The sequence below is a fragment of the Salmo trutta genome, chromosome 12, assembly GCF_901001165.1.
Source record: "Salmo trutta chromosome 12, fSalTru1.1, whole genome shotgun sequence".
NCBI lineage: Eukaryota > Metazoa > Chordata > Actinopteri > Salmoniformes > Salmonidae > Salmo > Salmo trutta.
Genome location: NC_042968.1, coordinates 76,990,084 through 77,134,262, shown reverse-complemented (window position 1 = coordinate 77,134,262; position 144,179 = coordinate 76,990,084). Strand labels below are relative to the sequence as shown.

General features: G+C 44.1%; 1 protein-coding gene across 1 annotated transcript; it reads left to right on the top strand.

Annotated features, from left to right (window-relative positions):
* The first annotated feature begins 37,513 nt into the window (after positions 1-37,513).
* LOC115204217 (fibroblast growth factor 11-like) lies at positions 37,514-113,419 on the top strand. Its single transcript, XM_029769610.1, has 5 exons — positions 37,514-37,967; positions 68,861-68,971; positions 79,789-79,892; positions 112,246-112,444; positions 112,591-113,419. The coding sequence occupies exons 1-5, from the start codon at positions 37,775-37,777 to the stop codon at positions 112,779-112,781; spliced, it is 798 nt and encodes a 265-aa protein (XP_029625470.1). The 5' UTR covers positions 37,514-37,774; the 3' UTR covers positions 112,782-113,419.
* Positions 113,420-144,179: the final 30,760 nt, after the last annotated feature.

Here is a 144,179-nt window from a genome sequence, read left to right as displayed (position 1 = left end):
AGTGCAGTGGGCAGTTGGGAGGAGGTGTTCTTATTCTCCATGGACTTTACAATGTCTCAGAACCTTTTTGAATTTGTGTTGCAGGAAGCAAATTTCTGCTTGAAAAAGCTAGCGTTAGCTTTTCTAACTGCCTGTGTATATTGGTTTCTAACTTCCCTGAAAAGTTGCATATCACGGGGGCTGTTTGATGCTAATGCAGAACGCCATAGGATGTTTTTGTGTTGGTTAAGGGCAGTCAGGTCTGGGGAGAACCAAGGGCTATATCTGTTCCTGGTTCTAAATTTCTTAAATGGGGCATGCTTATTTAAGATGGTGAGGAAGGCATTTAAAAAAAATAACCAGGCATCCTCTACTGACGGGATGAGGTCAATATCCTTCCAGGATACCAGGGCCAGGTCGATTAGAAAGGCTTGCTCGCTGAAATGTTTCAGGGAGCATTTGACAGTGATGAGTGGAGGTCGTTTGACCGTAGACCCATTACGGATGCAGGCAATGAGGCAGTGATCGCTGAGATCTTGGTTGAAAACAGCAGAGGTGTATTTAGAGGGCAAATTGGTTAGGATGATATCAATGAGGGTGCCAGTGTTTACGGCTTTGGGGTGGTACCTGGTGGGTTCATTAATCATTTGTGTGAGATTCAGGGCGTCAAGCTTGGATTGTAGGATGGTTGGGGTGTTAAGCATGTCCCAGTTTAGGTCACCTAGTAGCACGAGCTCTGAAGATAGATGGGGGCAATCAGTTCACATATGGTGTCCAGAGCACAGCTGGGGGCCGAGGGTGGTCTATAGCAGGCGGCAACGATGAGAGACTTGTTTTTAGAGAGATGGATTTTTAAAAGTAGAAGTTCAAATTGTTTGGGTACAGACCTGGATAGTAGGACAGAACTCTGCAGGCTATCTCTGCAGTAGATTGCAACACCGCCCCCTTTGGCCGTTCTATCTTGTCTGCAAACGTTGTAGTTAGGGATGAAGATTTCAGAGTTTTTGGTGGACTTCCTAAGCCAGGATTCAGACACGGCTAGGACATCCGGGTTGGCAGAGTGTGCTAAAGCAGTGAATAAAACAAACTTAGGGAGGAGGCTTCTAATGTTAACATGCATGAAACCAAGGCTATTACGGTTACAGAAGTCATCAAAAGAGAGCGCCTGGGGAGTAGGAGTGGAGCTAGGCACTGCAGGGCCTGGATTCACCTCTACATCACCAGAGGAACAGAGAAGTATAAGGATAAGGGTACGGCTAAAAGCTATAAGAATTGGTCGTCTGTGACGTCCGGAATAGAGAGAAAAAGGAGCAGGTTTCTGGGGGAGATAAAATAGCTTCATGGTATAATGTACAGACAAAGGTATGGTAGGATGTGAGTACAGTGGAGGTAAACCTAGGCATTTAGTGATGATGAGAGAGATATTGTCTCTAGAAACATAATTGAAACCAGAAGATGTCATAGCATGTGTGGGTGGAGGAACTGAGAGGTTGGATAAGGTATAATGAGCAGGGCTAGAGGCTCTACAGTGAAATAAGCCAATAAACACTAACCAGAACAGCAATGGACAAGGCATATTGACATTAAGGAGAGGCATGCTTAGCCGAGTGATCAAAGGGTCCAGTGAGAGTTAGATAGCTAGCCGAGCCATAGGTAGCAAGCTGGTAGAAGATGGAGGAGGTCTGTTTTTAGCCACCTCGTGCGATTCCGTCTGTAGATTAGTGGGGTTCCGTGTGGTAGGGGGGACCAGTCTAATTGGCAAAATAGTTAGTTATAGTGGCCCAAGAAAATTGTCCGATAGACCTATTTCAGATAGCAGCCGATAAGACAGCTAACGATTAGCGGGCCGCAGATGGACATTCGGGTTACGTCGCGACGGAGGGGCCAGTTGGATAACTCCCTCGGGTAGATAACGTCGGTGGTCCAGTCGTGAAGGCCCGATGGGGCTCTGCATCGGCAGTAAAACGGGTCCGGATAGGTGATTGTAGCCCAGGAGTGGCTGATGAAACTCTTCAGCTGGCTAGCTCCGGAATAATTTATGTTAACTCCGCGACCAACGTTGCCAATAGTCACTCAGGTAGCAGCTAGCTAGCTGCAAGATCCAGGTGTAAACGTCCAGAGCCTGCAGTAGAAATCCGGGGATATGGAGAGAGAATAGGTCCGGTAAGCTCTTGTCTGAGTCGTGCTGTACAAAAATTGGCGATAGCTTTTCGAGCTAATGGATAGCTGAGGACCGCTAACCGTGGCTAGCTGAACTCCAACGTTAGCCAGTGAACTGGCTAACCTCTGGCTAGCTTCTGTTGTGGATTTCAGATTTGAGGTAAATAATACTTTTATTTTTTGGTGAGGCGGGTTGCAGGAGAGTGTTTTGAGGTTGAGTTTTTAGAAGAAAAAAAAATATGTAAAAAGATATGCGAAGAAAATATGTAAATATATATATACACGGGACACGACAAGAGGAAGACAAGAGGAAGACAAAGGACGTCTGAACTGCTACGCCATCTTGTTTAATGATAGCCCTACGCCATCTCGTTTAATGAGAGCCCTCAGGCTGTTCGCTCCAATAGGAGAGAAGAAGAGATGGATGGAGATGGAGAGATGAAGAGAAAAAGAAAGAGAGGGATGGAGACAGAGAGAAAGAGAGAAAGACAGAGAGAGAAAGAGAAAAGCGAGTGAAGCAGACATGAGATAGAGCTTGTGGAGCGTACCTGTGTCTGTCACAACCTTCAAATGTTTCAGTCTTTTGTTCCCTCTGATTCATTTCCATATCCAATTTGAAATGTTAAATTCTGAATAGAAAATGTATTTCTACTCTAAAAAGCACAATATCAACCTTGCTTGAATGGCATGCACAGTAAATCCTTAGTTAGTGTTTGGTACTGATGAGACAGAAACTAACAAATATGCATCACTGTGTCTTAACCTTTACCTTAACAATTCATAACCGTGAGACTGTATGAATGTCTAATTCTGACAGGAGACTGTATGAATGTCTAATTCTGACAGGAGACTGTATGAATGTCTAATTCTGATGTGAGAATGTATGATTGTCTAATTCTGACATGAGACTGTATGAATGTCTAATTCTGACATGAGACTGTATGAATATCTAATTCTGATGTGAGACTGTATGAATGTCTAATTCTGACGTGAGGCTGTATGAATGCCTAATTCTGACAGGAGACTGTATGAATGTCTAATTATGACATGAGACTGTATGAATGTCTAATTCTGACGCGAGGCTTTGAGAGCTAGTTGCAAATAGAGCTTTGAATGTATTACATGTAAACATGCCTATTAGTAACACAAATAAATCAGCAATGAGTCACCCGTAAGATTCACAAATATGTTGCGACCATTAATAAGACAAATTAATGAAATGACTTTGTCCCGTAATCATGGATTCATTCATCTTCCACAATGAATCACTGAATCAATAACACACTGCCCTTGCTTTGTTTCTCAAGGAGGACACCATGGCTGGTTCTGTTTTGACTGTGGCCAGCAGGAGGGGCTGGCTGCCTGCACTAACCTTCTTCTTCTTCTTCTTCTTCTTCTTCTTCTTCTAATCCAGTGGCAGCTCTGTTTGTGGGATTTAGTCACGGTATGTGAGTTAGACCATCAGGGAGGAGAGGGAGACCATCAGGGATGAGAGGGAGACCATCAAGGAGGAGAGGTATCATCAGGGAGGAGAGGGAGACCATCAAGGAGGAGAGGTATCATCAGGGAGGAGAGGGAGACCATCAAGGAGGAGAGGTATCATCAGGGAGGAGAGGGAGACCATCAAGGAGGAGAGGTATCATCAGGGAGGAGAGGGAGACCATCAAGGAGGAGAGGTATCATCAGGGAGGAGAGGTATCATCAGGGAGGAGAGGGAGACCATCAAGGAGGAGAGGTATCATCAGGGAGGAGAGGGAGACCATCAAGGAGGAGAGGTATCATCAGGGAGGAGAGGTATCATCAGGGAGGAGAGGGAGACCATCAGGGAGGAGAGGTATCATCAGGGAGGAGACGGAGACCAGGACAAGAGGGAGGGAGACCATCAGGAAGGAGAGGGAGTCCCAGGAAAAGAAGGAGGGAGGGCGGAGAAGGAGGAGAGATGGAGGTGGTACTGGAGAGGCAGAAAGAAATGGGCATTGGGCAAGTGTGTGTGTGTGTGTGTGTGTGTGTGTGTGTGTGTGTGTGTTTGTAATCGGGGGGATGGAAGAGCTCTCCTTAAGGACATGGCTCAATTTAGAAGTACCCTTTTCCCCCTCTGAAATTCTGTCTCTCTTCCTGTCCTCTTTTCCCCTGTCTTCCCCTGTTGGATTTGGTCCAACCTTGCCCTAACTTTCCATTGCCATCTCCCTTTCTGTGTCCCTTCTTCTCTCAGATACTTCCTCCTCCTATTCTCTCCCCAAGGCTTATCTCCTTTGGAGTCGTTGGGGGGTATAATTTCCCACAGTCAGCAGAATCCAGCTGATAGCCCACCTCACCCTGCCTCACTCACTCACCCTCCCTGCCTCCCTCCCTCCCTCGCCCCTCCACCCTCTCCATCGCCCATGGTCAGAGCCAGAGAGAATCATCAGCCATCTAAGTGGGCAGAGGGAGAACGCCCTGAATTTCTCTTCTCTGAGAGGAACTTTCATATTCTGATCACAGAGGAGGATGGGACAGACTGAGAGACGGAGGGATAGAGAGATGGAGTGTTGAGGGGGATGAAACAAAGAGATGAAGGGATTGTGGGGAGGTGTGGGAGAAGGTTGAGGGTTAAACAGATGAAAGCGCGTAGAATATTGAGAGATGAAGAGTTGTGTATGAGTGGGAGGGATGCTAGGTCAAACAAACTGCACAACACACACACGCACCGATCTGCCATGGATAAGAAGATTAAGGCCCTCTGAGTTTCCTGGAATGTACTCTGCTGTAGTCCCCCCTCTCTCATGCTTGGACGCCCCAGTCTGTCACAGCTCTGGTTATGTAACCAACCAAACGACAGCCCCACAGCCCCTCAGCCGCCTGCCCGCCTGCAGGCCTTACTAAGTCAGACCCCTCTAACGCACACACACACACACTCATGTATGCACACACACATACACACACACACACACACACACACACACACACACACACACACACACACACACACACACACACACACACACACACATGTCCACAAACAGCAGGACACTGTCCCAAACAGCAGAACACTGTCCCAAACAGCATGCAGCACTGTTTACTGTCAATAGTCTGCAGCTGTCGGACACAGTCTGAAACAGTTTGACCACTTGACACTGTCTCAGATAATGGAACAGCTTGGCAGCTGTATCCTGGCTAGTTACATATTCACATACAATGATCTGGCCTGGCCTGTGCTACAGTGAACTGTGCTATCCTTTGCCATGATGTGTTCTGCATAGCTCCTCTATGCTCTACTGTGTTCTTCTGTGCTGTAACACGTTTCCACAATGGGCTTGGCGGTAGTGCTACTGTATGCTGTGCCATACTGCACCATGCTGGGCTGTGTGTGTGACTAACCCCCTATAGCTCTCTCATTGAGCAGGGCCAGGGACAATGAGCTGTAATCATTAGGAGAACACCTTGCTCCAGGGGAGGGGCTTTTCAGAGCCACGGTATCAAAGTGTTTTTCAGCACGGAAGTCAGTGTTCCCTTCTTCTCTCCCTAATGAAATCTATCCATCTTTCGCTCTGTCCTTGTTTCTACCTACCCCCATTTGGCCCCTCTCTCCCCCCTCATGCTGTTTCTTTCTCCCATTCCATTTCCGTGGAGTGTTGTTGTCCATGTCCATTAATCTCCATTAACAGAGTCAAGTATTAATAGTTTCTGGGGCGAAACAGAAAGGATATGGCTGCTGGAGTTTGGAGGGGAGGAAGTGTGATGGGGGATTTGCTAAGGAATAAATAGTGTCCATTGACAGGGTATTTTATGTCTCTATCTCTATGATATGTTGTGTTTCGTATGGTACAGAATATGCATTCATTTGTGGATGTGAATCACCCATTTCGTATGATTTGTTACGAATTACAATTTGTATTATAAGTTAAGAATTTGCTAGCTGGCTAACATTAGCTAGCCTAGTGGTTAGGGTTAGGGGTTATGATTAAGGTTAAGGTTAAGGTTAGGAGATTAAAGGGTTAAGGTTAGAGTTAGGGGAAGGGTTAGCTAAAGTGGTTAAGGTTAGGGGAAGTGTTAGCTAACATGCTAAGTAGTTGCTAAGTAGCTAAAAAGTAGTAAGTAGTTGAAAAGTTGCTAATTAGCAAAAATGCTGAAGTTGTCTGTGATGAGATTCAAACACAGAACCTTTGGGTTGCTAGACGTTCGTGTTACACGCCCACTCATCCAACCCGACCAACCACCCTTACTTACATTTTTGCTTAAGTAACCATCTGTCTTATGTAAGCATATCAAACGTAACATATCATACTACTTTCAGTGTCCGGGATTTACATTTTCTATGTTATGTCTAGTCTGTGAGACCAGGCTGCCCTCTCCCCTGTCTTCTCTCTACATGTATCAGTCTGCACATTTGTCTCTTTCTTCCTTCAACCCCAATAGTCCCTCATCCCCCATCCTCCCGCTCTCCCTCTCTGTTCCAACAACCCCAACAAAAACATGTTTGCAAGAATTTCGGCCTCACTAGATTGGATATGTTAAGTCTTTTGTGCATTGGAGTGGTTGTGTCAGATTCACTGGCTCCTTAGAATTGGTAGCCTAACTAAGATTCTCCCATTCACTGCAGTGGGTCTATAAAAGTCTCTCTATACTAGAATGGGTCTGTCATTTGCATATGCTCATGCTTTCTGGAGGAGCGACTTAATGGTTGTGAAAGAAACTTGGTGAATGGGATCCATTCTGTGAACCCTGAGACAGCTAAAATATTTATTTTCTGCCTGTGACTCTATATTAATTAAAATTCTCTTTAATTATATTTCTGGGAATTTGAAAAGTAACACTTGGATGCAACGTAATTGACCGTGTCTGAAAACCTTTGAAGTGAAACTGCTGAAGTTGACTATTGAGAACTTGATTTTAGAGGGGGTATATATGTAATCAGTCATTCCTCTCTCCCTCCTCTTTCTTCTTCCTTTCTCTCTCGCTATCCCTCTCCCTTACACACTCACTTTCTCTCCCTCTCTTTCTCTCAATTATCCTGTCTCAAATTCACTATTTATTTCCCATTCTCTCTATTCTTCCAGTCTAAGATGCTCTGTCAGGTGAGCATCACAATATCGTGCATTCTTTCTCCACATTGTCATTAAGAGCAGAACGGAAAAAAAGGATCATTTATATCTACTCTCACTCCATTGCTGTTCTTACAGCTCAATGTCAGGTCGGGAGGCACATGCTGCTGCTAGCCTGTTATGCTTGGAGAAACGTTCAAGACACCCTTCTTGAAAACTGCAGATCAATACATTCTTATTTTACTGTTATCTTACAGGCTTTGGTTTTTCCATTTATGTTTTGAGGTTGGACTTTAATACGTATAGCTCGTTAGCACGTATGGCGCACTGATTGGTGTCAGTATGTGATTAGTAGGTGTTTCCACTAAGCTATATGTAATTGTTTTAAGAAGGTCATACCAAGAATCATTTAGCTATTTGATTTAGAATTTTAAGAGTCCTTGAAGATTAAAAAAATATATATTTAAAAATGTATGAAAAATTATTTTGGGCCATACTACTATAAGCCCATACAAACACATGGAATAAAATATTCACTACTGTCACGACACCTACGGAAGGTGGCGCCCCTCCTTGCCCGGGCGGCGCTCGGCGGTCGTCGTCGCCGGCCTACTAGCTGCCACCGATTTATGTTTCACGTTCTGTTAGTTAGGCCTAGGTTAGTTACGCACCTTTTTGTGTTAGTTGTTAGTGGGGAAGGGTATTTAGGCTAGCTAGTTAGGTTTGTGGTTTGTGCGGGATTGTTCGTTGTCAGGGTTGATTGTTTGTTATGAGGTTCTGTGGTTTCCCTCTTGGAGTTACGTTGTATTGTTTTTGGGCTGCGTCCCTGGTGAACGTTCTTTTAAGGGTGGTGCCTTTATTTTTGCACACCCTGCACTCCGTTCTTTGCATATTTTTCTGTGTGAATATTTTATTAAACTTTATTCCCGGAATCATCTGTCTCCTGCGCCTGACTCCACCTCTCCTGATTCCTCATCCACCCGTTGTGACAACTACATGGAACAACAGATAGCCCCCAAAAAATATTAAAAGGAAGTTTGTTCTGAAGTGTCTCTCCTATATCTGAGAGATCTTTTTTTAACATGTATTTATTAAGTGGGTGGCCCAGTGCTCCAGTTGTTTTGATAGGATCGGAGGGTTGGCACCTTTGGTTAACTCTCATTTTGATTTTTAGACTTTGTCTGATCTTCCCTGTTTTCGTTTTTCTTCCTGTCTTTAAGTTTGGTGTGGGTTTTTATATTGTTTGCCTCTTCTTTGGCAAATTTAGCTGGAGCTCATGGTGGGTGTTGTTTCCCATGAATTTGGTAGTCGCTCTAGTCACCTACTCTGAAGCCCTGCTGTGCCCAGATGTTTGACTGTTCAAAATACACTTGTCATAGAGTTTCTGTCACTGACAGAAGGGGTTATAAGATTGGTGAAATAATTTTGAAAGTTGCATAAAAACACAGCTTCTCAAGCAGCTTATAAAATAAAAAATAAAGGCATGTGGAAAACCCTACATGGGAGATGCTAGATAAATGTACGAAGGTCGAATCTGCTCATCACTGCAAAGCATTATGACATCAAAGTGGCATCTGGTGATCAAAAAGCAGTAGTCAAAGAGATGATCAGTACTGCTTTGGTGGAGGAGGCAATCCTTCCAGAGAGGGAGGATGATGAAAAGGGTCCCATGGGTGGTAAAGTACACCCCACAGATGCGCAACTGAGAGAGGTAGAACTAAAGGCAACATGGGAACAACAGAAATTAGAGCTTGAGCACAAGGAAAGGGAAAGATAACATGAGGAGAGATTGGAACAACACAAATTGGAACTTGAGCACAAGGAAAAGGAAAGAGTACGTGAGGAGAGTTGGAACAACAGAAATTACAGTTGGACCACAGGGAAAGACAAGATGAGCGTGCAGCCATACAACAAGAACTTGCAGCCAGACTAGAACAAGAAGAATGTGCGCATGCCATTCAATTAAAAGAGATTAAGCTGGAAGTGCAACAAAGGGAGATAGATCTGGAAGCACTCCAAATCCAGTCAGGCCATCCTGCACCCTCAACAGAGTTTGATCTTGGTCGGAACAGCCGACTTGTACCGCCTTTCAACGAAAAGGAGGTGAATGTATATTTTACTTTGTTTGAGCGGATTGCCATATCCCTAAAAAGGCAGGGAGATACTTGGTCACAGCTATTACAAAATGCTATTGTGGGAAAGGCTCAGAAAGTGTACGCCACTTTATCTCTTGACCAGAGATCAGATTATGACACTGTTAAAGCTGCTATCCTTTGGGCATACGAGTTGGTCCCAGAGGCATACAGACAACAGTTTCGTAAATTATGAAAGACAGAATCAAAATGCCATGTTGAGTTTGCAAAGGAACAAGCATGTCTTTTTGATTGGTGGTCTTGTTCTCAAGAAATCAATGACCTCGAGGATTTAAAGACACTCAAACTGTACTTCTCGAGCAGTTCAAGAATTGCCTTCACGAAAGGGTTGAGACCTACATTTATGAGCACTAGGATCTCACTCTTGAGAAAGCTCCTTGCAGATGAGTTTGTTGACACATAAAACTACCTTCACAAACAAAGGATCCAGTAGTTATCCTTACGCAAAAAGCAATCCAGAGAAGTCACCTCCCACTACAAGGTTTCAGTCCATTTCTACAGTGCACAAAGATAAAGATTATCAGAAAACAGTTTTTCGTATCCGCCAGTTTTTCATTACTGCCATGAGAAAGGACACATTGTCTCTGTGTCCTAAGTTGAAACAGAACATGAGAGCAAGAAAAACCTGTTTGTTCTAGTGGGAACACTCCAGCCCATTAAGTCACTAGTTGGGATTGGGAGCACTCCAGCCCATTAAGTCACTAGCTGGGATTGGGAGCACTCCAGCCCATTAAGTCACTCGCTGGGATTAGGAGCACTCCAGCCCATTAAGTCACTGGTTGGGATTGGGAACACTCCAGCACTTTAAGTCACTAGTTGGGATTGGGAGCACTCCAGCCCATTAAGTCACTAGTTGGGATTGGGAGCACTCTAGCCCATTAAGTCACTAGTTGGGTTTGGGAGCACTCTAGCCCATTATGTCAGTAGTTGGGATTGGGACCACTCCAGCCCATTAAATCGCTAGTTGGAATTGGGAGCACTCCAGCCCATTACACCACTGGTTGGGATTGGGAGCACTCCAGCCCATTAAGTCACTAGTTGGGATTGGGAACACTCCAGCATTTTAAATCACTATTTGGGATTGGGAGCACTCCAGCCCATTAAGTCACTAGTTGGGATTGGGAGCACTCCAGCCCATTAAGTCACTGGTTGGGATTGTGAACACCAGCCCATTAAGTCACTGGTTGGGATTGGGAGCACTCCAGCCCATTAAGTCACTAGTTGGGACTGGGAGCATCTCCAGCCCATTATTAAGTCACTGGTTGGGACTGGGAGCACTCCAGCCCATTAAATTACTAGTTGGGATTGGGAGCACTCCAGCCCATTAAGTCTGTAGGTGGGATTGGGAGCACTCCAGCCCATTATGTCACTAGTTGGGATTGGGAGCACTCCAGCCCATTAAGTCACTAGTTGGGATTGGGAGCACTCCAGCCCATTAAGTCACTAGTTGGGATTGGGAGCACTCCAGCCCATTAAGTCACTAGTTGGGATTGGGAGCACTCCAGCCCATTAAGTCACTAGTTGGGATTGGGGTATGAACCCTTTGTTTCTGACGGGTTCTGTCTCTGCAGAGTGGCAATGCTGTTAAACAGCCTGTGAAGATAGTGTGAGACACTGGTGCAGCCTAGTGCTTCATTTTGGAGGGTTTTTTGCCTTTGTCTGACACTTCAGCAACTGGTTTCAGTGTGTTACTAAATGGCATGGAGATGGGTTGCATTCAAAAACGTGTGAGTTTAAGGCAACTATAGAAGCAAATTGAATATATATATATATATATATATATATATATGTGTTAAAGGCTTTGGTTTTTCCATTTATGTTTTGAGGTTGGACTTTAGCATGTTTAGCTCGTTAGCACGAAGGGTGCACCGATTGGTGTCACCTCGTTAGTCAGTATGTGTTTCACCTGTGCTGGCCCAGGTGCTATTTAAGAGTGGCTGGCCAAGTGTTCTAGTTGTCTTGATAGATGTGGAGGGTTGACACCTTTGGTTGGCTCACCCAAGTTTGAGGTTTAGACAATTTGTTTTGGTTTGCTTCCAGTCTTCAAGTTTGTTGTGGGTTTTTCTTTTGTATGTTCTTGGACAAATTTAATGGGTGCTCATAGTGGGTGTCTTAGGTTCGAGTTGTTGCTAGTCAGCTTTCAGTGGACACCACGACTGTGTTTCAGAACCCCTCCTAAAACCCCACCTGTTTTGTTTGTTGTCAGTGACTCTTCGTTAGTTCTCTCTTCTGTTTGAGCGACGTTTTTGGTTTTCTTGCCGGGGAACGTAAGTTATTACACTTATCAATTCTATTAAATAGAGCAGCAACAAGTTTCAAGTTACATCTTTGGAAGGTAGGGTATACTACCTGATCATAGCACCAACTAACTCTGCCTGTAGCTCAAGTTAGTTTCTAACCTTCAATCATAAACCCAAAGCCAACATTTGCTATTTAACCAAACATTAACATTAGCCTTAACCTTTGGTTGAACAGTAACTGATGTAAGCTCTAAAGCAAACCTTGGTCTGTGAACCAAGATTTTTTATTTATTTATTTATTTCACCTTTATTTAACCAGGTAGGCAAGTTGAGAACAAGTTCTCATTTACAATTGCGACCTGGCCAAGATAAAGCAAAGCAGTTCGACAACATACAAAAACACAGAGTTACACATGGAGTAAAACAACATACAATCAATGATGCAGTAGTAAAAAATAAGACTATATACAATGTGAGCAAATGATGTGAGATAAGGGAGGTAAAGGCAAAAAATGCCATGGTGGCAAAGTAAATAAAGTATGGCAAGAAAAACACTGGAATGGTAGATTTGTAGTTTGAAGAAAGTTCAAAGTTAAAATATAAATAATATGGTGCAAAGGAGCAAAACAAATAAAATAAATACAGTAGGGGAAGAGGTAGTAGTTTGGGCTAAATTAAAGATGGGCTATGTACAGGTGCAGAGATCTGTGTTAAACTTTGAAAACTACCTTTGCAGTATCAGTGCCATGTATCTATGTGGACACCCACAGCCCAGTGAGTGGCGGTGTGACTAAGTACTCTGTGAGCCATGCCTCTTGAAATAGGCTCCAGTCCAACAAAGGATTGTAATGAGACTCAGAGGGAGATGTCTACTAGTCTAGATAGACTAGTCTAGACGGACGTAGGAGTAGAATCAACTCCTAAAAAGGATAATTACATCAAATGTGCTAATTGAGATGGAAGCCATTTTGAAAAACCAGGAGGAGAAAGTTATCAAGGTCACACCCCCAAACGTGATATCATTGAAAAGCCCAGAATGTCATCTCAAAGGTATAACAGGACAGTGGCATGTATGGTCTCAGATATACGGACCAAAAACTGTCTATTAGTGGACAAAATGAATTGCAGGGTGTCTGAGGACATGACAGTAGCTGGCCTAGTCTGGGAATGTAAGGGGTAGTCGGTGACAACTCCATCTAGCTAGCAGCATGTGACAGGGCCATGAGTACTGACCGCCAACAAAGGCTATGCATCATTAAATATGGAAGAGCACTGACCCATTCCAATACACAGATAAGGGACAGTAAGTGGAATGGTCTTGGAACCACTTTGTTCGTAAATGTGCCTGCACTATCCTTAGGTAATGGCAATGCAACCTTTTCCTAAAAGCACTGCCATTTCCTACCATGAGGATTGAATAGCTCCCCCAGAATCTACTGTATTTGGGAAAATGGGTCTGCAGTCAGAGGTCCAGAATAAATTTATTAGGATATTTCATACAGACTTTTGATGAGTGACTTTCTCTCTGTCTACCCACACACTGTAGTGCCTGAGCATCTAATCAAAATGTCACGAACACATAGGCGCACTCAAGTACTGTGAAGTGCAGGTGAGGACATACAGGGGTATTAAAATGTCTGTCTCGTTTCTCATTGGCTGTGGGATATTGATGCCTTCTCTTACTCACCCTCTCCATGACTTGTTTGTGAGAGGAGCTGGCTGACACATCTAGTCACATTATCTTCACAGATCTAACAGACCGGTGACAGCAGACCGGTGACAGCGAGAGACACCCACGCTCTTCCCCTTCCTTCCAGCTTCACACTGCATTGTCTCCCCTGGCAGCCCAACATCCACATTGTGGGTGAGAGGCATCTGTGGGCTTATTAACATGTGTCCACTGGGCAGATTAGAACGTATCATATTAATATCTGAATTGCAGGCTCTGCCAGGTCGTCTGTTAAGAGACTTACTACGCTAATAGATGAAGGCTGAATGGGGGTTGTTCTCTATCACAGGTGACATGACAGAGTTAGGTTGGGAAGGGCAACTACCTGCTGGCTGGTTGCTTGTTGCATCCTGTCCAGTGGTGGCTGGTGGTACTTTAAAATGGGGAGGGCGAGCTCATAGTAATGGCTGGAACAGAATAAATGAAATTGTGTCAAACACATCAAACACTTCGGTTCCATTCCATTTACTCTATTCAATTCGTTATTATGAGCCGTCCTCTCATCAGCCTCCTTTCATCCTGTCATGGATGCTAGGAGATGAAAAATTCAACAGCAAGACTCCAGTGATCACAGGGGACCCGAGCATTAGCCACCAGATATTATTGATTTAGTGATTAAGGCTCTCAAATAAGATGTCATTCTCTCCATATCTGCATAACGTGTTATGAAACATATGTACAACGGGATCTGGAAATTACATACTTTACCCTTGAAAAGGTCAAAAACATTAATCATACCAGGTATACTAAATCTAACCACTGAGAGACCTTCAACATCCACCTACAGTCGTGGCCAAAAGATTTGAGAATGACACAAATATTAATTTTCACAAAGTCTGCTGCCTCAGTGTCTTTAGATATTTTTGTCAGATGTTACTATGGAATACTGAAGTATAATTACAAGCATTTCATAAGTGTCAAAGTCTTTTATTGACAATTACATGAAGTTGATGCAAAGAGTCAATATTTGCAGCGTTGACCCTTTTTCAAGACCTCTGCAATCCGCCCTGACATGCTGTCAATTAACTTCTGGGCCACATCCTGACTGATAGCAGCCCATTCTTGCATAATCAATGCTTGGAGTTTGCCAGAATTTGTGGGTTTTTGTTTGTCCACCCGCCTCTTGAGGATTGACCACAAGTTCTCAATGGGATTAAGGTCTGGGGAGTTTCCTGGCCATGGACCCAAAATATTGATGTTTTGTTCCCCGAGCCACTTAGTTATCACTTTTGCGTTATGGCAAGGTGCTCCATCATGCTGGAAAAGGCATTGTTCATCACAACTGTTCTTGGATTGTTGGGAGAAGTTGCTCTCGGAGGATGTGTTGGTACCATTCTTTATTCATGGCTGTGTTCTTAGGTAAAATTGTGAGTGAGCCACTCCCTTGGCTGAGAAGCAACCCCACATATGAATGGTCTCAGGATGCTTTACTGTTGGCATGACACAGGACTGATGGTAGCGCTCACCTTGTCTTCTCCGGACAAGCTTTTTTCCAGATGCCCCAAACAATTGGAAAGGGGATTCGTCAGAGAAAATGACTTTACCCCAGTCCTCAGCAGTCCAATCCCTGTACCTTTTGCAGAATATCAGTCTGTCCCTGATGTTTTTCCTGGAGAGAAGTGGCTTCTTTGCTGCCCTTCTTGACACCAGGCCATCCTCAAAGTCTTCGCCTCACTGTCCGTGCAGATGCACTTACAACTGCCTGCTGCCATTCCTGAGCAAGCTCTGTACTGCTGGTGCCCCAATCCCGCAGCTGAATCAACTTTAGGAGACAGTCCTGGCGCTTGCTGGACTTTCTTGGGCAACCTGAAGCCTTCTTCACAACAATTGAACCGCTCTCCTTGAAGTTCTTGATGATCCGATAAATGGTTGATTTAGGTGCAATCTTACTGGCAGCAATATCCTTCCCTGTGAAGCCCTTTTTGTGCAAAGCAATGACGGCACGTGTTTCCTTGCAGGTAACCATGGTTGACAGAGAAAGAACAATGATTCCAAACACCACCCTCCTTTTGAAGCTTCCAGTCTGTTATTCAAACTCAATCAGCATGACAGAGTGATCACCAGCCTTCTACTCTTCAACACTCACACCTGTGTTAACGAGAGAATCACTGACATGATGTCAGCTGGTCCTTTTGTGACAGGGCTGAAATGCAGTGGAAATGTTTTTGGGGGATTCAGTTCATTTGCATGGCAAAGAGGGACTTTGCAATTAATTGCAATTCGTCTGATCACTCTTCATAACATTCTGGAGTGTATGCAAATTGCCATCATACAAGCTGAGGCAGCAGTTGGAAATTAATATTTGTGTCATTCTCCAAACTTTTGGCCACGACTGTATATCTGAATATAAGCACAGAGAGCATTTGGCAATGTGTAAATATCTTACAAGTTACTGTCACATTTGAACTTTTCACTGTAGAAAAATGTTGGTCATATTCCAGTCATATTTTAACATCAAGGTTATTTCCAATTCTGTTTTCCACACTGTTTTCATTCTACGTGTTCTTCCCTGATTGAAGGTTACATCACAGATCTGGTCCATATGCTTTACAGTAATGTGTCTCTGTGCTGAGTCATCCTGAGGGAGATATTAGTCTGACCCTCAGTTCTCTGATCCCCAGGGCCAGGGTCTCATCCAGACAGAACTCTCAGCTCTGACGACTCTCTAATTCACTCAGTTAAGATCGTCCCTTTGCTCAGTGGACTGTTTCCCTAATTTATTAGTTTAGTTTAGTCAAGCGGATCATTTAATGAGGCTTTACAGGCGGCAGGGACCAAGAGTGCCTGATCAGTGGCTTGCGAGGATGCGGGTAACCTCCGGCCCCCAGGGCCCACTACATCTAAATCTACCTCTGCAGTATGGCTGGGAGACTGGCTGTGTGCGCGAGCTGACTGTGGCCCTTGCTGGGCAGTAGCAGACAACGTGGGAGGTATCACTGGGGGTTTGCTTATTAGACAGAAAAGAGGGAGGGGGAGGAAGGGAGAGAGAGGCAGGGAGGGAGGGGATACAGAAAGAGAGTTGTGTGGCACTGCTGGATGGAGGGAAGAATATTGAAAACAGTTAAATGCATGGGGGTGATAATTGAGACACCTGGTGATTATGCACATTCATCATGCATTATGCATATGTGAGTCAGAGTTAAAGGGCTGTTTTCTCTTTCCTGAAGAGCCATGCAGAGCCAGAGCCAGCTTGGTGAGAGAGAGCAGAGCAGAGAGACAGAATGAAAGAAGCCGATGGGAGGGAAAATAGGAACGTTGGGCTCAGTAACTGCTCCTGAGGGATTCACGCCTGGGCAAGCCCTTCTGTGAAGATGAGCCCACTCCACAGCTCTCTCACTCAGCACAGGACTGGGACCTCGCTGCAAACTCAAGTCTCATATTCTCTCTCTACTTCCTGTATCTTCTTTTCTTTTAACCCTATTCTAACCTTCCAGTCTGTCTCTTTATGTGGCATTCTATCTTTGTCCTGTTTTTTCCCACACCTTTATTTTTCTGGAAAGCTATGTTTTTCATAGTTTTCTTATATTTGCCTTTACCTTCTCGTCCCACACACTGCCCTCTCCTCTCCTCCCCACAATGTCCTCTTTTCTCCTCTTCTCTCCTCTTCACACACTGTCCTCTTCTCGCCTCGCCACACACTGTCCTCTTCTCGCCTCTCCACACATGGCCCTCTCCTCCCCACACTGTCCTCTTTTCTTCTCTCCTCTCCACACACTGTCCTCTTCTCTCCTCTCCACACACTGTCCTCTTCTCTCCTCTCCACACACTGTCCTCTTCTCTCCTCGCCACACACTGTCCTCTTCTCTCCTCGCCACACACTGTCCTCTTCTCTCCTCTCCACACACTGTCCTCTTCTCTCCTCCCCACACACTGTTCTCTCCTCTCCTCCCCACACACTGTTCTCTCCTCCCCACACACTGTCCTCTTCTCTCCTCTCCACACACTGTTCTCTCCTCTCCTCCCCACACACTGTTCTCTCCTCCCCACACACTGTCCTCTTCTCTCCTCATCTCCTGCTGTGTTGGGGTCATGTTTATTGCTGTGAGGTTATTTAACTCTCAATCTGTCAGTAGCCGACTCTGGTTTCACCAGTGCTGCTAATCTCACTCTGCATGGTCACATCATGTCCCTTAAACTAATCTCACTCTGCATGGTCACATCATGTCCCTTAAACTAATCTCACTCTGCATGGCCACATCATGTCCCTTAAACTAATCTCACTCTGCATGGTCACATCATGTCCCTTAAACTAATCTCACTCTGCATGGCCACATCATGTCCCTTAAACTGATCTCGCTCAGCATGGCCACATCATGTCCCTTAAACTGATCTCGCTCAGCATGGCCACATGTCCCTTAAACTAATCTCGCTCAGCATGGCCACATCATGTCCCTTAAACTAACCTCACTCTGCATGGCCACATCATGTCCCTTAAACTAACCTCACTCTGCATGGCCACATCATGTCCCTTAAACTAACCTCACTCTGCATGGCCACATCATGTCCCTTAAACTGATCTCACTCAGCATGGCCACATCATGTCCCTTAAACTAACCTCACTCTGCATGGCCACATCATGTCCCTTAAACTAATCTCACTCTGCATGGCCACATGATGTCCCTTAAACTAACCTCACTCTGCATGGCCACATGATGTCCCTTAAACTAACCTCACTCTGCATGGCCACATCATGTCCCTTAAACTAACCTCACTCTGCATGGCCACAACATGTCCCTTAAACTAATCTCACTCAGCATGGCCACATCATGTCCCTTAAACTAACCTCACTCTGCATGGCCACATGTCCCTTAAACTAATCTCACTCCGCATGGCCACATCATGTCCCTTAAACTGATCTCACTCAACATGGCCACATCATGTCCCTTAAACTAACCTCACTCTGCATGGCCACATCATGTCCCTTAAACTAATCTCGCTCAGCATGGCCACATCATGTCCCTTAAACTAACCTCACTCTGCATGGCCACATCATGTCCCTTAAACTAATCTCGCTCAGCATGGCCACATCATGTCCCTTAAACTAACCTCACTCTGCATGGCCACATCATGTCCCTTAAACTAACCTCACTCTGCATGGCCACATCATGTCCCTTAAACTAACTTCACTCTGCATGGCCACATCATGTCCCTTAAACTAACCTCACTCTGCATGGCCACATGTCCCTTAAACTAATCTCACTCAACATGGCCACATCATGTCCTTTAAACTGATCTCACTCAACATGGCCACATCATGTCCCTTAAACTAATCTCACTCCGCATGGCCACATCATGTCCCTTAAACTGATCTCACTCAACATGGCCACATCATGTCCCTTAAACTAACCTCACTCTGCATGGCCACATCATGTCCCTTAAACTAATCTCACTCTGCATGGCCACATGTCCCTTAAACTAACCTCACTCTGCATGGCCATATGTCCCTTAAACTAATCTCACTCCGCATGGCCACATCATGTCCCTTACCATAATCTCACACAAATTGTTACTGCGCTAAGCCTCGTGACCACTAATGCTTTTATGTAAGGCACTTAAAATATTTTAATTAAAGCAAAAATGAAAGCATAATTTGGAGTGGTTGTTAAAAAGCAGATAGCTTTGCACAGAATGGGAGTGCCAGGATGCTATTTCTACAGGTTCATAGCCCCCTTGTTTAGCAGTGATATTTAATCACAGTCAAATAACAGAGTAAAGGAGAATAAACCATTAACTCAGTCACGCCTAAGAGCAATCAGTCCTCCCTTTTACACAACACATCACCAAACGAATCTAATAACAACATCTCTCCTAATGATTACGTTGCATATGATGTTGAGTTTACTGTAAATATAGCTGCTATGTGGATACATCAGTGGTCTATGAGACCTGGCTTCTCAGTTCCCTTTATCTGTAGTTGTTCCCTGCCTGGCCCTGGGTGTGGTATTTCTGTGCCTTTGACTACCTGGTGTGTTTCGAACGGAGCCCTCTCTTTCTCCCCGCTCCACTCAAAACTCCATTCCTTTAATGAGTTTAATCCTCATTCCCTCAGACTCTCCCACCTCCACCCCACTCCCCCGCTCTACCCCAGACTCAGCTGCTTAATTATGGGCTCATTTGGAGGACACCTCCAGCCACAGTGAGAGAAATGGTATCATCAATAGTTCACCTCACCACCTCTCATCTGACTCCATATCATTAGGATTCATTAGATCCGATAGGTTGGATTATTCACCAACCAAAGGTGGGAGATGGCTTGACACTGTGGTCACCATCTGCTTGACTCATTAAACGCTTTAGGAGACATGCAATATTGAGCCCACAAATCTCTGTCCACATGTTGATCTGACCCCTCTTTTCCTTTCCGCTCAGGGCAGTGAATGTACTGAGGCGTTCTGCTGTTGACTCTCTCCCTACAGTATAGTTACATGCCGTTCAGAGATATTACTGTGATCTTTATGGCCCCTGAGACTCCCAGGATATCTGTTACATCTTGGCTTCTCGCCACCTCTTCTTTTCTGTCCCCTACTCTCTTTAAGAGTCAAACACACTCATGCATGTGCACACTCACACAAACACTCATGTATGTGCACATTCGCACACCCACATGCGCGAGCATACAGAAACGTATACACACACTCTGTTCAGGGCCCTTTCCTTCCAGTCTCTCTGTATTTACTGAGAGATTTTGGGTGGATGAGAAGCTGTTTTCGGTAGATAAACTATGAAATCACAGAAGTTATTGTCTGCAGAATATTATCCTAACTCCACCCCTAATCCATCAGATGAAGGGTCATATTAATCTATCATTCATATTTGTGTTTTCATTCATTCCCGGGGAAATAAGGAGACAATCTAAAGAGAGGATTGGGATTTCAAGAGGGAAGTCAATACGTCGCTTTCTCAAATGTCCTTGAAGTCACAAGGGCTTTCAAAGAGATAAACCAAATGACTATTCCAAAGCAGTATTCCCTGTTATATGACATGGAACTATTGCATAATGTTTTATAACGGCAAAGTTTAGGGATCTGTGTCACTGACATTTGGTCTGTTTGAAAATGTGATATTTTTAGAACAGGTATGACAGGGATGGGCAACACACACACCCATGTATGACAGGGATGGGCAACACACACACCCATGTATGACAGGGATGGGCAACACACACACCCATGTATGACAGGGATGGGCAACACACACACCCATGTATGGCAGAGATGGGCAACACACACACCCATGTATGGCAGGGATGGGCAACACACACACCCATGTATGACAGGGATGGGCAACACACACACCCATGTATGACAGGGATGGGCAACACACACACCCATGTATGACAGGGATGGGCAACACACACACCCATGTATGGCAGGGATGGGCAACACACACACCCATGTATGGCAGGGATGGGCAACACACACACCCATGTATGGCAGGGATGGGCAACTCACACACCAATGTATGGCAGGGATGGGCAACTCACACACCCATGTATGGCAGGGACGGGCAACTCACACACCAATGTATGGCAGGGACGGGCAACTCACACACCCATGTATGGCAGGGACGGGCAACACACACGTATGGCAGGGACAGGTAACACACATGTATGGCAGGGACAGGTAACACACACGTATGGCAGGGATAGGTAACACACACGTATGGCAGGGATAGGTAACACACACGTATGGCAGAGATGGGCAACACACACGTATGGCAGGGATAGGTAACACACGTATGGCAGGGATAGGTAACACACACGTATGGCAGGGATAGGTAACACACACGTATGGCAGGGATAGGTAACACACACGTATGGCAGGGATAGGTAAAACACATGTATGGCAGAGATGGGCAACACACACAAACATTTTAATGGCTTCCCTCTTGACAGCGGAGAAAAAAAAAATTATGCGTTAATTTTATGTAATTCTACCCATTTTGCCATGGGGTATAGAGAAAATGTTGCAGTTTATCTAATTTCATGCAATTCTACTAATTTTGCCATGGGTGGAGAGGAAAATGAGCTGTTGCACAGCTAATTTCTTGCAATTCTACACATTTTGCCATAGGGTGTAGGGAAATGTTGACAGTTATTCATATGATGTCTGAGTGAGACTGACTAACAAAATCAATGGGGGGCCCCCAGCCGGTAATTCGACCATGATAACAAGTTTAGATTGCTGGCCGCTAAACTAACTTAGCCGTCTTAAACATGTTAGCTGACATGGGCTAATTGACTGACATAAGAGGAAAACTGCTGATGCACAATCACATGTCGAAATTTATCCTTGTGTTTTCTACTATTGTACCTCTCAACAGTACGTTGAGACCCCGACTGAGTGCTTTGATTGACATATTCTAAACATCTGGTTACTGGGCATGGACAGACAGCCACTCACACTAACGTTACATAGACATACTGTACACTTAACCTCTCACATTACACACAAACACACACACACACAAAGAAAATGCAAAACTGAGTAAATACCAAAGAATTTAAATTATATCTGCTGCTCACTGTGAACAAGGAGCTGATCTGGAGGTCATGGACGTTATGAATATCATCTCTACAACCAACAAGAGAGGCTGAAATTCCACATGGTTACATAATGCAGGGGGAATTACTGAATAATACCTCCTGTCATTTGTGTGTAGCAGTGATGGAGAGGGGGGGGGGTAGAGCGATAGAGGAGGGAGACAGAGACAGAACTGGGCCAGCTGTTTGGACGTGCCTGGGTGTGTGTGTGTGTGCACGTGGGTTTGTGGCCTCCCACAATGAAGGGGGACTCAGGGAAGGGATGTCCACATTTGTCATGGAGATCTGGGGGTCCTTTGTGGAGTGTAATAGCTTTGGAAAGCAGATCAAGGTCGCACTCTAGCCGTCGTCTATGATGAGAGCCACAGAGACAGACTGAGAGACAAAACATCCCTGCAGCTATCTTAAAAACACAAACTCCTCTAACATAAACATTCATCCACCTTTCTCTCCATCTCTCTATCTCGCTCTCCATCACAACACGTAACAGGCGCTATTGGATCCAACAAACAAATATTTCATTTTTTAACCACATTGATAACGTTAATCAGAAATGAATGAAATCTCCCAACATTTGGTAACCTTGTAACCTTACATCCACAAAAAACTCACTTAGCTTTCATCAGGGGTAACTGTATTAGACCATTGATAGAGAGAGAGGAAGAAGTACTTAAAGTCTTGGCAATGTGTGTAATGTCTTCTCTATCTTTATGAGTCTGCATAAGGTGCTGCATACACACAGAGACACTGTAGGAGGATCAGATAGGAGGAAAAGAAGGAACATATATTTCCTGTTTCCTTGTCAATGCCTACTGCCAACCCCCCCACCCCTACTCCCCATGGAGACTGGACATTTACTGTCACCTGTCAATCAGCCGCTGACAGATGGTAACCTTGCTCCCCATTCAAGAGAATTAATGTAAATCGACCTTGCATTTTCAACTTGCTTCCACTGCTGCTTTTCGTGGCGATTCCCTTGTAAAAGAGGTGCAATGCCAAATAAAATAGAAGTGTGGCTGATTTTACGCTCAATAACAGTTGTGCTGCCCATGCAAGGTAAACAACGATGACAAAAATGATAACACGATGGGTGGGAGATTTCCTTCATGAGCCTCTTAACTGTAGATACTGCATCTATAGGCTTAATGTTAATGACCAACTAAGCAATTTCACCAGGATGGGTTCACCCAGGAACCGTGCGTGTGTGTGTGTGTGTGTGTGTGTGTGTGTGTGTGTGTGTGTGTGTGTGTGTGTGTGTGTATGTGTATATATATATGTGTGTGTACATGTGAGTATACTGGATGGATGTTTGCGGTGGACCGGGCTTGGAGCGCCAGGGCCAGTGATGTTTTGTGCGGGATGAGGGGGAAGTCTAACTCAATCTGTCCCTGGTCGTGTATCTGTCACGGATAATGTAAGCCAGCAGCCTCCATTTCATATGAGGAGTTTAAGAAGTAGGACTGGGAGAGAGAAAAGGGAAGAGAGAGAGAGAAGGGAATAGGGTGGGGGAGAGATGTGGCAGAGAGAGAGAGAGGAGAATAGGGTGGGTGGAGAGATATGGCTGAGTCTGAAGAGAGAAAGAGAGCGAGAGAGAGGAGAATGGGGTCGGGGAGAGATGTGGCTGAGTCTGAAGAGAGAGAGAGAGAGAGAGAGAGAGAGAGAAGAGAAAAAAAGCGAGAATGAGAGAGAGGAGAGAAAAATAGAGCGAGAATGAGAGAGGAGAGAAAAAGAGACTGAGAATGAGAGAGAGAGAGAGAGATAAGGGAAGGGAATAGGTTGGGGAGAGATGTGGCTTAGTCGCCAGAGAGAGAGAGAGAATGAATGAGAGAGAGAAAGAGAGCGAGAGAGTAGAGAAAAAGAGATATAAGAGAATAGGGTGTGGGAGAGGTGTGTTTTGTGGGGGGATGAGGGGGAGGCTGTCTAACTCAATCTGTCCCTGGTCGTGTATCTGTCACGGATAACGTAAGCCAGCAGCCTCCATTTCATATGAGGAGTTTGAGGAGTAGGACTGGGAGAGAGAAATAGAGGAGGGAAGAGAGAGAAAAGGGAATAGGGTGGGGGAGAGATGTGGCAGAGAGAGGAGAGAATAGGGTGGGTGGAGAGATATGGCTGAGTCTGAATAGAGGGAGGGAGGGAGGGAGAGAGAGAGAGAAAATAGGTTGGGGGAGAGATGTGGCTGAGTCTGAATAGAGGGAGGGAGGGAGGGAGAGAGAGAGAGAGAAAATAGGTTGGGGGAGAGATGTGGCTGAGCCTCCAGAGAGAGAGAGAATAGGTTGGGGGAGAGATGTGGCTGAGTCTCCAGAGAGAGAGAGAGAGAGAGAATAGGTTGGGGGAGAGATGTGGCTGAGTCTCCAGAGAGAGAGAGAGAGAATAGGTTGGAGGAGAGATGTGGTTGAGTCTCCAGAGAGAGAGAGAGAAAATAGGTTGGGGGAGAGATGTGGCTGAGTCTGAATAGAGGGAGGGAGGGAGGGAGAGAGAGAGAGAGAAAATAGGTTGGGGGAGAGATGTGGCTGAGCCTCCAGAGAGAGAGAGAATAGGTTGGGGGAGAGATGTGGCTGAGTCTCCAGAGAGAGAGAGAGAGAGAGAGAATAGGTTGGGGGAGAGATGTGGCTGAGTCTCCAGAGAGAGAGAGAGAGAATAGGTTGGAGGAGAGATGTGGTTGAGTCTCCAGAGAGAGAGAGAGAGAATAGGTTGGGGGAGAGATGTGGCTGAGTCTCCAGAGAGAGAGAGAGAATAGGTTGGGGGAGAGATGTGGCTGAGTCTCCAGAGAGAGAGAGAGAATAGGTTGGGGGAGAGATGTGGCTGAGTCTCCAGAGAGAGAGAGAGAGAATAGGTTGGGGGAGAGATGTAGCTAAGTCTCCAGAGAGAGAGAGAGAGAGAGAGAGAGAGAATAGGTTGGGGGAGAGATGTGGCTGAGTCTCCAGAGAGAGAGAGAGAGAGAGAGAGAGAGAGAATAGGTTGGGGGAGAGATGTGGCTAAGTCTCCAGAGAGAGAGAGAGAATAGGTTGGGGGAGAGATGTGGCTGAGTCTCCAGAGAGAGAGAGAGAATAGGGCGGGGGAGAGATGTGGCTGAGTCTCCAGAGAGAGAGAGAGAGAATAGGTTGGGGGAGAGATGTAGCTAAGTCTCCAGAGAGAGAGAGAGAGAGAGAGAGAGAATAGGTTGGGGGAGAGATGTGGCTGAGTCTCCAGAGAGAGAGAGAGAGAGAGAGAGAGAGAGAGAGAGAGAGAGAGAGAGAGAGAGAATAGGTTGGGGGAGAGATGTGGCTAAGTCTCCAGAGAGAGAGAGAGAATAGGTTGGGGGAGAGATGTGGCTGAGTCTCCAGAGAGAGAGAGAGAATAGGTTGGGGGAGAGATGTGGCTGAGTCTCCAGAGAGAGAGAATGAATGAATGAATGAATGAATGAATGAATGAATGAATGAGAGAGAGAGAGAGAAATAAGAGAATAGGGTGTGGGAGAGGTGTGTTTTGTGGGGGGATGAGGGGGAGGCTGTCTAACTCAATCTGTCCCTGGTCGTGTATCTGTCATGGATAACGTAAGCCAGCAGCCTCCATTTCATATGAGAGAGAAAGAGCGAGAGAGAGAGTAGGGTGACACATGGCTGAAGAGAGAGAAAGAAAGGGAAAAGGAGAGAGAAAAGGAGAGAAAAGAGAGAGAGAGAGAGGGAAGGCGAGAGAACAAAAACAGAGAGAGAGAGAGAGAGAGAAAGATAAGGGAATAGAGCAGGGAATAGGGTGGGGAGAGATGTGGCTGAGTCTCCAGAAAGAGATTTACTTTTTTGACTTTTTGTCTTTCTTTAATGATACATCCTAATTTCATTAACCCCTCCCCCTTCGGCCGCTCAAACACCCCCCTTATCGGCTCAGACAGTGCCTCCTGGAACTCCCCCAGGAATCTCTCCAGCAGCCTAAGAGATGTTAGCCCTGTTTCTTGTGCCAGGACTTCCGGTGATTTCCACCCTTCCTTCCCTAGCAGCCACAGGTCACCCAGCGTTAGTAAACCCGCTGCCATCAGTCGCTTCTGCAGGATGGCTGGATTGTGGAAGATAGGTTCCTTCTACACCCACAGCCCAGGCTCCACACCTCCTTCTCGTGTGGTCCTTAGCAGCTGCCAAGCCCCCAGCACCGTAGAGTAAAAATATCAGAGAGAACAGAATCTTGGAGAACAGCTGCCGGTCCAACCCTAATCTGCCAGCTCTCCTGTTCCGCTGGTTCCCTCCAGTGGAACATCAGTATGGTACAGCAGTCTCTTTGCCGCCTTTAGTTGGAATGCAGCCACCCTGCTCTCCAGTTCCCCCAGGCCCTGTCCTCCTTCGTGGACGGACATGTACAACACTGCCACCCTCAGCCAGTGATGGCCCGACCAGAAAAATCCACCAGCTTGCATTGCAGATCTGAGAGCAGACCGGCAGGGGGGTTGAGGACAGCCAGTTTTTACCACAGGGAGGATGCCACCAGGTTGTTGATTATCAGCACCCTCCCTCCATATGACACTTGGGACAGGAGACATCTCCACCTGGCCAGTCTTGACACCACTACCTGTGACAGCCCCTCCCAGTTCTTCCTGATCCACCTCTCCAAGCCCAGGTACACCACCAAAATGTAAAGCCCTTCACAACCTCACTGCAAACTCCCTGGAAGCAGGGGGGAGGGCTTTACTCATGCCCCACATAAGAGCTTTGCTCTTGCCCCAGTTCACCTTAGCTGACAAAGTTCCCTCGTACACCTTCAGACTTGTCAATAGTGCCCGCATATCCTGCCCATCCATGACTATCACAGAAACGCAATCTGCATACACTGACACTGCTATACCGGTCAACACACCCATGCCTGTCCAGCACACTCCCTGCAGTATCCTGCGTACGAGGCCCAAAAAAGGCTCAATGGCTAGTGTGTATATAACTACCCCAATAAAGGGCATCCTTGTCTAATGCCCAGCCTCACCCAGACTGACCTACTGAGCCCCCCTCCCACCTTGATCATACATGACGCCCCAGCATACAACATCTTCACGCAAGCCAAAATCCTTTCCCCAAACCCCAAAACAAACATCACATTAAACAGATTCTCATGGTCCACTCTATCAAAATCCTTCTCTTGGTCTAAAGAGACCAGTCAAAAGTTCACATTAGAAAACCTGATTTAAGAACAAGTTGTCTGTGATGGAGCGTCCCGGACCACAATATGTCTGGTCCTTGTGTACTATAGAGTCCAGATGGGAGTTCAGTCAGTTAGCGAGGACTTTGGCAAATATCTTGCAGTCCGCACAGAGCAATGCCACAGGTCTCCAGTTCTTAAGTTCACACTTGTCCCCTTTTTTGGTCAGGAGAGTCAGAGCCACCTGACGGCAGCTCATCTGCAACTCTCTTACACCAACGAACTCACGCAACACGCAAAAGAGGTCTAGTCCAATTATTCTCCAGAATTTTTTATAAAACTTTACTGGAAGTCCCATCGACCACCAGTGCACATCCGGGGGACATCTGGGTTACGGCCTCTGCCAGTTCATGGGACAACAGGGGAATGTCCATTTCATCCCTCTGTGCCAGAGAGAGCTTAGGGAGTTCTGCAAACAAAACCTACACATAGGATCACACAGTTCTGCCCTATACAACTCAGTATAAAACTCCACAGTCTACTCCCGCATCTACCCCACCACAGAGGTCACCCGCCCATCTGACAGTGCAGCCAATGCATACCCTTGGCTTCACCGCTCTGTCTTTTCAAACCAAAGAAGAGGAGCTGGGAGCATCCATCTCCTTCTGCAGGGAGAACCTAGCACTTACAAGTGCTCCCTTTGCTTTAACCTGGAAAAAACTGCCCAGGTCCCAGCTAAATTAGCCTGGAGGCCTATATTGCCTTACCCCACCAGCTCCCCCAATATTCTCCTTGCCTTTGAGGATGAGAGAGCTGTATACTGTTGACAAAAAAGCTGAATTTTGACTTTTCCCACATCTCATCATTGACTCAGAGACTCATACTCCTCTCTTCGATGCCCCCATCTTTCCCAATAAGTCAGGAAACCTGAGCAAAAAGTGACATCTTGTAAGAGCTTTACATTAAACTTCCAAAAGGATACCTGCTGAGGCCCTGGTGAAATAGACAGCCGGGCTGTGGTGATACGAAAAAACCACTGGGAAAATGGTAGCACCCTAGTCGGGCTGCACTCTCCCTAGCCCCAAAGACCTTCACCCATGTACAGTTGAAGTCGGAAGTTTACATACACATAGGTTGGAGTCATTAAAACTCCTTTTTCAACCAGTCCACAAATTTGTTAACAAACTATAGTATTGGCAAGTCGGTTATGTGACGACCCTCCCACTCTGTCTGACGTATTCTCTCTTTGTTTTTGTTTCCTTATTAGGATGCCGGTGGGCGGAGTTGGAAGGGTCGTCAGCTAAATGGGAAGCGCCTTGACGCGGGTGTGTCCCAGGATAAAGAGGCCTCTTCCCCAGTCATTGGAGAGACTCTCTCCATGCAGACACCTTGTTGTTTTTGGTTGTGGTATCTAATAAATATATATTTTTGATACTCCTTGTCTCCACGTTGTCTCCCTTTTGTTGCGAACTCTGAGCCGGTTCGTAACAAGTGGGAGCTAATCTGGGATCTTGAACTTGTTTGGGAGAAAACGTGGAGGTATGTTAAATTCTGTAGGTGCTTTGTTTGAGTTTGGTGCTCAGTACTGGTTGCCTTTGTTTGTTTGGTTTGTGTGCTGTGTTGGAGAGAATACATTGGTTAGTTTCCAGGCCCCTGCCTAGCCTGGAAACGCTTGTTCTACTCGCTGTTGGGACATCGGTCTGAGGAGGTGAGTACAATCAGCTGTGTACCTTGGGAGATTTGGATAGGGTAGTGAAACTTACTACCCGGAGCTATAGTTTTTTTCCCCTGATAGGCTTAGCGACGTGTTTCATTTTGGAATATGTTGGGCATTGTTAATGTTTGTTATTTTTGTGTGGTGTAGGTGGACTGAGCAGTTGTCTCGGGGGCACATCCGTGGCTTGGTGGAATCTACCAGCGTGCTGGGGGGTAACTTCCTTGCCAGCGGGCTACAGTGCATAATTACCCACCGCAAATCTGCATGAAGACTAGGGTTGAGTTATTGTAGGTTTTGGGGAAGCTCTCTCATCTCTTTTCTGTGGTGCCCGGTGTGATTGTATTTTCTCTTGTTGTGGTCTGGTGTGCTTAGCATGAATCGTTGGAGTGACTGAATCGTTGGAGTGACTGAATCGTTGGGGTGACTGAATCGTTGGGGTGACTGAATCGTTGGGGTGACTGAATCGTTGGGGAGTGACTATGAACCGTTGGGAGATGTTTGAAGCTGATACGGTCTCTTGTGTGCCCTGTTCCTGAGTGTTATGTGACTGACCATTGTTTGGTTTTGTCATGTTCTAACTTTCCTGTCTGTTCCCTCCTGGTCTTGTGTTCTTTCCTCTTAAATGTTGCTTCCTGTGCGCAAAGGTTGCTGAGGTCTGGGGAGAAGGAGGTTGGCTGGGGCAAGTGGAAGGTGAACATGTAACTTCATCAATTTGGGACGCAGAGGCCTGTGTCAATTTGGGACGCAGAGGCCTGTGTCAATTTGGGACGCAGAGGCCTGTACGTTGTTCTGGGGCCCTTGTTGGTCCCCGGTTTTATGGGGGGGTGTGTGACGACCCTTCCACTCTGTCTGACGTATTCACTTTGTTTTTGTTTCCTTATTAGGATGCCGGTGGGTGGAGTTGGAAGGGTCGTCAGCTAAATGGGAAGCACCTGGACTCGGGTGTGTCCCAGGATAAAGAGACCTCTTCCCCAGTCATTGGAGAGACTCTCTCCATGCAGACACCTTGTTGTTTTTGGTTGTGGTATCTAATAAATATATATTTTTGATACTCCTTGTCTCCATGTTGTCTCCCTTTTGTTGCGAACTCTGAGCCGGTTCGTAACAGTTAGGACATCAAGTTTGTGCATGATACAAGTAATTTTTCCAACAATTGTTTACAGACAGATTATTTCACTTATAATTCACTGTATCACAATCCCAGTGGGTCAGAAGTTTACATACAGTCAACTAAGTGTTCCTTTAAACAGCTTGAAAAATTCCAGAAAATAATGTCATGGCTTTAGAAGCTTCTGATAGGCTAATTGACATAATTTGAGTCAATTGGAGGTGTACATGTGGATGTATTTCAAGGCCAACCTTCAAACTCAGTGCCTCTTTGCTTGACATCATTGGAAAATCATAAATCAGCTAAGGCCTCAGAAAAGAATTGCAGACCTACACAAGTCTGGTTCATCCTTGGGAGCAATTTCCAAATGCCTGAAGGTACCACGCTCATCTGTACAAACAATAGTACGCAAGTATAAACACCATGGGACCACACAGCTGTCATACTGCTCAGGAAGGAGACACGTTCTGTCTCCTAGAGATGAACGTGCGAAAAGTGCAAATCAATCCCAGAACAACAGCAAATGACCTTGTGAAGATTCTGGATTAAACAGCTACAAAAGTATCTACATCCACAGTAAAATGATTCCGATATCCACAGCAAGGAAGAAGCCACTGCTCTAAAACTGCCATAAAGCCAGATTATGATTTGCAACTGCACATGGGGACAAAAATGGTACTTTTTGGAGAAATGTCCTCTGGTCTGATGAAACAAAAATAGAATTGTTTGTCCATAATGACCATTATATTTGGAGGAAAAATGGGAGGGATTGCAAGCTGAAGAACACCATCCCAACCGTGAAGCAGCATCATGTTGTGGGGGTGCTTTGCTGCAGGAGGGACTGGTGCACTTCACAAAATAGATGGCATCATGAGGCAGGAAAATTATGTGGATATATTGAAGCAACATCTTAAGACATCAGTCAGGTAGTTAGAGCTCGGTTGCAAATAGGTCTTCCAAATGGACAATGACCCCAAGCATACTTCCAAAGTTGGAAAAATGGCTTAAGGACAACAAAGTCAAGGTATTGGAGTGGCCTTCACAAAGCCCTGACCTCAATCCTATAGAAGATCTGTGGGCAGAACTGAAAAAGCGTGAGCGAGCAAGGAGGCCTACAAACCTGACTCAGTTACACCAGCTCTGTCAGGAGGAATGGGCCAAAATTCACTCAACTTATTGTGGGAAGCTTGTGGAAGGCTACCCAAAACATTTGACCTAAGTTAAACAATTTAAAGGCAATGCTACCAATTACTAATTGAGTGTATGTAAACGTCTGACCCACTGGGAATGTGATGAAAGAAATACAAGCTGAAATAAATCATTCTCTACTATTATTCTGACATTTCCCATTCTTAAAATAAAGTGGTGATCCTATCTGACCTAAGACAGGGAATTTTTACTTGGATTAAATGTCAGAAATTGTGAAAAACTGAGTTTAAATGTATTTGGCTAAGGTGTATGTAAACCTCCGACTTCAACTGTATACTGTCTTGTGTTGGGATGTCTACTTCTTCAAACATCCACTAGTTCAAACTGCTGAATATTGTCCCTTAACATCCCCACTGAGCCTGAATGAGGCTCCTCCCATTTTTATCTTTCATAAAATCCATCGTACAGTTCCAGTCTCCGCCTACCACCAGCGTTCTCTCAGGAGCTACCTGTAAGAGTTCCTAAGACAACCAAACAGACGCCCCCTCTCTCTCCATGTGTTAGGTGCATACACATTTATAAGGACAAAACCCCCGACACACCTCCTTTGAGGAGCTAATTTTTACTGCCAGACCTGTTGCAAAAAGGACTTCCACCCCTGCATGAACATTTGTTCCATAGCTTAGCACACTTGGCCCTTTCCACCAGAGCCCCCAATCAACTTCATTCACCACATCAGTATGCGTCTCTTGCAGAAACAACACCTGTACTTTTTGGGGTTTTATATATTCACCCAACAGACTCCTCTTTCCCGCATCTCTGGCACCATTTATATTAAGCGAACCTACCCTAAGAGTCTCCATAAGAGTGGGAGAAAAGCCAGCAAAGAAAGAGACCAATAGCAAAAGCTCAAAAAGCCCCAGTGCCAGAAAAAAACTATTAATCTAAACAACGTAAGGTAAACCCTTATGCACGGTTGTCACTCACTTTCTCAACCTAAAGCGTTTCATGGGTGAGAGGAAACAACGGCCCTCATTTTTCATAGCGTGTTGTTCTGATCTTACAAAGTTTCCTGGATTGCAAAAAAAGCTTCAAGATGAACATTTTCCCGTCGACCTTACACTACCATCTGTAGCCTGACTAAACCCAGCCTTATCTAAACCACCATCCATAGCTTGACTAGACAGCCTCATCTACACCACCATCTATAGCATGACTATGTCTAGCCTCTGCGGGCTGCGTCTCATGGCCCCCTGCACATTGAACTCGATTTCCCCCACTGGCGCTTGTACCCTCACCTTGTGAGCACTCAACGTTCTTATGTCCCAAATCCCGACACTCAAAGCACCATAGACTATCTGTGCAGACAAACCCTGTGTAGAGCCCCTCCCCATGCCTCACTTTAAAATGCATATTTAACTGTTGCTAATTGTTATTCAGAAACATGAACACTTGCTTCCAGAACAAAACAACATGCTTAACGGCATCTGTCTGAAAACCTGCCGACAGTACACGAAAACAGCTAGCAAACTTACCAAACTGACTCAGCTCTTTCCGAATTTGATCATCCGTAATAAACAGAGGCAGATTCGCATCTACCACCCTAGCCGAAGGAGTCAAAATAGGAGAAATCGGTACAAACACATCCCTTACAAATATTTCACTAACAATCACCCTACCCACCAAATGTACACTTTTCATGAATACAACCACAGCTTTCTTCATTCTGGATGCGGAATGTATAAGTTCAGCTCCTACCTGTTTGCCGACCACAAGCAGAACCTCCTCCATCTTAACTCCAATCTCAGGAACACACCTGAATCCATGCCGTAATGACAGCATCTCCTCCGCGCTAGGCTGCGAAGCCATCGCTCACACCTACTGTGATGGTCCAGGCCTAAACCACACAAAAACAATACTAGACACTATGGAACACAAAGCTTTTACTATCTAATCCTGGAATATACAAGGTCTGAGGTCATCTGACTTTGGCCTAAATTGATCTCAACAGAGAAAAATGTCCTCATGTGCTACCTATACCCCCCAATAGAGTCCCCATACTTTAACGATGACAGCTTCTCCATCCTAGAGGGGGAGATCAACAATTTCCAGGCTCAGGGACATGTACTAGTTTGTGGCGACCTAAATACCAGAACTGGACAAGAACCCGACACCCTCAGCATACAGGGGGGAAAACACCTACCTGGAGGTGACAGCATTCCCTCCCCCATATGCCCCCCTAGACACGTTCTACATCATTTCATTTTAATGCAGTCTAGACAGATGAGGATTAATTATGGAGGGACCTACCTTTCAGGTCTTTTCTCAGTAACTAAATTTCTCTTCTGCCCCTAATCTTGACAGCTCTCTTGTGGGCTACATTTGCCTCATAATCCTCACTGTTGATCTTGATTGTCACTTTGCTGTTGTCTCTCACAGCCTCCTCCAGGTTGTAGTTGGTGAACATGTCAAAAGACACCATTGTCCCACTGTGGTCTTGGTACTGCCACTCCACCAGGCTGCTCACCAGGAAAGCTTCCTGTCTGTAGTTCTCTGCCCTCTCCATAACCAACAAAAACGAGTCACAACTTCTGCAGCTCTGCTGGGTATGTACATAGTCAATGGTAGGCTCCGAGGGGACTCCTATGGTAGGTACACCTATATCTCATCTTCTGGCAGTAGTACTGTAGACTACTTTACCACTGACCTCAACCCAGAGTCTCTTAGAGCATTCACAGTCAGTCCACTGACACCCCTATCAGATCACAGCAAAATCACACTCTACTTGAACAGAGCTATGCTCAATCATAAGGCATCAAAGCCAAAGGAACTAAATAATATTAAGAAATGCTATAGAGGGAAGAAAAATAGTGTGGAAATCTACCAAAAACAATTAGGCAACAACAAATTTCTTCTAGAAATGTTCTTGGACTAAAGGTTTCACTGTAATAGTGAAGGTGCAAACTTGGCAGTAGAAAACCTAAACAGTTGACCTCTCAGCTTCACTATCAAATCTAGAAATGTAAGTCAAACAACATAAGAAAATTACCAACACTGACAAATGGTTTGATGAAGAATGCAAAAATATAAGAAAGAAATTGAGAAATCTATCCAACCAAAACATAGACACCCAGAAAACCTGAGCCTACGCCTTCACTATGATGACTCACTAAAACAATACAGAAATACACTACGGGAAAAGAAGGAACAGCACGTCAGAAATCAGCTCAATGTAATTGAAGGATCCATAGAATCTAACCACATCTGGGAAAATTGGAAAACTCTAAACAAACAACAACACAAAGAGTTAACTATCCAAAATGGAGATGGATAAACCACTTCTCCATTTTTTTGGGCTCTATAACAAAGAACAAACAGAAAACACATATACATGATCAAATACAAATCTTGGAATGAACAATTAAAGACTACCAGAACCCACTGGATTCTCCAATAACATTGAATGAACTGCTGGACAAAATACAAACCCTTCAACCCAAAAAGGCCTTTGGGGTTAATGAAATCCTAAATTGAATGATCAAATATACAGACCACAAATTCCAATTAGCTATACTTAAACTCTTTAACATCATCCTCAACTCTGGCATCTTCCCCAATACATTGAGGGAAAAAAGTATTTGATCCCCTGCTGATTTTGTACGTTTGCCCACTGACAAAGAAATGATCAGTCTATCATTTTAATGGTAGGTTTATTTGAACAGTGAGAGACAGAATAACAACAAAAAAATCCAGAAAAACGCATGTCAAAAATGTTATAAATTGATTTGCATTTTAATGAGGGAAATAAGTATTTGACCCCTCTGCAAACATGACTTAGTACTTGGTGGCAAAACCCTTGTTGGCAATCACAGAGGTCAGACATTTCTTGTAGTTGGCCACCAGGTTTGCACACATCTCAGGAGGGATTTTGTCCCACTCCTCTTTGCAGATCTTCTGCAAGTAATTAAGGTTTCGAGGCCGACGTTTGGCAACTCGAACCTTCAGCTACCTCCACAGATTTTCTATGGGATTAAGGTCTGGAGACTGGCTAGGCCACTCCAGGACCTTAATGTGCTTCTTCTTGAGCCACTCCTTTGTTGCCTTGGCCGTGTGTTTTGGGTCATTGTCATGCTGGAATACCCATCCACGACCCATTTTCAATGCCCTGGCTGAGGGAAGGAGTTTTTCACCCAAGATTTGACGGTACATACCAATTAGGATCTGGCTAACAATACTTGAATCAATTATAGAACCCATTGTTCTACAACCACCTAAAAGGATTCCCAAACCTTCCATAACAAAGCCATCACCTACAGAGAAATGAACCTGGAGAAGAGCCCCCTAAGCAAGATAGTGCTGGGGCTCTGTTCACAAACAGACATCACAGAGCCCCAGGACAGCAACACATTTTGACCCAACCAAAAATCATGAGAAAACAAAAAGATAATTACTTTTCACATTGGAAAGAATTTACAAAAAATTCTTTAAACAGAGAGTATACAGTAGCAGAGTACCTGACCATTGTGACTGACCCAAAATGAAGGAAATCTTTGACTACGTACAGACTCAGTGAGCATAGCCTTGCTAATGAGAAAGGCCGCCAAAGGCAGACCTGGCTCTCAAGAGAATACAGGCTATGTGTACACTCATAAAATGAGGTGGAAACTGAGCTGCCTAACCTCCTGCCAAATGTATGACCATATTAGAGACACATATTTCCCTCAGATTACGCAGACCCACAAAAATATTGAAAACAAATACAATTTTGATATACTCTCATATCTATTGGGTGAAATACTACAGTGTGCAATCACAGCAAGAAGATTTGTGACCCGTTGCCACAAGAAATGGGCAACCAGTGGAGAACCAACACCATTTTAAATACAACCATTTTTGTTTATTTATTTTTCCTTTTGTACTTTAACTATTTGCACATAATATGACATTATTTTGGAACTTTTGTGAGTGTAATGTTTACTGTTCATTTTTGTTGTTTAGTTCACTTGCTTTGGCAATGTTAACATATTTCCCATGCCAATAAAGATCTTAAATTGAAAAAATTGAACTGAATTGATGGCGAAAGAGAAGAGGGTGTGAGACAGAGGGAGAGGGAGAGAGAGAGAAAGAGTTGTCAGGGAATGGAGAAGGAAAGAGGGTGGGGGAGAGATGTGGGAGAGACAGAGTCTCCAGAGAGAGAGAGAGAGTGAGCATGACATAATGTAAGGAAGATGGTGAATGACAGTTAGTACATACACACCAAACAGAAGCACATACCGTATGCAGAGATGTTCCCCTACTTATACGACACACTCTCCTCACACAGAGATAAGTGAACGCTCTACAGTCCCAAAGGTGTGTGTGTTTGTGTGTACGCGTGCACGCACGTGTGTGTGACTCACAGCGCATGGTGAGGATGCTCCTCCCGAGGTGACAGCACATGCACCTTAAGCACTCTTTTTCCTCCATACAGACAAATACACACTCTCTCTCTCTCTCTCCACCTCTCTCTCCCCCCCTCTCTGCCTCTGAAGGACAGTCAGATGGATGGGGCGTGAGCGCGACAGATACATTGTAGCTCATCTTAGAACGTTAACTGAGGAGAGAGGTGGCTGCATGGTTTCTTTCTTCAGCTTCTCTCATTTTCTCTCCTGAGCCTCTCTCTGCTTCTCTGTTTCTTTCTCCTCAGCCTCTGTCTGCTTCTCTCTTTCTCTCTCCTCAGCCCCTCTCTGTTTCTCTCTTTCTCTCTATTCAGCCTCTCTCTGCTTCTTACTTTCTCTCCTCAGCCTCTCTCCGCTTCTCTCTTTCTCTCTTCTTCATCTTCCCTTTCCCTCCCTCCCTCCCTCCCTCCCTCCCTCCCTCCCTCCCTCCCTCCCTCCCTCCCTCCCTCCCTCCCTCTCTTTTCCTCTCTCTCTCTCTCTCTCTCTCTCTCTCTCTCTCTCTCTCTCTCTCTCTCTCTCATGAATGTCACCTCTGCTGATGGTTGCTACTGGAATTCACAGACCACTCTCACACTCACCCGTGGGGGGCGGCGGGGGGGTTAGTTGAGGGCTGTGTGGAGAGAGAGAATGCCAGAAGAGGAGGAAGATAAATATTTCTCTGTCCATCCCTCTGTTCCGTTCCCGGATTCATTCTTGGGAGTCCGTCACCGTCCCGCCTGCTGTGCTGCCTCTGGATCTAAGTCTGCTGGATTACGGCTCCATTTCTCCGCTCATTATTCCTGACGCTTGCATTTCCATGGCAGGCAAAGTTGGGCATCCAGAGACTATATGTTGACTGCCTGTTCATTTCCTCTTGACTTTGTATGCTGTTTGAGCTTCAAAATGATTTCACTCTTCACTGGAAGAAGTGTGATTTTTATATGACAGAGAAAAGAGCTCCGTCTCTTTTTTGGGGATTGTTTACTTATAGGATAGGCTAGTGATTTTGCTATATTTTGAACTTCGTTGTTGCTGGTGATTTGGTGGGGAGGGAGGTTAGAAATGTAGGAAATGTCGATGTCTTTACATGTTTTATTTTTATCAAACAGACATTCTATCCTCACTCACCCGTCTTTCTTTTTTACTGAAGATGTGACCTTAGTGGTCTCTGTTTTTCAGTGTTTTTTAGTGTTGGTGCATTTATTTCTCGTCACACGGGAGGGTCCGCTTTGGATGTGTGACTGCACTTGAACTCTCACATCCCTTGCTCTTCCCTTTTCCAGGGGGCTCTTAACCTAGACCCTCTCTTTTAACCCTGAGCAAAACCCCTCTCCCCTCTCTGGGGGATCTCTCTGGACCTTCCGACCATTTTCTGTTGCTTGAGGACACAGACAGCCCCGCCTGAAGAGGGGCTGTTGGGTAGGAAGACACCCCCCTCCCAAAGGTGAGAGGGGGGGGGGGGAAGATGGCAGCTCTCGCCAGCTCTCTCATCAGACAGAAACGGGCAGTCAAGGACGACAGACAAAACCGACCGGTAGCCAACAAGAGAAAGCCTTGTCCCAAGAGCAACAAGTCTCTGTGCCAGAAACAGATCCTAGTCCTTATCTCTAAAGTGCGGCTATGTGGGGGTCGAAAAAGTCGAAAAGAAAAGAGACCGGGTGAGTCATCTCTCTCTTCTTCCTCTTCCTCCTCCTCCATCTCCTCCTCTTCCTCTCTGCCAAGTCATTGATTAGTTGTTGGAATGGTGGGCACATGAAAACACAATATATACTTTGAGGGGTAAACTTTTTTAAATGTATTTTTTATTCATAATTTATATAATGTAAAATTTGGGGATGTTCCTGTTGGAATTAATTGGCAGAATGTTAATGCATGATTGATTTGAGAATGAGAAGATATGCAAGAATATAGAATTTGTTTGTTTGGATCAGTTCATGTCAGAATAAAATGGAGTGCCATATTCTGAGCCCCTCGTTGTATTATGTATTCCCTAGTCCTAGAGAGGGAGGATGCATAGAGAGACACCAGAGCTTAATGAGGAGTAGTTAGAAGGACTCTCCCCTCACACTGCAGTCAGCCTTCCTCTAAGCATTAGAGTTCCCATCCTGGGTAGCACACAGCTGCTGGGTCCCCATAGACACAGCATTAGAGTCCCCATCCTGGGTAGTACACAGCTGCTGGGTCCCCATAGACACAGCATTAGAGTCCCCATCCTGGGTAGTACACAGCTGCTGGGTTCCCATAGACACAGCATTAGAGTCCCCATCCTGGGTAGTACACAGCTGCTGGGTCCCCATAGACACAGCATTAGAGTCCCCATCCTGGGTAGTACACAGCTGCTGGGTTCCCATAGACACAGCATTAGAGTTCCCATCCTGGGTAGTATACAGCTGCTGGGTTCCCATAGACACAGCATTAGAGTCCCCATCCTGGGTAATACACAGCTGCTGGGTTCCCATAGACACAGCATTAGAGTTCCCATCCTGGGTAGTATACAGCTGCTGGGTTCCCATAGACACAGCATTAGAGTCCCCATCCTGGGTAGTACACAGCTGCTGGGTTCCCATAGACACAGCATTAGAGTCCCCATCCTGGGTAGTACACAGCTGCTGGGTTCCCATAGACACAGCATTAGAGTCCCCATCCTGGGTAGTATACAGCTGCTGGGTTCCCATAGACACAGCATTAGAGTTCCCATCCTGGGTAGTATACAGCTGCTGGGTTCCCATAGACACAGCTTTAGAGTCCCCATCCTGGGTAGTACACAGCTGCTGGGTTCCCATAGACACAGCATTAGAGTCCCCATCCTGGGTAGTGGCTAGTTGGGTAGTGGGTATGTCCTGTGAGGTGGATTTTTACTCTGTCTGACCATGACCACATGTTGTAGTAGACGACATAGAGAAAGCACACATCCCACATGCATACACTATTCTGAGTTCTTTGCACCTTTTAGACCTGTCTTTGGGGAGGTAATTAGAGCCACTTATTACTGTGTGTGTGTGTGTGTGTGTGTGTGTTTGGTGTATATTCCAGGTGTGTTGGTAATGTGCACTGTAACTACACCTACTGTTAATATTCAATTAGGTTGAAGATCCTTCAACCCTTTCCTCCCACACTCCAGATGATTCATTTTAGATTGAGACCAATCTAACCTGTGTTCTAATCTACGTAACCTTGCCACTGGCAAAAAATACAATGTTAACAACATTGTTCTTTTCCATATCCATTTGATGGCCTTTAAAATGTCTGGTTTCTGTGAATTCTTCTGTGCTTCTGGATAGTGAAGAGTTGAATGTAAAGGATAATAGCAGCCGCCATATTGAAAATATAACCTGTAGTGTAATTTCTATTTTAGTCTCTCTATATAATCCCTGTTTGGAGAATCATACATTTTCTACCAAGACTATAATGTCTCCAACGTGATAATGCTGTCTACCAGATGTTGCTGTATGGTGTTGCAGAGTCAACAGGTGGAGCTTTGGGACACAGTTTGGAAATGTCAGACAGGGCTCACAATAGAAAGCTCTATGTAATCCTTGTTACTTCCTGTGGCCATTGGCGTTGCATTATGAGAGACATTGATATTGCTATGGCATCTCATCTGTTGTGTCAGCTATAAGTTATTATACATGACATGCATTTCCTGTGTGTCTTGGTGACTGTTTGTAGATCAGAATTGACATACAAGTGTGTTGAAGACTGCTTGTGTGTGTGTGTGTATGTGTGCGCACGTCTGTGTATATACTGAGTGTGCAAAACATTCACCTTCCTAATGGTGAGTTGCACCCCCCCTTTTTGCTCACAGAACAGCCTCCGTTTGTTGGGGCATGGACTCTACAAGGTCTCAAAAGCGTTCCACAGGGATGCTGGGCCATGTTGACTCCAATGCTTCCCACAGTAGTGTCAAGTTGGCTGGATGTCCTTTGGGTGGTGGACCATTCTTTATACACATGACAAACTATTGTGGATCGAGAAAAACACAGCAGTGTTGCAGTTCTTGACACAAACCGGTGCGCCTGGCACCTTCTACCATACCCCGTTCAAAGGCACTTCAATATTTTGTCTTGCTCATTCACCCTCTGAATGGCACACATACACAATCCATGTCTCAATTGTCTCAAGGCTTAAAAATAATTATTTAACCTGTCTCCTCCCCTTCATCTACACTGATTTGAAGTGGATTTAACAAGTGACATCAATAAGGGATCATAGCTTTCACCTGGGCTGTGTATGTCATGGAAAGAGTAAGTGTTCTTAATGTTTTGTTCACTCAGTGTACTGGATATGTACATGTGTGTGCGTGCGTGTGTGTGTGTGTGAGTGAGTGCTTTCCTACCATATGTATTTGTATGAGTTTATGTGTGTGTTTATGTCTCTGTGTGCCAGTGTGTGAAAGCCCCTGAGTAATGGATGATAACAACCTCTCTATGAGCCTGAAATAGCACAGTGCTGTATGCCTATTCCTTCAGTAGCTACAGAGTGCACTGCCATGCCTCAAAGCTTTGTTATGTTAATGTACATTGATGTTGCAACTGTGTGTGACAAAACAGCAGTGAAAAACAACAGGAAAGCTCCGATGCTCTCACATATTTCGGAGTATTTGCGTAACACAGCTTCAGGCCACTAAATGTCTCATAGTTGGGTTCACTTTAAGGTACTCACTTTGTTTAGTGTTTGTGTCTTTCATTTTGGGGGTGTGAGGAGAGTGTTATATAAGTGATCCTTCGTCACTTCCCTTTTTTTAAATGCATATTCGTTTATTCTTCTCTCAAGCCATCAGTATCGTCATGGTAATACTTTTATCTTTTATAATCACATAAGCAGCTATATTTACTAGGGTCATGACAACAAATATTTTCAGTATACAAATGTCCTATAATGGTGGTAGGTGTCTAGTGCTAGGGATGTCATGTTACCATCAACCATATGTGATAGTTGCAGAATGCAGCATCAGCCTCTGTTCCCACCTTGCCTCCACCTCTTCCTGTCCTGGTCCCTTTAAAGATGGCCGCCGCCGGCCCACTAGATGAAAGTGATGAAAGCTCGCTCCCACTGTCAGTGATCTGCAGCGATTCTCCCTTCTCCAATCGATCCAGCTCACTAATTTATACTGATTAATCAATAATCACCCTCTTAGCTTGTCCAAGGAGGAATTCGACCTGGGAAGGGTGGGATATCGAGTAGTGACCCCATTCTCCCCTCACACACCCCCTCTAACATTCTCTCTCTCACTCACACACACGCACGTGCGCTCTCTCTCTCTCTCTCTCTCTCTCACACACACACACACACACACACACACACACACACACACACATGCACGCATTCACACACGCATGAATATGCACGTCAACACACACCTACAACCCGGCCAAATGACACCTGTGCAAGATGAGAATGAGACAGTATAATGAACCGAAGCCAAAGAGAAGTGTTTGATCTGCAGTTAGCATTTAATGACAGTCACACAGACAGGAAGTGTAGTATAGTCCCAGACGTCTTCTAGTGCAGAGGTGGTAGGGTATGAGCAGGCATCATTAGGGCCAATCGGCTGCACTCGGGAAAAGTTCTTTGGGTCACAAATCTGGGCCCCTATCGGTGAGCAGGAGACCAGGTCACGAGATGAGATCCAGATGAGGATAGCATTAAGTTGACCACAAGAGATCAGGGCCCTAAAGTCGCTTACTAGACAACATCTGATCACACTGTGCAGTGTTAGGTAGCCCTGCGACAGGGGTCAGAGAGAGAGAGAGAGGAGGGAGGAAGACAGAGAGGGAGAAGGAGGGGGGAAGACAGAGAGAGAGGGAGAAGGAGGGAGGAAGACACAGAGAGAGAGAGAGATAAACAGAATAAATAAAAATGGCAGTACAGATACAGAGCAAAGAAGAGACTGAGTTAGACCAGGGGAGGATGGAGGATAAGGGGATGGTGATCTGAGTTAGACCAGGGGAGGATATATGGGGATGGTGATCTGAGATAGACCAGGGGAGGATGGAGGATATGGGGATGGTGATCTGAGTTAGACCAGGGGAGGATGGAGGATATGGGGATGGTGATCTTAGTTAGACCAGGGGAGGATGGAGGATATGGGGATGGTGATCTGAGTTAGACCAGGGGAGGATGGAGGATATGGGGATGGTGATCTGAGATAGACCAGGGGAGGATTTGGGGATGGTGATCTGAGATAGACCAGGGGAGGATATATGGGGATGGTCATCTGAGATAGACCAGGGGAGGATGGAGGATATGGGGATGGTGATCTGAGTTAGACCAGGGGAGGATGGAGGATATGGGGATGGTGATCTGAGATAGACCAGGGGAGGATATGGGGATGGTGATCTGAGATAGACCAGGGGAGGATGGAGGATATGGGGATGGTGTTCTGAGTTAGACCAGGGGAGGATTTATGGGGATGGTGATCTGAGATAGACCAGGGGAGGATGGAGGATATGGGGATGGTGATCTGAGTTAGACCAGGGGAGGATATATGGGGATGGTGATCTGAGATAGACCAGGGGAGGATGGAGGATAAGGGGATGGTGATCTGAGTTAGACCAGGGGAGGATATGGGGATGGTGAGCTGAGATAGACCAGGGGAGGATGGAGGATATGGGGATGGTGATCTGAGTTAGACCAGGGGAGGATGGAGGATATGGGGATGGTGATCTGAGATAGACCAGGGGAGGATGGAGGATATGGGGATGGTGATCTGAGATAGACCAGGGGAGGATGGAGGATATGGGGATGGTGATCTGAGATAGACCAGGGGAGGATGGAGGATAAGGGGATGGTGATCTGAGTTAGACCAGGGGAGGATGGAGGATATGGGGATGGTGATCTGAGTTAGACCAGGGGAGGATGGAGGATATGGGGATGGTGATGGATAAAGAGGGAATCGACAATGGAGAGAAGAAGAGAGAGTGTGTGATAAAGGAGAAGGAGGGGGATGAGAGAGATGTGAGTGATCCTGTTACTGAGACCATGACGTTGAAGGACCACTGTCAATAGCAAAATGATGTATTTCTACAAGCTAAGTCCTTCTTTTCCATTTTGACAGACTAAAGCATTACAACAAATACTATCACATAGCATCTGACAGCACTATAGTCTACTGTACTTCCAACAGGCTGTTGTGATAGCCATCACATCTGCACACTGATTAAAAAACGATTACGTGCTTATATCACCAGTAGACCATATGTAATCCTGACTTTAAGCTTGGTGTTTTATTTGAGATTAAAAATGTGTTTAGCCATGAGAAACAAGGTTTAAAAATAACATTTTGTATCTATTTTTAGAGTATGGAATAAAACCCATCAAATTAAATGTATTGGTCACATACACATGTTTAGCAGATGTTATTGCAGGTGTAGCGAAATGCTTGTGCTTCTAGCTCCGACAGTGCAGTAATATCTAACAACTAATATCTAACATTTTCACAACATACAGTTGAAGTCGGAAGTTTCCATACACTTAGGTTGGAATCAATAAAAGTTGTTTTTCAACCACTCCACAAATTTCTTGTTAAAACAAACTATAGTTTTGGCAAGTCGGTTAGGACATCTACTTTGTGCATGATACAAGTAATTTTTCCAACAATTGTTTACAGAAAGATTATGTCACTTATAATTCACTGCATCACAATTCCAGTGGGTCAGAAGTTTACATACACTAAGTTGACTGTGCCTTTAAACAGCTTGGAAAATTTCAGAAAATGATGTCATGGCTTTAGAAGCTTCTGATAGGCTAACTGACATCATTTGAGTCAATTGAAGGTGTACCTGTGGATGTATTTCAAGGCCTGCCTTCAAACTCAGTGCCTCTTTGCTTGACATAATGGGAAAATCAAAAGCCAGACCTCAGAAAAACACATTGCAGACCTCCACAAGTTTTGTTCATCCTTGGGACCAATTTCCAAACGCCTGAAGGTACCACATTAATTTGTACAAACAATAGTACGCAATTATAAACACCATGGGACCACGCAGCCGTCCTACCGCTCAGGAAGGAGACACATTCTCTCTCCTAGAGATGAACGTACTTTGGAGGGAAAAGTGCAAATAAATCCCAGAACAACAGCAACGGACTTTGTGAAGATTCTGGAGGAAACAAAAGTATCTATATCCACAGTAAAATGAGTCCTATATCGACATAACCTGAAAGGCCGCTCAGCAAGGAAGAAGCCACTGCTCCAAATCTGCCATAAAAAAAAGCTACACTATGGTTTGCAACTGCACATGGGGACAAAGATTGTACTTTTGGAGAAATGTCCTCTGGTCTGATGAAACAAAAATAGAACAGTTTGGCCATAATGACCATCGTTATGATTGGAGGAAAAAGGGGGAGGCTTTCAAGCCGAAGAACACCATCCCAACCGTGAAGCACGGGGGTGGCAGCATGGGGTGCTTTGTTGCAGGAGGGACTGGTGCACTTCACAAAATAGATGGCATCATGAGGCAGGAAAATTATGTGGATATATTGAAGCAACATCTCAAGAAATCAGTCAGGAAGTTAAATCTTGGTGGCAAATGGGTCTTCCAAATGGACAATGACCCCAAGCATACTTCCAAAGTTGTGGAAAAATGGCTTAAGGACAACAAAGTCAAGGTATTGGAGTGGCCATCACAAAGCCCTGACCTCAATCCCATAGAAGATTTGTGGGCAAAACTGAAAAAGTGTGAGCGAGCAAGGATGCCTACAAACCTGACTCAGTTACACCAGCTCTGTCAGTAGGAATGGGCCAAAATTCACCCAACTTATTGTGGGAAGCTTGTGGAAGGCTACCCAAAACGTTTGACCCAAGTTAAACAATTTAAAGGCAATGCTACCAAATACTAATTGAGTGTATGTAAACTTCTAACCCACTGGGAATGTGATGAAAGAAATAAAATCTGGAATAAATCATCCTCTCTACTTTTATTCTGACCTTTCACATTCTTAAAATGAAGTGGTGATCCTAACTGACCTAAGACAGGGAATTTTTACCAGGATTAAATGTCAGGAATTGTGAAAAACTGAGTTTAAATGTATTTGGCTAAGGTGTATGTAAACTTCCGACTACAACTGTATACCCAAAATACACGTAAATCTAAGTAAGAAATGGATTAAGAGTATATACATATACATCAGAGCGGCATTGGACTAAGATAGAGAGGCATAGTATAGAATACAGTATATACACATATGAAATGGGTGATGCAATATTTTCACACAATTAAAGTGACTAAGATACCGTAAAATAGTATAGAGTACAGTTTACACATATGAGATGAGTAATGCAAGATACAGAGACATTATTAAAGTGGCTAGTATTTAATTTCCTTAAAGTGGCCAGTGATTCCTAATCAATGTCTATAGGCAGCAGCCTCTGATGTGCTGGAGATGGCTGTTTAACAGTCAGTGGTGTAGTATAGAATACAATACAGTATATACATATGAGATGGGTGATGCAATATGTAAACAGAATTTAAAAGTGACTAAGATACCGTAGAATAGTGTGGAGTGCAGTTTATACCTATGAGATGAGTAATGCTAGATACGAAAACATTATTAAATTGGCTATTAATCCATTTCTAAAAGTGGCCAGTGATTCCTAATCTACAGTGGCAAGAAAATGTGAACCCTTTGGAATTACCTGGATTTCTGCTTAAATTCGTCATACAAATTGATCTGATCTTTATCTAAGTCACAACAATAGGCAAACTGTCACGTCCTGACCAGTAAAGAGGTTATTTGTTAGTGTAGTTTGGTCAGGACGTGGCAGGAGATGTTTGTTTAATGTGTTTCAGGGTTTGTTGGGCAATGTTCTATGTTAGTCTATTTCTATGTCTGTCTAGTTTATCTATTTCTGTGCTTAGTTTATTGGTTTGACCTTCAATTGGAGGCAGCTGTTTCTCGTTGCCTCTAATTGAAGGTCCTATTTAGTAGGGGTGTTTTTTCATGGGTTTTTGTGGGTAGTTGTTCCTTGTGTAGTTGTGTTCCTTACAGGACTGTTTCTCGTCGTTGGTTTTTTGTATTAAGTGTTTTGTTTCGTTTTCTTCTCATTAAATAAAGAAGATGAGCAGACACATTCCCGCTGCGCCTTGGTCCAATCCTTTCGACGCCCGTGACAGCAAACATAGTCTGCTTAAATTAATAACACACAAACAATTCTATGTTTTCATATCTTTATTGAACACACCATGTAAACATTCACAGTGTGGAGGGGGGGGGGAACCCTTGGATTTACTAATTGGTTGACCCTCCTTTGAAAGCAATAACATCAAACAAACGTTTTCTGTAGTTGCGGATCAGACCTGCGGTCAGGAGGAATTTTGGATCATTCCTCTTCACAAAACTGTTTCAGTTCAGCACTATTCTTGTGATGTCTGGTATTGTTGAGCAGTATTGTGCGGCAGTATTGTGCAGTAGTATTGTGCAGTTCTAAGAGTTCACACTGTGGCTATGCTGTGTGTCCCTGAGTGTGCACTGGGGGTGAGGGTGTTTGTGTTGCCACTGTTTGTGTTGCCACTTATTAACTGTCACCCATCTCAGCTGAGGCAATATGTATGCACAGGAAGCACCTTTTTGCCTTCTCTCTCCCTAAAGATATCGCAAATGACAAAGAACGCTATCATAACCTCCCAAATATAACAGCTGAAATTGAATTTGTGGATACTTTGATTAAACCTGACAAGGACAGATTGAGTTTAACCTCTAACAAGAGAAAGACCGAGAGAGACGGGTGGGGGTGGATGACAGACAGAGAGATAAAGATGGAGGGTATGTGAAAGAGAGAGAGGGGTGTAGAGAGAGCAGGAAACAGAGGGGGTGTAAAGACATATGGGACAGTTACACAACCCTCCTATGACTGCATCCATGTATCATTCCTGTCCATCTGGATTACGTTAATCTAGGTGTATAAGCAATGTGTAAATGTGCTTGTATTTGTCTGTGTGTGCAATTTTGTGTGTGTGTGTGTGTGTGTGGGAGTACATACGTATGCCCATGCATGTGCATGCGTCTGTGTGTGTGAACTGTACTTCTGTGTGGTTAGTATTTATTGACTTTGTGTCAGCTGTACTCTATCTCAGGCAATGTTGTCTCCCCCAGGGATCCATGGCAACACAAAACCCGTTTTATATCACAACACTAGCGCTATCACAATGTTGTCACACTACTTCAGTTCCTCTACGCTTCAACAATCTACCCCTAGAAAACTATATACCAACTCTAGTAGCAACCTGCATTCTTCATAATGTTAATTTAATGTACACTCCACCATATACACTGGCCTATTAGCATGATATTGTGCTTCGAACACTAAGGCCCAAACTCCTGACTGAACACAGTCCTCCAGGCCACCAAGGTTAACGCAACTCCCCAGTTCTCCGGGTTGACAGATTGTTCCCCTTACACACCACGCTAAGCACTGCTGTAGAGGGACAAAAACCTTCCTTTTGTAGTGAGTAGGAACACCCATGGGACAGCGTTTCTCTTCTCTGGTACATCAAACAGAGGCTGTGTGGGAATGTGTGGGAATGCACATGTGTGTGTGCGTGTGTGTGTACGCGTCCACGTGTGTGTGTGTATGTGCATGCGTCCACGTGTGTGTGTGTGTGTGTGTGTGTGTGTGTGTTGTGCGGTTCAAGGGAATGCACACAGTAGATGAGGTTTGAGGGTCATTGGAAGCTGTTTGATAGGACTCAAGGGAGAGTAAAGAGTGTGTATGATGTTGGACAGTTCTCCTGCTGCTTAGAATGGGTTCTCTTCACCTGCCTCTGGTCCTTATTTCCCCAAGTAAGCAGGGTGGAGGCATTAGAGTCTGCAGCTAGTTGTTATGGAGAAAGGAGGTATGGATGTAGTAAGAGCGGTCCGTGGGGTGCAGTAAGCTGCTCCCTTTCTTTCTGAACTGACAGCACCTCAGACTGTCTTCAGATGACAACTTTATTGCTAATTACTAACGACACAGACCTGTCAGAATGCCAATGAGACAGATATTAAATATGTGCATATTTAATGTGTGTCAACTAGGGAATAGGTAGGGGATCTGTTTGGGCTGCTGTGTGTTTGACATGTCCTTGTCAACGTCATTAATAAGCAGTAACTCTCTCGCCTGTCTGGCTGGCTTAGCTGGCTGGATGGTTGGATGCCTTGCTGCCTGGCTGGCTGGATGGCTGGCTTGATGGCTGCCCGGATGGCTGCCTGGCTGGATGGCTGCCTGGCCAGCTAGCTGGCTGCCTGGATGGCTGGCTGCCTGCCTGGATGGCTGGATGCCTGGCTGGCTGCCTGGGTGGCTGGATGCCTGGCTGGATAGCTGGATGCCTGGCTGGATGGCTGCCTGGATGGCTGCCTGGATGGATGGCTGGCTAGATGGCTGGCTACTGTGTAACAATTTTACTGTGGTATAAGTGACAGTGAGAGAGGAGTGTTTGATTGGCAGATGAAAAGGTCATTAACAATGCCTTTCTCACACTAATACCGTATGATTTACCCAATCTACCTCTCTCTTCCTCCTAATGTTTCATCCTTTCTGTTATCCCATTCTCATATCACACACACATCCTTCCTCTTCTCATCTTCTCATCTTCTCTCTGTCCTCTATCTTTTACTTTCTTCATCATCCTCTTCCCTGCTTCCTTATTGTTATCTGGTTTTGTCTTTCTCACACACTTTCTCTCTCTCGCTCTCTCTCGCTCTCTCTCTCTCGCTCTCTCTCTCTCGCTCTCCCCACGTAGCATTGATAATTACTAGCGATACTCCAGAGCGCATGGCCCAGTTTGGAGGAAAAAAAGATAGAACCTTTTTCTCTTTTCATTTGAAGTAGGATTGAATACTCCAGCACACACACACACACTCACAAATTCACTCCCAATCTGGTTGAAAGAGGAAGACCGAGAGCGAGGACTTGAAAGAGAGAGGGAGAATGATGAGAGGGAAGAGGTAGGGAGTCCATCAAATGAAAGGAGAGGGAAGCCCCTGCAGTTTGGCCTCGGTCACAGAGCAGAATGCCCTTGGCTGCTCAGTCAAGCAGTGCTTGTGATTACCCTCCACATTTATCAAGATGAGGTAAGCCACAGAGAACCCCAGAAACCTACAGCTCCCAGGGAGCAAGACAGTAAAACAGCATGGCAGACACACTCACTAACATACACACACACGCATGAAGACACACAAAAAGACACTTGCACACACACACTCGAACACACACACACACGAACACATACAGTACACACACAAGCAAACACCCCAATCTATACACTACAGTAGTTAAGAAGCACATAGAACAAACATGTTAGTTCTACAGGGGTTCATTAATCCACATTACGTGGAAATTGCTTTGCTACCTCACTGCACCCTATCCAACTTGACTTCAGCACAATGTGTTTTTCTGAGTAATAACATTCCTGTACTGACAGTGATTAAAGTGCCCTCTATTTGTGCTGGTGTATGTCCTCTATTTGTGCTGGTGTTTGGCGGCGGTGTGAGTGTGTCTGTGTTTATAAAGGATCATCTTGTGGTTGGGTTGCAGTGTCTCAGTCTTGGGTCATGAGCCAGAAAGATGCTATATCTATAAGAAAGCTTCTCCACACTATGCAGAGCTTCAAGTTCCTCGGTGTCCACATCACTAAGGATCTATAATGGTCCAAACACACCCACACAGACGTGAAGAGGGCATGACAACGCCTCTTCCCCCTCAGGAGCTGAACAGATTTGACATGGGCCCGTCAGATCCTCAAAAAGTTCTACAGCTGCACCACTGAGAGCATCTTGACTGGCTGCATCCCCACTTAGTATGGCAACTGCTTGGCATCTGACCGTAAGACGTTTTAGAGGGTAATACGTACGACCCAGTACATCATTGGGGCCGAGTCTCCCTGCCATCCAGGACCTCTATACCAGGCGTTGTCAGACGAAGACCCTAAAAATGATCAAAGACTCCAGCCACCCAAGTCATAGACGGTTCTCTCTGCTACAGCACGGCAAGAACCCTGAACATCTTTTACCCCCAAGCCATAAGGCTGCTAAATAGTTTGTCCGGATAGCTATTGGTTAACTATTTAACAATCGGCATTGACCCTTTTTACACTCCGTTCTTTGACTCATCACATACGCCGCTGCTACTGTTTACTATCTGTCACTTTCTTTTGAGTTATTTGTACATATCTACCTCAATTATCTCATACCCCTGCACATCATACAGGTACTTCTTGTAAATAGCCAAGTTATCCTTACTCATTGTGTATCTATTATTACTTGTATTTTATTTCTCTATTTTCTTTCGCTCTGCTTTGTTGGGTAAGTCCACACCTCTTGTTTACGAAGCATGTGACGAGTAACATTTGATTTGATTTGAACATACAGCTGCAGAACCATAGAGATCCTACTGATATTTCATCATATGTGTGGAACACACTGGGAGTTCTGCAATGTACATGATAGTCAGCCTGGGGTCTGTTTAGCTCAGACGTCACACTGGCATCCATGTTTGATGACGGCACATGCTCTGTATGACTGCCCTCACCCTGGACTGGTGTGGAAGGGTGATGAAATAGTGATGGCTCAGCCTATTGGTGCCAACGAGGGGAGCGGTGTGAGGAACATGCATCCGAAGTGTTGGTTTCCTCTTTAATTGGCTCACACTGGGGAAGCAGCGAGAAGGAAGCAAAATGAAACAGCAAGGAAATAATATTATATTAATTAAAGGGTATTGATGCGGGAGAGTAAATTAGACAGAGCTAGTGATGAAAAGAAGATTATTGTGGGTAGAGAGTGTGTCTATGTATGTTTGTGTATGTAGGTGAGTGTTACCCTGTCTGATGAATGAAATTAGCATGGATCTGTTACCGTGGTGATTCTGGCTGTGTTCCAAATATCCATACTTGCATTTTAAATAGTAGGCAACTTGAGTATGCAAACATAGAACCTTTTAAAGAATGTGAAATTTCAAAATTGAGTATACTTTAAATGCCAGGATGTCATACTCGTTTAATCTTTTCATGTAGTACAAATTCGCTGCATGCTATTGAGGAAGAGAATCATAATTTCAGAGCCACGTGTGTATGACAGCAGCTGATAATCAGGCTTGTATGTTAATATTTGATGCTTATTGCGTACATATTTACAAAACAGTATGTTCTAAATAGCATGTAGTATGATGAGAACATAGTAGGAAGTTTTAGGAAGTAGTAGGCAAGACAGGTTTCGAACACAGCCAGTGTGACTTGTCTGTTGTGGCACCGAGGCTCTCACACCTACCCGTACGCTACCACAGCATTAGCTAGGATGACAGTGTGTGTGTGTGTGTGTGTGTGTGTGTGTGTGTGTGTGTGTGTGTGTGTGTGTGTGTGTGTGTGTGTGTGTGTGTGTGTGTGTGTGTGTGATGTATGTAGTGGTAATGTAGTGCATGGCTGCAGTATCCTGTGACAGGGAGTCAGTGTTATGATTCTGCACTATATAGTCTGCTGTCTGTCTGTCATTGCGCAATATGTCCAATCAAATGTGTGTGTGCTCATATGCCTTTGCTGATGCTGGATGAAGTTTTGAGGGGAGCTCGTAAAATGGCTAATGAGCCCTGAGGCAACCATATTCAGGGACGGCTAGTCTTTCAAGGGCCCTAAGCGAGATTTGGTTGCGAGGCCTCCCCATTAAGCGCCAATTTTGTTTTTGTAGTCCCCCTTTTGATGGTGGAGAGAATAATGCAAGTTTTATTAGAGTACATTTTCTGTATTCTACACATTTTGCCATGGGGCGTAGAGAAAATGTTGCAGTGTTTAAGCACGTTTTCTACAGTTCTACACATTTTGCCATGGGGCAGAGAGAAAATGTTGGAGTGACTAACAACATCAGTGGTGGGCCCCTGGAGGTCAGGGTCCCTGCGTATTTGGCCATTTTCACCATAAGTTTAGATAACTGGCTTGACTAACTTACCAATCAAAACATTGTTAGCTGTACTTCTGATGCACAGCCAAACTTCAAACTTACAACTTGTGTATTCTAGTATTCTAACTCTCAACAGTAAGTTGAGATCCTGACTGAGTTCCAAAAAAAAAAATGTTTTGGGGGGGGGGGGGCCTAAGCAACCGGAGGCCCTAAGCGACCGCTTATGTCGCTTATGCCTGGAGCTGGCCCTGCCTATATTGGTGAACATATCGGTAGATGGTAATTGGGAAAATAACATTTGTGCCTACACTGAGATAAACTAAGAACTATCCTAGCCATCCCTTCTGGTCCTGCAGCCTCCCAGCCATCCCCTCTCCCCTCTGGTCCTGCTGCCTCCCAGCCATCCCCTCTCCCCTCTGGTCCTGCAGCCTCCCAGCCATCCCCTCTCCCCTCTGGTCCTGCTACCTCCGAGACATCCCCTCTCCCCTCTGGCCCTGCTGCCTCGCAAACATCCCGTCTCCCCTCTAGTCCTGCTGCCTCCCAGCCATCCCCTCTCCCCTCTCCCCCCTGGTCCTGCTGCCTCCCAGCCATCCTCTCTAGTGTCTCTCCAGGGTTGCTCTGCTCTGGGGGAGAGTGAGTTGTGACATAATGGCCATCTGTAACAGGCCTGTCTGGGATTGGACGCTCACCTCGACACAGCCTACCCCACACTCATCTCTCTCTCTCTCTCTCTCTCTCAGTAAAGAGCTCCCCTGGGACAGCTTTTTCTCTCTTTCTCTAGCCCTAACTCTCCCTCTCTCTTCAGCTCTTTCTCTCTTTCTCTAGCCCTAACGCTCCCTCTCTCTTCAGCTCTTTCTTCTCTAGCCATAACTCTCCCTCTCTCTTCAGCTCTTTCTCTCTTTCTCTAGCCCTAACTCTCCCTCTCTCTTCAGCTCTCTCTTCTGTAGCCCTAACGCTCCCTCTCTCTTCAGCTCTTTCTCTAGCCCTAACTCTCCCTCTCTCTTCAGCTCTTTCTCTAGCCCTAACTCTCCCTCTCTCTTCAGCTCTTTCTCTCTATCTCTAGCCCTAACTCTCCCTCTCTCTTCAGCTCTTTCTCTCTTTCTCTAGCCCTAACTCTCCCTCTCTCTTCAGCTCTCTCTCTAGCCCTAACTCTCCCTCTCTCTTCAGCTCTTTCTCTAGCCCTAACTCTCCCTCTCTCTTCAGCTCTTTCTCTCTTTCTCTAGCCCTAACTCTCCCTCTCTCTTCAGCTCTTTCTCTCTTTCTCTAGCCCTAACTCTCCCTCTCTCTTCAGCTCTTTCTCTCTTTCTCTAGCCCTAACGCTCCCTCTCTCTTCAGCTCTCTCTTCTCTAGCCCTAACTCTCCCTCTCTCTTCAGCTCTTTCTCTCTTTCTCTAGCCCTAACTCTCCCTCTCTCTTCAGCTCTTTCTCTCTTTCTCTAGCCCTAACTCTCCCTCTCTCTTCAGCTCTTTCTTTTTCTTTCTCTCTCTCTCTCTCTCTCTCTCTCTCTCTCTCTCTCGGACATGCAGGGGCAGATGTATTTTCTCTCTCTCTCGCTTTCACTCTCATGCCCTAACTCTCTCTCGCTAGCTATAGTATAAAGAGGCCACGAGAGCTGCCATGCTATTTCCATTGATGGATGTAGAACATTAACAGAACAACAGTGGAGACTTAATGGCGCCTGGGAGATTCTCAGTGAGAGATACCCAGTGTTACTTCTGATGCTTGCTAGAGTTGGTTAAGGCCACAGTGGCAAGTCTGGTACTCAGTCTGGTAAACAGTGAGTTTACAAAACATCAGGAACACCTTCCTAATATTAAGTTGCACCCACTTTTGCCCTTAGAACAGCCTCAATTCGACAGGGTATGGACTCTACAAGGTCTCGAAAGCGTTCCACAGGGATGCTAGGTCATGTTGACTTCAATGTCATGTTGACTTCCCACAGTTGTGTCAAGTAGGTTGGATGTCCTTTGGGTGGTGGAGCATTCTTGATACACACAGGAAACTGTTGAGTGTGAGTCAACATGGCCCAGCATCCCTGTGGAACGCTTTCAACACCTTGTAGAGTCCATGCCCTGACAAACTGAAGCTGTTCTGAGGGCAAACTCAATACTAGGAAGGTGCTCCTAATGTTTAGTACACTCAGTGTATTTCTGGTACAATGAGGAGTTGTTCTGGCTCTTGTCTTCCATTTGTTAACAGCAGCCTTTGTGTACATTACAGTATGTTTGGACAGTGGACCCTGTTCAGTGTGGGAGTGAAACATCAGATCTATTGGCCAAGACAGACATCAAGCAGTGGTGTTGATTAGTCCCATCTTGCATGAGCTGTCTATTGAACGTTTGTCTAATGAACATCTGTTTCTTCAGCACACATACAGCCAACTGTCCTAATAAAATGACACTGTCATCTCTCTCGCTCTACAATCCCTTGTTGTTTCTCTGATTTCCTTGTCGTCATTCCCCCCCCTACATTCTCACACATCCGCAGGGACATGTAATAAACGGCCTCACTTCTCTGATTGGGTGATGTATGGTGTTATTGGATAGGATGAAAGCCCACATAACTCAAAGGATATGGGATAGAGAGAGAGGGGTTAGAGAGAGTGATAAAGAAAAAAGGGAGACATTAGAGGGAGAGAGGGAGAAAGAGAGAGCCTTGTAGCTACACAATTGTAACCATGGGAGTCTCTGTCACATTGTTACTGATGTCCCGACCCTGGCTCTGTTCCTATGGGAAATAATAGTCCTTCAAATCACATACCCAATCACATACCCGCATCATGAGCACACACACACACACACACACACACACACACACACACACACACACACACACACACACACACACAGAGTCCTGAGTGTGAGGAAAAAGGCGAGCGGATTGCGCAGTGCCCTGCCTGCCTGGCTCTCAGGGGAGGCTGGCGGAGGAGGAGGTTAGAAACATGGGAACTCCCATCTGACCCTCAGTCCTCCAAAGGTTTCCTCACAAACCCCTCACTCATCCATGTTTCATCCCTCTTATTAAAGCTGCATTGTGGAGCAGAGGCAGCCTGCTAGCTGGTCCAGGCTGTTCCCTCTAACTGAGAGTGACTGAGCATTAAGGCACGGCACCACGGCACCTGCAGACTCCTGCTGGGGGATTGTCAACTAGGAGCCCCACAGAGCAGGGGGAGGGTAAGTGAGGAGGGGAACTTAGATTTGGAAAGGAAGAGGTTGATGGAGTGAACCGGACCAGACTCAGCTGGCTGGATGCCTCTGAGCTGCAAGGATTATCTTTCTGTCGGTTTCTTAAATGAACACAAAGTAGACTGCAGGGATCCTGCTCATGAAACACTGAGTTGTTCTATTCCTCCTCCTCCTCCTCCTCTTCTCTTGCCCATCACAAATACATGTGTGATGCTGATGTATATTTTATGGAGCAGAAGACAGGCTCGTTCTCTCACTTGACTTAATCCTCCAATGACCCAAAACCTTGCTGAAAACAGCACTGGCAAAGACAATGGGCAGAGAGAGATAAGGTGCTGGCGGGGGCTCTGTTCATGCCATCAGTTTGTCTATTTTTGTCTTTAGCTTTTATTAAACTTTTATTAATCATTATTAGATGTTGCAAATATTTCAAATCAAAGTTCATTGGTTGCGTATACAGTTTACAAGATACTTTAGTGGGTGAAGCAAAATACTTCTGTTAGTATCTCTAAACATTACAGTAAAATGCTTTTGTTAATATCTCTAAACATTGCAGTAAAATGCTTCTGTTACTAGCTCTTAACATTGCAGTAAAAGGCTTCTGTTACTATCTCTTAACATTGCAGTAAAATGCTTCTGTTACCAGCTCTTAACATTGCAGTAAAATGCTTCTTTTACTAGCTCTAAACATTGCAGTAAAATGCTTCTGTTACTATCTCCAAACATTGCAGTAAAAGGCTTCTGTTACTATCTCTTAACATTGCAGTAAAAAACTTATTTTACTATCTCTTAACATTGCAGTAAAATGCTTCTTTTACTAGCTCTTAACATTGCAGTAAAATGCTTCTGTTGCTATCTCTAAACATTGCAATAAAAATGTTCTGTTACTAGTCTTAACATTGCAGTAAAAGGCTTCTGTTACTATCGCTTAACATTGCAGTAAAATGCTTCTGTTACCAGCTCTTAACATAGTAACAGAATCATTTTGCTGCAATCTCTAAACATTACAGTAAAAGGCTTCTGTTACTATCTCTAAACATTGCTGTAAAATGCTTCTGTTACTTGCTCTTGACATTGCAGTAAAATGCTTCTGTTACTATCTCTAAACATTACAGTAAAATGCTTCTGTTACCAGCTCTTAACATAGTAACAGAATCATTTTGCTGCAATCTCTTAACATTGCAGTAAAATGCTTCTGTTACTATCTCTAAACGTTGCTGTAAAATGCTTCTGTTACTAGCTCTTAACATAGTAACAGAATCATTTTGCTGCAATCTCTTAACATTGCAGTAAAATGCTTCTGTTACTATCTCTAAACATTGCTGTAAAATGCTTCTGTTACTAGCTCTTAACATAGTAACAGAATCATTTTGCTGCAATCTCTTAACATTGCAGTAAAATGCTTCTGTTACTATCTCTAAACATTACAGTAAAATGCTTTTGTTAATATCGCTTAACATTGCAGTAAAAGGCTTCTGTTACTAGTCTTAACATTGCTGTAAAATGCTTCTGTTACTTGCTCTTGACATTGCAGTAAAATGCTTCTGTTACTATCTCTAAACATTGCTGTAAAATGCTTCTGTTACTAGCTCTTGACATTGCAGTAAAATGCTTCTGTTACTATCTCTAAACATTGCAGTAAAATGCTTTTGTTAATATCTCTAAACATTGCAGTAAAAGGCTTCGGTTACTATCGCTTAACATTGCAATAAAATGCTTCTGTTACCAGCTCTTAACATAGTAACAGAATCATTTTGCTGCAATCTCTAAACATTACAGTAAAAGGCTTCTGTTACTATCTCCAAACATTGCAGTAAAAGGCTTCTGTTACTATCTCATAACATTGCAGTAAAATGCTTCTGTCACTAGCTCTTAACATAATCATTTTGCTGCAATCTCTAAACATTGCAGTAAAATGCTTCTGTCACTAGCTCTTAACATAATCATTTTGCTGCAATCTCTAAACATTGCAGTAAAATGCTTCTGTTACTATCTCCAAACATTGCAGTAAAAGGCTTCTGTTACTAGCTCTTAACATAATCATTTTGCTGCAATCTCTAAACATTGCAGTAAAATGCTTCTGTTACTATCGCTTAACATTGCAGTAAAATGCTTCTGTTACTAGCTCTAAACATTGCAGTAAAAGGCTTCTGTTACTATCTCTTAACATTGCAGTAAAATGCTTCTGTCACTAGCTCTTAACATAATCATTTTGTTGCAATCTCTAAACATTGCAGTAAAATGCTTCTGTTACTATCTCCAAACATTGCAGTAAAAGGCTTCTGTTACTATCGCTTAACATTGCAGTAAAATGCTTCTGTTACTAGCTCTAAACATTGCAGTAAAATGCTTCTGTTACTATCTCTAAATATTACAGTAAAATGCTTTTGTTAATATCGCTTAACATTGCAGTAAAAGGCTTCTGTTACTAGTCTTAACATTGCTGTAAAATGCTTCTGTTACTTGCTCTTGACATTGCAGTAAAATGCTTCTGTTACTATCTCTAAACATTGCTGTAAAATGCTTCTGTTACTAGCTCTTGACATTGCAGTAAAATGCTTCTGTTACTATCTCTAAACATTACAGTAAAATGCTTTTGTTAATATCGCTTAACATTGCAGTAAAATGCTTCTGTTAATATCTCTAAACATTGCAGTAAAATGCTTTTGTTAATATCTCTAAACATTGCAGTAAAAGGCTTCTGTTACTATCGCTTAACATTGCAATAAAATGCTTCTGTTACCAGCTCTTAACATAGTAACAGAATCATTTTGCTGCAATCTCTAAACATTACAGTAAAAGGCTTCTGTTACTATCTCCAAACATTGCAGTAAAAGGCTTCTGTTACTATCTCTTAACATTGCAGTAAAATGCTTCTGTCACTAGCTCTTAACATAATCATTTTGCTGCAATCTCTAAACATTGCAGTAAAATGCTTCTGTTACTATCTCCAAACATTGCAGTAAAAGGCTTCTGTTACTATCGCTTAACATTGCAGTAAAATGCTTCTGTTACTATCTCCAAACATTGCAGTAAAAGGCTTCTGTTACTATCGCTTAACATTGCAGTAAAATGCTTCTGTTACTTGCTCTAAACATTGCAGTAAAATGCTTTTGTTACCAGCTCTTAACATAGTAACAGAATTATTTTTGCTGCAATCTCTAAACATTGCAGTAAAATGCTTCTGTTACTATCTCTAAACATTGCAGTAAAATGCTTCTGTTACTAGCTCTTAACATTGCAGTAAAATGCTTCTGTTACTATCTCTTAACATTGCAGTAAAATGCTTCTGTTACTAGCTCTTAACATTGCAGTAAAATGCTTCTGTTACTATCTCTAAACATTACAGTAAAATGCTTTTGTTAATATCTCTTAACATTGCAGTAAAATGCTTCTGTTACTATCTCTAAACATTGCAGTAAAATGATTATGTTACTAGCTCTAAACATTACAGTAAAATGCTTTTGTTAATATCTCTTAGCATTGCAGTAAAATGCTTCTGTTACTATCTCTAAACATTGCAGTAAAATGCTTCTGTTACCAGCTCTTAACATGGTAACATAATCATTTTGCTGCAATCTCTAAACATTGCAGTAAAATGCTTCTGTTACTAGCTCTTGACATTGTAGCAAAATACTTCTGTTACTAGCTCTATACATTGCAGTAAAATGCTTCTGTTACTATCTCCAAACATTGCAGTAAAATGCTTCTGTCACTAGCTTTTAAAATTGCAGTTCAAAACGTCTGTTACTATCTCTTAACTTTGCAGTAAAATGCTTCTGTTACTAGCTCTTGACATTGTAGCAAAATGCTTCTGTTACTATCTCTAAACATTGCGGTAAAATGCTTCTGTTACTAGCTCTTGACATTGTAGCAAAATACTTTTGTTACTATCTCCAAACATTACAGTACAATGCTTCTGTTACTATCACTTAACATTGCAGCAAAATGCTTCTGTTACTAGCTCTTGACATTGCACTAAAATGCTTCTGTTTCTATCTCTAAACTTTGAAGTAAAATGCTTTTGTTACTAGCACTTGACATTGTAGCAAAATGCTTCTGTTACTTGCTCTTAACATTGCAGTAAAATGCTTCTGTTACTATCTCTAAACATTGCAGTAAAAGGCTTCTGTTACTATCTCTAAACATTGCGGTAAAATACTTCTGTTACTAGCTCTATACATTGCAGTAAAATGCTTCTGTTACTATCTCCAAACATTACAGTACAATGCTTCTGTTACTATCGCTTAACATTGCAGCAAAATGCTTCTGTTACTAGCTCTTGACATTGCACTAAAATGCTTCTGTTTCTATCTCTAAACTTTGAAGTAAAATGCTTTTCTTACTAGCACTTGACATTGTAGCAAAATGCTTCTGTTACTTGCTCTTAACATTGCAGTAAAATGCTTCTGTTACTATCTCTAAACATTGCAGTAAAAGGCTTCTGTTACTATCTCTAAACATTTCAGTAAAATGCTTATGTTACTAGCTCTTAACATTGCAGTAAAATGCTTATGTTACTCTCTCTAAACATTGCAGTAAAATGCTTCTGTTACTATCTCTAAACATTACAGTAAAATGCTTTTGTTAATATCTCTTAACATTGCAGTAAAATGCTTCTGTTACTATCTCTAAACATTGCAGTAAAATGCTTCTGTTACCAGCTTTAACATAGTAACATAATCATTTTGCTGCAATCTCTAAACATTGCAGTAAAATGCTTCTGTTACTATCTCCAAACATTGCAGTAAAATACTTCTGTCACTAGCTCTTAAAATTGCAGTTTAAAACTTCTGTTACTATCTCTTAACATTGCAGTAAAATGCTTCTTTTACTAGCTCTTAACATTGCAGTAAAATGCTTCTGTTGCTATCTCTAAACATTGCAATAAAAATGTTCTGTTACTAATTCTAAACATTGCAGTAAAATGCTTCTGTTACTATCTCTAAACATTGCAGTAAAATGCTTCTGTTACTAGCTCTTAACATTGCAGTAAAATGCTTCTGTTACTATCTCTTAACATTGCAATAAAAATGTTCTGTTACTAGCTCTTGACATTGCAGTAAAATGCTTATGTTACTATCTCTAAACATTGCAGTAAAATGCGTCTGTTACTAGCTCTTAACATTGCAGTAAAATGTAAAACAAGTACATAAATAATTGACCCCCGACAAAATAAAAAAGAAGCAATGAAATGTCGTAACGAATCTAATTAACAACTCAAATAGCACTGTAACAGTAATTAAATTGCAAAATCTATATGTATATACACCTGATACATATATATGTATAGTATGTGAATGGTGTGTATAGACAGCATGAATAGAAAAGGTGTGGATGGTAGTAGTTTTATAGGACTAGTCATGAATAGATTACAGTATTTACATATAAAGTGGATAAAAAAGTATGTAAACATTATTAAAGTGACCAGTTTTCATTGACTCTATGTACATAGGGCAGTAGTCTCTAAGGTGCAGGGTAGGGTAGCCAGTGGTAGCTGGCTAGTAACAGTGTCTAATGTTCAGGGCAGGGTACTGGGTGGAGGCTTGCTAGTGATGAATGTTTAACAGTGTGATGGCCTGGGGACAGAAGCTGTTCATCAGTCTCTTGGTCCCAGCGTTGATGCACCTGTACTGTCTCCGCTTTGTAGATGGTAGCGGGGTGAACAGGCAGTGGCTCGGGTGGCTGGGGTCCTTGATGATCTTCTTGGCCTTCCTGTGACACCGGGTGCTGTAGATGTCCTGGAGGGCAGGCAGTGTGCCCCCGATGATACGTTGGGCTGACAGCACCATACTCTGGAGAACCCTGCGGTTGTGGGCGGTGCAGTTGCCGTACCAGGCAGTGATACAGCCCGACAGAATGCTACATTCTTAGAAAAAAGGTTATTTGGGGTTCTATATAGAACCGTTTGGTTCTTTGGATGAGATTAAAGAACACTTTACTAAAAAAGGTTCTGACTGTACATGCTCTTTCCATGACATAGACTGACCAGGTGAATCCAGGTGAAAGCTATGATCCTATGATTTGTATTTGATGAAGGATCCCCCATTAGTTCCTGCCAAGGCAGCACCTACTCTTCCTGGGGTCCAGCAACATTAAGGCAGTTATATACAATTTAAAATATTACATTTCATAACACTTTTCACAACATACTAAGTGTGTGCCTGTAAAGGGGGTCATAATGATTGGACCAAGGTGCAGCGGGAACGTGTATACTCATCCTCTTTATTAAATCAAAAGAAGGAAAAACAAACAAATCACGTATACAAAACAACGACCGACACTAAATAGTCCTGTCAGGTGCAGACACAAAACAGGAAACAACTACCCACAAACCCCCATAGCACAAACACCCCTATACATAGGACCTTCAATCAGAGGCACCGAGGAACAGCTGCCTCCAATTGAAGGTCAATCAACAAACCCTAAACATAGAAATAGAAAGACTAGACAGAACATAGAAGTACACTAACATAGAACATAGACCAAAAAACCCCGAACCACATAAAAAAAAACACCCCCTGCCACGTCCTGACCAAACTACAATAACAAATAACCCCTCTACTGGTCAGGACGTGACAATGCCTCCCATAGTCTGTTCTGGACTTGGGGATTGTGAGGAGTGGGGTCTTGTGGGGTATGGATGGGTGTCCCAGCTGTATGCCAGTATTTTAAACAGACACCTCCTGCTGCTCTTCATTGTTTGTTACTTTTATTTCTTATTTTTTGGGGGCTATTTTTCTTAAAACTGCATTTTTGGTTAAGGGCTTTTAATTAAGTATTTTACTCTACTCCTTTTGTATTCGGTGCATGTGACAAATACTATTTTATTTTATTTTATTCAGCATGTCAACCCTTCTTACAAAAACAAGTAGTGATTAATTATATCTCTCCTTCACTTTGAGCCATGATAGATTTGCATGATTATTATTGTTAACACTTCGTGTACATTTAAGGGCCAGCCGTGCTGCCCTGTTCTGAGCCAATTGTAATTTTCGGAGGTCCCTCTTTGTGGCACCTGACCACACGACTGAATAGTAGTCCAGGTGGGACAAAACTGGGCCTGTAGAACCTGCCTTGTTGATAGTGTTGTTATAAAGGCAGAGCAGCACTTTATTATGGACAAACTTCTCCCCATCTTAGCTACTGCTGTATTAACATGTTTTGACCATGACAGTTTACAATCCAGGGTTACACTAAACAGTTTAGTGACCTCAACTTGCTCAACTTCCACATGATTTATTACAAGATTTAGTTGAGGTTTAGGGTTTAGTGAATGATTTGTCCCAAATACAATGATTTAATTTTTGAAATATTTAGAACTATCTTATTCCTTGCCACCCATTCTGAAACTAGTGTTGCAGTGATTTAACTTGTTGTAGTAGCTGACGTGTATAGTGTTGAGTCATCCACATACATAGACACACTTTACTCAAAGCCAGTAGCATGTCATTAGTAAAGATTGAAAAAAGTAAAGGGCCTAGACAACTGCCCTGAGTAATTACTAATTCTACCTGAATTATGTTGGAGAGGCTCTGTGTTCTGTTAGACAGGTAACTCTTTATTCACAATATAGCAAAACAACCATTAGTAAACGTGTTTGACCAGATACAATGCCATTTTACTGTAAACATATTAGCAACAGACTTTATGGATGCTTATATGGGAGGACATTCAACTAGCACGGCACTTGCACAAATGCCTGATGATTGGCTGAGAGAAATTGATGATAAATGCTAGCTAGAAGCATGAGGAAATAATGTTTAATTAAAGTGTACACTCTTAGATAAAAAAAAGGGGTTAGAGCTTTTTGGTTAATTCAAAAGGTAACTGCCATTCCGATTCAAAAAACAACTGCCAATCCATTCCAGCATGACGACACAAGAGGACAGTGGCTGAACTAACTTGCAACTAGCCTATGAGCATGTTATTTTTCAGCGTATTAAGGTAAGCAAAGAGTATCATTTAATTCAAATACATGAAGCCAAAGTTGTATGATAAACTATAGGCTATAACATTATTAGAATTTGAGCATTTTTGTAAGGTAACTTAGCTAGCTAAACATAAAAAGCTAGGCTACTTTAATTAGCCCCTTTACAAGCTAGCCAGCTACAGTAACCCTTTCAAATAAACATTATTTTCTATTATGGGATATGTCAAATAGAGCTACAGACCCAGCCTGACGTTGGCAAATAGCAAATTGTTTATTTTATTTAGTGTGGAATCAATTGAGGGGACAAGCCTATGTAGAGGTGGTAAGTTATGTATAAATTATTTATAATAAATTATTTTTTACATTTACATTTTAGTCATTTAGCAGACGCTCTTATCCAGAGCGACTTACAGTAGTGAATGCATACATTTCATACAATTTCATAAATATCATTTTTTTTTTTTTTTTCTGTACTGGCCCCCCGTGGGAATCGAACCCACAACCCTGGTGTTGCAAACACCATGCTCTACCAACTGAGCTACAGGGAAGGCTAATTATGTATTAGAAGTCTTGGTGATTCAATAGCCTTGTTAATCATTACATTACTTTTAGCACACTATTTATGTTTTTCTCAAGTCTGGCAGTATCCCAGAACTATCAGAGGATCTCTTTCTGTCACGACTGTCGAAAGGATCGGACCAAAGTGCAGCGTGGTTGTAGTTCCACATTTTATTAAATCCGTGAAACTTTGCAAAACATAAATACATAAACTGAATTTACAAAACAACGCAGAGAGAAACAAATACTACTCAAAAGATAATCACCCACAAAACCCAGGAAGAAAAACCCCTACTTAAATATGATCTCCAATCAGAGGTAACGAGGACCAGCTGCCTCCAATTGGAGATCAACTCCAAAAAAACATAGAAGTAGAAAAACTAGAACGTATACATAGAAAAACACCCCCTGTCACGCCCTGACCTACTCTACCATAGAAAATCACATCTTACTATGGTCAAGACGTGACAGTACCCCCCCAAAGGTGCAGACTCCAAATGCACCTAAAACAAAAGAAACCACAAAACAAAAGGGAGGGTAGGGAGGGTGACAATTGTCCATGGCGGCTCAAATGCAGTGCACATAACCTTAACCTCCAGAAGAGGAGGCGGCTCCGGTTTGGGGCGTACTCCCCGCTCCACCCGCTGATCCTTCTGCTTTATTACCACCTGACCGTGGATCGTCGTCGAAAGAACTGGACTGTAGATCACTGCTGGAGGTTCGGGGCTGCAGGCCACCACTGGAGGCTCCGGGCTGGGGAGCGTCGCTGGAGGCTCCGGGCTGGGGAGCGTCGCTGGAGGCTCCGGGCTGGGGAGCGTCGCTGGAGGCTCCGGACTGGGGAGCGTCGCTGGAGGCTCCGGACTGGGGAGCGTCGCTGGAGGCTCCGGACTGGGGAGCGTCGCTGGAGGCTCCGGACTGGGGAGCGTCGCTGGAGGCTCCGGACTGGGGAGCGTCGCTGGAGGCCTGATGCGTGGGGCTGGCACAGGTGATGCCAGACTAGTAACACGCACCTCAGGGCGAGTGCGGGGAGCAGGAACAGGACACCCCGGACTGGGCAGGTGCACTGGAGGCCTGATGCGTGGGGCTGGAATAGGTGGCGCCAGACTGGTAACACGCACCTCAGGTCAGGGGCAGGGAGGAGGCACAGGACGAATTGGGCTGTGGAGGCGCACTGGAGGCCTGATGTATGGGACCGGTACAGGTGGCACCGGGCTGATGACACACACCTCAGGGCGAGTGCGGAGAGGAGGCACAGGGTATACTGGACCGTGGAGGTGCACTGGAGATCTGGAGCTTATGGCTGGCACAACCCGTCCTGGCTGGATAACCTCCGTAGCCCGACAAGCGCGAGGCGTTGTGACAGATCGCACAGGTTTGTGTTGGCGAACCGGGGGTACCGTGCATAGAGCTGGCGTAGGATAACCTGGGCCGAGAAGATGCACTGGAGACCAGGAACGCTGAGCAGGCATACTCCTTCCTGGCTGAATGCCAACTCTAGCACGGCAACGGTGGGCAGCTTGCACCGAGCGCACTGGGCTGTATCTGCGCACTGGCGACACAGTGTGCATCTCCGCATATCATGGTGCTTGCTCGATCACTCGTCCCCCACGGTAAGCACGGGGAGTTGGCTCAGGTCTCCAACCTGACTCTGCCAATCTCCCCGTGTGCCCCCCCAATTTCTTGGGGGGGCTGTCTCTCGCACTTGCCTAGTGGTTTGTACAGCGCTTCATAATAATGCCGCTCCGCTTTAGCTGCCTCAATCTCCTCCCTCGGATGGCGATACTCCCCAGCCTGCCTCGAGGGTCCTTTTCCGTCCAGAATTTCCTCCCAGGTCCATCTCTGTTGCTCCTGGGCATGCTGCTTGGTCCTTTGATGGTGGGTGATTCTGTCACGGCTGTCAAAAGGATTGGACCAAAGTGCAGCGTGGTTGTAGTTCCACATTTTATTAAATCCGTGAAACTTTGCAAAACATAAATAACTGAATTTACAAAACAACAAACCGTGACGCAGAGAGAAACAAACACTACTCAAAAGTTAATCACCCACCAAAAACAGGAAGAAAAACCCCTACTTAAATATGATCTCCAATCAGAGGTAACGAGGACCAGCTGCTTCCAATTGGAGATCAACCCCCAAAAAACAACAAAGAAATAGAAAAACTAGAACTTAAACATAGAAAACATAGAAAAACACAAAACACCCCCTGTCACGCCCTGACCTACTCTACCATAGAAAATCACGTCTTACTATGGTCAGGACGTGACACTTTTGGCTGCTGCTGAAATCAACTGCATGTAAATTGTTATTCTACATCATAATAATTATATGTCTGCACGGTATTTTTTGTGCAGATTAACTTGTTTATTTCTGAATATTAACTTGTTTTTGCTCCTTTGGACCTGTGGCAGGAGTTGGGACCTGTGGCAGGAGTTGGGACCAGTGGCAGGAGCTGGGATTTGTGGCCAAAAGGTGGCCGGTTCAAATTCAGTGGTGTGTGCTGTGATATAAATGGGCGGAATTGATCTGACAACTTGAAGGCTGCTGGGTTCACATCCTCAAAATATTCTCTTACTGTTGGGACCTTGTGCAAGGCCCTTAACTACACAACATGCTCTTAAACCAGGGGCGTGGCATGCATCTTGAACCTGTACTTGTCTCAACTGAATGTGTGAGGTCTGCTGTATGGGAGGGGGGTTGAGAACGGAGAAGAAGACACATTTCTGTTGTTCACTGTAACCAATGGAGAAAGTATTGTATTGTATTCTGAAGAAGTCAGCCAGAGTTGACGTGGGCCATCATTCAAACAAAGAGATGCCTCCCTAGCCACCAGCGCATATTTCCAAACTATGTATGCATATAATGACAATAAATTCTCAAAACTATGCTGTTATTCTTCTGTCCATTATTTAATTGTTTATTAAATTATATTCTTAGATCAAAATATTACTATTTAAAAGTAGTAGCCATAATTCTTAAATAGCACCATTCAGGGTTCTATATGGAACCAATTTGGTTCAGTGAAGAAGAACCTCCAGGGTTCTGATCAAAGAACCCTATTAAAGGGTTCTATATATGAAGCAAGCGATAGACCATTTTTGCTTCTATAAGGAAATTATTTTTCTAAGAGTGTATCAATGGTGCATCTGTAGAAGTTTGTGAGGGTCTTAGGGGCCAAGCCAAATGTCTTCAGCCTCCTGAGGTTGAAGAGGCCGTGTTCCACCTTTTCACCATGCTGTAGGTGTGAAGGGACCTCATTGATGTGCATGCCATACTGTAGATCTTGAAGATTTATTTTTACCCTCTCGACTACGTCCCCGCTGATGTAGATGGGGGCGTGCTCTCTCTGCTGTCTCCTGTAGTCCACAATCAGTTCCTTAATTTTATTGAGGAAGAGGTTATTTTCCTGGCACCACTCCGCCAGGGCTCTCACCTCCTCCCTGTAGGCGGCCTCGTCGTTGTTGGTAATCAGGCCTACTACTGTTGTGTCGTCAGCAAACTTGGTGATTGATTTGGAGATGTGCGTGGCTACTCAGTCATGGGTGAACAGGGAGGGGGCTGAGCACTCACCCCTGTGGGGCCCCCGTGTTGAGGATCAGTGTGGCGGAGGTTTTGTTGCCTACCTTCACCAACTAGGATTGGTCAATCAGGAAGTCTAGGACCCAGTCACACAGACACAGGGCCCTGAGCTTAGTGATGAGCTTGGAGGACACAATGGTGTTGAAGTCTGAGCTGTAGTCAATGAACAGCATTCTTAAATATATATTCCTCTTGTCCAGGTGGGATAGGGCAGTGTGCAGTGCAATGGCGATTACGTCGTCCGTGGATCTGTTGGGGCGGTATGTGAATTGTAGTGGGTCTAGGGTGTCGGGTAAGCTGGAGGTGGTATGATCCTTAACTAGCCTCTCAAAGCACTTCATGATGACAGAAGTGAGTGCTACAGAGCGATAGTCATTTAGTTGAGTTACCATCACTTTGTTGGGTACAGGAACAATGGTGGACATCTTGAAGCAAGCGGAGACAACATACTGGGATAGAAAAAGATTGAATATGTCTGTAAACACTCCATTCAGCTGGTTTGCACATGCTCTGAGGATTGTCAGTAAGGAAGCAGAACAATTATTTTGATAGTCTGAGTTTACAACACACACAACCAAATATGGCCTTTAAAAGGGTATATAAATGACTTAGTTGTCAATGCAATAAAGCACACACACAGATTATAAAGGGAAAGACACACGTCTGGGCCAGCAGTCTTGTGAGGGTTAACACGCATAACACGCTTGTCTTACTCACGTCGGCCGCGGAGATCAGGAGCACACAGTCCTCGTGAGCGGCGGGGGCACACATCGGTGTTGTTTTCCTTGAAGAGGGCGAAGAAGGTGTTTACCTTGTCCGGAAGAGAGGTGTGTCCGTGATTTACCTGTCTTTCCCTTTATAATCTGTGTGTGTGCTCTATTGCATTGGCAACTTAATCATTTATATACCCTTTTAAAAGCCATATTTGGTTGTGTGTGTTGTAAACTCAGACTATCAAAATAATTGTTCTGCCTTCCTTCCTGACACACTGCGATTAACCCTTTCTATGCAATTTCAAGTTCCTCTCGCCCCTAAATATCTATTACACTACTATTCTATCGGCCCCTGTCCACGGGCCCCGTCTGTCTCTGTCCACGGGCCCCGTCTGTCTCTGTCCACAGGCCCCGTCTGTCTCTGTCCACGGGCCCCGTCTGTCTCTGTCCACGGGCCCCGTCTGTCTCTGTCCACGGTTCCCGTCTGTCCCTGTCCACGGGCCCCGTCTGTCCCTGTATATGGGCCCCGTCTGTCCCTGTCTACGGGCCCCGTCTGTCCCTGTCTACGGGCCCCGTCTGTCCCTGTCCACGGGCCCCGTCTGTCCCTGTCCACGGGCCCCGTCTGTCCCTGTCCACGGGCCCCGTCTGTCCCTGTCCACGGGCCCTGTATGTCTCTGTCCACGGGCCCGGTCTAATAAAGCTGTGTGTTAACTGTTTTCACTGCAGAGCCCCAGTTGAAAGGCATCGTGACCAGGCTATACAGTCAGCACGGATACTACCTGCAGATGCATCCGGATGGCACCATGGACGGCACAAGGGACGAAAGCAGCTCCTTCTGTAAGTGTGTGTAGCATGGTTGGTGTGTGTGTGTGGCATTGTTAGTGTATAGTGTGTGTGTGTGTGTGTGTGTGTGTGTAGCATGGTTGGTGTGTAGTGTGTGTGTGTAGCATGGTTGGTGTGTGGGTGTAGGATGGTTGGTGTGTGGAGGATGGTTGGTGTGTGGTGTGTGTGTGTGTAGGATGGTTGGTGTGTGGTGTGTAGGATGGTTGGTGTGTGGTGTGTTGGATGGTTGGTGTGTGGTGTGTTGGATGGTTGGTGTGTGGTGTGTGTGTGTGTGTTGGATGGTTGGTGTGTGGTGTGTGTGTGTGTTGGATGGTTGGTGTGTGGTGTGTGTGTGTGTTGGATGGTTGGTGTGTAGTGAACTAAATAATGAGAGTGAATAAATTAATGAATAAATTACTTTTTATTTTCATTTCAAAATGCCAATTGGCAACCGATCCCTTAAAGATTAAAACTTCTTCAGGATTGGTGGGTCCCCTGCAGGATGGTTGAGCTAACATATGCTAATCGCATTAGCCTGAGGTTGTAAGTAAAATTTCTCAGGACATAGACATGTCTGATGTTGGCAGAACGCTTAAATTCTTGTTAATCTAACTGCGCTGTCCCGTTTACAGTAGCTACTACAGTAAAAGAATACCATGCTATTGTTTGATGAGAATGCACAGTATTGAACATGGAAAGTTAATAAACAATTTAGGCACATTTGGGGGGGCTTGATACAACATTTTGAACAGAAATGCAATGGTTCATTGGATCAGTCTAAAACTTTGCCCATGCGCTGCTGCCATCTAGTGGCCAAAATCTAAATTGCACCTGGGCTGGATTAATACATTATGGCCTTTCTCTTGCATTTCAAACAGGATGGTACAAAGAAATACAAAAAAAACAGTTGGTTTTTTTCCTCTCTATTATCTTTTACCAGATCTAATGTGTTACATTCTCCTACATTTCCATAAACTTCAAAGTGTTTCCTTTCAAATGGTACCAAGAATATGCATATCCTTGCTTCAGGGCCTGAGCTACATGCAGTTAGATTTGGGCATGTCATTTTAGGCGAAAATTGAATAAAGGGGCCCATCCTTTTAAACCCGCTCTCGTACAAAGAGAAGATTAAAGCGTGAGACATATTGGCCTTCACTCAATTTATATACATACGTGCACTTTGCTATATGTCTGGATTTAATTAAATGTAATTATAGGTCACCCTTTTTCTTTTATTCCAGGCTTTATAAAAAATTCAGCAAACAGAAATGCACAATGGACAAAAAAACATTTCAATTTCACCCTCATCATGGCAAAGACACGGAGAAATGCATATGATGCAGCTTTCAAGTTGAAGGCGATTGATCTGGCTGTTGGAAAAGGAAATAGAGCTGGTGCACGGGAGCTTGGTCTTAATGAGTCGATGATAAGACGTTGGAAACAGCAGCGTGAGGAATTGACTCAGTGCAAAAAGACAACTAAAGCTTACTGCTAATTTTTTATTTTTTGTTACAAGCCGTGCTTCGTTAAAGCCTATTTATTTTTGTTACAAGCCGTGTTTCGTTAAAGCCTATTTATTTTTGTTACAAGCCGTGTTTCGTTAAAGCCTGTGTAAAGTTCATTTGTTTCAATGTACCGGTAGGTACCTGCGGCTTATAGACATGTGCGGCTTATTTATGTTCCAAATTTTAAAAAATTGTTAATTCAGTGGGTGGGGATTATATTCAGGTGCGCTTAATAGTCCGGAAATGATGGTAGAAAAATTGCAATTGGTTCAGAACAGTGCAACACGGCTGGCCCTTGGATGCATACAGAGAGCTAATATTAAATATGCATGTCAATCTCTCCTGGCTTAAAGTGGAGGAGAGATTGACTTCATCACTGCTTGTATTTATGAGAGGTATTGACATGTTGAATGCACTGAGCTGTCTGTTTGAACAACTGGCGCACAACTCGGACAACCATGCATACCCCACAAGACATGCCACAAGAGGTCTCTTCACAGTCCCCAAGTCCAGAGCAGACTATGAAAGGGGCACAGTACTAAATAGAGCCATGACTACATGGAACTCTATTCCACATCAAGTAACTCATGCAAGCAGTAAAATTTGATTTACAAAAACAGACAAAAAAATACCTTATGGAACAGCGGCGACTGTGAAGCAACACAAACACAGGCACAGACACATGCATACACACACACAACACGATAGAATGGGCACTATACACACACGTAAACATGGATTTTGTACTGTATATATGTGGTAGTGGTGGGGTAGGGGCCTGAGGGCACACAGTCTGTAAATGTATTGTAATGCTTTTAAAATTGTATAAATTGCCTTAATATTGCTGGACCCCAGGAAGAGTAGCTGCCTTGGCAGGAACTAATGGGGATCCATAATAAACCCCAGGAAGAGTACCTGCCTTGGCAGGAGCTAATGGGGATCCATAATAAACCCCAGGAAGGGAGTAGCTGCCTTGGCAGCAGCTAATGGGGATCCATAATAAAAACTAGGAGGGGAGTAGCTGCCTTGGCAGCAGCTAATGGGGATCCATAATAAACCCCAGGAAGAGTAGCTGCCTTGGCAGCAGCTAATGGGGATCCATAATAAACCCCAGGAAGAGTAGCTGCCTTGGCAGCAGCTAATGGGGATCCATAATAAACCCTAGGAGGGGAGTAGCTGCCTTGGCAGCAGCTAATGGGGATCCATAATAAACCCCAGGAAGAGTAGCTGCCTTGGCAGCAGCTAATGGGGATCAATAATAAACCCCAGGAAGAGTAGCTGCCTTGGCAGCAGCTAATGGGGATCCATAAAAATACAAATACAAAAATTCCAATAAGGCTTGTTCGGCTTGTAAACTTTCCGGGATTTCGGGGTGTAGTCTTTAGTCACATCCTTTTTTAACCATTTCAGAATATATGATATCACAAAATGTTTCATACCAGAAGTATATTACATTTTTGTCTCTTGACATTTTTGCAGAGTTTCTATGAGTTCTGACAGAGCTCTGCGTGACATTTCATAAAATAGAAAATCATTTGGCACAGTTGTTTTCTTACATTTAGGCTTATATGGGGGTATGTATAATTTGCCCTGAGTGATGCACAGTAATACCTGTTTGAGAAAGTTCATGGCCAACAAAAAAAGGTCATAAATAAAAGAGAATGATCAGGTCATATTTTTATATTCAATTGAGTGTGTGTGTGTGTGTGTGTGTGTGTGTGTGTGTGTGTGTGTGTGTGTGTGTGTGTGTGTGTGTGTGTGTGTGTGTGTGTGTGTGTGTGTGTGTGTGTGTGTGTGTGTGATATGTAGTGGTGTGATGTGTAGTGTCTATGTGTTTTTTGGCACATTCTGACCAGCACCCACGTATTGTATATTTCTCTGTGTTTGGTCACTGGCACCAGTTGATTGCTCATTCAACAACTGCTGATCAAGGCTATTGGTGTCTGTGGCTGATGTACTGGTGTACCTATTCTCTTACAGCGATACTAGATACTGGTATACTGCTGTGCCTACAGACATATCTACACCTTACCCAAAGACAACACACAACTCAATGTATCACCCATCACTCCATTCACCATTGACATCAATTCATGCAGTAGATATACTATTCTATCCATGTATTCTTCAGATATACTATATATTCTATACACATACTGTCCATAATGTCTATACATCCCATCATGTACGAATACATGTCTTTACATACACTTAGGTTGGAGTCATTAAAACTCGTCTTTCAACCACTCCACAAATTTCTTGTTAACAAACTATAGTTTTGGCAAGTCGGTTAGGACATCTACTTTGTGCATGACACAAGTAATTTTTCCAAAAATTGTTTACAGACAGATTATTTCACATATAGTTCACTGTATCACAATTCAAGTGGGTCAGAAGTTTACATACACTAAGTTGACTGTGCCATTAAACAGACAGGAAAATTCCAGAAAATTATGTCATGTCATTTAGTAGCCAATTGGAGGTGTACCTGTGGATGTATTTCAAGGCCTACCTTCAAACTCAGTGCCTCTTTGCTTGACAACATAGGAAAATCAAAAGAAATCAGCCAAGACCTCAGACGAAAAACTGTAGATCCTTGGGAGCAATTTCCAAATGCCTGAAGGTACCACGTTCATCTGTACAAACAATAGTACGCAAGTATAAACACCATGGGACCACACAGCCGTCATACCGCTCAGGAAGGAGACGCTTTCTGTCTCCTAGAGATGAAAAGTGCAAATCAATCCCAGAAGAACAGCAAAGGACCTTGTGAAGATGCTGGAGGAAACAGGCACAAAAGTATCGATATCCACAGTAAAACGAGTCCTATATCGACATAACCTGAAAGGCCGCTCAGCAAGGAAGAAGCCACTGCTCCAAAACCGCCATAAAAAAGCCAGTCTACGGTTTGCAGTTGCACATGGGGACAAAGATCGTACTTTTTGGAGAAATGTCCTCTGGTCTGTTGAAACAAAAATAGAACAGTTTGGCCATAATGACCATCGTTATGTTTGGAGGAAAAAGGAGGAGGCTTGCAAGCCGAAGAACACCATCCAAACCGTGAAGCACAGGGGTGGCAGCATCATGTTGTGGGGGTGTTTGCTGCAGGAGGGACTGGTGCACTTCACAAAATAGATGGATGGAAAATTATATGGATATATTGAAGCAACATCTCAAGACATCAGTCAGGAAGTTAAAGCTTGGTCGCAAATGGGTCTTCCAAATGGACAATGACCCCAAGCATACTTCGAAAGTTGTCGCAAAATGACTTAAGGACAACAAAGTCAAGATATTGGAGTGGCCATCACAAAGCCTTGACCTCAATCCTATAGAACATTTGTGGGCAGAACTGAAAAAGCATGTGCGAGCAAGGAGGCCTACAAACCAGTTACACTAGCTCTGTCAGGAGGAATGGGCCAAAATTCACCCAAATTATTGTGGGAAGCTTGTGGAAGGCTACTTGAAATGTTTGACCCAAGTTAAACAATTTAAAGGCAATGCTACCAAATACTAATTGAGTGTATGTAAACTTCTGACTCACAGGGAATGTGATGAAAGAAATAAAAGCTGAAATAAATAATTCTCTCTACTATTATTCTGACATTTCACATTCTTAAAATAAAGTGGTGATCCTAACTGACCTAAGACAGGGAATTTTTACTAGGATTAAATGTCAGGAATTGTGAAAAACTGAGTTTAAATATCTTTGGCTAAGGTGTATGTAAACTTCCGACTTCAACTATATATATATATATATATATATATATATATATATATATATATATATATATATATATATAAATATTAAAAAAACTAAAAACAAATAATAGTTTGAGTTTGAGTTTATTTTATTTTTACAGGGACAGTGCACATTAATCAACGTTTCAGTAAAAGTGCCGGTTTTAGCCAGCCGGTTAATTTTCAAACGCAGTCCCTGGGCAGGTTATTAAAAACAATTACAAAAGTCCCACTAAGTCTAATGTCCATTGCTCATGTTTCTTGGCACAAGCAAGTTTCTTCTTGATTTTTGTGTCCTTTAGTAGTCGTTTCTTTGCAGCAATTTGACCATGAAGGCCTGATTCATGCAGTCTCCTCTTAACAGTTGATGTTGAGATGTGTCTGTTACTTGAACTCTGTGAAGCATTTATTTGGGCTGCAATTTCTGAGGCTGGTAACTCTAATGAACTTATCCTCTGCAGCAGAGGTAACTCTGGGTCTTCCTCTTCCACGGCAGTCCTCATGAGAGCCAGTATCATAGCGTTGGATGGTTTTTGCGACTGCAGTTGAATAAACTTTAAAAGTTCTTGACAGTTTCTGGATTGACTGACCATATCTTAAAACCTCTCTAGGGTACGTGGGATGGTATCGTCCCACCTGGCCAACATCCGGTGAAATTGCAGAGCACAAAACTCAAAAATACTAAATTCAAATATTTAACATTCTTGAAAATATATGTGTTATACATCAAAATAAAGCTTAACTTTTTGTTAATCCAGCCGCCGTGTCAGATCAAAAAGGCTTTACGGCGAAAGCAAACAATGCGATTATCTGAGGACAGCGCCCAGCATACAAAAGCATGAAAATCATATTTCAACCATGCAGGTGCGACACAAAAGTCAGAAATAGCGATATAAAAAATGCCTTACATTTGATGATCTTCTTCTGTTGGCACTCCAAAAGGTCCCAGTTACATCACAAATGGTCCTTTTGTTCGATAATGTCCTTCTTTATATTCATAAAAACTCAGTTTAGCTTGCGCGCTTCAGTCAATAATCCACTCAGTTTCCCTCCATCAAAATGCATACAAAATGAATCCCAAACATTACTAATACACTTTTCCAAACAAGTCAAACAATGTTTATAATCAAACATTAGGCATCCTAATAGCAAATAAATGATAAAATGTAAGACGGAGAATAGTATGTTCATTACCGGAGATAAATAAGAAAGAACGCGCTTTCCTCCACGCGCTTGGAAACACTACAGCCAAAATGGGAGCCACGTAGAAAAACTACAATATCTGGGTCATTTTTCCCAAAACCAGCCTGAAACTCTTTCTAAAGACTGTTGACATCTAGTGGAAGGCCTAGGAACTGCAATCTGGGAGGACTTGGCCTTATTATTAAAATACTAGCCATTGAAAATAGTGGTAAGCTGAATTTTTGGGGGGGATGGTTTGTCCTCGGGGTTTCGCCTACCATATCAGTTCTGTTATACTCACAGACATTATTTTAACAGTTTTAGAAACTTTGTTTTCTATCCAAATCCACCAATTATATGCATATCCTTGCTTCTGGGCCTGAGTAACAGGCAGTTTACTTTGGGCACGCTTTTCATCCGGATGTCAAAATACTGCCCCCTACCCTAGAGAAGTTAAAGTATTGATGGACTGTCATTTCTCTTTACTTATTTTAGCTGTTCTTGCCATAATATGGACTTGGTCTTTTACCAAATAGGGCTATCTTCTGTATACCACCCATCCCTTTTCAAAACACAACTGATTGGCTCAAACGTTTTAAGAAGGAAAGAAATTCCACAAATGAACTTTTAACAAGGCACACCTGTTAATTGAAAAGCATTCCAGGTGACTACCTCATGAATCTGGATTGAGAGAATGTCAAGAGTGTGCAAAGCTGTCAAGGCAAAGGGTGGCTACTTTGAAGAATCTAAAATCTAAAATATATTTAGATTTGTTTAACACATTTTTGGTTACTACATGATCCCATATGTGTTATTTCATAGTTTTGATTTCTTCACTATTATTCTGTAGAAAATAGTACAAATTTAAAATAAAGAAAAACCTTTGAATGAGTAGGTGTTCTAAAACTTTGACCAGAATATATATATATATATATATATATATATATATATATATATATATATTATACTCAAGACTCTGACATTGCTCGTCCTAATATCGACCTAATATTTCTATATTTCTTAATTCCATTCTCTTTTACTTTTAGAGTCGTGTTCATTGTTGTGTATTGTTAGATATTACTGCATATTACTACATTCGCAATAACATCTGTTAAATATGTGTATGCGACCAATAAAATTGTATTTTATTTTATTTGACGGTACATGGGGTATGGTAAAAGAACACAAAAAAGACACTTCCCACTGAACACAGACGTCATTTGATGTAATTTTGATGGAGTTGTCAACTCACATCAATTCAACGTGAAATCAACAAAGAACATTCACCATGTCATTGGATTTAGGTTAAAAGTTTGATTGAAAAAAACACAAAATTGTCTTCCGTTGATGACTATGCAAAATTCAACGTTATCACATAGATTTTTTGTTGTTGAAATGACGTGGAAACATCAATCAGTTTTTGCCCAGTGGGTTAGCACACAATTTGATACACTGAATCATTCAGTGTTACACTCTCTCAATTTGAAACACTGAAACATTCAATACTAGACTTTCAATTTGAAACACAGACATTAAGTGTTACTCTCTCTCAATTTGAAACCCTGAAACAATCAGTGTTACACTCTCTCGATTTGAATCACTGAAACATTCAGTGTTACACTCTCTCAATTTGAATCACTGAAACAGTTAGTGACAAGCTTAACATGACAAGGTGCAAAAAAATCACTCAACCATGAAATCCTACAAACAGTGAGGTCATGTGCAGAGAAGACAGAGGGAAGTAGAGAAAGAAAGAGAGTGAAATGGAGCAATAGAGCAATAAAGAAATAGAGAAGGAGAGAATGGATCAGAAAGAGGGGGAAGGGAGGGGCTCAGAGAGGGATGTGTGTCTGTGTTCGAGATGACTGGGCCTGTCCTCAGCTCTCCTCCAGCCCAGCTGTCTGTCTGTGTGAGCCGAGTGGAGTGGAGCGTGTGGAGGAGATAGACTAGTCTTTGATTGGGTTGGAGGCTGTTATAGGGTTTTGGCCCGTGGCGACTACGACACTACAGAGTGATGAGTATGAAAGAGAGTGGACAGTAGCATGGCGAGGTAGAGATCCCAACAACAGAGACATATAGATATGGCTACTTTGTTGATATACTATGACACCATTCTGCAAGAATATAGTGGTTATGCAATAGGTAAATAAATAACCACTTGAGACATCCTCAAGGACCGCTCACTTTGCAAGTTTTCATTACTTGATTGTATTGTTTATTGATTTCTAATATGGATTTGAATTATTTAATGACTTTCAATATTAAGTATTTATTTGACAAAATTCTGTTCAAGTATATTTAGAGATTGGGAAGCCAGTTGCCCCCTCACACACAGCAAGATCTGCAAATAAACAGACAATCATCACATGTTGACAAAGGCATTGTGCTCCTTAATGCAATAGGTATAGGTTTCAGAATAGGTGTGAATTTGATCATGATATTTAGGGGGCACATTTCAAAGTATATGGAAGCAATAATTGTTCCCCTTTCTCTCTCATCTCTACCTTCTCTTTTCCACCCTATCTGTCTTCTAATCTCTCCTCTCTGTTCTCCTGTTCTGATGGTTGCATTGGTCTCTTTGTAGAAGAGCTCAGTAACACTCCTGAAACCCAGCACACCTCAGAGAGAGTGAGAAGAGACAGGCTAGATAGAAGATAGGCTTGTCCTTTCTCTTCCTTCCTCCCTTCCTTCCTCCCGTCTCTGCCCCTTCCTGCCGTCTATTTCTGCCATCTGTCATTCAATCCTCTCTGTTGTTCACGCTCTCTTTCATCTTGGAGAGATTCTCTCTTGTTTTCTCTCGCCATCTCTCCCACACGCTTTCATTCTCTTCCTTTGTGTTTCCCTTGTCTTTCCTCTTAGCTGTCTTTAGTGAGGTGTTGCACCCTGAGTAAAGTTGGAGTATGGTAAAGCTGAGGTGACATGATGACAGCACCTCACTCCTATAACACTCCACATCAGCCACATAGCTCATGTCACTCTGGTTAAGGTTCAGCGAGGTTGCGACCTTTGTGCCTGGGAGGGTTATTTATATTTTTATATTTTTATTTCACCTTTATTTAACCAGGTAGGCAAGTTGAAAACAAGTTCTCATTTACAACTGCGACCTGGCCAAGATAAAGGACAGTAGTGCGACACAAACAACAACACAGAGTTACACATGGAATAAACAAATGTACAGTCAATAACACAATAAAAAATAAAAACTGTGTGTGCAAATGGCGTGAGGAGGTAAGGCAATAAATAGACCATAGTAGTGAAGTAATTACAATTTAGCAAATTAACACTGGAGTGATAGATGTGCAGATGATGATGGGCAAGTAGAGATACGGGTGTGCAAAAAAGTAAATTAAAACAATATGGGAATGAGGTAGGTAGATTGGATGGGCTATTTACAGATGGGCTGTATACAGCTGCAGTGATCGGTTAGCTGCTCAGATAGCTGATGTTTAAAGTTAGTGAGGGAGATATAAGTCTCCAACTTCAGCGATTTTTGCAATTCATTCCAGTCATTGGCAGCAGATAACTGGAAGGAAAAGCGGCCGAAGGAGGTGTTGGCTTTGGGTATGACCAGTGAGATATACCTGCTAGAGCGCGTGCTACGGGTGGGTGTTGTTATCGTAACCAGTGAGCTGAGATAAAGCGGAGCTTTACCTAGCAAAGACTTATAGATGACCTGGAGCCAGTGGGTCTGGCGACAAATATGTAGCGAGGGCCAGCCGACGAGAGCATACAGGTCTCAGTGGTGGGTGGTATATGGGGCTTTGGTGACAAAACGGATGGCACTGTGATAGACTGCATCCAGTTTACTGAGTAGAGTGTTAGAGGCTATTTTGTAAATGACATCGCTGAAGTCGAGGATCGGTAGGATAGTCAGTTTTACGAAGGTATGTTTGGCGGCGTGAGTGAAGGAGGATTTGTTGCGAAATAGGAAGCCGATTCTAGATTTAATTTTGGATTGGAGATGTTTAATATGAGTCTGGAAGGAGATTTTGCAGTCTAGCCAGACACCTAGGTATTTGTAGTTATCCACATATTCTAAGTCAGAACCGTCCAGAGTAGTGATGCTAGTCAGGCGGGCGGGTGCGGGCAGCGATCGGTTGAAGAGCATGCATTTCCTTTTACTAGCGTTTAAGAGCAGTTGGAGGCCACGGAATGAGTGTTGTATGGCATTGAAGCTCGTTTGGAGGTTTGCTAACACAGTGTCCAAAGAAGGGCCAGATGTATACAGAATGGTGTCATCTGTGTAGAGGTGGATCAGGGAATCACCCGCAGCAAGAGCGGGTTATCCAGAGGTGACACATAATACTTCCTATAGAAGGTCTGTTTGATTCTCTCTGGATTGGTTTAATCTCTGTATCAAGTTCTAACGTTTATATCTCCTCCCTCCCTCTTTCTGTCCCTCTGCAGCACAGTTCAACTTGATTCCTGTGGGTCTGAGGATCGTAGCGATCCAGGGGGCGAAGACAGGGCTCTACCTGGGCATGAACAGCGACGGGTACCTTTATACCTCTGTGAGTCCACATGCTCAACAATACATAAACCAAAAGCAATACTGGACAATACATCTCCTATAGTTATGTTCAGGAAATGACTGTGTGGCAATGGGCCAGCGCCAGTAATAGAGACACTCCGTGAGGCTTTGAGTTGACTCTCTAAATGACAGTTATAATGACAATGTAACGGCTGGAACAGCCATATCAGGAGTCGACCGCTGTTGCTAAATCTCCTCAATTATTGTCTGTGTTGTTGCTGTCCGTGGTGCAGAACTCTGTTCCAGGAGAAATATGTTGCTGTCTATGGGGCTGAAATTGACTTCAATCTGGAGTTGCATATCCTGTGCCATGGGCTTGGATTCCATGGTGCAGTTAAGACACTTAGATATACTGTTGTTTTTTGTGCTTCATGTCCCTGTAGCCTGCAGGCGCACATTTGTGTTGAATCGGCGATGTGCAATTTTATGGGGTTGAGGACAGTGTGTATATCAGTGGAGGCTGCTGAGGGGAGGACGGCTCATAATAATGGTTGGAACGGAGCAAATGGAATGGCATCAACCACATGGAAACCATGTGTTTAATGTACTTGATACCATTCCACTGATTCCGCTCCAAACATTACCAGGAGCCCGTCCTTCCCAACCTCCTGTGGTGTATAGTACAGGGTCTGTGTACACGCTGGAGATGTAATGTTCAGTGTTGTCTCTTTACCAAGCTGAGTACCTGGGTAATAGGTTATACTGTAAGCTCTGTGTGTATTTAAGGATGGAAGGATCCTGTGCTTTGAGTGTCTAGACAACATAAAAACATCTGAATAATAACAAGAAAGTAGCCAGTTACAGTACCTACACTGTGTTTGGTGCTACTTTAAGGGGCGGCAGGTAGCCTTGTGGTTAGAGTGTTGGGCCAGTAACTGAAAGGTTGCTGGATCGAATCCCCGAGCTGACAAGGTAAAAATCTGTCATTCTGCCCCTGAGCAAGGCAGTTAACCCACTGTTCCCCGGGCACTGAAGACGTGGATGTTGATTATGGCAGCCCCCTGCACCATTCTGATTCAGAGGGGTTTGGTTAAATGCGGAAGACACATTTCAGTTGTTCAACTGACTAGGTATCTTTCCTTTTAATGGACATAGAGTAATAGTATTAGCACACAGAGTAGGTGGAACATTCACTTTCTCGCTACGTGTTTGTTTGTGTGAGCATGTACATAAGTATTTTTTTTCCCCTGCCATACTTCATACATAAAGTCTGTCAGCATACAGTGCATATAGGCCAGAAACATGAAAGTGTGGTGTCACAGTGTCACGTCCTGACCAGTAAAAGGGGTTATTTGTCATTATAGTTGGGGGGTGTTTGTTTTGTGTGTTTGGGTATTGTGGGTTTAGGTTCTAGTTTTCTTATTTCTATGTTTAAATCTAGCTTTTCTATTTGTATGTGAGTTTTGTCAATGACCTCCAATTAGAGGCAGCTGGTTGTTGTTGTCTCTAATTGGAGGACATGTTTAGTTGTGTTTGTTTTCATTGGTGTTTGTGGGTGGTTGATGAGCACTTTACCCGCTGCGTTTTGGTCCACTCAATACGACAGTTGTGACACACGGAAAACAATAATTTGTTAGTTGTTGGAGCATTGGATGTGTAAGGGTGTAACAGCTACACCACAGTGTGAGAGTGAGAGTGAGAGTGTGAGTGTGAGAGAGAGAGAGAGAGAGAGAGAGAGAGAGAGAGAGTGAGAGAGAGAATATCCCAGAGCTGGCAGTATGAAAAAAAAGAGAAAAAAAAAAGAAAAAAAATGTATGAAATGTCTGCATTCACTACTGTAAGTCACTCTGGATAAGAGCGTCTGCTAAATGACTAAAATGTAAATGTAAAAATGTAAGGCTTTTGTCTCTTGTCTCTGTGTGAACAGAGAAGATTTCGAAGGGAAACTATGAGATCTTATTGCTGTACTTCCCTGCAAACATCCAGTCAGTGTCTTCCCTTAAAATCCACACACAGACACACAGATGTCTATTTAACCTTGAGTTGACTGGGTGTCTTTTATATGAGTAGTGTTTTCATGCAACGTTTTCATGAGTGTGTGATGTTATGCTGATAATGTGTAACCTTGTATGTGTGGGGTGTGTTACAGTCACACACTGGTAAGCTGGTGTGTGTGAGTGAGGATGAATATGCCATGTATTCTGTTGAGTGATTGTGTGTGTGTGTGTGTGTGTGTGTGTGTGTGTGTGTGTGTGTGTGTGTGTGTGTGTGTGTGTGTGTGTACAGGTGCCTGCACATGTCTGTCTGTCTGTCTGTCTGTCTGTCTGTCTGTCTGTCTGTCTGTCTGTCTGTCTGTCTGTCTGTCTGTCTGTGTTGTAACAGCTGGAAATAGAGGGGGGATGGCACCTCAGGAGAGTGCATGACAGTGCAGACAAATGTTCTGACCGGTGACAAACAAGCTCATCACTGTCACAGAGGCTGAGGTGAGTGACAGCAAGAGACACAGAGGACACTGCTATTGGGGAAAACCTCTGCAGGGCTCTTCCTCTCTCTCTCTCTAGCTCTCTTTCTCTCACCTTCTCTCTCCTGCTGTCCCTCCCGTTCTCCTTGTCCCTCTCCCTTTACCTCTCCCTCTCTCTCCCTAATCCTCTCTCTCTCCCTCTCCCCATCCTCTCTCTTTCCCTCTCCCTCTCTTTCTCTCCCTCCACCCACCCTCTCTCTCTGACTTTGATTTGTTGTCCTCTTCAATTCAAGTCAGCTGTTCATTGCAGTAAAAGCGTAATCAGCCAGCCTTGTCAGACTAGTGAAGTGCACATAGAGCCCAGGAGAACAGTAAGGAGCTAATGACAAGGAACTCCATGACACTGCTCTGTTGTCTCAGCTATGAGCCTCAGCCTCAGCTTCCCTATACCTGTAGGAGACTCCAGGAAAATGGCTTCTTTTTTTGTAAAAAATAGTACTCAGCTCTGTCCTGACCCATTTTATTGTCTGTGTGCTCTGGAAAACCCTCCTGGGCCATGAGAGGGGGGAGATGTGTGTGTAAATGGGGCAATGGTGTGTGCGTGCGTGCGTGCGTGCGTGCGTGCGTGCGTGCGTGCGTGACAGACAGACAGACAGACAGACAGACAGACAGACAGACAGACAGACAGACAGACAGACAGACAGACAGACAGACAGACAGACAGACAGACAGACAGACAGACAGACAGACAGACAGACAGACAGACAGACAGACAGACAGACAGACAGACAGAAAGAGATGATAGGTGGGAGGTGACACAATTGAGAGATTCTAGATTTTACAGATGCAGTTTCCATGCATGCCAATCAGGCCTCTGAAATTAACCGCGATGATTGCCTTTTTAATGGGTGTGTTGATGTGTGCATAGTATACAGTAAATTGCTTGTGCACACCTTGAATTATAATGCCTATGATACTATAGTACACTATGGTACAAATACTATAGTATTCACTGTAGTGTTTTGCGGACTTTACTGTAGTATTCACTGTACTGTTTTTGCAGACTAAATACTGTAGTATTTACTGTAGTGTACTGTAGTATACTGAAGTATTTACAGTTAACTATAGTATAAATACTTCAGTAAAAGAAAACTGTAGTATATGCTATAGTAATTAATGTAATGTTTTTTTTCGGACTGTAGTATTTACTGTAATGTTTTTGTTTAATTATCTTTGACATAGAAGAGGAGGTAGGTAGGTAGGTAGGTAGGTAGGTAGGTAGGTAGGTAGGTAAGTAGGTAGGTAGACAGGTAGGACTGAGGTCTAAACGGATAGTTCAGACCTTCTGCTCTTTTCTATAACCTGTAGGGAACACAATATATGGTCTATACTTGACATGTAAGTTTCTCACATTTGGGTGGGACCAATTGGGATATTGGGGAGGGGAATTGGCAGGGTATATGCAAATTAAATACTGTAGTAGTTACTAAAGTAAAAAAGAAGGGTTGTGTTTTTGCGGACTGTAGTTTTTTTGCGGATATTACCGTAGTCTTTACTACAGTGTTTTTTTTTCAGATAATACTGTAGTATTAACTATGGTATTCTACAGTATACTACAACATTCTACAGTAAGTACTACACATGATCGAGGGATACTACAGTGTGTAGTATAGTATTCTTGTCACGGTTGTCGTAGGATGAAGGAGCGGACCGTAGCGCAGCGTGTGTATCGTTCCACATATTTTATTGAACTGTGAAACTATGCAAGATACACAAATAAACTAAAGAACAAAAACAACAAACCGTGACGAAGAGGTGCAACATACACTAACTCAAAAACAATCTCCCACAAACCCAGGTGGGAAAAACACCTACTTAAGTATGATCTCCAATTAGAGACAACGATGACCAACTGCCTCTAATTGGAGATCATCCCAAACAAAGCCCAACATAAAAATACAAAACTCGAACATAACAACATAGAAAATCTAAACTAGAAAAAAAACCTGTCACGCCCTGACCTACTCTACCATAGAAAATAACAGCTTTCTATGGTCAGGGCGTAACAGTACCCCCCCCCCCCCCCCCCCCAAAGGTGCGGACTCCGAACGCACCTAAAACAACAACAACAAAAAGAGGGAGATTAGGGTGGGTGACTAATGCCTATGGCGGCTCTGGTGCAGTATGAAGAACCTTCTCATCCCCCGGATCCTCCAGCATGGGAGGCAGCTCCGGTTTGGGGCGTAACCCCCGCTCCGCCCGCTGATCCCTCCGCTTTTGTGTCACCGGACCCTGGATCGTTGCCGAAGAATCCGGACCGTGGATCATCACCGGAGGTTCTGGACTGCGGACCGCCGCTGGAGACTCTGGACTGCGGACCGCCGCTGGAGACTCTGGACTGCGGACCGCCGCTGGAGACTCAGGACTGCGGACCGCCGCTGGAGACTCTGGACTGCGGACCGCCGCTGGAGACTCTGGACTGCGGACCGCCGCTGGAGACTCTGGACTGCGGACCGCCGCTGCAGACTCTGGACTGCGGACCGCCGCTCGAGTTTTCGGACTGCGGGCCGTCTCAGGAAGTTCCGGACTGCGGGCCGTCTCAGGAGGTTCCGGACTGCGGGCCGTCTCAGGAGGTTCCGGACTGCGGGCCGTCTCAGGAGGTTCCAGACTGCGGGCCGTCTCAGGAGGTTCCGGAATGCGGGCCGTCTCAGGAGGTTCCGGACTGGGGACCATCTCTGCAGGCTCCATGCCATGGATCATCACTGCAGGCTCCGCGCCATGGATCACCACTGGAGGCTTTGTGCCATGGATCATCACTGGAGGCTCTGGGCCATGGATTATCACTGGAGGCTTCGTGCCATGGAGCATCCCTACAGGCTCCGGGCCATGGATATTCCCTACAGGCTTCTTGCCACGGATTATCACTGGAGGCTCCGGGCCACGGATTATCACTGGAGGCTTTGTGCCATGGATCATCACTTCAGGCTCCGGGACATGGATCATCACTACAGGCTCCGGGACATGGATCATCACTGGAGGCTTCGTGCCATGGATCATCACTGGAGGCTTCGGACCATGGATCATCACTGGAGGCTTCTTACGTGGAGCCGGAACAGGTCTCACCGGACTAGGGAACGTTGCTGGAGGATCCGGACTGGGGGACGTCGCCGGAAGCTCTGGACTGGGAAGGCGCACTGGAGGCCTGATGCGTGGGGCTGGCAGAGGTAGTGCCAGACTGGTAACACGCACCTCAGGGCGAGTGCAAGGAGCTGGTCCTGACCACGCTGCTTGGTCCTTTGGTGGTAGGAGATTCTGTCACGGTTGTTGTAGGATGAAGGAGCGGACCAAAGCGCAGCGTGTGTATCGTTCCACATATTTTATTGAACTGTGAAACTATGCAAGATACACAAATAAACTAAAGAACAAAAACAACAAACCATGACGAAGAGGTGCAACATACACTAACTCAAAAGCAATCTCCCACAAACCCAGGTGGGAAAAACACCTACTTAAAACCTCTTACATCTACACGTTCCGCTAGCGGAACGTCTGCTCCAATATCCAATGATGGGCGGGGCGCGAAATACAAACTCCTCTAAAATCCGAAAACTTCCATTTTTCAAACATATGACTATTTTACAGCTATTTAAAGACAAGACTCTCCTTTATCTAACCACACTGTCCGATTTCAAAAAGGCTTTACAGCGAAAGCAAAACATTAGATTATGTCAGCAGAGTACCCAGCCAGAAATAATCAGACACCCATTTTTCAAGCTAGCATATCATGTCACATAAACCCAAACCATAGCTAAATGCAGCACTAACCTTTTATGATCTTCATCAGATGACACACCTAGGACATTATGTTATACAATACATGCATGTTCTGTTCAATCAAGTTCATATTTATATCAAAAACCAGCTTTTTACATTAGCATGTGACGTTCAGAACTAGCATTCCCACCGAACACTTCCGGTGATTTTACTAAATTACTCACGATAAACGTTCACAAAAAGCATAACAATTATTTTAAGAATTATAGATACAGAACTCCTCTATGCACTCGATATGTCCGATTTTAAAATAGCTTTTCGGATGAAGCACATTTTGCAATAATCTAAGTACATAGCCCAGCCATCACGGGCTAGCTATTTAGACACCCAACCAGTTTAGCCTTCACCAAAATCACATTTCCTATAAGAAAAATGTTCTTACCTTGCTTGTTCTTCGTCAGAATGCAGTCCCAGGACTTCTACTTCAATAACAAATGTAGGTTTGGTCCCAAATAATCCATCGTTATGTTCCATCAAGACGTTTTGTTCGTGCGTTCTAGACACTATCCCAACGCTAAATCTCGGCCATGAGCATGACGCAGAATGTGACAAAACATTTCTAAATATTCCATTACCGTACTTCGAAGCATGTCAACCGCTGTTTAAAACCAATTTTTATGCAATTTATCTCGTAGAAAAGCGATAATATTCCGACCGGGAATCTGCCTGTCAGTATACTGAGGGAAAAACCGAAAGCCGGGGGCGGGGCGGGTCGCGAGCGTAAGGCTTAGTCCACTGAGTGACCACTTAGCTTTTGCTCTCCTTTGTCTCAGCCAGGGCTTTGAATTACGTCATTCCTGTTTTTCCCGGGCTCTGAGACTTCATTGGAGACGTGGGAAGTGTCACGTAACAGCAGAGATCCTTAGTTTTTGGGAGAGATGTCAAACAAAGAAAATAAAAGGCATGACAGGGTACTTCCTGAACAGAAGCATCTCAGGTTTTTGCCTGCCATAGGAGTTCTGTTATACTCACAGACACCATTCAAACAGTTTCAGAAACTGTGTAGTGTTTTCTCTCCAAAGCTAATAATTATATGCATATTCTAGTTTTTGGGCAGGACTAATAATCAGATTAAATCGGGTACGTTTTTTATCCAGCCGTGAAAATGGTCAGGACGTGACAATTCTACAGTATACTACAGTTTACTATAGAATTCTATAGTAAGTACTGTAGTATTATATAGTAAAATGTAGTTTTTTTTCATGTGGGGTAATTTACACTGAGTGTACAAAACATTAAGAACACCTTCCTAATATTGAGTTGCACCCCCTTTTGCCCTTAGAACAGCCTCAATTCATCAGGGCATGGACTCTACAAGGTGTCGAAAGCATTCCACAGGGATGCTGGCCCATGTTGACTCCAATGCTTCCCACAGTTGTGTCAAGTTGGCTGGATGTCCTTTGGGTTGTGGACCATTCTTCATACACACAGGAAACTGTTGACTGAAAAACCCTGCAGCGTTGCCGTTCTTGACACAAACTGGTGCTCCTAGCACCTACTACCATACCCCGTTCAAAGGCATTTAAATATTTTGTTTTGACGATTGACCCTCTGAATGGCACACATACACAATCCATGCTTCAATTGTCTCAAGGCTTAAAAATCATTCTTTAACCTGTCTCCTCCCCTTCATCTACACTGATTGAAGTGGATTTAACAAATGACATCAATAAGGGATCATAGCTTTCACCTGGTCTGTCTATGTCATGGAAAGAGTAAGTGTTCTTAAATCACACGTTATCAGAGTGCGCAGCTGAACACTATGCTGGAAAACACCCTTTTTGTAATTTTTGATTAAAACAAAACCGCTATTGATTAAATTAAATAAGAATACCAAACTTGTTTTCGCGTGGATTCCGCAACTCGTTTAGCTTTTAATAGCTAGGAAACACCGCTAACCAAACAACAGTGCTAGGTGGCTGTACTACAGACACCGGTTGTTGTCGTTGGATAGACGCATTGTTAAAAACTTTTGAAAAACAACTGGTTGCAGTAAAGAGCAAAACTGGATACTAAGGAGGGAAATCGACGAGTACCAACAGCTTTACGCTATGGAGGAACAACATACTCCATCATGGAAAGATCCGACTACCTCACAAAATAACTTTAACCCTACAAAAAAAATAAAAACAGATTAATCTACAGACACGGATGACTTACTTACCGTTGAAGTAGAGGCTAGTGCTCTGGCTGGAATCCATGCAACACTGGAAAAGTTGTGTCAGCAGGTAGCAGGGCTGAGGGGGAGTTTGGAATTTAGCCAGAGTGAAATTCTCACGCTCCAAGGAGAGAACAAGGCACTCACAGCCAAGGTTAAAATCCACGATTCCAACATGGATTGTCTACTCAGGGAAAACAGGGTGATGAAGGAGTCGCTGCTAGACATACAAAGTCGTAGCATGTGTGAAAATCTAATATTTCTGGGATTCCTGTGGACGCATCCAATAATCCAGAGGGAGCAATCAGAGAATTCATGCAATCCGCCCCGAAACTTCCTCTAGAGAATGTAAACAAGGTGGCTTTCCACCGTGTACACAGACTTGGAGCTCGGAGCGACAAGACCAAGGGTCCCCAACCGATCATCGCAAAATTTGAACAATACCAACAAAAGGAGCTGATCAAAAGCAGGCGAAAGGAGCTTAAAGGGACCAAATTCGGGCTCAATGACCAATTTCCACAGGAGATAAATGAACATCGCAAGAGACTGTATCCTGTACAGAGGCAACAGAGGGAGAGGGGTAAGCGTGCCTTTCTCATTGTGGACAAACTCTTTATAGATGGACAGCTAATTCCGAGACAGCTCCATAACACCATGGCTTTACTAAATTCTACAGGGACTTCAGGTTACGAAAAAAAGATTGGAACTGTAAAAATATCTGAACACTATGAAGTGGATATGAACACACGTACTCAGTTACATTTTCACTTACATATACAGACTAATACATACACATACACACTTGATCTCGTGCTCTTCTCTCACTCTCTGTTTCTCTCTTTTCTCTTCTCTTCTCTCCCTCTCTCACCTCTCTCTATTGTCGAGAACTGTTCTATGATTTTATGTTTCTTGTTTGTTTGTCTTTTCTATGTATTTGTCTACATGTTTATATATGTTTATAACAAGCAAGGGGAAGATATCAGAATAGGGACATTGGGGAATAATAACATATTGTATGGGACACATTTGTACTGTAGTGAAGCCGTCTCTATAGTAATGCAATGTCTCTTTCATGATCATGTGAAACGCCAATTGCTATGGAAATGCTAGGATGTGTTTTTCAATTATGTTAAAGGTAATTATGAATCAACTATAATGGTGATATGATATGGATTACAATTATCATCATGAATATTAAGGCTATACGCACTACATGTTACACACATAGACACTCAACCATGCAAATTGGCGGGGTTATTATTTATTTGGACATCACACATTACAGTCTTACTCTTATACAGACAATGTACACACTCTTACTAAATCACATCCAATATCATACACATTAACTTACTCAGATTTACTACACACATAATATCTTGTCTCAATTTTCAAACATCTGTGGCATTGGCTCACAGGTAAACAGGCAAGGGAATAAAATATATTTTGCTAGAAACTATTTCTTCAATCCTAAATATTAGACGTTTGAAAGCTCTAGTTTTGACCATCATTAATACCTCTGATGGCAGTAGCTTTACAAGCACTAATTATGGTCAATTTAGACTGAGAATAGTATCTAGTTATGGTAAGGCGTGAAATAAGTATAGCCAGTTATAATTGTAACAGTTTAGCAGATTATAAAAAAAGATCAGTCTTTACCTGGCTAAAGGAAAAGGAATATAACATACAGTTGAAGTCAGAAGTTTACATACACTTAGGTTGGAGTCATTAAAACTCTTTTTTCAGCCACTCCACAAATTTCTTGTTACCAAACTATAGTTTTGGCAAGTTGGTTAGGACATCTACTTTGTGCATGACACAAGTCATTTTTCCACAATTGTTTACAGACAGATTATTTAACTTATAATTCACTGTATCACAATTCCAGTGGACCAGAAGTTTACATACACTAAGTTGACTGTGCCTTTAAACAGCTTGGAAAATTCCAGAAAATGATGTCATGGCTTTAGAAGATTCTGATAGCCTAATTGACATCATTTGAGTCAATTGGAGGTGTACCTGTGGATGTATTTCAAACTCAGGGCCTCTTTGCTTGACATCATAGGAAAATCAAAAGAAATCAGCCAAGACCTCAGAAAAAAATTGTAGACCTCCACAAGTCTGGTTCATCCTTGGGAGCAATTTCCAAACCCCTGAAGGTACCACGTTCATCTGTACAAACAATAGTACGCAAGTATAAACACCATGGGACCACGCAGCCATCATACCGCTCAGGAAGAAGACGCGTTCTGTCTCCTAGAGATTAACATACGTTGGTGCAAAAAGTGCAAATCAATCCCAGAACAACAGCAAAGGACCTTGTGAAGATGCCGGAGGAAACAGGTACAAAATAATCTATATCCACAGTATAAACAAGTCCTATATCGACATAACCTGAAAGGCCGCTCAGCAAGGAAGAAGCCACTGCTCCAAAAACCGTCATAAAAAAAGCCAGACTACGGTTTGCAACTGCACATGTGGACAAAGATCATACTTTTTGGAGAAATGCCCTCTAGTCTGATGAAACAAAAATAGAACTGTTTGGCCATAATGAACATCATTATATTTGGGGGACAAATGGGGAGGATTTCAAGCCGAAGAACATCATCCCAACCGTGAAGCATGGGGGTGGCAGCATCATGTTGTGGGGGTGCTTTGCTGCAGGAGGGACTGGTGCACTTCACAAAATAGATGGCATCATGAGGTAGGAAAATTATGTGGATATATTGAAGCAACATCTCAAGACATCAGTCAGGAAGTTAAAGCTTGGTCGCAAATGGGTCTTCCAAATGGACAATGACCCCAAGCATACTTCCAAAGTTGTGGCAATATGGCTTAAGGACAACAAAGTCAAGGTATTGGAGTGGCCATCACAAAGCCCTGACCTCAATGTTTTTGGCTAAGGTGTATGTAAACTTCCGACTTCAACTGTATACTGTTTACAGGAAACTCACTCTACATCCTAAGATGAAGTTGCATGGAAAAAGGAATGGGGTGGTGAAATCATTTTCTGTCATCGACAAAGGAACTCAAAAAGTGTGATGATATAGCTAGCCTGTGATGGCCGGGCTATCTACTCAGAATATTGCAAAATGTGCTTTCACCGAAAAGCTATTTTAAAATCGGACATAGCGAGTGCATAAAGGAGTTCTGTATCTATAATTCTTAAAATAATTGTTATGTTTTTTGTGAACGTTTATCGTGAGTAATTTAGTAAATTCACCGGAAGTGTTCGGTGGGAATGCTAGTCACATGCTAGTCACATGCTAATGTAAAAAGCTGGTTTTTGATATAAATATGAACTTGATTGTGTGACGACCCTCCCACTCTGTCTGCTGTATTTTCTCTCTTTGCTCTTGTTCCTTATTAGGATGCCAGTGGGCGGAGTTGGAAGGGTCGTCAGCTAGATGGGAAACACCTGGGCTCGGGTGTGTCCCAGGATAAAGACACCTCTTCCACAGTCATTGGGAGACTCTCTCCACGCAGACACTTTGTTGATTTTGGTTGTGTAGTTTTGTGGCTTTTTGGTTATTTGCTTTGGCACCTTTCAACACAATGCATTATTACATTCAGGTATGCAAAACACTCACTTACACTACTGATTACTGATTACACACACCATTGTTAATTACTTAGTTACTTTATTTAATAAATATATATTTTGATACTCCTTGTCTCCACGTTGTCTCCCTTTTGTTGTGAACTCTGAGCCGGTTCGTAACAAGTGGGGGCTCATCCGGGATTTTGAACGGATTGTGTTTGGGAGAAAACGTGGAGGTATGTTAAATTCCGTAGGTACTTTGTTTGTATATTTTGTTAGTTTGAGTTTGGTGCTCAGTACTGGTTGCTTTTGTTTGTTTGGTTTGTGTGCTGTGTTGGAGAGAGTACATTGGTTAGTTTCCAGGCCCTTCCCACCCTGGAAACGCTTGTTCTACTTGCTGTTGGGACATTGGTCTGAGGACGTGAGTGCAATCAGCTGTGTACCTCAGTGGGAGATTTGGATAGGGTAGTGAACCTTACCACCAGGAGCTATAGCCTTTTTCCCCTGATAGGCTTAGCGATGTATTTCATTTTGGAATATGTTGGGAATTGTTAATGTTTGTTATTTTTGTGTGGTGTCTGGACTGAGGAGTTGTCTCGGGGGCACATCCGTGGCTTGGTGGAATCTACCAGCGTGCTGGGGGGTTACTTCCTTTCCAGCGGGCTACAGTGCATAATTACCCACTGCAAATCTGCATGAAGATTAGGGTTGAGTTATTGTAGGTTTTGGGGAAGCTCCATATCTCATCTCTTTCTGTGGTGCCAGTGTGATTGTTATTTCTCTTGTTGTGGTCTGGTGTGCTCAGAGGGGTTGAGTGAGAATTTTTTTTTCTCTCTCTCTCTCACTATGGCGTCTAATGTAGACGAGTTCATTCGCTTTCCATCAGAGGAACTGTTAGACTTATGTACTAAAGAACAGCTGTTGAAGGTTGCTGAACACTACAAGGTTGAAATTAGCGATAAACGTCAAAAAAATTCTATTAGGTTAATATTGAAGGCCAATCTGATGGAGAGTGGTATTCTTGACGTTACCACTGGGGCAGCCTCTGCTGAGGACTCGCCGTCTCCCCGATATGTCACAATTACCGCTCCATCGGTTAGTCCTAGTAGTCTTCTTTTTGAACAGCAGAAAGAGCTGCTTCTGTTACAGATAGAGCACGATCGTGAGCAGCTAGAGCATGATCGTGTAAAATATGAGAAGGAATTGGAATTTAAACAGGATATGGAGCGTGCTGATCGGTTAAAATATGAAAAGGAATTGGAATTTAAACAGGATATGGAGCGTGCTGATCGGTTAAAATATGAAAAGGAATTGGAATTTAAACAGGATATGGAGCGTGCTAAAATCAAGCTGCAACAAGAGCGACTAGAGTTGGTTAGGGAAGGAAAGCTATCAGGAGAGAGTTTGCTCTGGGAAGGTGACGCAGATTTACTTAGGAATCGTTCCTCTTTTGGTCGTGCCCCGGACACATTTGACATTGTTGGGAATTTACGGTTGTTGCCTCAGTTTAATGAAAGGGACCCTGAGACATTCTTTTCATTGTTTGAGCGTGTTGCTAACGCTAGGAGTTGGCCTGATTCTGATCGCGCTTTGATGTTGCAGTGTGTGCTGACTGGTAAAGCGCAGGAAGCATATTCAGCTCTTAGTGTAGCCGACAGTGTCAGTTATGATAAGGTTAAAACGGCGGTGTTACAGATTTACGAATTGGTTCCTGAGGCTTACCGCCAACGATTTAGAACTTTAAAAAGGGATGATAAACAAACTCATGTTGAGTTTGTGCGACAATTATCTTCACAGTTTAATCGCTGGTGTTCCGCCTCTGCAGTTATGACTTTCCAAGGGCTGTGTGAGCTGATTATGTTAGAGCAATTTAAGGACACAGTCCCTGATCGTATAGCCACGTACATTAACGAACGGAAAGTTAAAACTGTCGCTGAAGCTGCGGTTTTGGCAGACGAATATGTTTTGACTCACAAAACTGTTTTTGTAGAGCCCCGTATTCGGAGTGAGTGGAGACGTTCGGAGAGATTTGGACCTCGCTCACCGAGATACTCTGGTTCACGGGCAGAGTTTTATTCAACTAGGGTTGAGCCTGACTCCCATGGTAAAACTGACTTTGGTCAAGAGTGTCACTACTGTCTAGGCTCAGGACATTGGAAAAACGAATGTCCGGTTCTTAGGTCCAAGGATAAGTTCAGTACAGGTACTTTTGTTAAATCTAAGCCTACGGCGCTAGCTGCGCCTGTTCCACATCAGTTCACTCCTGACACATTGTCTCATGCCCAGGGGCAGGTGAAAGTCCATATTGATCCAGACTATTTACCTTTCATTACAGAGGGTTTTGTGTCTCTGTTAGGAAGTAAGAACCTAGTGCCAGTGAAGATCCTAAGAGACACAGGTGCCTCTGAATCATTTGTGTTGGAATCTCTGTTACCCTTCTCTGCTGAGACTGATTCAGGGAATAGTGTGCTAATTAGGGGAATAGGTTTGAACACTCTGTCAGTTCCATTGCATAGACTAATGTTGGATTGTGGACTGGTGAAAGGTGAGGTTGTTGTGGGGGTGCGTCCTTCATTGCCTATTGAGGGTATTGACGTTATCCTTGGGAATAACTTGGCTGGTGAGCGTGTGTGGCCTGTTGTGTCTCCATCTCTAGTGGTTTCCACTACACCGTCAATTGTAGGGATTCCTGATGAGAGTGCGCAGAGTTTCCCAGAGGTGTTCTCTGCATGTGCAGTGACGCGTTCTATGATCCATGGCGACCTAGTTACTGCGTCGGTAAATGAGAATACCACAAAGACGTCTCTCACTGTTTTCCCCGTTATCTGTACCACTTCTCACAATGACGTTGCTGGACATATGGGTGTGAGGAAAACCTACAACCGCATATTAAGACATTTCTTTTGGCCTGGATTGAAGAGAGATGTTTCTGATTTTATCAAAACTTGTCACACCTGTCAATTAACTGGTAAACCTAATCAAGCTATTAAGCCGGTACCACTGTTTCCTATTCCGGTACTCAGCCAACCTTTTGAGTACCTGATTATTGATTGTGTTGGTCCTCTGCCTCGTTCTAAAAAAGGTAGTAATTATTTGTTGACTGTGATGTGTCAGACCACTAGGTTTCCTGCTGCCTATCCTCTCCGGTCTATCACGACTAAGTCTGTGTTAAAAGCTTTGACTCAGTTTTTCTCACTGTTTGGAATCCCTAAGGTCATTCAGAGTGATCAAGGATCAAATTTCACCTCTAATCTCTTTGGTCAGGTTCTCCAACAGCTCCATATTAAACACAATTTGTCTAGCGCCTATCATGCGCAAAGTCAAGGAGCACTGGAACGTTTCCATCAAACACTTAAGTCTTTGTTGAGAGCTTATTGTACTGAGATGGATAAGGATTGGGAGGAGGGGTTGCCTTGGTTATTGTTAGCCGCTAGAGAGGTTTCACAGGAGAGCACAGGTTTCAGTCCAAATGACCTTGTGTTTGGACATAGGGTGTGTGGACTTTTATCTGTTCTCCAGGATGATTGGAAGTCTCCCGAGCCTCCTCAGTCCCTATTATCGTATGTGTGTGATTTCCGGCGACGCTTGTACGCCGCTGGTGAAATGGCGAAAGAAAAGCTATCATCTTCACAGGAAAGGATGAAGGGCATATTTGATCGTCGAACTGAGCCTCGTCACTTTAGTCCAGGTGACCAGGTTCTTGCTCTGTTGCCAATTATTGGTTCTCCTTTTCAAGCCAAGTTTCAAGGTCCATATACAGTGGTGCGCCAGTACACTGAGCAGAATTATCTAGTTGCCACTCCAGAACGGAGAAAAGCACACCAACTGTGCCATGTAAATTTGTTAAAACCCTATTATGCACGTTCAACGGAGACTGAACAGTGGGAGTCTACAGAGGACGGTAAACCTGTTCTTTTGGCTGATACCGTTACATCCTTTGGTTTTTCTCATGCTAGGTCTGTGCATGATGAGGAAGATGTTCCTGGTCCCGACGATTGCATATTGCAAGGTAGATTGAAAAATTCAGAGACACTGGATATTTTGGACGACCTTCTTACTCATCTACCTGTTGATGAGCGAAAAGAGATGGTTGGTCTGATTCGGAAATTTCCAGAGTTGTTTTCTGATACACCAACACGTACAAACTTGATAGAGCATGATATTGACATTGGAGATAATGACCCTATTCGTCAGCGATTCTATAGAGTTTCTGCAGAGAAACTGCGTTGTCTGGATGCTGAGGTCAGGTACATGCTGGAGAGTAAGATAGCAGAGCCTTCTTTCTCCAGTTGGGCTTCTCCCTGTATCTTGGTCAGTAAACCGGATGGAACAAACAGATTTTGTACGGACTACCGTAAGGTAAATGCTGTCACTAAGCCAGATTCATTTCCTCTTCCTCGGATGGAGGACTGCGTAGATCAAGTCGGAGCAGCTAAGTTTGTGAGCAAATTTGACCTGTTAAAGGGCTATTGGCAGGTGCCACTAACGAGTAGGGCACGTGAAATCTCTGCCTTTATTACACCCTCTGGTCTGTACTCGTATTCGGTTATGAGTTTCGGCCTGCGTAATGCACCTGCCACTTTTCAGCGACTTATGAACAGGGTTGTTGCAGGTCTGGCCGGGTGCGCTGTTTATCTGGACGATGTAGTGATATATGCAGATACCTGGGAGGAACATCTGTCCCGTATTCAAGCCTTGTTTGAACGTCTGGCTGCAGGTCGCCTCACGATCAATTTGGCTAAATGTGAGTTTGCTCAGGCAACTGTTACATACCTTGGAAAGGTGGTTGGGCAGGGTGAAGTGCGTCCTGTTCGGGCTAAATTGGTAGCTATTGATGCTTTTCCACCACCAACTACAAAAAAGGAACTTATGCGTTTCTTGGGAATGATTGGTTACTACCGTGGCTTTTGTAGGAACTTTTCTACTGTGGTCGCTCCCTTGACAGAATTGTTGAAAGCTAAGGCTGTTTACGTATGGTCTTCTCATTGTCAACAGGCTTTTGAAGATGCAAAGAGGTTGCTTACCTCAACTCCGGTGCTGGCTGCTCCTCGTGTGGATTTGTCATTTACCTTGCAGGTGGATGCTAGTCATGTGGGGGCAGGTGCAGTTTTGCTGCAAGCAGATGTGTCTGGGGTTGAGAGGCCTGTTAGTTTCTTTTCCAAAAAGTTATCAGTTGATCAGTTGAACTACTCGGTCATTGAAAAAGAAGCGCTAGCACTCATTTGGGCGCTACAACACTTTGAAGTGTATGTTGGGTCGGGAGTAGTACCTATTGTGGTCTACACCGACCATAACCCTCTCACCTTTTTCAGGTCCATGATGTGTCCTAATCAGAGGATAATGAGATGGTGTTTATTTTTACAATCCTTCCATCTCGATGTGAGGCATATCCGGGGAACTGATAACGTGATTGCTGATGCGCTCTCTCGTGCGCCCTGTTCCTGAATATTTACGTGACTGACCGTTGTTTGGTGTTGTCATGTTCTGTCGTTCCTGTCTGTTCCCTCCTGGTCTCGTTTTTTTCTTTCCTCTTAAAAGTTGCTTCCTGTGTAAAGGTTGCTGAGGTCTGGGGAGGAGGTTGGTTGGGGCAGGTGGAACTGTGAACACGTAACCCCTTGTCAATTTGGGAGGCAGAGGCTGGTACGTTGTTCCGGGGTCCTTGTTGGTCCCCGGTTTTATGGGGGGGGGGGGGGGGGTGTGACGACCCTCCCACTCTGTCTGCTGTATTTTCTCTCTTTGCTCTTGTTCCTTATTAGGATGCCAGTGGGCGGAGTTGGAAGGGTCGTCAGCTAGATGGGAAACACCTGGGCTCGGGTGTGTCCCAGGATAAAGACACCTCTTCCACAGTCATTGGGGAGACTCTCTCCACGCAGACACTTTGTTGATTTTGGTTGTGTAGTTTTGTGGCTTTTTGGTTATTTGCTTTGGCACCTTTCAACACAATGCATTATTACATTCAGGTATGCAAAACACTCACTTACACTACTGATTACACACACCATTGTTAATTACTTAGTTACTTTATTTAATAAATATATATTTTGATACTCCTTGTCTCCACGTTGTCTCCCTTTTGTTGCGAACTCTGAGCCGGTTCGTAACAATTGAACAAAACATGCATGTATTGTATAACATAATGTCCTAGGATTGTCATCTGATGAAGATCATCAAAGGTTAGTGCTGCATTTAGCTGTGGTTTGGGTTTATGTGACATTATATGCTAGCTTGAAAAATGGGTGTCTGATTATTTCTGGCTGGGTACTCTGCTGACATAATCTAATGTTTTGCTTTCGTTGTAAAGCCTTTTTGAAATCGGACAGTGTGGTTAGATTAACGAGAGTCTTGTCTTTAAAATGGTGTAAAATAGTCATATTTTTGAGAAATTGAAGTAATAGCATTTCTAAAGTATTTGAATATCGCGCCACGGGATTACACTGGCTGTTGAGTAGGTGGGCGTCCCACTGGCCCAGAGAGGTTAAACAAGGGTGTCCACTTTCACCATATCTATTCGTTATGGCCATTGAAATGCTTGCTATTAAAATCACATCCAATAACAACAAGGCTTAAAAACAAAGGTGTCCATGTATGCCGATGATTCAAGTTTTATATTAAGTCCACAAGCTAGATCCCTGCAATGTCTCATTGAAGATCTAGATAACTTTTATGTACTCTCTGGACTAAAACCTAATTATGATTAAGTTTACAATATTACGTATTGGATCTTTAAAATTTACAAATTTTACATTACCCTGCAGTTTACCCATAAAATGGGCTGACTTGGTATTCATATCACAAAATATATAAATAAGCTCTCCACAATGAATTTCAATAGAAAACCTGTAAAAATAGACAAGATCCTGCAACCATGGAGAGGTAAATACCTGTCATCTATTTATGGAAAAAAATGCCCTGATTAACTCCTTAGTCATATATCAGTTTACTCACTTACTTATGGTGCTGCCTACTCCTGATGATTCGTTTATCAAATCATATGAGCAAAAAATATTTATCTTTATCTGGGACGCTAAACCAGACAAAATAAAGCGTGCCTATTTATATACTGTAATGAAGATGAATTGGGTGGGTTGAGATTATTAAATAATAAAGCACTAACCTCTCTCTAAAAGCTTCACTTATTCAAATGTTTTACTTGAACCCTAAATGGTTCTCAAGTGAATTACTATGAAAAGCTCATCCATTGTTTAAAAATTGCCTTTTTGCCTTTGTGTAGATTGCCATGTCTCATTTTCGATTAATTGAAAATGATTATTTTTTTCAAATTATTTATATTTTTCAAACATGCATTGCAGAGCTGGCAACAATTTCTATTTCATCCCCTTGAAAAGATAGAGCAAATATTACAACAAATATTATGGCTGAACTCAAATGTGCTGGTTGATAAAATACCTGCATTTATGGGAAAGATTTTTGAAAAGGGTATTTTATCATTTTTTAAATGATATTGTAAATTGGAATGGCTATGTCTTTTATGGAGTTATCAAAATTGTACAGGAAGGTCTGCTCAATCCAACAGTACAACCAATTGATTACAGCAGGTGGCAGCGGGAGGAGGTAGGGAACTGGTCTGTCTGCCCAATATAAAGGATCAAAACTGACGGAGGAATAAAAATAGCATACATTGGAAAGTATACCAGTTTCATTTGAGGACCAGTATGTTGACAACTGTGCCATACAGATTGCAAAATAGTTGGGAAGAGATTTTTGATGTACCGATTCCATGGTACAGGGTAATGAGTTGATGTATAAAATGACTCAAGATTCAAGACTTTGTGCTTTTCAGCTAAAATTATTATGTAGAATTCTTGACACCAACAAAATGTTGAATTTTGGGGCATAAAATCATCGAAGCGTCGCAGATTTTGATGTGAGGATGCAGAATCAATAGACAATTTATTTTGATATTGCCCTCAGGTAGCCTGTCTCTGGTCTCAGGTTCAGGAATGGCTAAAAATGCATAACATTGATCTACAATTGACCCCAGCAATAGTACTGTTAGCAGATCTGGAAAGACTGGGTCAGTCAATTATCTTCAACTCGCAATCTATGGATTCTATTCGATTAAATATATTGAAATTGTATGTTAAACATCACAGCATAGTTGAAAGATATATGTTGTTTAGAAATCCGAAGAGGGTGGCCTACAGAGATAGGTGGGATGGGCTGAGGGAAGCTGAGGTTTGGGATGTGGAATTGGAGACAAGTGGGAGTGGAGTTGCTGGGCAGGAGATAGAATGATGGTCAAAGATAAAGTATAAAAAATAAAACATAATAAAACATAATAAAAAGTAAGTTTGAATGACACTGAGGGGCAGTGTTTTTACAGCTAATGCCGGTTTGCCTGAGGCTGATGCTGGTGTTTGTACACATGCATATACACACACTTTCATTCAAATACAGACATACACGGACACACACATATGTAAATAGTGCCAGACATACACTCAAACATATACAGTTGGCCTTGCTGTTATGATTTTAATTGTCCTTGATGTCTTTTTTTTTTTGCATTATTGTTTTCTTTTGTCTTTTTCTTTTTTCTCATGAGTTCATTTTCTTGGTTGTTGGTGCATTGGGCGGGTTCTTGGGTATGGGGAATGGAATTAATTATCTTTTTAATTATTTTCTTTTCTTTCAAAAATATTGGGGGGGGTGACTGTGGGATGGGTCTCGGATGGTTGAGTGACAGCTATGAGGAACTGTGGGGGGGATCTTGGAGGGTTCGCGTTCTCGTTTTTTGGGGGGGGGGGCCTTGTGGGAGATCTTTCGATGTGCCTATAGTGCGTTGATCCTGGATGCTTCTGTGTGTTGCTCTGAATGAGAGTCTGTTGGATGACTGCTGTGATGTAGTTGTTGAGCGGCTTCATTGCACGTTTTGGATATTCCATAAAAGCATTTTTTTAAAGTGTTCTTAATGTTTTGTACACTTAGTGTATATTTAGTGCTTTTGTGTATTTGTGTAGTGGTTGTTGTTGTGTGTGGGTTAATAGTGTTTGTGTATGGTGTGTGTGTTTGTGCTTGTATGAGTAATTGTTATTGTGTTTGTAAATATAAATCACTGTGTTATGTGGTGTTCGTGTTCGGGCATGTGGACGTTTGTTTGTATGTGTGTGTGCGTGATAGAGAGACAGAGAGAGAGAGAGGGAGGGAGAAGGAAAGGCGGAGAGAGAGAGAGAGAGACCTTTCCTGATAAATGGCTGTGTAGTACATTCGTCACCTGTGAGGGTTGCATTGAGATGCAGGACAACACAGCCGGCCAGATAGCATCATCTCCATCACAATGGGGGAGAAAGAACAGGAGAGAGAAGAGAAGAGTAATCGGGCAAAACTGCAGGGATAGAGAAAGAAGGGATGAGGTAGAGAGAAATGGAAGGGAATGATACAGAGGGAGACATGTTGCCAGCCAGGCAATTAAGTGCACTTTGCTAGAAGTAATACTGTCTGCAGGCAGGGTTCCTTCTTTCTATTCATTTATCATTAGTCCAGCACCAAGGCTCTCTGCTAAGATAGTAAGTACAAAGTAAGAGATGTAGACTTGCCTGCAGCACCAGTGACAGCCATTGTTCTAGTCTTTGTGATAGTCTTAGGTAAATTCCACAGCCCTGATACATTTGTCAGCAATGCTCTTTGTTCACAACACACACGCACACACACACATACACACATACACTTAAAAACCCAATACACATGCAGAGAAGTACACCCTTTTTTATGAAACACAGAAACATCACAAGTACAATATCTCTCTATCTTTCTCCCGCTCTCAATCTCCCTCCGCTCTCTCTCTCCCATAAACGGGACATTGAGCAGGGGATGACAAATGGAGGAATAAAGGGATGAGAGGTCGATGCGTGGTCACAGCTGCCACTCCCCTCCCACGTGAATCCCATCAACAGATTCTCCACATGTCAACTAACCCAGAGACGGCTGTACAGTAGATTAGCCAGTAGACATCACTACACATCCCCTAGACCCCACCCACTCTGCTCAGTTGTCACACACACATCATAAACCATTAGAGAAGGGCCATGTGGTTAAGCCCTTAGACCACAATATCTACTAAACTAACATATGGAATTGTTTTAAGACGGTCATAAAATGTATCATTTAGCCATTTTACTTGGAATTTTAGGACCCTGTAGGTATATAAAGCATTTATATAAAAAAATGTGGCCTTTACTGCTATAGCGCTTAGAAACGCATTGAATAACACATTTGTACATGGCAAAACAGGCAGTCCAAAAGGAAGAAGGTTTTGAAGTGTCTGTCCTATATATGAACGATATAAGAAAACTGAAGATGTTTGGTCACGTTATTCGTGGAACTTTTTACCTCCTATGCACGTTCTGCCATTTTTACAGCCCGTTACTGGGTTACCTTCAGATGACTCCCCTGAAACTTGTGTGCGTTGTGGAACAAAACAACTGATAATCTCATCTCTCGATGGTGGTGACTTACTCATTTGTAGCTCTAATGGTTTGGGTTTTACAGACATTGTTGTGACGATTTTCTTGTCCAGATCCTCTTGTGTAGAACGGGGAGCTATTCAATATTCAAAATGGCTTAACCGTGTGACGCACGGGTGCATCAAACAACTCTAGGTGTTAAAAGTGCCTTATTGACTTATGTAATGTGCCATGTCACAGAACATCTGCACCTGGTTCTAAACAACATCAACAACATGTGCAGGTGTCCCCCGCCTCTGCACACACACACACACACACACACACACAAACACACACACACACACACACACAGCCAGAGGAAAGACCCATTAGGAGAGTCAGTGAAAGTTACGATCTGAAGGGGGTTGCTGCTGCAGCGTTAATGCAGCAGCATGGAAACATGGCGGGATTACTGCAGATAGGCAGATTCCACAGCATATCCTAGGCCTTTTCTTAATTGGATTTGCTCAACTCCTGTGTCCTCTACTCCATCCTCTCTCTTTCCTCTTTTTGAAAAATGTCAAAGGTAATCGAGGAGAGCCGGCGCGGAGAGAGAGAATGTGGACGAAAATGTGCTTATATGAAATCAGGCATTTGAAGTTTACATTGGTGGAGCCCAAAATAAATGTGTAAAGTGATAAAAGCAAATTAATTAGCTGTGCAAAAACATTTTCTAGATCAAATTATAAGTAGCATATTGTTTTTAAACATATGCTTTTCTCCTCTGACAAAACAAAAGCTGATTCAGAGGGATTTTAAAAACTCTTCCTCGAAGGACCCAGGTAGGATACACATGACTATCCTTGATGAAAGATGGCTATGGAGGAGGACACTCTTCCGTTCACCTACTAACGAATTGACTATTCGAACAGTATCATACATTTTTGTTGGATATCTAGATATTCAAAATACATATGTTTTTTTTTGGTACGGTTTTAACTTGAGCACTGCTGTGCGAGGGAGAGAGGCTGACGCTCTATTGCTGCAGCTGTGAAGGGGCCGGTGTGTGTGAGATGGGAGGAGCAGACAGAAGGAGAGATGCAGTAGCCAAGGCAACTTGGCTACAGCCAAGACTAGCTAACTTTGTGTCATCCCATACAGTATAACAGTGCCTGTCTTGACTCTTTGATTGGCAAACATAAACAACAAGCTACACATGTGAAGGCTACCGGGCGGCTACCGGTCTTTTAATGGGGCGCATGTCATAAAAACTACATAGAAAAGTTTGTTGTTTTATTACATTTAGAATTTTAAATGTCATGGTATATCTTTGTATGTAATAATGTCACATTGATATTTTAACTTAATTTAGAAACCGCTTTTTCAGTGTTAAAATAGGCCTCAAATTAAAAGTGGGATAGAACTCTCACACTATGAACCTGCATGAATGGACCTCGGCTGGAGAAGAGGTACCAGTTACACCAATTGATCTGAAAGGTTGTGTAAACATTGTTAGGTGTAGCTAGTAACTACCTGGTGTGCTAGCCCCTGGTCTGAGTCCTTGGCTTGATTATTGTTCCAGGAGAGCAGCGTAGCATACGGTGGTGTTAGGAGTTAAGCTTCCTGGAACAGGTAGAATAGATGTAATCAGACACAAGGGCTGGCTGAGGGAGAAGGAGGTAGAGGAGGAGAAAGGGGGAGGGGAAGGTAGGGATACTGCTTTGCATGATAAAGAGGTTCTACCCATCCTCAGGATTCTCTGCACGGACGCTGGATATTACCTCTCTCGCAGGCTTTCATTAGAATTCATTCTGGCTGGTGATGAAGGGAAAGGAACCCGCCTGAGTCAGTCAATAAGTCACCAGTGAAGGATGAGATTTTTATTTCATTTTATACTTTAGTCCAAGCACACATCTTTAAATGAAAATGTCCCCCTTCTGCACTTAAAAAGGGTGACCCTCCCTGTCAGGTTCCACACACACCCAGGAGTTATTTACTCAACTGGTTCTTAAGGTGGGCTCAAAGGTAGAGGCTAAATCAGTGGAAGTTTGAAGGTCACGTCGTGGGGAGTCTTCTACCATCCTGCAAAGATAGATAGTGGGTTACCTTGAGGCTGAGTCATGGATTAAAGGCATGGTAATTACAGAAACTAGGCTGTGTGAGTTAGATATACTGTAGCAGCCATGGTAGCTGAGTTGGGGGTTATCAGGATGATTAGTTCAGGGGTTTAGCAGTCGGTTATGATCAGGGTAATTCCTCTCTGCTGACATCTTGCCAGGAATCCTCAGGAGACGCCTGGCTAAAGAATGCTGTTAGATAGATGTTATAATGAGGAAGTGGGTTATCATAAGGATCATTCCACAGAATTCATCAAGGATTATCAACATGGTAATGTTCAGAAGTCGCCTTGTGGGTTTTTCTGAAGGTATCATTTCCGAGAGCGAAGTTTGTTACCATGAGGGTCATTTCAGAATTTAAAGTAATCTAGTTCTTCGTGATGGGTTATAATGCCTGGTGATGATCAGAGGTTTAGTTTTGGGTTATGGTGACACAGAGGTCAGTGGTGGGGTCCTGGGTTATGGTGATTGGAGACTCATTGAAAATTCCTTCGTGCACTGCTTTCCCCTGCAGGTCCAGAGGAGCAGGCCTCTCTTGCCCAGACCTTCTCTCTCCCTACCTCTCCTTCTCTCCTTACCTCTCCCGCTCTCTTTCCCTACCTCCCTACATCCCTCTCGCTCTCCCTCTCTTCCTACCTCTCCCTCTCTCTCCTTACCTCCCTACATCCCTCTCTCTCTCTCCCTCTCTCCCTACCTCTCCCTCTCTCTCCCTACCTCCCTACATCTCACTCTCTCTTCCTCTCTCCCTACCTCTCTACCTCTCCCTCTCTCGTTTCCTCACTCCCTCTCCTCCAGCCTGATTAATAATGAATGAAGCAGATCATGTATTGATCTCCTCTGGTGTGTGTGAGTGCAGCTGAAGATATCAGACTTGTCAGAAGATCTATAAATAACTCTGTGATGTAGAGGTGGAATGTGCCTATAGGTAAGCAGGGCTGGGACGGTACCGGGGTACGATAGAGAACAGGGGTGGGGCTGGGGTGGTACCGGGGTACGATAGAGAACAGGGGTGGGGCTGGGGTGGTCTGGAGGTACGATAGAGAACAGGGGTGGGGCTGGGGTGGTCTGGAGGTACAATAGAGAACAGGGGTGGGTCTGGGGTGGTCTGGAGGTACGATAGAGAACAGGGGTGGGGCTGGGATGGTACCGGGGTACGATAGAGAACAGGGGTGGGGCTGGGTTGGTACCGGGGTATGATAGAGAACAGGGGTGGGGCTGGGATGGTACCGGGGTACGATAGAGAACAGGGGTGGGGCTGGGGTGGTACCGGGGTATGATAGAGAACAGGGGTGGGGCTGGGGTGGTACCGGGGTACGATAGAGAACAGGGGTGGGGCTGGGATGGTACCGGGGTACGATAGAGAACAGGGGTGGGGCTGGGGTGGTACCGGGGTATGATAGAGAACAGGGGTGGGGCTGGGGTGGTACCGGGGTACGATAGAGAACAGGGGTGGGGCTGGGATGGTACCGGGGTACGATAGAGAACAGGGGTGGGGCTGGGGTGGTACCGGGGGTAGAATAGAGAACAGGGGTAGAGCTGGGTTGGTACCGGGGTACGATAGAGAACAGGGGTGGGGCTGGGATGGTACCGGGGTACGATAGAGAACAGGGGTGGGGCTGGGGTGGTACCGGGGTATGATAGAGAACAGGGGTGGGGTTGGGGTGGTACCGGGGTACGATAGAGAACAGGGGTGGGGCTGGGGTGGTACCGGGGGTAGAATAGAGAACAGGGGTGGGGATGGGGTGGTCTGGAGGTACGATAGAGAACAGGGGTGGGGCTGGGGTGGTACCGGGGTACGATAGAGAACAGGGGTGGGGATGGGGTGGTCTGGAGGTACGAAAGGAACAGGGGTGGGCTGGGGTGGTCTGGAGGTACGATAGGAACAGGGGTGGGGCTGGGGTGGTATCGGGGATACGACAGAGAAGGTGGTACCGGGGGTATGACAGAGAAGACGGGTGGGGCTGAGGTGGTACCGGGGGAACCACAGAGAAGGTGGTACATGGGGTACGACAGAGAATAGGGGTGGTGCTGGGGTGGTACCGGGGGTAGAATAGAGAACAGGCGTGGGGATGGGGTGGTCTGGAGGTACGATAGAGAACAGGGGTGGGGCTGAGGTGGTATCGGGGGTACGATAGAGAACAGGGGTGGAGCTGGGATGGTACCGGGGTACGATAGAGAACAGGGGTGGGGCTGGGTTGGTACCGGGGTACGATAGAGAACAGGGGTGGAGCTGGGTTGGTACCGGGGTACGATAGAGAACAGGGGTAGGGCTGGGATGGTACCGGGGTACGATAGAGAACAGGGGTGGGGCTGGGTTGGTACCGGGGTACGATAGAGAACAGGGGTGGAGCTGGGTTGGTACCGGGGTACGATAGAGAACAGGGGTGGGGCTGGGATGGTACCGGGGTACGATAGAGAACAGGGGTGGGGCTGGGGTGGTACCGGGGGTAGAATAGAGAACAAGGGTGGGGATGGGGTGGTCTGGAGGTACGATAGAGAACAGGGGTGGGGATGGGGTGGTACCGGGGTACGATAGAGAACAGGGGTGGGGCTGGGTTGGTACCGGGGTACGATAGAGAACAGGGGTGGAGCTGGGTTGGTACCGGGGTACGATAGAGAACAGGGGTGGGGCTGGGATGGTACCGGGGTACGATAGAGAACAGGGGTGGGGCTGGGTTGGTACCGGGGTACGATAGAGAACAGGGGTGGGGCTGGGTTGGTACCGGGGTACGATAGAGAACAGGGGTGGGGCTGGGGTGGTCTGGAGGTACGATAGAGAACAGGGGTGGGGCTGGGATGGTACCGGGGTACGATAGAGAACAGGGGTGGGGCTGGGATGGTACCGGGGTACGATAGAGAACAGGGGTGGGGCTGGGGTGGTACCGGGGTACGATAGAGAACAGGGGTGGGGATGGGGTGGTCTGGAGGTACGATAGGAACAGGGGTGGGGCTGGGGTGGTCTGGAGGTACGATAGGAACAGGGGTGGGGCTGGGGTGGTATCGGGGATACGACAGAGAAGGTGGTACCGGGGGTTTGACAGAGAAGACGGGTGGGGCTGAGGTGGTACCGGGGGAACCACAGAGAAGGTGGTACATGGGGTACGACAGAGAATAGGGGTTGTGCTGGGGTGGTACCGGGGGTAGAATAGAGAACAGGCGTGGGGATGGGGTGGTCTGGAGGTACGATAGAGAACAGGGGTGGGGCTGGGTTGGTACCGGGGTACGATAGAGAACAGGGGTGGAGCTGGGTTGGTACCGGGGTACGATAGAGAACAGGGGTGGGGCTGGGATGGTACCGGGGTACGATAGAGAACAGGGGTGGGGCTGGGGTGGTACCGGGGTATGATAGAGAACAGGGGTGGGGCTGGGGTGGTACCGGGGTACGATAGAGAACAGGGGTGGGCTGGGGTGGTACCGGGGGTAGAATAGAGAACAGGGGTGGGGATGGGGTGGTCTGGAGGTACGATAGAGAACAGGAGTGGGGCTGGGGTGGTACCGGGGTACGATAGAGAACAGGGGTGGAGCTGGGATGGTACCGGGGTACGATAGAGAACAGGGGTGGGGCTGGGTTGGTACCGGGGTACGATAGAGAACAGGGGTGGGGCTGGGTTGGTACCGGGGTACGATAGAGAACAGGGGTGGGGCTGGGGTGGTCTGGAGGTACGATAGAGAACAGGGGTGGGGCTGGGATGGTACCGGGGTACGATAGAGAACAGGGGTGGGGCTGGGTTGGTACCGGGGTACGATAGAGAACAGGGGTGGAGCTGGGATGGTACCGGGGTACGATAGAGAACAGGGGTGGGGCTGGGTTGGTACCGGGGTACGATAGAGAACAGGGGTGGGGCTGGGTTGGTACCGGGGTACGATAGAGAACAGGGGTGGGGATGGGGTTGTCTGGAGGTACGATAGGAACAGGGGTGGGGCTGGGGTGGTACCGGGGGTAGAATAGAGAACAGGGGTGGGGATGGGGTGGTCTGGAGGTACGATAGAGAACAGGGGTGGGGATGGGGTGGTACCGGGGTACGATAGAGAACAGGGGTGGGGCTGGGTTGGTACCGGGGTACGATAGAGAACAGGGGTGGAGCTGGGTTGGTACCTGGGTACGATAGAGAACAGGGGTGGAGCTGGGATGGTACCGGGGTACGATAGAGAACAGGGGTGGGGCTGGGTTGGTACCGGGGTACGATAGAGAACAGGGGTGGGGCTGGGTTGGTACCGGGGTACGATAGAGAACAGGGGTGGGGCTGGGGTGGTCTGGAGGTACGATAGAGAACAGGGGTGGGGCTGGGATGGTACCGGGGTACGATAGAGAACAGGGGTGGGGCTGGGATGGTACCGGGGTACGATAGAGAACAGGGGTGGGGCTGGGGTGGTAACGGGGTACAATAGAGAACAGGGGTGGGGATGGGGTGGTCTGGAGGTACGATAGGAACAGGGGTGGGGCTGGGGTGGTCTGGAGGTACGATAGGAACAGGGGTGGGGCTGGGGTGGTATCGGGGATACGACAGAGAAGGTGGTACCGGGGGTTTGACAGAGAAGACGGGTGGGGCTGAGGTGGTACCGGGGGAACCACAGAGAAGGTGGTACATGGGGTACGACAGAGAATAGGGGTGGTGCTGGGGTGGTACCGGGGGTAGAATAGAGAACAGGCGTGGGGATGGGGTGGTCTGGAGGTACGATAGAGAACAGGGGTGGGGCTGAGGTGGTATCGGGGGTACGATAGAGAACAGGGGTGGAGCTGGGATGGTACCGGGGTACGATAGAGAACAGGGGTGGGGCTGGGTTGGTACCGGGGTACGATAGAGAACAGGGGTGGAGCTGGGTTGGTACCGGGGTACGATAGAGAACAGGGGTGGGGCTGGGTTGGTACCGGGGTACGATAGAGAACAGGGGTGGGGCTGGGTTGGTACCGGGGTACGATAGAGAACAGGGGTGGGGATGGGGTTGTCTGGAGGTACGATAGGAACAGGGGTGGGGCTGGGGTGGTACCGGGGGTAGAATAGAGAACAGGGGTGGGGATGGGGTGGTCTGGAGGTACGATAGAGAACAGGGGTGGGGATGGGGTGGTACCGGGGTACGATAGAGAACAGGGGTGGGGCTGGGTTGGTACCGGGGTACGATAGAGAACAGGGGGGGAGCTGGGTTGGTACCGGGGTACGATAGAGAACAGGGGTGGGGCTGGGATGGTACCGGGGTACGATAGAGAACAGGGGTGGGGCTGGGTTGGTACCGGGGTACGATAGAGAACAGGGGTGGGGCTGGGTTGGTACCGGGGTACGATAGAGAGCAGGGGTGGGGCTGGGGTGGTCTGGAGGTACGATAGAGAACAGGGGTGGGGCTGGGATGGTACCGGGGTACGATAGAGAACAGGGGTGGGGCTGGGATGGTACCGGGGTACGATAGAGAACAGGGGTGGGGCTGGGGTGGTACCGGGGTACAATAGAGAACAGGGGTGGGGATGGGGTGGTCTGGAGGTACGATAGGAACAGGGGTGGGGCTGGGGTGGTCTGGAGGTACGATAGGAACAGGGGTGGGGCTGGGGTGGTATCGGGGATACGACAGAGAAGGTGGTACCGGGGGTTTGACAGAGAAGACGGGTGGGGCTGAGGTGGTACCGGGGGAACCACAGAGAAGGTGGTACATGGGGTACGACAGAGAATAGGGGTGGTGCTGGGGTGGTACCGGGGGTAGAATAGAGAACAGGCGTGGGGATGGGGTGGTCTGGAGGTACGATAGAGAACAGGGGTGGGGCTGAGGTGGTATCGGGGGTACGATAGAGAACAGGGGTGGAGCTGGGATGGTACCGGGGTACGATAGAGAACAGGGGTGGGGCTGGGTTGGTACCGGGGTACGATAGAGAACAGGGGTGGAGCTGGGTTGGTACCGGGGTACGATAGAGAACAGGGGTGGGGCTGGGATGGTACCGGGGGTACTATAGAGAACAGGGGTGGGGCTGGGTTGGTACCGGGGTACGATAGAGAACAGGGGTGGAGCTGGGTTGGTACCGGGGTACGATAGAGAACAGGGGTGGGGCTGGGATGGTACCGGGGTACGATAGAGAACAGGGGTGGGGCTGGGGTGGTACCGGGGGTAGAATAGAGAACAGGGGTGGGGATGGGGTGGTCTGGAGGTACGATAGAGAACAGGGGTGGGGATGGGGTGGTACCGGGGTACGATAGAGAACAGGGGTGGGCTGGGTTGGTACCGGGGTACGATAGAGAACAGGGGTGGAGCTGGGTTGGTACCGGGGTACGATAGAGAACAGGGGTGGGGCTGGGATGGTACCGGGGTACGATAGAGAACAGGGGTGGGGCTGGGTTGGTACCGGGGTACGATAGAGAACAGGGGTAGGGCTGGGTTGGTACCGGGGTACGATAGAGAACAGGGGTGGGGCTGGGATGGTACCGGGGTACGATAGAGAACAGGGGTGGGGCTGGGTTGGTACCGGGGGTACGATAGAGAACAGGGGTGGGGCTGGGGTGGTACCGGGGTACGATAGAGAACAGGGGTGGGGCTGGGATGGTACCGGGGTACGATAGAGAACAGGGGTGGGGCTGGGGTGGTACCGGGGTACGATAGAGAACAGGGGTGGGGCTGGGGTGGTACCGGGGGTAGAATAGAGAACAGGATTGGGGATGGGGTGGTCTGGAGGTACGATAGAGAACAGGGGTGGGGCTGGGGTAGTCTGGAGGTACGATAGGAACAGGGGTGGGGCTGGGATGGTACCGGGGATACGACAGAGAAGGTGGTACCGGGGGTATGACAGAGAAGAGGGGTGGGGCTGAGGTGGTATGGGGGGTACGATAGAGAATAGGGGTGGGGCTGGGGTGGTACAGGGGGTACGATAGTGGTACCACGTGTAGACGCAGCACGTGATTGGCTTTCCCAGACATGCATGCCACAGCACCTTGAAGGTGAGGGGTGATGATCTGTGAATGTGTGACCATGGAGCTCCTTCATCCCTGATGAGTCCTCCATCTCCACCAGTCTCCCTAAGTCTCAAAGAAAGTATCCAGTCAGCTGTTTCTGCCCTGCTGCTCTCACTAAATCAATCATGCAGATTGGGTTTGCTCTCTGACAGGGGAAGGATCCTGATGGTGACTAAGAGAGATGTATACCTGTCGCTAGTGGTTACAATCACCAGGCAACATTCTGCAGGGTTTAATGGTCCTTATGTTAGTGCTAGAGGTAGGAGGGTTAAGCAGTGGTGTGGGTACTGGAGATACGTGCTAACAGCCAATAACTGGGTTCTAACTGTTGGAAAGATTTAACTTTGGAGGGTGTGGGTGCTGCTGTGTGTTCACTGTCACCTAGTAGGACAGTGTGAATGCTCTGGGTTGAATTTTGGAATTTGAAGGTTGAAAGTGACTTCCATTTGTTCTGCCTCTGAACTTTCATGTACTTCCAAAATAACTTAATGTGTGTATATTTGTTAATTTGCATACTATGTGTTTGTATTTGTAGGTGGATTTTCCTGTGGTTTCTCTTTTCCTCTGTACCTTAGGGGGCTGTGTTAAGTTTGTACCACTGATGCTATAATTTAATGCCTCACTATGAGTGAAATCACTCCACAATCTTCTCCCCAAAGACCAGGATGTTCTTGCTTTCAAAGAAACATGAATACACATAGAATCCCAGCTTTCCCTTCGATTCCCCTTAGACACAACTTTCATAATTCATCTGTTTTTCACTGAGCTTGTGCGTGCATGCGTACAGTATGTGTGAGCACATACTATGCATACATTTGTATAAACGTCTGTTTGTGTTTCAGGGTTGGCTGAATGTGTACAGCACTTCCTCTCATGCTGTTTGTTTTAGTTTGCTTGTTTGTTTGTTAATGTGACAGTCTCTTTCTCTCTCTCTCTATCCTTCTCTTTAGGAACACTTCACTCCAGAGTGTAAGTTCAAAGAGAGTGTGTTTGAGAACTACTACGTGACCTACTCCTCCATGCTCTACAGACAGAGCCAGTCGGGCCGCTCCTGGTATATCGGTATCAACCGCGACGGAGAAGTCATGAAGGGCAACCGGGTGAAGAAGACCAAAGGTGCTGCACACTTCCTGCCAAAAGTTCTAGAAGGTTGGTCACGTGCCCTCCTGTCCACGCTGTGCTGAATGTTTTACTAAACAGGGATATATCAGAAACGTATAAAGTTATTATAGACGTTGCATGATGCTTATGTTCACCATTGGACACTTCAACTGTTTCTCTTATCTGCCCCACAGTTGCCATGTATAAGGAGCCATCGCTACACGAGCTAGTCAACGAACAGAAAGAGAAAGAGCAAGAAAAAGAGAAAGAGAAAGAAGGCCTTGCCCGGAAGACAGTGAAGACGTCAGAAGAACATCATGAAAGAACTTTCTCCATCAAGAACTGCAGGAAAGAAAAAAAAGCCCCCAAGGCTGATGCCTCGTAGCACAGGGGACTGATGGTGGGGGAGGGGCAGCAGTGACACTGAGAACTTAATAAGGACTTAATCGCCCATCATGCACTTGGGCTGGCTGGAGGAATGGCCCCCTTTCGCCAGAAGTGCACTGGGCTGCACCATGATGAAGTGTCAGGGGTCAACAGCCCATCAGGTCTGGGTCTCGGAGGAATTCCTCTCACCTGCCACCAGAGAGGAAGATGGATTAGGGCCCAAGTCAGCACCACCACCCTTCCTCCCTGTCAATCACCTTTACCCCTTCTCCTCTAGCACACTCACTACCAAAGGCACAGCCTGTATAATCTCTCTGTCATTCATCTACTGCCTTCCCATCACCTGTCCTAGTTTCCAGAAATCCCCTCCACTCGCGCTCACACTTTCATTTCTAATTGTTATATTTTGATGTGCGAGTGTGTGATTGTGTCTGTGTGTATGTGTTAGAGAGAGGTGTGTAACAATAATCACTTCATGTCATCATAATTACTATTCTCGAGTCCACTCTTCTAATTAATGGCAATCACCGTGGTGAAAGTGTGACTATGCCAGGCCTCCACCATCTGCCCACCTGCAAATCACACACCTCACAGCAGGAGGCGGGACATCAAAATTATGTTTTATTGGACAACATCGGGGGGATCTATTTCTATTTGATAGCAGGGCTGTCTGTTGAACTGCAGTCAGCAAATCAATTTCAAAAAAGCCAAATCATCTGTTGAAAGAGACAAGTCAAGCAAGCCCTTTTGGGATCAGAGTTATATCTACAGGCTACAAGATTACCTTTTCTATCTCCCTCTTTCAAAGGTCATTTCTCTAACGATCAATCACAATGAGGAAGGTAATGATGGAGGGAACTGAAGAAGTTTATGATAATAAATCATGAGGATGATGATGATGATAATAATAATAATGAAAATTACAATGGTTACGGTGATTATGGTGATAATGATGATTCAACTACTGTATAACTTTGCAATAATCTCACAGACAGAAATTTCAGGGTATTCCATTATCTGAAGTGAATAGCCATTTGCCCTTCTGGAGCCATGAAAGCACCATGTCCAAAATACTATGAGAGCCCCGACTCGTACATGACTGCCATGTCTGGCCCACATAACAGTAGCCTGACAGAGATGATTTCAGTTTGTGCGCAGCAGGCTGACTCTGAGCATGTGAGAGAGTGATGGAGCTAAATACCCTCTGGGCCCAAAATGAGGCTATGTTATTATGATGTAACTCTTTGAAGGTTCTTTCCAGGGGGTTTTATGGAATACAGCCATCATTGCTTGAATTATTCACCTACATTTATGTAAAATGTTCTAACTAGTCTCTGCAATATTTGTACAGTTTTGAGTCTCTTTAAGAGCTGGGCTGTGTTAAAAGAGAAAGTCAGCTTTTTTGCAAGTGTGTGAGATAGCTACTGAGTGAGTGGTTATGAATGCGCCTGCTTAAAAATCTCCCAATTTGCCAGCCTCCCTAACTCAGCTTGTGGTGCTCTTTTTTGTTGACCATAATGCACCAAAATACAGTATTTCAGAGAAATGTTAAGGATTGGATTTAAAGGAATGCTACTGTGTTAAATTGATTAGATTCTCTGTCACCTGAAAGGTAATGCTAGTGATTGTTCAGTGTATCCTTTGCTTGGCAACTGTTGTCGACATAAAGCCGAGTTTAAAGCTGACATCAAAGGCTGAGGAGGCTCTGAGCTGGAGCACCTACTTACTATTCTACAGACGTCTCACTCCTTATCCACTCACCAGCCTTATCAAATCACCACAGAGGAATCCACTCGCAAATATGGATTTCTTTGTGTGCGTGGCTGTGTGTGATTGTGTTCTTCCCCCAGTGTAGCGATATGTGGGAATATGTGAGTTTATTTTGGGAGTGCATTGTGTGTGTATGCATGTGTGGGTTTGTGTGCGTGCGTGTGTTTGTGTGTGTGTGTGTGTTGAGTGGGAGGTGACTTCTGCAATGTCCTTCATCCTGGACATAGGGCACTGGGAGGGCTCTCTTTGTGATGTCCTTCTCTGGGGAGGTGACATTTGTGGGGCAAATGGCCACCTTTCAAACACAGCACTGTCACAGTATTGTTATTGGCCTGAGAGTGCTGCAGGTATCAATGGGCAATAACATCTAAAACAAATCGTGGACAACAGCACAGCACAACATACACAGGAACAGCCCAGTGCACAGAAGGTTGCTTTCTAGGCATGGGGATATGTACAGTAAAATGCCGAAAGACATTTCTGACCTTGTACATAGCAGTGTAGCATGTTCCTGCCATGGCGACTATGCTGTTAGAGTGAGCTAGCATGCCATTGTATATTACAGAGCAACACTGCACTGACCTCCTTTAATATCCAGCCAACGTGGAGACTTATACCACTGTCTCTTGGAGAATTCCGCTTAGAAAAAGCCAGTCGCAGTGGACTGCCTGTAAATATGTTGACCAACATTACAGGAGATGAAGAATGCACACAGAGAGGGAGAATAGATACAAATGTTCCAGAATGTACAGACTGTGAGATGAATGTTTGCTGCATGTTATTAAGGATGAGAGTGTGTCTGAGATGGTCAAGAGCAGTGGATCCCAAACCTTTTATAGTCCCGTACCCCTTCAAACATTCAACCTCCAGCTGCGTACCCCCTCTAGCACCAGGGTCAGCGCACTCTCAAATGTTGTTTTTTGCCATCATTGTAAGCCTGAAACACACACACTATACGATACATTTATTAAACATAAGAAGGAGTATGAGTTTTTGTCATAACACGGCTCGTGGGAAGAGACAAAGAGCTCATATAGGACCAGGGCACAAATAATAATATAATAATAATCAATCATTTTGCTCTTAATTTAACCATCTTACATAAAACCTTATTTGTTAATGTAAAATTGTGAATAACTCACCACAGGTTAATGAGAAAGGATGCACATAACTCTGCAATGTTGGGTTGTATTGGAAAGAGTCTCAGTCTTAAATTATTTTCCACACTGTGCCTGTATTTAGTTTAGTTTTCATGCTAGTGAGGGCTGAGAATCCACTCTCACATTAGGTACATGGTTGCAAAGGGCATCAGTGTCTTAACAGCGCGATTTGCCAAGGCAGGATACTCTGAGCGCAGCCAAATCCAGAAATCTGACAGTGGCTTCTGATTTAAATTCAATTTTCACAGAACCGCTTGTTGCAATTTCGGTGAGGCTCTCTTGTTCAGATATCAGTAAGTGGACTGGAGGCAGGGCATGAAAGGGAATAATGAATCCAGTTGTTTGTGTCATCCGTTTCAGGAAGGTACCTGCTTAATTGCTCACCCAACTCACTCAGGTGCTTCACTATATCACATTTGACATTATTCGTAAGCTTGAGTTCATTTGCACACAACAAATCATACAATGATGGAAAGATCTGTGTGTTGTCCTTGTTATTGCAGACAGAGAAGAGCTCCAACTTCTTAATCATAGTCTCAATTTTGTCCCGCACAATGAATATAGTTGTGGAGAGTCCCTGTAATCCTAGATTCAGATCATTCAGGCAAGAAAAAAGCAACACCCAGACAGGCTAGTCGTGTGAGAAACTCGTCATCATGCACGAGGTCAGACAAGTGAAAATTATGGTCAGTATAGAAAACTTTAAGCTTGTCACTCAATTAAAAAAAACGTGTCAATACTTTGCCCCTTAATTACCAGTGTACTTCTGTATGCTGTAAAAGCGTTACATTGTCGCTGCCCATATCATTGCATAGTGCAGAAAATACACAAGACAAAGTTTTAACAAAGTTAAACATTTTCACTGTAGTGTCCAAAACGTCTTTCAAGCTGTCAGGCATTCCCGTGGCAGCTGGAGCCTCTCGCTGGTTGCTGCAGTGTACCCAAGTGGCGTCGAGATTGCACGCCCGTTACCACTCCACTATGTCTCCCTGTCATGGCTTTTGCACCATCAGTACAGATACCAACACATCTTGATCACCAAAGTCCATTTGATGTCACAAAGCTGTCCAGTACTTTAAAAATATCCTCTCCTGTTGTCCTGCTTTCCAGTGGTTTGCAGAAGAGGATGTCTCCTTAATTGACCCCCCATAAACATAAAGGACATATTCCAGGAGCTGTGCCAGGCCCGCCACGTCTGTTGACTCATCCAGCTGTAACGCATAGAATTCACTGGCTTGTATGTGAAGCAGTAATTGTTTCAAAACATCTCCTGCCATGTCACTGATGCGTCATGAAACAGTGTTGTTTGATGAAGTAATTGTCTGTATAGTTTTTTTTGGCCTTTTCCCCCAGCATTGTCCCAGCCATATCCGTGGCTGCAGCAAGAATTAAGTCCTCCACAATAGTATGGGGCTTGCCTGTCCTAGCCACTCGGTAGCTCACTGTTTTAATTCTCGCTCAAAAAACTCTTGTGGCTTATTTTTCAAATTGGCATGTTTGCGCAAGTGTGAAGGTTTCATCGAGTTGTGAGATAGTACTTTTGCACATATAACACACTGTGGCTGACGAATGGCACTACACCCAATATATGTGAACCCCAAATCAATGTAGTTCTCATCATATTTGTGCATCTTCGATGGTACAACGTCACTGCCTGTTGTTCGGTGCTTTCCCGGGTAAGGGGGCAGTAGCTCTTTGGCTACATCAGATTCACAACTGTCAGTGTCCATGCTAGCTGGGCTAACAACAAATGTAGAATTACTGATGCTAACATTGGATGTGCTCGTGGAAGCTTTTTTTAACCATTTATCCATTTTCGTTCAAACGGAATGAGCAGCAGCTACATTTGGCTACATACGGACCGTTAGTGGAATTCCCACGAGAGAGTAACGGTTAATGTGATTGGATGTTAATTATTTGACTAGGCTACCTGTATTTGCAGTGAAAGAAATCCCACCGAAATGTATAGCCCTGTTGGAAAATATAAATAGACTGTTTGAAAATGTGAAGCTCGCTTTTCATTTTTTTATTAAAATATGTATATATATTTATTTATATTTTTTAAAATGTGAATCACATTTTTATTTGGCGTACCCCCGATGGCATTGCCCCAGTTTGGGAATGCCTGGTCTAGAGAATGTTCTAAGAGGATCAGAGTATCTAGGCAGTCGTTGAGATATAGTCATGTTCTAAAATATCAAGCTTGTTTTGGTCGTGATGTTCATTATCTGAGAAGGTTCTGTGGTTAGGCTTAATATTAGGGACTGAGCGTTCTTTGCTGATTTATAATGTATGAGGAAGAAACTGTATTAGTTCGGAGATAGAATGTGAGACAGAGAAAGTTCAATAGTTCTGAGATAGAATGTGAGACAGAGAAAGTTGAATAGTTCTGAGATAGAATGTGAGACAGAGAAAGTTCAATAGTTCTGAGATAGAATGTGAGACAGAGAAAGTTCAATAGTTCTGAGATAGAATGTGAGACAGAGAAAGTTCAATAGTTCTGAGATAGAATGTGAGACAGAGAAAGTTCAATAGTTCTGAGATAGAATGTGAGACAGAGAAAGTTCAATAGTTCTAAGATAGAATGTGAGACAGAGAAAGTTCAATAGTTCTGAGATAGAATGTGAGACAGAGAAAGTTCAATAGTTCTGAGATAGAATGTGAGATGGAGAAAGTTCAATAGTTCTGAAATAGGATGTGAAGCAGAGAAAGTTAAATAGTTCTGAAATATAATGTGAGGCAGGGCTCTTAGGTTCTGATATTGAGAGTATGCCAGAGAGATCTTTACCTGGTTGAGGCAAAAATAAAAACACTGGTAGCGTTCGCCAGCTTAGAGTACTTAGCACCTCTGAACAGACTGCCAGCAGTAATTTTCAAACAGAGTGAAAACATGTAGACTCGCTGACTGCCGCCCACCATCAAGTGGTCCCTAAAACCAACCCGGCAAATGAACGGCAGATCAATATTTGGTGAGGTGTATGCCTAAGACAGAGCAGGTCCCATGAAGGGAGGGGTAGTGACATTGAGAATGTGGTTCACACATGCCCTCTCATATGTGCTTGGAAGTTACGCTTCATTTCCTGCTCAATCTCTCTGTTCTATGTGTCTACTGCCCAGTACCCTTCCCTCTAGCACACTATGTGTGTGTGTGTGTGTGTGTGTGTGTGTGTGTGTGTGTGTGTGTGTGTGTGTGTGTGTGTGTGTGTGTGTGTGTGTGTGTGTGTGTGTGTGTGTGTGTGTGTGTGTGTGTGTGTGTGTGTGTGTGTGTGTGTGTGTGTGTGTTTGTACATGTAGGTGTGTGTAAGAGTGACTGAGTGAGTGTAATGACCTACCTGTATGTGTGTGTGAGAGAGAAAAAGGAGAGAAAGAGAGAAGAAAAGATAGAAAAAGAGGGCATGAGAGTGACGATCAATAGACTCAATAAAAGCCAAGCTGGAGAGCAATAGCCTAGCGTTGAGAGCAATAATTTCCCTTAGGTGCAGAGGGGGGAGCAAACCATGTTTGTTGATAATGAACTCAGAGCAGTGTTGTCCGATTCCAACCTGTAAACTGGACAAAGTGGCTTCTTTCACAACAGCTGTGGAGGGAGATATTCTTCCATCTTATGGAACACTTTAGAGACCAACAGCCCAATAGAACTGGACCATTACCAGTGGCCAGTGTGATCTGACCATGCATTGAGCTGCCTGGTTTTTCTATACTTTACCATCCTTTTCTGAGACAGTGGGGCCTATGGTTGCAAAGTTCCGGGCACTTTGGTCCAAGTTTCTGGTTGGGAAAATCAGGGAATTTTTTCAAAGTTCACTGCTATAGAACTTCACTAGAGTGCACTCTAGATGTTTGAAGGACCTTGGTCTTAGGTTCTAATCAAAACTGGGGTCAAACGGGGAACACCACTCTCATAATACAAAGACAAAAGAGTGGCTAAACGTTATAATAATAATGAATGCTTATAGGGCTCTTCTGAAGGACTTGACTGTACTGCCAAGACCAAAGTCTGGCTTAACCATTGTGATTTAACAGGGATGTTTAAGGTATAGGGGCTGTCAGTCTACTGTACACAAATTGGATTTAGAACAAACTTACCCTTTGAATGGTGCTCTCCTGGCTCATTGTTTCATATAAATATTACTATATAGCTATGTCTGTATATAAAAAAATATCTGTGAAATGTGAGGTCTTGTGTTGATATATTTTCAGAAAATATCTTGAAGAATGAATGTGATGAAAATGTTTCTTGTTGTGTTTTCTTTTGTTCTGCTTTGTCATGTTTTTCTGATTGAGACTTAAGGGAGGGAGGTTTTTGCAATCCTCCCTTCAGTGTGGTTTTGTAGGTGAACAAAAGTTTTGTGGTGGGGTGAAGTGGTAAGGACACTGGTTCATCATTCCCACAGAATGCTAAATGATGCACTCACTGAATCCTACAGTGTGATTGAGTTACACAGGGTGCAAGAGATTTAACACTAAACTGTAAATGTAGTCAGAGCAAAACAGTATGTGGAAACATGCAAAGGACCAGATAGATCTGGCCTCCTGAAGCCAGCACCTGTCTGTCAGTCCCTCCCGGATTCCGTGATCGCAAATCTTTTTGCAAAATCAAGAATTCCCTGCATATTATTTGACCAATCACAGCACCATTTCCTCATAAAAGAGTCAAATCATTGCATTATCGCATAAAACAGACTTTTTCCCTCGTTAGCTCATTTTCACAACAATTGGACAAAATCACTGCATATTGCCATGCAAAATATCAGAATTGCCACAGCGAAATAAAACATTTCCCCCCCCACAAAAATATCATAAAACATCCCTGCGAAATCCTGGAGAGACTGGTCTGTCAGTCAGTTATGACCATTCCCAGCAATGACCAGACTGTCCCAGCACCCACTGGGCTCAGGGTTAGGGTGACACAAGTCTTCCAAAAACTAACCACGCCATCTCCTTTCTCCTCTCGGCTCTTGGTTGATCTCAATCCTTTCCTCTTGTCTTCCAAAAGTTACAGACGTCTTCCAACAAGAGCCATACGTAATAAGATGCCTTGGCACAGATGGAGCCAATGAAAGAAGGGCTGACTCCTTTGACCCCTCCCACTGTTCCCAGGGGACAATGAACACAGGTGCGACTCTACATGGCGATAGAGCAGAGATGGATCTACTAACTCTGCAGCCACAACAAAAAGACTAGAGTGTAATAACAATGCAACGAGGACTAACAATCTGCCATGGGGACAACCAACTTGCAAGGACGACAAACAGTCTTCAGCAAGGATTAACAGCCAGCAAAGGAGGACTAACAGGCTGCTAAACAGTCCAGAAGTCTGCAATAAGGACCACAAGTCCAGGTTGACATGATCATTTTTTCATAACATGCATGCGCCACCATTTATCAACTCCCACGATAAGGGATGACTCATCCTCTTCAGTAACTAGAGACACACAGGCCCCTCTCCTCACCCTCTCTGAGTTTACCATCAGACCTGTGTATATTTCTATAGTATGTCACACCTGACTGGAGGAGAGGTGCTTATCAGACCTGTGTTCATTTCTATAGTAACTCACACCTGACTCAAGGGGAGATGTCTTACTATAGAATATTATTCAATAAAACAAACAGAAATATTTGTATGATTGTACGTATTGTCCCTTGGAGATTATTGTTGTGTGACGTGCAACATTACTTACAGCTTAAAGCTAAGTGATTACAGGTACTAGTTGTGTGACTGCTGACCAGTGAGACTTCAAGACTTCAAAGTGAAGAAAACACAAATATGTCTCTCTCTCTGTGTGTGTGTATATATATGTGTGTGTGTATATGTATATATATGTGTGTGTGTGAGTCAGATGGTAATGACAGCTGCAGGTGATTGGAGAGAGACCGGTGACAGAAGCTCCTCCTGGCTGAGCACTGAGCAGGGCAGCCCTGGAAACTACGCGGCCCATCATCACAGCCACATAACCCTGCTGTGTCTCGTTCTCTCTTTCACACACACACACACACACACACACACACACACACACACACACACACACACACACACACACACACACACACACACACACACACACTTTAAACCCCCTATAGACAAAACAGATTGGATTGGCTTAGACTGTTGACAACATGTAAACTATATTTCAGTGTTCAAATGATTATTGAAAACATAAATACATTTGCACAATCAGCTCATGTTGTCTCTCTCTCTCTCACACACACACACTCTCACAGCCTCATTCATGTATTTTTTATGTATTATCTTTATTTAACCTTTATTTAAGCAGGGAATTGTGCTGAGACAACAGTCTCTTTATCAGATGAGCTCTGCATGAGCACATCAATAAACAACAATTATACTATACATACAGTGCTTTCAGAAAGTATTCAGACCCCTTTACTTTTTCACATTTTGTTACGTTACAGCCTTATTCTAAAATTGATGAAATTGTTTTTTCCCCTCATCAATCTACACATGATAGCCCATATTTACAAAGCAAAAACAGGTTTTTAGAAATGTTTGCCAATTTATTAAAAATAAAAAACTGAAATGTCACATTTACATAAGTATTCAGACCGTTTACTCAGTACTTTGTTGAAGCACCTTTGGCAGCGATTACAGCATCGAGTCTTCTTGGGTATGACGATACAAGCTTGGCACACCTGTATTTGAGGAGTTTCTCCCATTCTTCTCTAACAATCCTCTCAAGCTCTGTCAGGTTGGATGAGGAGCGTTGCTGCACATGGTCTCTCCAGAGATGTTCGATCGGGTTCAAGTCTAGGCTCTGGCTGGGCCACTCAAGGACAATCATAGACCTGTCCGGATGTCACTCCTGCCTAGTCTTGGCTGTGTGCTTAGGGTCGTTTTCCTGTTGGAAGGTGAACCTTCGCCCCAGTCTGAGATCATCCCCACAGCATGCTGCATGCTGCCACCACCATGCTTCACCGTAGGGATTGTGCCAGGTTTCCTCCAGATGTGACGCATGGAATTCAGGCCAAAGAGTTCAATCTTGGTTTCATCAGACCAGACAATCATGGTCTGAGAGTCTTAGGTGCCTTTTTGGCAATCTCCAAGCAGGCTGTTATGTGCCTTTTACTGAGGAGGGGCTTCTGTCTGGCCACTCTTCCATAAAGGCCTGATTGGTGGAGAGCTGCAGATGGTTGCCCTTCTGGAAGGTTCCCCCATCTCCACAGAGGAACTCTGGAGCTCTGTCAGAGTGACCATTGGGTCCTTGGTCACCCCCCTAACCAAGGCCCTTCTCCCACGATTGCTCAGTTTGGCCAGGTGGCCAGCTCTAGGAAGAGTCCTGGTGGTTCCAAACTTCTTCCATTTAAGAATGACGGAGGCCACTTGTCACGCCTGCTCCCGCTCCCCCTCTCTGGTGCTCGAGGGCGCCAGGCTGCCCTTCATTACGCACACCTGTCACCACCATTTTCCGCAGCTGCGCAATATTGGACTCACCTGGACTCCATTACTTTGGTGATTGCCCTTCTTCATCTGTCTGTTCCTCAGTTGGTTCCCTGTGTCAGCATTATTGTCATTATGTCATTTTGTTCCCCCTGTCCGGACACTGTTCTTGTTTTGGTTTGATGTCCGTTTTCCAGTAAATGTTCACTCCCTGTACTTGCTTCTCGTCTCCAGCGTCGATCCTTACACCACTGTGTTCTCAGGGACCTTCAACGCTGCAGAAATGTTTTGGTACCCTTCCCCAGATCTGTGCCTCGACAAAATCCTGTCTCGGAGCTCTACGGTCATATTGCTCATGGTTTGGTTTTTCATCTGATATGCAGTGTCAACTTATACAGACAGGTGTGTGCCTTTCCAAATCATGTCCAATCAATTGAATTTACCACAGGTGGACTCCAATCAAGCTGTAGAAACATCTTAAGGATGATCAATGCAAACAGGATGCATCTGAGCTCAATTTCGAGTCTCATACCAAAGGGTCTGAATCATTATGTATATAAGGTATTTCTGTTTTTATTTTTAATAAACCTGTTTGTGCTTCGTCATTATGGGGTATTGTGTGTAGATTGCAGATTTAAAAAAAAATCTATTTTAGAATAAGGCTGTAACATAACTAAATGTGGAAAAAGTCAAGGGGTCTGAATACTTTCAGAAGGCACTGTATCTACGGTATATACACATCAATTACACAATACATGAAAAGCAAACACAAAACACTACACACAAAACAAAATCATATGAAACAAACACATTTTTCAGAAAAAAGTATGCCAAACATCCTCCTGTGTTGCCCTAGAGCGGTGGTTCCCAAACTTTTTATAGTCCCATACCCCTTCAAACATTCAACCTCCAGCTGCGTACCCCCTCTAGCACCAGGGTCAGAGCACTCTCAAATGTTGTTTTTTGCCATCATTGTAAGCCTGCCACACACACAGCATACAATACATTTATTAAACATAAGAATGAGTGAGTTTTTGTCACAACCCGTCGCGTGGGAATTGACAAAGAGCTCTTGTAAAACCAGGGCACAAATAATAATATAATAATAATCAATCATTTTGCTCTTAATTTAACCATCTTACATAAAACCTTATTTGTTCATGTAAAATGGTGAATAACTCACCACAGGTTAATTAGAAAGGATGCATATAACTCTGCAATGTTGGGTTGTATTGGAAAGAGTCTCAGTCTTAAATTATTTTCCACACTGTGCCTGTATTTAGTTTAGTTTTCATGCTAGTGAGGGCTGAGAATCCACTCTCACATAGGTACATGGTTGCAAAGGGCATCAGTGTCTTAACAGCGCGATTTGCCAAGGCGGGATACTCTGAGCGCAGCCAAATCCAGAAATCTGACAGTGGCTTCTGATTTAAATTCAATTTTCACAGAACCGCTTGTTGCAATTTCGGTGAGGCTCTCTTGTTCAGATATCACTAAGTGGACTGGAGGCAGGGCATGAAAGGGAATAATGAATCCAGTTGTTTGTGTCATCCGTTTCAGGAAAGTACCTGCTTAATTGCTCACCCAACTCACTCAGGTGCTTCACTATATCACATTTGACATTGTTCGTAAGCTTGAGTTCATTTGCACACAACAAATCATACAATGATGGAAAGATCTGTGTGTTGTCCTTGTTATTGCAGACAGAGAAGAGCTCCAACTTCTTAATCATAGTCTCAATTTTGTCCCGCACATTGAATATAGTTGCGGAGAGTCCCTGTAATCCTAGATTCAGATCATTCAGGTGAGAAAAAACAACACCCAGATAGACCAGTCGTGTGAGAAACTTGTCATCATGCAAGAGGTCAGACAAGTGAAAATTATGGTCAGTATAGAAAAATTTAAGCTCATCTCTCAATGTAAAAAAACGTGTCAATATTTTGCCCCTTGATAACCAGCGCACTTCTGTATGTTGTGAAAGCGTTACATGGTTGCTGCCCATATCATTGCATAGTGCAGAAAATACACGAGAGTTCAGGGGCCTTGCTTTAACCTCTCTGGGATATGTGGGACCCGCAGGACACACTATTGAACAGCCAGTGAAATAGCAGGGCGCCAAATTCAAAACAACAAAAATCTCATAATTCAAATTTCTCAAACATACAACTATTTTACACCATTTTAAAGATAAACTTCTCATTAATCCAACCATATTGTCCGATTTCAAAAAGGCTTTATGGCAAAAGCATAGAATTAGATTATGTTAGGACAGCACCTAGACAAGAAAAACCACACAGCCATTTTCCAATCAAGGAGAGGCATCACAAAAACCAGAAATACAGCTAAAATGAATCACTAACCTTTGATGATCTTCATCAGATGGCACTCATAGGACTTCATGTTACACAATACATGTATGTTTTGCTCGATAAAGTTCATATTTATATCCAAGAACCCCATTTTACATTGGTGTGTAATGTTCAGAAATGTTTTGCCTCCCAAAACTTCCGGTGAATGAGCACATCAATTTACAGAAATACTCATCATAAACGTTGATAAAATATTAAACTGTTATTCAAAGAGTTATAGATACACTTCTCCTTAATGCAACCGCTGTGTCAGATTTCTCAAAAACTTTACAGCCAAAGCACACTTTGCAATAATCTGAGTACAGCACTCAGAGACGAAACCAAACCCGCCATTTTGTGGAGTCAACAAAACTCTGAAATAACATTATAAATATTCACTTACCTTTGATGATCTTCATCGGAATGCACTCCCAGGCATCCCAGTTCCCCAATAAATGTTCATTTGTTTCGATAAATTCCATATATATGTCCAAATACCTCCTTTTTGTTCGCGCGTTCGGTAGAGTACTCCAAATGCACTGTGCATGCGCAGTTAAGTTCAGACAAAAAGTCAAAAAAGTTATATTACAGTTCATAGAAACATGTCAAACGATGTATAGAATCAATCTTTAGGATGTTTTTATCATAAATCTTCGATAATATTCCAACCGGACGATTCCTTTGGCTTCAAAAAAGAAAAGGAACACAGCTAACTCTCACGGGAGCGCGCGCCACTGAGCTCATGTCATTTTCTCAGTCATCTGACTCCAGGACCTCTTATTCTCTCCCCATTCACAGTAGAAGCATGAAACAACGTTCTAAAGACTGTTGACATCTAGTATACTGGATAGGGAATCACTTGAAAAACTACAAACCTCAGATTTCCACACTTCCTGGTTGGATTTTTCTCAGGTTTTTGCCTGCCATATGAGTTATGTTGTCACGTCCTGGCCAGTATATAAGGTTAATTGTTTTTGTAGTTTGGTCAGGACGTGACAGAGGGTATTTGTTTTATGTGGTTCGGGGTGGTGTGTTTTGGTGAAGGGTCATTTGGTTTAAGTATTCCGGGGTTTTTGGGCACTGTTTGGTTTTCAGTTATTCTATGTCTAGTCTAGTATGTCTGTTTCTATGTCTGGTTAATTGGGGTTGGGACTCTCAGTTGAAGGCAGGTGTTGTCTATCTGCCTTTGATTGAGAGTCTCATATATGAGGGTGTGTTTGTGATTTGTGGGTGATTGTTCTGTGTTCAGCCCTAGGCTTTGCCAGACTGTTTGTTGGTTGTTCGTTCATTTCTCGTGGTTTGTTATTTTGTATTCATTTTGGAAAGTTAATAAATCTCAAAATGAGCATACACGTACCTGCTGCATTTTGGTCTACCTTTTCCGACGATGATTTTGTTATATTGTCTGAAGACGAAGCAACCGTGACAGAATCACCCACCACCAAAGGACCAAGCAGCAGGAGAACAGCATGGATGGATGGACGTGGGCGGATTTAAGGATGTTTGTGTCCAGGGCTATGGAAGAGTTAAGGGAACCCGAGAGGCAGCCCCAATACATTTTTTGGGGGGGCACAAGGGCTGTGAAGAGGGGCAAGGATGGAGCCCCAGGCCAGCTCCCCGCACTAGCCCTGAGGTACGTGTCTCCAATCTGGTACGCCCAGTACCAGCACCCCGCACCAAGCCCAAGGTGCGTGTCCCCAGCCCCGCCAGTCAACAGTCGTCGGAGCTGCCCGCCAGTCAACAGTCGTCGGAGCTGCCCGCCAGTCAACAGTCGTCGGAGCTGCCCGCCAGTCAACAGTCGTCGGAGCTGCCCGCCAGTCAACAGTCGTCGGAGCTGCCCGCCAGTCAACAGTCGTCGGAGCTGCCCGTCAGTCAACAGTCGCCGGAGTGGCCAGACTGCGCTGAACTGCCAGAGTGGCCAGACTGCGCTGAACTGCCGGAGTGGCCAGACTGCGCTGAACTGCCGGAGTGGCCAGACTGCGCTGAACTGCCGGAGTGGCCAGACTGCGCTGAACTGCCGGAGTGGCCAGACTGCGCTGAACTTCCGGAGTGGCCAGACTGCCCAGACTGTCCCGAGTTGCCAGACTGCCCAGACTGTCCCGAGTTGCCAGACTGCCCAGACTGTCCCGAGTTGCCAGACTGCCCAGACTGTCCCGAGTTGCCAGACTGCCCCGAGTGCCCCGAACTGCCAGAGTGGCCCGACTGCCGGGAAAGGCCTGAGCCGGAGCCACCTCCAAAAATAGGTGTGTTGGGGAGGGGGGGTGTAGCACAGTGCCGTCGTTGACGGCAGCCACCCTCCCTTCCCTCCCTTTAGTAAGGGGGAATTTTTCTTTTGGGTATTGTTTGGTTTTTTTTTTTTTTTTTTTTTAAGGTGCTTCCGGGGTAGCACCTTTAAGGGGGGGGTACTGTCACGTCCTGGCCAGTATATAAGGTTAATTGTTTTTGTAGTTTGGTCAGGACGTGACAGAGGGTATTTGTTTTATGTGGTTCGAGGTGGTGTGTTTTGGTGAAGGGTCATTTGGTTTAAGTATTCCGGGGTTTTTGGGCACTGTTTGGTTTTCAGTTATTCTATGTCTAGTCTAGTATGTCTGTTTCTATGTCTGGTTAATTGGGGTTGGGACTCTCAGTTGAAGGCAGGTGTTGTCTATCTGCCTTTGATTGAGAGTCCCATATATGAGGGTGTGTTTGTGATTTGTGGGTGATTGTTCTGTGTTCAGCCCTAGGCTTTGCCAGACTGTTTGTTGGTTGTTCGTTCATTTCTCGTGGTTTGTTATTTTGTATTCATTTTGGAAAGTTAATAAATCTCAAAATGAGCATACACGTACCTGCTGCATTTTGGTCCTCTTTCACCGACGACAACCATGACATATGTTATACTCACAGACATCATTCAAACAGTTTTAGAAACTTCAGTGTTTTCTATCCATATCTACTAATGATATGCATATCCTACCTTCTGGGCCCAAGTAGCAGGCAGTTTAACTTGGGCACGTCATTCATCTGAATTTCCGAATACTGCCCCGTGTCACTAAAAATTTTACAAAGTTAAAAATTTTCACTGTAGTGTTCAAAACATCTTTCAAGCTGTCAGTCATTCCCGTGGCAGCAGGAGCCTCTTGCTGGATGCTGCAGTGTACCCAAGTGGCGTCGGGAGCAACTGCTTGCACGCCCGTTATCACTCCACTATGTCTCACTGTCATGGCTTTTGGTAAGGACATCTACTTTGTGCATGACACAAGTAATTTTTTCCAACAATTGTTTACAGACAGATTATTTCACTTATAATTCACTTTTTCACAATTCCAGTGGACCAGAAGTTTACATACACTAAGTTGACTGTGCCTTTAAACAGCTTGGAAAATTCCAGAAAAGGATGTCATGGCTTTAGAAGCTTCTGATAGGCTAACTGACATAATTTGAGTCAATTGAAGGTGTACCTGTGGATGTATTTCAAGGCCTGCCTTCAAACTCAGTGCCTCTTTGCTTGACATCATGGGAAAATCAAAAGAAATCAGCCAAGACCTCAGAAAAAAAATTGTAGACCTGCACAAGTCTGGTTCATCCTTGGGAGCAATTTCCAAATGCCTGAAGGTACCATGTTCATCTATACAAAGAATAGTATGCAAGTATAAACACCAGCCGTCATACCGCTCAGGAAGGAGACATGTTCTGTCTCCTAGAGATGAACGTACTTTGGTGCGAAAAGTGCAAATCAATCCCAGAACAACAACAAAGGACCTTGTGAAGATGCTGGAGGAAACAAGTACAAAAGTATCACACAATAAATGGCATCATGAGGTAGGAAAATTATGTGGATATATTGAAGCAACATGTGAAGACATCAGTCAGGAAGTTAAAGCTTGGTCGCAAATGGGTCTTCCAAATGGACAATGACCCCAAGCATACTTCCAAAGTTGTGGCAAAATGGCTTAAGGACAAGGTATTATAGTGGCCATTAGAACGTCCTGACCTCAATCCCATAGAAAATTTGTGGGCGGAACTGAAAAAGAGTGTGCGAGCAAGGAGGCCTACAAACCTGACTCAGTTACACCAGCTCTGTCAGGAAGAATGGGCCAAAATTCTCCCAACTTATTGTGGGAAGCTTGTGGAAGGCTACCTGAAATGTTTGACCCAAGTTAAACAATTTAAAGGCAATGCTACCAAATAATAATTGAGTGTATGTAAACCTCTGACCCACTGGGAATGTGATGAAAGATATAAAAGCTGAAATAAATCATTCTCTATTGTTATTCTGACATTTCACATTCTTAAAATGAAGTGCTGATCCTAACTGAACTAAAACAGGGATTTTTTTTCTTGGATTAAACGTCAGGAATTGTGAAAACTGAGTTTAAATGTATTTGCTTAAGGTGTATGTAAACTTCCGACTTCAACTATATCCTCTCCTGTTTGCAGAAGAGGATATTTTCCTTAATTGACCCCCCATAAACATAAAGGACATATACCAGGAGCTGTGCCAGGCCCGCCACATCTGTTGACTCATCCAGCTGTAATGCATAGAATTCACTGGCTTGTATGCAAAGCAGTAATTGTTTCAAAACATCCTCTGCCATGTCACTGATGCGTCGTGAAACAGTGTTGTTTGATGAAGGCATTGTCTCTATAGTTTTTGGGGCTTTTTCCCCCAGCATTGTCCCAGCCATATCCGTCGCTGCAGAAAGAATTAAGTCCTTCACAATAGTATGGGGCTTGCCTGTCCTAGCCACTCGGTAGCTCACCATATAAGAGTCTTCTAGCTCCTTCTTATTAATGGTATCTGTTGCTTTTTTACATGTCTTACTACTTGAAAGTTGTCTTAAGTCTCGCTCAGAAAAGTCCTGTGGCTTATTTTTCAAATTGGCATGTTTTGTTTCTAAATGTCTGTGCATGAGTGAAGGTTTCATCGAGTTGTGAGATAGTACTTTTGCACATATGTGGCTGAGGAATGGCACTACTCCCAATATAAGTGAACCCCAAATCAATGTAGTTCTCATCATATTTGCGCATCTTCGATGGTACAACGTCCCTGTCTGTTGTTCGGTGCTTTCCCGGGTAAGGGGGCAGTAGCTCTTTAGCTTCATCAGATTCACAACTGTCAGTGTCCATGCTAGCTGGGCTAACAACAAATGTAGAATTACTGATGCTAACATTGGATGTGCTTGTGGAAGCAGAACATCTTGTGTCATCGGCAGGTGTAGGTGTAGGTACTGCTGGTAGTAGCAGTACTACCAGTAGAGCTGGTATGTGTCTCTATGGACGTGGGCCTTAATTTTTTGAACCATTTATCCATTTTCGAGCAAACATAATGATCAAAAAAGCCCTGTGGCTTTGGGCGTACCCCAGTTTGGGAATACCTGCCCTAGAGGCACCAACTCCACCAACTTTAAGGACTTTGAGTACATTCCACATGTGAGGCGCAAAAAAACTTAAAGCAGGTTTACCTAACTTGGTGGAGATTGAAGGGATGTCCAGGGTTAGTCATCCCTGAGTCCTAGTCTGGTATCTTATTGGCATGGTAAACCATGTTTGTTTTGGATGTGACAGACTTTTTAAGTTAACGATTCAGAGTGAGAATGTTTTGTGACACACAACATCATTCAGAGTTTAATGCATGAGAGATTAGTAAATTAGCAGTAATCCGTTGTGGTAAAAAAAAAAAAGCAGTGAAAGTTTGAGATTATCCTCAGGGCTGAGATTACACACACTCATCTCCGTCTGATCAACTTTATAAATCAGCCTGCATTTCAAAAGCCAGCAGATGATTAAGAAACACATTAGAGAGATGAATAGCAGCAATTATTTCTCTTTGGCTACTCCAGGGTTGGTGAGACGTCCCAGTCTCTCAGCTATAACTGTGGTAACCAGATGACGGATTAGAAGCAGTGGGAGAAACATGAATTATGTTTCTAGACGTCTGGCACCCCAGGTTGGGGATCTAGACAGAATATTCCGATGGACTATCTCAAGTCATGCCCTGAAGAAGGCACATTGATGCCAAAATGTTGGTGTTTTTTTACCCAATAAATTACTGGGAGGTTATACATATGGAGTATGTGACTCTCTTTGTTTTAATAGTCAATGATTTTCTAAAGTACTGAAAATGGCCTCTGACCTTTTGAGCTCTGTCAAGGTCAGCTGTCCTCTGGTGACAGCTACCCAGGTGACTGTTGGGTAGATCGTAGGCATAATATTTTCCCAAATGCAGTAGCCATGTTTCAACGGGTTTAATCAAGCTGTGCTACGGTAGATTAATACAGTGAATATGGATTCAAGCATTTCAATATGAATATGAGGCTATGGTCATTGGTCATATTTGAGGTAACCCATCACCAGAAACATTAATCTGCAGATAACACGTAAGCTTCAAAGCAAAGCCATGACAAACATGCTATTCAGGCTTTAAGTCATACATTTCATCTTCATAAATGCACACTCTGAGACATAAATACGTAGTGTTTTTTCTTACCGCTGGCTTTGTATTCACTGTAGAGAAGCGATCTGTTAAAAGTAATGATTCATTCATAAATGACTGATAATTCCTCCCTGGAGGAGGGGAGAGTGGGGGAGGGGGACGTTGGTGTCAGGAGACACACCTTGCATGCTGCTGAGTTTCCTCATTACGTTAACCATCTGGACCCAGAGCTGGGGTTTCCCTTACAAACCATTCATTACACACACACACACACACACACACACACACACACACACACACACACACACACACACACACACACACACACATATTCCTGCACACACACACATTCTTACACTCAAATCGTTTACACACATCTCCACCTCTCCCCTCACAGATGTCCTTATCTCTTGACCTTGACAAACACTCACTGAGGCTGAAGACCCAGACCTTCTTTCTCAGATGGGTATCATCACTCCATGTAACACACACTTACACACTAACACACACACACACACACACACACATGGTTAGCATGCAGCACTCATCCCATGAGGTCCATACTGCAGTTGCTCATCCTTTTAATGAGATTGATTGCCTCCTATATTGCTGTCTTCTGCTGCCCTCTTCTGGATTTATAAACACACCATCCGTTTCCTCAGAAACCAGCACTTTGGGTCAATCACTGCCGTCAAGGTTTAAAGATGTTGAACTTAATTGGACAAACTTATGCATTAAGAGGCATGAAAGGCCATGCCCCAAGAGTCCATGGGGAGGAGATAGCAAGATACATTGTATCTCAGGTCAGCAACAAAGAGAAAGAGACAATAAATCTGAGACTCCTATATAACATCTGTTGTTTGCATTCAACATCTGAGTTGTTGACCAATAGCATTACTGTTGAGTTAACTTCCAATCAGATTTCAGACCTACAGGATGTTATCACAACAGAACCTCACAGATGTGTGACAGAATGGGAGACGTGGAGAGAAGCACAGAGAAGGCTCAATTCCTGGGAAGACAATAAAACCTCTTGCATACAGTTGATGAGTCACACACACACACACACACACACACACACACACACACACACACACACACACAGTTTTTCCCTGACAAATTTGTCACTGTTCATTTCCCCTTTATCGCTCTCCTCTCCTCTCCTATCCTATCCTCTCCTACCCTATCCTATCATATCTGCTCTGTTCTGCTCTCCTCTCCAGTCTCATTCTCCCTATTTCAGCTCATGTTCTCATTAGGATATAAATGTGCTTTATTGTTGAGCCCAGAGTGACTGACAGAGGGGAAAGAGTGAGGGAGAAGAGAGAAAGGGGAGGGGGAGAGGGGGGGTTACAGCTCATGGACACCGTAATGATGTTCGGCATTCAGAGACATGATAACAGCAGCAGTTTTACAAAAGACGGAGCATCTCTCCCTCCCTCCCTCTCTCCCTCCCTCCCTCCCTCCCTCCCTTGAAGCTGGGTTGTCCCTCCTACCATTTCATTCACTCTTCCGACTGTCCATCAACTCCTGGCTGAACCCTATGTCACAGCCACTGCTTACAATCGTTACATCATAGCACAGCATGAGAGAGCGGTTTCACTACCGTAGCACATTTGGAGATCGATTTATAGCCATTAATCTAAAATAATGAATAGATTTGAAACATAAAAAATGTTCTGTTTGTCACAGACACACAATATTAATGAAATGAAAGGCAAGTTCATAACTAGTTCAGGAAGTCAATCTAGAGCTCTGTGAGACGTTCACAGCAATGGAGGCAGGCATTTTCATCAAGAGAGACCTTTCGAAAATATGCACATTTTCTCTTACACTAAACATACAAGTATGTACTGTATTTTACAGTTATAAGGAAGGTGAAATCTTATATTTAGTCATTTTATAATTTATCATAATACTATATTTAGAAAGCATATAAGTTATTTCAAGCCTTATTCATCCAGTTTTGTTGATTAGGAAATACATCATATCAAATATTTCATAATTTCACCATATTTGTACTGTGTACTTGAGCTTGTGTCCTCAAAAGTGGCTATACCTCAGCATTTTATCCTTATACATTATAATAGCCAATCTAATGACTTATATTGTAAATTAGTGCCTGTCATATGTGTTCCCCTGAATCAACACCTACCCAACAGTAAGTGTTAATTACTGTTACAGGGCTCCAGACTAACATTTTCCCCTGGTGTCACTGGTGCCGCTAACTTTTACAGTTGTTGGCACCAGCTGATGATATCGTCAGTAATCATCTTTTAAAGTTATTCATAGCACTTTATTAAAAAATGTAATAGATAGACTACTGAGGTTTCATCTAACACGTCCCAAGTAAGAACGTATGACAATATATTTTGATGTGCAACTTAATCCAGTGACTGACATGAATTTTGGGCTGACACAAAAAAAAGACTATAGTTTCTATATTTTACTGTCGAAATAGGACTCTAAAATGTCCTTTATTTAAAATTTTATAGAGATTAATTACATACAGTACCAGTCAAAAGTTTGGACACATCTACTCATTCAAGGGTTTTTCTTTATTTTTACTATTTTCTACATTTTAGAATAATAGTGAAGACCTCAACACTATGAAATAACACATATGGAATCATGTAGTAACCAAAAAAGTGTTAAACAAATCAAAATATATTTTATATTTGAGATTTTTCAAAGCAGCCACCCTTTTCCTTGATTACAGCTTTGCACATTCTTGGTATTCTCTCAACCAGCTTCACCTGGAAGGCTTTTCCAACAGTCTTGAAGGAGTTCCCACATACGTTGAGCACTTGTTGGCTGCTTTTCTTTCACTCTGCGGTCCAACTCATCCAAAACCATCTCAATTGGGTTGAGGTTGGGTGTTTGTGGAGGCCAGGTCATCTTATGCAACACTCCATCACTCTCCTTCTTGGTCAAATAGCCCTTACACAGCCTGGAGGTGTGTTGAGTCATTATCCCACTAAGCGCAAACCAGATGGGATTGTGTATCGCTGCAGAATGCTGTGGTAGCCATGCTGGTTAAGTACGCCTTGAATTCTAAATAAATCACTGACAGTGTCACCAGCAAAGCACCCCCATACCATCACACCTCCTCCATGCTTCACAGTGGGAAGAACACACATCAGACCAAAGGACAGATTTCCACCGGTCTAAAGTTCATTGCTCGTGTTTCTTGGCCCAAGCAAGTCTCGTCTTCTTATTGGTGTCCTTTAGTAGTGGTTTCTTTGCAGCAATTCGACCATGAATGTCTGATTCACACAGTCTCCACTGAACAGTTGATGTTGAGATGTGTCTGTTACTTGAACACTGTGAATCATTCATTTGGGCTGCAATTTCTGAGGCTGGTAACTGTAATGAACTTAACTCTGGGTCTTCCTTTCCTGTGGAAAATGAGAGCCAGTTTCATCATAGCGCTTGATAGATTTTGCAACTGCACTTGAAGAAACTTTAGGAGTTCTTTAAATTTTCCGGATTGACTGACCTTCATGTCTTAAATTAATGATGGACTGTCATATCTCTTTGCTTATTTGAGCTGTTCTTGCCATAATATGGGCTTGGTCATTTACTAATTGGCTCAAATGCATTAAGAAGGAAAGAAATTCCACAAATGTACTTTTAACAAGGCACACCTGTTAATTGAAATGCATTCCAGGTGACTACCTCATGAAGCTGGTTGAGAGAATTCCACGAGTATGCAAAGCTGTCATAAAGGCAAAGGGTGGCTACTATAAAGAATCTCAAATATAAAATATATATTTGATTTGTTTAATGATTCCATATGTGTTATTTCATAGTTGTGATGTCTTCACTATTATTCTACAATGTAGAAAATAGTAAAAATAAAGAAAAACTCTGGAATGAGTAGGTGTGTCCAAACCCTTGACTGGTACGGTACATCTTTATGTGCACTAACTAATATCATAGGCAAATTAATTTGGGGTTAAACACCTGAGGAAGTAGAAACTCAAAACACATTAACTAGATCGCTAAGTCTAAGTATAATAAGCTACCCACTACTAGTAGCCATGAATTCATCCAACAGTAAATCTAATCAACAACATTGTAGTTTTACTACTACCCATGAGACCTACAGGCCTATGCCCTCGCAATGGGAAACTGACAACAACCTAATCAGTTGTACAACTGAATGCCTTCAACTGAAATGTGTCTTCCGCATTTAACCAAACCCCTCTGAATCAGAGAGGTGCAGGTGGCTGCCATAATCGACATCCACGTCTTCAGCGCCCGGGGAACAGTGGGTTAACTGCCTTGCTAATGGGCAGAATGATAGAGTTTTACCTTGTCAGCTCAAAGATTCCATCCAGCAACCTTTCGGTTACTAGCCCAACGCTCTAACCACTAAGCTACCTGCTGCCCAATGGCTGGTGCAAGAGTGGATCGCTCATCACAGCGAAACAGGCACAAGGGTCAGGGAAGACACTTTCATTACAGGAATCATGAGGATAATGAACTTTACTGTTTGACCAAATCATGGTTTTAGTAAGGTGACAATGTAGAATGTGGTCTTTCTACGTTTATAGGCATGCTTTTCGTTTTTCACAATCCATGATCTTGGCTGTTGCCCACTGATCAAGAAGGGTCTATTGCACTGATCAGCCAAAGGCTCAATATAGATTAGTATAACAGAGAAATTGAGCAAAAATCTTTTTAAAAAATAGGCCATGTCATGTTTTTTAAATAAAAATGTGTTTTGCTGTGTGTCAATTTTGACCATCTGTATCACACACACCCCTCTTCAAAATAATGTAACTCTAAAGTGACTCCGAGAGTAAATGTGTGAGTGTGTGCGTGTGTGTGTTTGTGTGTAAGCGCGAGTGCAAAATGTCTCACATGACTGAATAAACCTGTTTGACTGGTAACACCACCCCCTCCGTAAGAGAGTAGGCTAGCAAAAGGGGAAATGGCAGGTGCATAAAACCACAGTTGAGTATGTAAACATGTCACAGAATGAATCATTTTCCCTATTCATCTTTTGTATTTAACCTTTATTTAACTAGGCAAGCCAGTTAAGAACAAATTCTTGTTTACAATGACGGCCTACCAAAAGGCAAAAGGCCTCCTGTGGGGACAGGGGCTGGGATTAAAAATACAAAATAAATACAATATAAATATAGGAAAAAACACACATCATGACAAGAGAGACAACAGAACACTACATAAATAGTGACCTAAGACAACAACATAGCAAGACAGCAACACATGACAACACAGCATGGTAGCAACACAACATGGTAGCAGCACAAAACATGGTACAAACATTATTTGGCACAGACAACAGCACAAAGGGCAAGAAGGTAGAGACAACAATACATCACACAAAGCAGCCACAACTGTCCGTAAGGGTTTCCATGATTGAGTCTTTCAATGAAGAGATTGAGATAAAACTGTCCAGTTTGAGTGTTTGATTGCAGCTTGTTCCAGTCGCTACCTGCAGCGAACTGAAAAGAGGAGTGTCCCAGGGATGTGTGTGCTTTGGGGACCTTTAACAGAATGTGACTGGCAGAACTGGTGTTGTATGTGGAGGATGAGGGCTGCAGTAGATATCTCAGATGGGGGGAGTGAGGCCTAAGAGGGTTTTATAAATAAGCATCAACCAGTGGGTCTTGCAACAGGTATACAGAGATGACCAGTTTACAGAGGAGTATAGAGTGCAGTGATGTGTCCTATAAGGAGCATTGGTGGCAAATCTGATGGCCGAATGGTAAAGAACATCTAGCCACTCGAGAGCACCCTTATCTGCCAATCTATGAATCACGTCTCCGTAATTTAGCATGGGTAGGATGGTCATCTGAATTCAGGGTTAGTTTGGCAGCTGGGGTGAAAGAGGAGCGATTATGATACAGGAAACCAAGTCTAGATTTAACTTTAGCCTGCAGCTTTGATATGTGCTGAGAGAAGGACAGTGTACAGTCTAGCCATTCTCCCAAGTACTTGTATGAGGTGACTACCTCAAGCTCTAAACCCTCAGAGGTAGTAATCACACCTGTGGGGAGAGGTATCATTCTTCTTACCAAACCACATTACCTTTGTTTTGGAGGTGTTCAGAACAAGGTTAAGGGTAGAGAAAGCTTGTTGGACACTAAGAAAGCTTTGTTGCAGAGCGTTTAACGCAAAATCCAGGAAGGGTCCAGCTGAGTATAAGACTGTGTCATCTGCATATAAATGGATGAGAGAGCTTCCTACTGCCTGAGCTGTGTGGTTGATGTAAATTGAGAAGAGCGTGGGGCCTAGTATCGAGCCTTGGGGTACTCCCTTGGTGACAGGCAGTGGCTGAGACAGCATATTTTCTGGCTTTATACACTGCACTCTTTGAAAGAGGTAGTTAGCAAACCAGGCCAAAGACCCCTCAGAGACACCAATACTCCTTAGCCGGCCCACAAGAATGTAATGGTCTACCGTATCAAAATCTTTGGCCAAGTCAATAAAAATAGCAGCACAATATTGCTTACAATCCAGGGCAATGGTGACATCATTGAGGACCTTTAAGGTTGCAGTGACACATACATAACCTGAGCGGACACCAAATTGCATACCCAAGAGAATACTATAGACATTAAGAAAGCCAGTCAGTTGATTATAGACAAGTTTTTCCAACACTTTTGATAAACAGGGCAAAATAAAAATAGGCCTATGACAGTTAGGATCAGCTTGATCTCCCCCTTTAAATAAAGGATGGACCGTGGCTGCCTTTCAAGCAGTGGGAACCTCCCCAGAAAGGAGAGACAGGTTAAAAAGGTTGGAGATTGGCTTGGCGATGATAGGGGCAGCAACCTTAAAGAAGAAAGGGTCTAAACCATCTGACCCAGATGTTTTTTGGGGGTCAAGTTTAAGGAGCTCCTTTAGCACCTTGGACTCAGGGACTGCCTACAGGGAGAAACTTTGTAGCCGGGCAGGGGAAAAAGATGGAGAAGCATCGGGGATAGTCACATTAGAAGGGGTGGGAGATGAGGAAATGTTGGATGGGCAAGGAGGAGTGGCTGAGTCAAATAGGAATCCTTACTTAATAAAGTGGTGATTAAAGAGCTCAGCCATGTGCTTCTTGTCAGTAACAACCACATCATCAACATTAAGGGACATGGGCAGCTGTGAGGAGGAGGGTGTATTCTCCAGGTCTTTAACCGTTTTCCAGAACTTCTAGGGGTTAGACCCACAGAGAGAGAACTGCTCCTTAAAGTAACTAACTTTGGCCTTCCGGATAGCCTGAGTGCACTTATTTCTCATTTGCCTGAACGAGAGCCAGTCAGCCTGAGTATGCGTGTGCCAAGCCTTTCGCCAAATGCAATTCCTGAGGTGGAGTAACTCTGCAAGATCACGGTCGAACCAGGGGCTGAACCTGTTTTTAATTCTAATTTTATTTATGGGGGCATGTTTGTTAACAATACCACTGAACATATCAAAAAAAGAAGGTCCAATCGTCTTCGACAGAGGGGATCAAGCTGATTCTATATAATTTTACAGAGGGCAGTTCATGAAGGAAGGCTTGCTCATGAAAGTTTTTTAGCAAGCGTCTATGACAAATCAGGACAGGTTGTTTCACTGAGCAGCCATTATGAACACAGGCTGTAAAACACTGATCACTAAGGTCATTAAGAAAACACCAGACTGATACTTATCAGGATTATTTGTGAGGATAACATCGAGGAGAGTAGCCTTTTCTGTGTCTGGGTGTGCACATTGCAGTTGTTTCTTGTAAATGTATTTGCATTTTCTTAATTTTTTATGCCACACAAAGTTATGCACAAATAACATACTCCTCAGTGATATGATAAAAACCAAGAGAGAGAGAGCGAGAGAGAGAGGAAAATACGGTCAAAACTTTGACTCCACCTGACTGAAACCTGAGTGTCATTCCAATAATCACAGATTAGCTCCCGCCCTCCCATGCTCCCCTATACACAGCTAACTGGCATCCTAAAGCCTCTCTGCCTGCATGCCTATCCCACCTAAAACACAACACCTTACTCCCAGCTGCCTGGAAGAGACCATGTCTGCCATACTACAGTAGACCTATCGCTCACTCAGATCTCAATCACTTCTGATCTGTACCCCTATCCACCATCCAGTCAGGGCATAGGCATTTGCCTTATCAAGTACTCTAAAATGTGATGCTTTAGGCATAAATATGATCTCATTATGCTTTCTGTATCAAGGGTACAGCCAATCCATAAATATACAGTGCCTTCGGAAAGTATTCAGACCCCTTGATTTATTCCACATTTTGTTACATTACAGCCTTATTCTAAAATGGATTGAATAAATGTTTTTCCTCAGTAATCTAAAAACAATACCCCGTAATGTCAAGCAAAGACAGGTATTTAGAATTTTTTGCAAATGTATTTGCTATGAGACTCGAAATTGAGCTCAAGTGCATCCTGTTTCCTTTGATCATCCTTGAGATATTTCTACAACTTGATTTGAGTCCATCTGTGGTAAATTCTATTCAATGGACATGATTTGGAAAGGCACACACCTGTCTATATAAGGTCCCACAGTTGACTGTGCATGTCAGAGCAAAAACCAAGTCATGAGGTCGAAGGAATTGTCCGTAGAGCTGCGAGACAGGATTGTGTCGAGACAGATCTGGGGAAGGGTACCAAAAATGTCTGCTACATTGAAGGTCCCCAAGAACACAGTGGCCTCCTTAAATGGAAGAAGTTTGTAACCACCAAGACTCTTCCTAGAGCTGGCCACCCGGTCAAACTGAAGGGCATTGATCAGGGAGGTGACCAAGAACCCGATGGTCACTCTGACAGTTCCTCTGTGGAGATGGGAGAAACTTCCAGAAGGACAAACATCTCTGCATAGACAAAGGAAGGGAAGACCAAATGCTTTGAAATGAAAGAGGAACAGGAAGTAGAAAAGACTCTAACTTCCCACTGAATCTCCAAAAATTAAACATAAACTGTGACTTCTGATTCCTGACTTGGGGTAGCACATTTTTAGGGCTATTGTGTTGTAACCCCCTGTGTGTTTGCCTGCTAAATTCTTGTGCTTTGGATGGCAGTCGCTGCCATGGTCTCTGCCTTTACAAAGAGCTCTTTGTTGCCTCAGACTTCACCAAGCTCATGTTATATATAAGATGTGAAGACACAAAACACCTTGCCACACTGAGTCAGGGAGAACCAGAACATCCTTTATAGTGAAGAACACTATTGTTATGATAAAACAGCACAGGCAGTGACATCAGAAAGTAATTGACAATAGTAAACTGTAGGCATTGCCTAATCTTAAATGCAAATAACCAGCCTGGTCTCATAGACAAGATGTAACATACTAAATGTAAATCCAGGAAACTTAAATTAGTATGATATGTTAAGTTTTGTATGGTTACATAAGACAGAAGGTTACTTAAGGCAAAAACAAAAGAAGGGTGGTTGGTCGGGGTGGATAATGTGAGTGTCTAGCAACCCAAAGATGTGTGTTCAAATCTAATCATGGACAACTTTAGCATTTTAGCTAATTAGCAACTTTTCAACTACTTACAAATGTGTAAGCTACTTTGCAACTACTTAGCATGTTAGCTAACCTTTCCCCTACCTCTAACCTTAACCATGTTTTTTTACAGCCTTTAACCTAACTTAACCGTCACCCGTAGCCTAGATATCATTAGCCAGCTGGCTAACGTTAGCCACAACAAATTGGAATTCGTAACATATCATACGTTTTGCGATTTCATAAGATGTAGTACATTTTGCAAATTCGTAACATTTACAAAAGTCGTAACATATCATGCAAATTGTTATTCGTAACTTATAATACGAAATGGATGACGGACAGCCAAAAATTAATACATACCATACGAAACGTGACATATCATACTAAATTGCGTGTCTAGCTTTTACATAAAAACTAATACAAAATGCTCTGAGACCAGGTTGAAATAACACACATTGCATTTGAATGTTGTGTTTGCTAGGTATTATTACTACACTGTTGGAGCTACAAACACAAGCATTTCACTGCACCTGCGATAACATCTTCAAATCTGTGTACACGACCAATAAAGATTGATGTGATTTGATTGGATTTAACATGTACTAAAAAAGTAGATTGTGGTATGCTAATGAGAAAGAGAGACATGCAGTAATGACAACAACCCCAATCACACACCATGGTCAAACTAAACTAAACCAAACATAATAAGGGCTAGGCTACTATTTAACTCTTGTCCACCGTTTCCATAGAGACCATATCAACAATCTTGAGAACAGGATATGCCTATACAGTGGCATGCGAAAGTATTCACCCCACTTGGCATTTTTCCTTTTTTGCTGCCTTACAACCTGGAAGTAAAATGGATTTTGGGGGGGGGGGTTGTATCATTTGATTTACACAACATGCCTACCACTTTGAAGATGCAAAATATTTTGGGGGTGAAACAAGAAATAAGACTAAACAACAGAAAACTTGAGCATGCATAACTATTCACCCCCACAAAGTCAATACTTTGTAGAGTCACCTTTTGCCGCAATTACAGCTGCAAGTCTCTTGGGGTATGTCTCTATAAGCTTGGCACATCTAGCCACTGGGATTTTTGCCCATTCTTCAAGGCAAAACTGCTTCAGCTCCTTCAAGTTGTATGGGTTCCGCTGGTGTACAGCAATCTTTAAGACATACCACAGATTCTCAATTGGATTGAGGTCTGGGCATTGACTAGGCCATTCCAAGACATTTAAATGTTTTCCCTTAAACCACTCGAGTGTTGCTTTAGCAGTAAGGTGAACCTCCATCCCAGTCTCAAATCTCTGGAAGACTGAAACAGGTTTCCCTCAAGAATTTCCCTTTATTGTGCGCCATCCATCATTCCTTCAATTCTGACCAGTTTCCCAGTCCCTGCTGATGAAAAACATCCCCACAGCATGATGCTGCCACCACCATGCTTCACTGTGGGGATGGTGTTCTCGGGTTGATGAGCGGTGTTGGGTTTGCACCAGACATAGCATTTTCCTTGATGGCCAAAAAGCTCAATTTTAGTCTCATCTGACCAGAGTACCATCTTCCATGTGTTTGGGGAGTCTCCCCACATGCCTTTTGGCAAACACCAAACGTGTTTGCTTATTTTTTTCTTGAAGCAATTGCTTTTTTCTGGCCACTCTTCCGTAAAGCCCAGCACTGTGGAGTGTACGGCTTAAAGTGGTCCTATGGACAGATACTCCAATCTCCGCTGTGGAGCTTTGCAGCTCCTTCAGGGTTATCTTTGGTCTGTTTGTTGCCTCTCTGATTAATGCCCCCCTTGCCTGGTCCATGAGTTTTGGTGGGCAGCCCTCTCTTGGCAGGTTTGTTGTGGTGCCATATTCTTTCAATTTTTTAATGGTGCTCCATGGGATGTTCAAAGTTTCTGATATTTTTTTATAACCCAACCCTGACCTGTTTGTAGAGATCCTTGGTACCGCTTGCTTGGTGGTGCCACTTGCTTAGTGGTGTTGCAGACTCTGGGCCTTTCAGAACAGGTGTATATATACTGAGATCATGTGACAGATCATGTGACACTTAGATTGCACACTTATTTAGGGGCTTCATAGCAAAGGGGATGAATACATATGCACGCACCACTTTTCCGTTTTTTATTTTTTCATTTCACTTCACCAATTTGGACTATTTTGTGTATGTCCATTACATGAAATCCAAATTACAGGTTGTAATGCAACAAAATAGGAAAAACGCCAAGGGGATGAATACTTTTGCAAGGCACTGTAAATTCACCATCTCCATGCATGTCGCTGACTTGGATGGCTGGAGTCTTTGACAACTTTTTGGGCCTTCCTCTGTCACCACCTAGCATAGAGGTCCTGGATGGCAGAAAGCTACCCTCTGTAGCGGCTTACAGTCAGATGCCGAGCAGTTGCCATACCAGGCGGTGATGCAACCAGTCACGATGCTCTCGATGGTGCAGCTGTAGAACTTTTTGGGGATCTGGGGACCAATGCCAAATCTTTTCAGTCTCCCTAAGGGGAATAGGCATAGTCGTGCCCTCTTCACAACTGCCTTGGCATGTATGGACCATGATTGTTTGTTGGTGATGACCAAGGAACTTGAAGCTCTCACCCTGCTCCACTTCTGCCCTGTTGTTGTGAATGGGGGCATGTTCAGCCCTCCTTTTCCTGTAGTCCACAATCAGCTCCTTTGTCTTGCTCACGTTGTGGGAGAGGTTGTTGTCTTGGCACCACACTGCCAGGTCTCTGACCTCCTCCCTATAGGCTGTCTCATCATTGTCGGTGATCAGGCCTACCACTATTGTGTAGTCAGCAAACTTAATGATGGTGTTGGAGTC

What these genes read in the sequence shown, in the direction of transcription:
- LOC115204217 (XM_029769610.1), top strand. Translation starts at nt 37,775, where the DNA reads ATGGCAGCTCTCGCCAGCTCTCTCATCAGACAGAAACGGGCAGTCAAG. An exon ending in GGACGAAAGCAGCTCCTTCT is followed by an intron (nt 68,972 to 79,788) that starts GTAAGTGTGTGT and finishes GTCCCTCTGCAG; the next exon opens with CACAGTTCAACTTGATTCCT. An exon ending in CCTGCCAAAAGTTCTAGAAG is followed by an intron (nt 112,445 to 112,590) that starts GTTGGTCACGTG and finishes TCTGCCCCACAG; the next exon opens with TTGCCATGTATAAGGAGCCA.